This window comes from Melozone crissalis, unplaced genomic scaffold (assembly GCF_028551555.1).
Source record: "Melozone crissalis strain CALT ecotype California unplaced genomic scaffold, PUWL_Pcris_2 ptg000014l_1, whole genome shotgun sequence".
In the NCBI taxonomy this organism is placed as follows: domain Eukaryota; kingdom Metazoa; phylum Chordata; class Aves; order Passeriformes; family Passerellidae; genus Melozone; species Melozone crissalis.
Genome location: NW_026535792.1, coordinates 12,961,243 through 13,075,790, shown reverse-complemented (window position 1 = coordinate 13,075,790; position 114,548 = coordinate 12,961,243). Strand labels below are relative to the sequence as shown.

Below are 114,548 nucleotides of genomic sequence, written 5' to 3'. Positions count from 1 at the left end.
CTTTTGCAACAAATCAATCTTAAAATGAAATTTGTATGGATATCACTCAGTATTTAGTTACTGATAGTTAGAGGCCTTTATTATCCATTCTTGCAGTATTGCACTACATAACAATAAAGAACATGTTTACAGGGTTTTCTGGGCCAAATTCAGCAGTCTGTTATGTGCAAACTCCTGAACTGCATGGAGGTTATGCACATTGATCAGGTGCAGAATTTGGTTCTGTGATATGTTTACAGGTTGCTAGTTTCTACAGCTGCATTTTTATATTTTTTTCTCCAGTGTTAGTCTAGAAACCAAATTTGTTAATACAATATAACCAAAGTCATAACCAACAATGTGCAATTTATTGTAGATCAACTTGTCATATATAAATATTAGTTTGATTTCTTTTGTAAATGTGGGTCTTTTTTGTATTAATATTAACTTTTTTTTGAGCAAGTGCTGGTCAAAATTATTAGCAAAGTTGGTTCTGAAGGAAAACAAATTGGTTTATATACCTGACTTGCTCAAATTTTAACATTTTATTACCAATATGATCTGAGGAAATGACAGTACCTAGCTTTGGCCACCAAATTTCTGTTTAGTCACAGTCTTTATAAATATGCAAGAAGGAAGTGTAGCACATCTCTCTGAAGATATGTAAATTATGTAACAAATGTTAATGGGTCTTAAGGGATATTTAAAATCCCACTTTGTTTTATCCTTTGACTAGGTCATTAGGACTGAGAGTATTACATGTAAATAAAGGTAACTTATACAAATTTCCCAAATCTATATGCAGTTTTGTAAAACGTGAATGATATATCAGTAAATCTGTATAGATTTGAATGTAGCAGGTTTTGTTGCATACTTTAAAGTATAAAATAAGGATCCTGAAAGCAGTAAATAAAAGTTTATTCTAATAAGTTGTGATTGAGTTCTTTGAAGTGCAAATCAGTAATCCTGAAATAGCAAGAATTGAGTCATTTTTGTACTCCTAGGTAGGCCATGGCAGTAGTTCACCACAAGATGCTGCTGCTTTTGCAGAGCAGTGAAGATGCAGCAGTGCTGCTTCCTGGTGTTCTGCTCCTGAGATGTGCAGCCCTGCAAAAACACACATTGTGTTTTTCTAGAAGCTCTGGGTCACTGTCAGCCTTCAGTGCATGGCCAGCCTAGAGATGCTGAGGCCAGTGAGCAGGTGAGGCAGGGCCAGGCTCCTCTCTGCTCTGGGAACCTTCCTGGCAGGTGCACAGCTGGGTGGGGAGTGGGACAGGGGCCCTGAAACCCTGCCCCAGCAGCAGGGAGTGCCCAGCAGCTGCTCCTTTCTGTGGGCTTTAAACTAACTTTGTGGGGGAGTGGTGATGGCAGCTTGTGCTTAAGTAAAGGAGGGCTTGGTGGTGCTGAGTATCATAGAATGGCCTAGGTGGGGAGGGGACCTTGAAGATCATCCAGTTCCAATCCCCTGCCATTGGCATGGACACCTTCCACCAGGCCAGACTGCTCAAAGCTCCATCCAACCTGGTCCTGAGCACTTCCAGGGATGGGGCAACCACAGCTTCACTGGCAACCTCTGCCAGTGCTTCACCCTCCTCACAGTAAAGAAGTTTTTCCTAATATCTAATCAAAACCTACTCTCAATTTGAACTCATTTCCTCTTGTTCTGTCACTACATGCCTTGCCTTATCTATCCTGTAAGTCTTGGTATTGGAAGGCCACACTTAGGTCACCTTGAAGCCTTCTCTTTCCCAGAACAATCTCAATTCTCTCAGCCTTTCTCTGATCACATGGGACAGGGTGATGGGAGTGGGGCAGCCTTGTGGGGGATGGTACAGGCTGAAGGGGACCTGCCTTGTGTGCCTGCACACAAAGCAGCCAGGGAAAAGCCAGGGAGGAGTAAAAGACATGGCTTGAATTGCTGGATGGAGTAAGGGCTGCAGAAGGGACAACAGGCTGGTGGGAACATCCTGGTCAGGCGTTGACCTAGGCTGCTGTTTGTCATGAGGGAGGAGCAGGGTGGGTTTTGTAGCTTCAAGGAATTCTGGAATTGTAAACCCTGACTCTTAGGGGAGACTAAATTCCCTCAGATCTGTGGGCAGGGCAGTGCAGGGGGGAGCAACCTGGGAGGCTTCTGTAGGGGGTCATGGGCAGCCAAACAAGGGTTAAGTCTTGGGCAACCAGGGAGATGCTCTTGGGATCTGCTACATGTCCCTTTGCACTTGTGTTTTCTGCACATCATCCTCTGTATTCCCTGAAGCTCATATACAGAGAGAGGGGAGAACTCCAGAGATGCTCCTATGAACACCCATTTTCTTCAGAAACACAGTTCTGCATGCCAGCTGCAGATTTATGTGCCATTGCAGAGGAGAGGTTAACAGCTGCCAGCAACCAGCTCAGCCCCACTGATTTCATTGCTCTTAATGCCCAGCTGAGGTGCCAGGTGAGGGGTAAGGATGAAGAGTTTCTCAGGGAGGTAAGAGCTAATCTGCTGGGGAAAAAGATGGATAGAGGGTTGATGTTTGGTAAGAGACTGTGGATATGGATAAGAAATATTGATCTATGAAGAAACAGAGATGAAAAAGATCTTCAGAAAAAATGTACATTCTAGGGCAGGGGATAGATCACAACAGGAGGCAGAGGATGACTGCAACAGGAATAATTTTGCTTTTCTCAGCTTTAAAAACACCACATTGAAAATTCAGGGGAGTTTGTGATTGTAGTTTTCTGGGCTGCTTGAAGCTGGAGAGCTGTAAGCACAACAGTTCCCTCCTGTTGGTTGTGGCTTCTGCAGCTCAATGCTGATTCCAGGAATCTTTTATACATCCTGGAGACTCCAGTGGAGGCTCTGCCTGGGATTTGGACTCTTGGCTGGGCTGGGAGTGGCCGCAGGGCCTCCCTGGGCACTGGAGATGGCTGGGCCAGGCCCCCTGGGACAGTGGGTGATGGGGCACAGCAGGGATGTGAGCTGCTGGCACAGCAGGGATGTGAGCTGCTGGCACAGGGTTAGATGTGTTAGGATGGTGTGAAACCTCTGGAAAATTTTTTAGGGGCTGAACTTCCATAGGAAGGTAAACTATTCCTATTGCATGTTTAATAAGGCTGCTGGTGGTGGTTTTTTGTGTGTTAATTATTACAGTTATGTAGTAAAGGGTGTTTCTGAATAAATGGTTATGATGCTTTTGAAGGGAATTTATGTAGCCTAAAAAAGGTAAGTGTATAGATTAACCTCAACAAAGACTTGCAGTGGAAACTTGAAAATTTCTCCTTTACTCTGAAGGTAATGTCTGTGTAACTGCTCTGCAGTCTGGTGGTGGGGAAATGAGACTTTAGGCATGAACAAGACACATTCAACACTCACTTGCATGTTTGGGGCAAGGGGTATTGTTGGTTTTTCCCTTCAAAGTGAAAAACAATAATTTCTATAGAAAGTGCCATTGAGTCTTCACTTATGCAGTTTGAAGAACACATGACTGAAATTATTTTAAATTGCTATTAAAATATCACATCTGTAGCATATCAAACAAGTTGTTTTGTGTTGTTTTGGGGGGTTTTTTGGTTTTTTTGGTGTTTTTTTTTTTGGTTTGTTTTTTTTTTTGTTAGAGAATGACTAAAACCTGGGCAAAATACATGAGTGTAAACTACTAATTTTCCTTCTTTATCCTGTTTCTCTAACCTCACTATTTCATGCATACACTTGCTTTGTAAGTTATCTAGTGCCTTGACATTTGATTTGTTCTGTAGATCCATAGCACAGTTTGGTGCTATTTCACTAATTGATGACATCTTTACAAAAATCTGCACACATATCTTTGACACAGCTGCCTCTGGCATACAGTCGACATGGAACATGTCTTGGATCAGCACACATTTCCTTGTTTTTTTTTTTTTCCTTGTGTACTTTTTTCAGTGCAATTTCAGCATTACTTACCAAATACATGATCCTCATCCATTCCCTAGGGTGAGAATTGCATTGTGGCAATGGTAACTTGCTAAAACATATGAAATACTTAAAACTGAATATGTGTACTATTAAATATTGTCTTCATTTTACTAATTTCTTATGGGGTCAAAAATGATGCTAGCTTTTAGGAGACAAGATTCTTCTGTCTCTTATTTTTCATGCTGTCTGTTCATGTGTGGTTTCTGTTTCTCATCAATTAGTTTGTTGTGATGCTTGATTTCTTCACATAGGATCTTATGATATTATTTTTCTATGAGATTTTGCTTTTTACCAGGCAGTTTATTTTAATATCTCCCCTTTTTCTGAACCATTAAAAGATTCACTCTGTAGTTCTTATGATGTGAATTGAGAGGAGGTCATTTATCTGCAGTCTGAGCACCACCAAGGAGCCATACCTCTGGTGGCCTAGAAGCATGTTTTTGAAATGTCTATTCATTTAAAAGACAACCCACATGTACCATCTTCCATGGTTATAAATGGGAATTAAGCATTTAACAGCTGCCATTTTGCTCTGCAGCATCACAGAATCAGTAGGAGATGCAAGCACAAGCTTTGGTGCTCTTATACTAAATCATTTTTCTTTGAAGTGGAGACTTAATTGCTTTTTCTCTGTGGAACATATATCACTAGCACGCTAATCAGAATACAAACAACTCACAAAGGGGATAATGAGGGAGAACTTCCATGTAATGCTTGGTTTATTGTCCACGTGATTCTGTAGAAAAATGTTTTGTTTTGCTGAGCTGCCCTTAATTTGAGGTTTCTTGCTTAATGAGACTTCAAACAAATTTTGCATTGTAGGTTTCAGGTTCTCATCCCAGAGAGAGGCTTGGGATTTTGGGGAGGGGGAGGCCAAGTGGCTTGGAAAACCTAAACAGGCATGAAGTAAGTGAGCCTGCCTCCTGAGGAAAGACAGATAAGGCAGCTTTCCCAATTGTGACAGAATATAAAACTTCCTGTTGCAATATACCAAAGTCTAAAAACATCCATTACAATTTGTTTTTCCTAACCTATTTTGAGTTTAATTCAATGGCAAATGTTTTTGTAATTGTTAACTTTTCTGATATTTTCTACAAATATTTTCTGAAATTTTTCTGATTGGGGTTTTGTTTTGAGAGCTGGGAAGTATGACCTTTCAGAGGCTGTGAATACACCTCCTTCTATGCACTGCAGCTTGGGAGTATGCAAAATGCTAAAGGTTTAAATCAAATTGCCCCGAGGACTGCTTACTGACCTTTTGAATGCAAAGCTGTCAAAACCTTCAACTAGACATCAGCTAGAGAAGAACATTTAAGGCAGATCAATGCAAATAGAAAACAATGTGGTTTTGACTTTTGGTAATTCCTAGTTAGTGAAAAACAGTTCCTGTTCTGCAAGAGCTGCTGGAAGCAGCACGCTGTGAAGGAGTTGCTGTGAGTAACATGTAATAGTTATTTTTCAGGGAAAACCTTTTATAATCTGCTTAAGAAATTAGAAGTTTTCATTAATTGCCAAATCCTGATATAGTTATCTGAACAGGATGCTTCATTGACTTCAAAGGGATTTTTGTCTACTTAAGGAATGCAGGGTCAGGCCCTTAACTAGTGATAACTTTCTTCAGTGGGTTGTCAGATATGACAAACTATGCCATTTTAATAGAAGTTACCCAGGCCAGACCATGCCATGCCATCCGTTTGTCTGGAAAATCTGCTTTCTGCCTTTGCCCAAGTAAAGGAATTTCTCTATTGAAGATATTAGAAATTACTCTCTAGCTGTAGTTAATGAGAATATATTTTATTTATGATGAACAGCTACAACACATTATTTTCTAGTTAGGATAACTATATAATAAATTCAGTTTCAGAAAGTGTTCAATGGAGTTATGAGCCACTCCATTCTATGTATTGCTACCCAGCAATTAGTTTTCCATCCTTAATAGATTTATGTCTAATTAGTTGTTCATGCATTATTGCTTGCTGTAATGCAGAGTTTTAAATAAATGCCTGCCTTTCTATGTAGACCTACAGAAATGGGTCCAAAACCAGGAGACTGAGAGGTTGTTCATTTCTATTATGGGTCTCAGTCCAGTAGTTAGAGACATCCTGTGCTGAAGACTCACAGAATAATTATTTCACAGGTTAGTAAAAAATAATCCTTTGTGCTTTATCAAATCATTATAAGTGCTTTTCTTAGTATAATTAAAGGTTAGCTATCAAAATGTGAGGTGCTGCTTCATTCAATATAATATAATTGAGCTCCAGTAATATGTAGCTAAAAATTATTATTTTGCAAATTAATTAATTTTGTTATTCTCCGCACTGAGAATTTGGCATCTGACTGTAAGCCTTTCTAAGAACAGATTTTCATTTATATAGATGTCTACAATTTTGTCAAAATAAGAGGTGAAATTGAAATTTTGCATGCTTACATAGACCTGAATTTGATCAATGAACAACATTTCGGTCACATAAATGCTTTTCTGTACTGGAAAAGGTCCAGCTATTTAATTGACTCTGAAGGTGCAAACAGGCTGGATCAGTTGATCTCTCACTGGAGAAAGAAATTAATCTTGATCAGGCTGTATGGAATTGAAGCAGCTCGATCAGTTGTTGTGGGGCTGCAGCTGGGCCGTAGTGGGAGAGGGCTGCAGGATGTGACCGGGGGTGTCCTGCACTGGGGGTGTTAACGGGGCAGGCTCCAACTGAAGCCAGCAGGATTTGGAGGGCTGCTGTCTGTGTGTGCTGAAGGTTTGCTCTGGTTAGGCATCGTGCTTTGGGTGCTGCAGCTTGCTGAGGCTGGGTGGGACAGCCCCAGCTGCTCCAGATGGAGCTTCCCCTTAGTGACTTGCAGTGGCCTGGTCCTCAGTGAGCACATTAGGCCAATTTAACTCCCTAACTTGTCATAACCACCCCACACACATGGCACACATACTTTTTTCCCCTAGTTACTTAGCATGAACATTTTGGTATATATTCCATATGCGTATTATTTAAACAATACAAGTTCCATAATGTGACACCATCTGGCCTTTGTGGTCTTACAGAGGTATCGGAACACAAATAACAGCAAAATGTTATTTAGCATTTAGCAAGCATAATCCTGGACTAATGATTAGCAGCACAGATAGCTGGATAGCAGAACAGTTACACTATGAGCACCTTTATCTGCTTTCAGGTTGCTCTCCTGATACATTATGCAGCCATACCTAAATTGAATCAGGGAATTAATTCCAGCAAAACAAAACAAAACAAGTTGTAATTTGCCCCCAAGTTATTTCTATCAGTATTAGTTCTCTTGATTCCTCACTTGGCCACACAACCTCTTTGCAGCTGGCAGTGCCTATGCTGGGGTGGCAAGTGCTGAATTGCATTAAACTGAGGGCACCTGGGGATGTGCTTCCAGCAGAGCTTCTGATCCCCTCCTGTTCTGCTGTGCCTAGGCAGAGACCAGCTGGAGACCTAAGCCAGGTTAGTAACAATGCAGGGGAAGGAGGAATTGGGGTGGGCTGCTTTGTTTGCCCCCAGTCCCTTGGGCCACGCAGGGCACTGAGATCCAGCTGTGTCTCCTGCCTGTCTCCTGCTGCTCCCGTGCAGCAATGGGCAGACAGTTCTTCCAGAGTCTTTAGACAGGAGAGATCCCCACAGGCCCCCAAGTGACTCCTGCAGCCCAGCTGAGATAAAACCCCAGCAACTGCAGCTGATGGAGGCAGCAATTTGGGCATCAAAAGAAATCACCCCTGCAATGCCCAGCTTTTGGCTCCCCTGGGTTGACCCCCCTCAGCTCGCTCCTTGCACCCTGGTGTTGCCTTTAGCGGGTCAGCCCGAATTCTCGGCAGAGCCGTTTTGGTGCAAGTCACAGCTTCGTGTGGCCCTTCAAAAACATCTCGGTCTGTGTCCCCAAAGCCGCCTTGTGCACAGGGGCATTTGCAGGCCGAGCCTCTGTGTGCATGTGAGGGGGAGGAGGTGGTGGGAACATGCCTTGAAGGCTTCAAATCTGTTTATCTTCACACTCCTGAGAGGCGATCGCTCTCCCGTGACAGGGCCGCGCGCTGGAGGGAGCAGCGCTGGCAGCGCCGAGATAAACCCGTGGGGCACAGCCTGCTTTGGCCAAGTGGCCTCTCCCTGACCAGCAATTCCTTATGTCTCTGGGAGATGAAATGGGACAAGAGCAGCAGGAAGCCTCCCCCAATCCTTCTTTTTAATAGTTCCTTGGGATAAATTGTAGATAAGAGGAGAGACCACGTTGTTAACATGCTGAGAATGCACAGACAAAGGAAAGACAATCTTTCACAGCAAAAATAAATAGGTATCTGTAGCACAGTATATTCAGCAGTATGTCCAGGTGCTAGCTAGCTTCTGACTTGCCTTGTTTTTCATTTATTTTATTTTTAATTTTTGTTTTATCATTGTAAACTTATACAGAAAAGAGGAAGAAATTATTTGCCTGTTTCCTGTTGTAACAGCAAAATGAAGGTAACATATAGGGATGAAAGGAGACCATATTTCATGCCTGTTGCTAAACAAATAGCTGCAGAACAGTGGGTTATCATGATAAGCATGACAGACTAACAAAAAGCTGCCTCTGACAGATTCCTTTGTAGATTGAAACATACAAAAGGGTAACCTAGGAGATACTTTCTTTCTGTTGAGTTATTCTTGGTCTGATACTTATTGTATCGACCCAGTGCCTAAACACTGATTTATGGAAGATAACATCAGAGTACAGTACTGCAGCATTTCTAGGATTTTGTTTGTTTCCATATTGAGGAAAGGCTTGAGAGAGGGGACTGTACTGAGCCAATTAAAAATATATATACATTGCAAATGCATTTTATGGGACAGCCCCCATAAAATGGGAGTTTCCACTTGCTGGCCATTCCTGTGCCTCACAATTTCTACATATGCATAAGCCCTTTATGAAAATATTCTGTGTTTCAGTGTGCAATTTCCAGCTGCTGCTGCTGCCAGTCTGCTGTCACGTTGGTCCCATGCCAGCCAAGTGGTGAGGACTTTCCTCCCAGGAGTGCTGAGCACCCCTGAGCTGAGAGGAAATAAATGGTGCTTAGCTCCTAGTTTGGAAGCCCAAGGTGGCATGGCAGAAGTGTGCAGGCTCCCTGGCCTAGGAAATGTTCATGGTGGTTTGGCTGATCTGAGCCACTGTCCCATGCTATTGCCATACCTTCTCCTCCATGCTGCAACCCTTGGTGTTTCTACACCTAAAAGCCAGGTTAGGGAGATTACCCAGGAAAAAAACAAGCTCTGCTGAAAAACAGAAAGGCTTTTCTGGCAGGTTATGTCTTCAGAGAAATTCACTGAAGCAGAGGAGCATCAGCTGCGGTATGAAGGCCAGAAGAGAGAGCTTGGAGCTGCAATAAATCCAAACTCCACACCATAAAGTCTTTACACTGTATGTGAGAGCAAGAGTGCATCTGGGATCAGGTATGTCCCTTTCTCTGTAGCTGTATGGTTTGTTAAAAGTACCAACAAGATCTGGTGGCTTGCATCTAGGAAATAGCAGGCTGACTGACCAAAAATTACAATTTTTGGTATTTTTCACACCTTCCAGTAGCAGCAAATGGGCATGGGAGAACAAGGGAATGCACTTTGCCAGATCCCTGCGAGGTTGCTCTTCCAAATTGCCTGTGGTTACCTCTGGCAGCAGGGGAGATGATGATGGGATGTCATCCATCTCCTGCTGAAATTCATGGCAGGGTTCCTCTTTATTCTGGTGTGATAAGCCTCCAAGGGTGGGGGTAAACATCTGGAGGCTGCCTCTGGGGCACTGTGAAACAATCTGGCAAAGGTAGACCACTGATTTGGGCCAGTGAAACACTGGAAGGTTGCTGGAAGGGGAAAAATGCTAATATAGCAAATAATTTTACTGCTTTCTCTTTGGAGTTGTTTTATGATGAGATGAGAACTGTGTTAAAATCCCTTTGTCAAGGTGGGCTTTTCCTGTACATGAAGGCTGCCTGGAGAGAAAGTTCATTAGCGTCCCTAAGGCTCAGCCCAAAGTGCCCTTGCCCATCTGCTCATGGAAGGAGTGAATCTCTGCTGAGAAGGCAATGGAGATGGTAACTGTACCCAGGTTTAAAATGAAACAAGAATCTACTAAGTGACCACATGTGCCAAAAGTAAACATTTTTATGGTGGGTTTTGATAGAGTTAGTGTAACATACTTAAAATCTGGGAATACAGTTGTAATTGGGTCAGGGGTTTGGCATGAGAAACAAGAAAGTGTCTAAACATGCTTACAGTGACACCAGATCAAAAACACTCAGAGCAAGAACTGTAAGGACAAAAGGGGCTACCCTGAGAAGAAGAGTTAATGACACCCTGCCAGGAGTGCAGCGTCGTGGCAGCCCCTTAGCTGGACTGTGGGGACTCTGTCTGAAGGCAGAGCTGGCTGCTGCAAATTGCAGTAATTCCCCTGCAATTAATGGGTTTCTGGCAATTACTGCTGCTCCCAGCCTGCCCTGGGCTGCAGCTCCTGTACTGCTACAGCCACATCAGCTGCCTGTGCTGCAGGTACCCTGTGATGCCTGCAGCTCCAGCTCCCTCCACACCAGCAGTGACATCAGCAGCTCCCACCAGCAGAGCTGGAGGATGAGCTGGGACCTGGCACTGGCAGCTGGGAAGGGCTGAGCCTGTGGGGGACCAGGATAATGATTATATGTCCATTTAGAAATGGATTTGGGCTCTGGGACCCCACTCCCACATCTTATGGGCTCCAGCTAATTGAGGATAGTGATTTGACATATTCCAGTGGGGACACTTGTAACTGCTGTAAATAACTCTCCCCACCTCTAGTTTGCCACCCAGAGGTGTTCATTCCTCTCCTTTTCTGTTCCATTACGTTGTGGTGTTAGAGCACAGCCATATGAAGCCAGAACAAGAGAAAAGATCATGTGGGCAAAACCACTTTCCCATTTCTGAGCTTGTTAGATCAGGTGGGATGCAGCAGCGTGTGGGAACCCAGCTCCATCCATGCTGCTGTGACAGCTTTTTCCAGACCACAGAGGTGAAAGAGCTAACATGATGCTATTCATTTTCTCAGATAGGAGTGAAATGTTCAGAGCAAAACTGGCCACAGACTAAACAGTTTCTGGTTTAAGTTGAAGGAGGTGTAAATGTTCTAACATCAGAAAAATTATATTCTGATGTGGAAATATCTGCATTCTCCATCCTGGGTTTGGGGCTGCAGTGATCTCATAAATACAGAGTTCACACTGGGAAGGTCCAGTTAGTGAATTTCCAGCTTCTTTCCTTTTCCTGAGGCTGCTACATTCCATCCCAGGGAAGACTCCTGGCTATCAGTTTGCTTTCTAGACATGTTTGGAACACTTTAGACCAAGCATATAAGCACCACAATCATGAGATTTCATTCATGTTTGGAAAATCCCACTCTTTGGTTCATAATAGTACCAAAATTCTGGATTTTGTAGCCCTAGTTCAGTGTAGCAGTCCTGGATGTATTGCCAGCTGCCCATGGAGCAAAACATGAAGTCAGTTCTGTTCAAGTAAATCTGATTTTAAAAATCTTTCTTTCCAGGAAGCATATAGATCAGTCTGGCCAGGGCTGAGGCTGAAATGCAGCATAAGGTAAATCAGGTTATTTACAGACAGCAACCGTGACAGCATGCTGTGTTTCCAGCTGTTGATAGCACTTCAAAGAGAGTTCTTACTTAAAAAAGAGTTTCAATAACTGGCGAAGTTTGGGTAACCAAAAGTACAGCTTGAGTCAAGCAAAAAAATCCGTGTTGGTGACAGAAGAAAAATTGCTAACTTGCAGCAAAGTAGGCATGGCTTTGTTTATGTTGGCTGCAAGATCTTGTACTCCTGGACTGCCTTTCTGTCTTCCTCAAGATAATGCTTCTGAAATGGTTGGCCAAGTAGATAATCGTGTTCATTGGCTGCATATTTACAAATACAGTGTATTTGACAAAGTTACAACTGGCAGTGCCTTTAAACTGTGGTTCAGTGAGTTTATCAGTTATGTATGAATTTAGATATGTTATCACAAGTCTGCACTATCTCTTACCCAATTAATTACTGGGAAATGTGTTAAAATAATGAATCCTGACAAATTAAAGAGGGAGAGTTTATACTCATCTAGCTATTGAACTGCTTAGTTCTAGTAAGAATTGCATTACTTATTTTGTTAAACAGAAATGTGAAAATGAAAATATTGGTGTTTGTAGCTGCCTAGACACAGGCACAAGAAGCATTCCAGAGGGAAGCACTTGCTTTGTTAAGCCATTTAAGACAAATATTGCATTTCATCTCGTGAGTCAAAATCTCCTGTTGGCACAATGTAGCTTGGGGAGATGGTAAAGCACTTTCCTCATCACAGCAGAACATAGCAATGAGCACAGATGACACAGATAAGGCAAACCAGCCCACAAGTAGGACAGGACTACAACTTGCTCTCTCTCTGTTGGCTTTTCTTTTGTCCCCTGGTCAGCTCAGACCAACGCTTCCTTCAAAAAGGGCTAGTGAACAAGGAGGTGTTCCCCTGGGACAGGTGGGATGGTGTCCAGTGCTGGGCAGTACAGCTCAGCCACCTATTCATGCCTGCAGGAGGCAGTGCCAAGGTCTGCAGGGAAATGACCTTACATCTCCCAGGGACAGCTCCAGCCACTCCACCAACTGACTGAGGCATCTGGCATAGAAATGTTACTGGATATTGCATTCTCTACTGTGGTTCTCATGTAGGTGTGCTGAGCTCCTCTAGTAAATCTCAGATGCAGGTCACACTGATGAACCAGAGTTTAGCGCAAGCTGCAGATGAAAGTTGTGTGTTTACCATGAGAAAGAATGAATGTTTAGTCCTTAATGCTCAAAAAATAATATAAACAAAACTGATTGTGATTCTTTTTCACAGTTTTCTGATTAGATAAATTAAAACACTGAGCAAAATTGAAAACTATTTGGCCAAGTGGATCCTGTTGCTGTATTTGGTCCTATTTGGACACCAAAGCAGTGCATGTACAGTTCTGCTCTGCAAAGTGAAGCTGTCTGGATGCTTTTGGGGTAAGTGTTTAGCATGTAAAGCAAATATTTCCTAATTATCTTCCCTGAAAACTCTGCTTATGTATTTTTGACAAGTGAGGAAGGTGATGTAGATCAACCTATGGCTTACATCACATTTTAGTAGTTCTGACTTTCTCCCAAAGACTTTCAGAGGAGTCACTGACTCAAGCTGTAGCCAGTTCTGGTGATGATGCAGGAGAAGGGGCTGGTTTGGCTGCCAGCTCTCAGCTCTGTGAGCTTTGCAGCGATGGCAGGAACAAAAAGCAGTAAAAACTTGCCTGTCACTGAAGTCAGCAGCTCTCACAATGAATGCAAACATAGGGCAAATCTGCTGAGTAAGAAGATGCCTTCCTACACAGTAACTTTAGAAACTAGAAATCTGAACAGACAAAAAAAGAGACTAGAAATTGCTGGCTGCAAGCATGGAGTAAAATCAGGGATGGAACTGAAAGCTTAAATGATAGTGGCAGCATCTGATGGTATCTCGCCTACACATTATCCAGAGGGTGCTGATAGCATAAATTCTGAAGCCATGTGTTCTGTTTAGGTTGCATTTTTGCAAGTAAGTTTACATCTGCCTCAAACTAAAGGCTGTTTTCTGAGGATATAAGTAAACGGCAGCCCATCCTCAACAGCACAGTGCTGTCCCATGTGGCCTGCTGGAAGTGGTTTTATTGGTGCTGTAGGATGGGCTCAGTGAGAACTCCTAACAAAATTGGCTTTTTATTTCTGATCAGTAATCCTCAAGTAATTTGTCTGCATGTGTGAGAGGCCGGTTTTATCTGGGTGTGAGGATGCTCTGGCACACCTGGACAGTTCAGCACCTGCGCCGGGCAGTGAGGGTCCAGTGCTCAGCACTGGTTCGGTGCTCTGGGCGAGGAGCTCTGGCACAGTTCCCGGGTAACGCCGTGCCAGGTCCAGCGCACGTGTTGCCCATGCTGGCCACGCCGGTGAGCCGCGCGGTGTTCGGGGGAGCCCGGCGTGCCGGGGGAAGGCATGGCCGGCAGCTCCAGCCGCGGCTGGAAGGCTCAGCCCGCCCGGCTCGGGGGTCGGCGGAGCTGCCGTCGGGTCCCGGTGCCGCCCGGAGGGGCCGCATCTGCGGGGCCGTGCTCGGCCCAGATGGCGCCGGAGCCCGCGGCCCCTCGTGCGCGCTGCCGGCCGGCCCCGCCGCATTGTCCGCCGCGACCCCCGCCCTGCGGCCCGCCCCGTCCAGCGCCGTCCCTCCCTCCCTCCTCCGGCCGGCCCTGCCCCTCGCCCCTCTTCTCCCCAAAGGCCAATGGAGACGAGATGCAGAGAGTAGGGCCGGGACGGGCGCGCCGGGGCCGCTCCGTCCGTCCCCAGTCTCCTCCCCTCGCCCGCTGACCGGTGTGTGGAGCGGCCGGCGGGGCATGCCAGCCGCGTCCCGCTGAATGGCGCCGCTCCGCCGCCGGCCGCTGCCGCGGGCGCTGCTGCTGCTGCTGCTGCTGCTGCTGCTGCCGCTGCCAGGTGAGTCCGGCCGGCCCGAGCCCCATTGTCCGGCCCCGCTGCGGCCGCCACACGTGGCTTTATTTATCCGGCATCGGCGGGACCGGCGGGGAGGGAGCGGGAACCGCCGGCGGCTCCGCGCTTTGTTCGCCCCGCGACGGGGCGGGGGGGCGTGAGGGGCGCGGGCGGTGCGCGGCCCCTCCGCGCTCTGGTGAGAGGTTTTCGCTAACGATTCCTTGTAAAATCAGCCTTTTTACGACGCGCCCCGCTCCGGCTGCTTTGGCAGGCTTGTAAAATTAGCGAGCGGGCCGGGCGGAGCGGTCGCACCTGTGTGGCCGCCCCGGCGCTGCGCTGCCCGCGGCCCCCGGGCTCACCGAGTCCCCCGCCCGTGCCGTGGCCGTGCCCGGTTCGCTCGCTGTGGAAGGCGCTGGTTCTCCGGCTCCTGGACTTTTTACAGCCCGGGGGCTTCGCGCCGCGTGGAGTCAGCACCAAGTTTCCCCAGAGTTGTCCGAGTTGGGAGCGCTCGGAGCGTGTGTGATAGCGATGGCTTCACCTCGGGCTGTGGCGATGACTCGCAGCTCACAGTGCGCTGGGTAACCTGTATGTCTCTGCTTACATGTCTGTCCTTACAGACAAAAACATTTTTTCCTTTTTTTTTCCTTTTTTCTTCTCTCTTAGGAGTGTGGTGCTTTAGTGAACTGTTTTTTGTGAAAGAGCCTCAGGACGTTACTGTGTCAAGGAAGGATCCGGTGGTTTTAGACTGCCAAGCCCGTGGTGAAGCTCCTATAACTATTACATGGCTGAAAAATGGAGGCAAAGTGTCTGAAAACGAACGGATCTACACTTTATCCAATGGCTCGTTGTATATCAGTGAGGTAGAAGGAAAAAAGGGAGAACTGTCTGATGAAGGATTTTACCAGTGCTTAGCTCTCAACAAACATGGGGCCATTCTCAGTCAAAAAAGTCACCTCACACTAGCAAGTAAGTCCCAGCTCTTGTTTTTTAACCTGTTCCTGAGTTTGTGGCAGGAATTCTCTGAACAGCACGCAACAGCCTATCATTTTGATTGCGTACCTGAAAAGTTAAAATGCAAAATTATAGAGTAATTCTAGAGAACCTTTATTTCTTTTTAAATGTATAAAGATTATGGAAAAAACTTATGGTGGTCCCTTTTTCAGTCCCTGATGTGGCAGAAGAGGCACAGGAACCTGTGAAACCTCCTGGGCAGCGGTGCCTTGTGTGGGTGGCTTATGTGTGTCACTAGCCTGGAGCAGGTGGTGATGCAGAGTCATGCTGACCCAGTCCTGGGTCTGGTTTCCCAAGTGCTGTTCTAGCAGCCTTACAAGGGTTATCTACAGATCTGATTAAAAAAAAAAATTCCTTGTTCAGTAGCTTGACTGTTGTGTTGTGCCATCTTGGGGCAGGGTGGAATGATTAATGTAGATGTTTATCTCTGGGAGAGGAAAGAGGGGAAAAGTTTTCTGGGCAACTGTAAGGCCTTGCTTGTCTGACTTGTGTTCAGCCAAGCAGATGTGGGTGCTGTCCCACCTGGTTCCTCTGGAACCTCCCCTAAGGGCCGGGTACGTGGTTCCAGTGGGAAGGGAGAGTTGCATTTCTGGAGTGACTCCCTACTGCTGGGTGAATGGTGAAGGAAATAGTTGTGTCTAAGTGCCTTTATGGCTTTAACAGACTGACCCCGGGTGTTTGTTGCCCTCTATTTTCCTATCATCTTTAAACATTGAGCAAGAGATGTATGTGAGGGACAGAATGCTGTGCCTTTTTCCATGGCACAGCAGAGCTTTGCCACTAGACTACTTCTACAACATGATCTCCCTTTGCTTCCCAAAAGTACATGGGAATGCACTTTTCAAAGAAAAGTAAATTTTGGCAAAGTAAAGAAAACCTTCATTTCAAAGAAAGTATAACACAGAGAGTACACAGTTTATGTAGTCTTCTCATGTTCCCTCTATAATGGGACTTAACTGATGAACTTAATCTAATAGGAAAAGACTTCCTATGACCTCTTCGACCCTGTTCTTAGTAGCAAGTTAAATAAAACTAGTGCTGGTACCTCACTGAAAACCTGACATTGATTGTAATTTGCAGCTTTTACTGAATTCAAACTGAAACTAATTAATGAAATTGCTACATTACATTACATTAAAAAATGTGTGAATGTTAACATTTGTTAGTTTCTTTCTGTGTGCTACTGACCTGATTCTGTCCACGGGATGCCCCAGGAAGGTGTGAACAGCCTTGTTCAGTGAGCCAGAGCACTGGGTGGTTCAAACCATCCTGGAAGCAGGTGGCTCCACGTGAGTGCTGAGTTTTCACATGCTGTAAGAATGTGGAACTCTGGAGTCTCAATTTCAAAAACCTGCCTACATATTACTTTTTATCTTGCTCATGTACAGGACTGAGAGACGAAGTAATCTGTGGATACTTTTGATAAAAATGAAGTGTTTGGTGAAAAAGCAAGTATTACAATTTTTAACATTTAACCTCACTAAGTTTCAGTGTGTCAGCATGAATAAAAATTAGACAAGAAAAGCCTCCTAAAGAGGATGTCAGGGTTACTTTAAATTGGAGACATTGCAGAATGAGCTCCATGCTTTCTATCCAAGAACTTCTGGAATGGTACAGAGCACTAGAGTGGAATAGCTTGGTAATGCAATTGTAGTATTTGATTTTATTCAGACAATACTGGACTTCTGTAAATGTTTGTTTCTCACATGTACATTATTTCATCAGAAAGATGGTTTAATTATGCTGATTTTCACCAAGAAAGTCCTGTGAACCAATAGAATATGTGCTGTGGAGTGAGATTCTTGTTTTGCAGCCCTTTTTTTTCCTCCCTCCCCTGCTCTGTAAGACTGTGACAAAAGGTTTCTTTTTGTTGTTTGAATACTTGAAAGGCTTTCTATGGCTGTTGGAGAAAACTGGAAGAGATAGCGGATCCGTAATGATCACAGTAGGTGTTGTTGACTTAGTGATTAAGTGGTTAACTAGTGGCCAAACATGGAGTTATCCTGTGTAGCAGTCTCTTCTTTTTAGTCATGCACCAATCTGACCCGTTTCAGAACGTCATCTTTACTGTAAAGCTGTGAAATTGGGCAATAATTTGTATTGTGATAATTTGGAGCCCATAAAACACGTGCAGAATTAGTTTTCTCTCTTATTTTCACAGTGTTTCTACTTGCTCTCATGAACTGATTGAGCTTTGCAGACATTTTAAGTGAAATAAATGAAAGTCTTGTGGGGGATTTTGTAGCCTTACAATTTTTCTTTTTAGAAGAAGTTGTCGGGTTGCTGCAAAGGCAAATTACCTTGTGGTCAGGGTACAGAAGGAACTATACATATTAAACAGGTGGAGAATAGGCATTAAATGGGCATTCTTTCTTTGGAGGAAAAAAGCAAATGCTCTCTTCAGTTACTGGTAGCAGCAGGGTGTGAGGATGTTCTTTTACTTTGCCTGGTCAGAGGTTTTGCCAATAAGCTTATCTTTTGCTTCAGAATTGTAATGTTTAGTGTTGCATTTGGAAATCAAAAACTTTAATCTGTCCAAGAGTTTAAGATCTGAACACACAAGGAGATCAGGTCTTGGTTTCTAAAGTTAGAAACTGGAAGCTGAAGGTTGCACTCTTGGCAAGAATTCCATTATTCATGTGCAAATTAAGAATTCACAGGGTTAAAAGGTTAGAAACTGGCCAGGATGAGGTTTACCCTTGTGATAAAGAGCAGATGACCCTCATTCATTGGCCAAAGCTTTCATGTAGCTCCTCTGCAAAGTTAGTGATTGCCATGAATTGTTCTTGAGGAATGCAGAAATTCAAATGTGAGCAGGCCTTTCCTTAAGTGTCACTATGGAGCCTTATCTCCCGAGCACATCAGAGTAGGTCTGCAGGGACAGGGTTCCTCCCCAGAGGCCCCAAGGCTTTGCTTTCCTGTTGTTCATCCATGCACAAAAGAATTTGACTAATTTAGGGCTTTTTTTTTTGGTGAGATCCCCCTACTTTTTTAAAAGGAAACTCTGGTGCTGAGGTAGTGCTTAGGTAAGACTAAATATTAGTTTCAGTACATGCTTGTAGTTACTTCCAAAGCTGGCTGATTGATGTGGGGGCAGAGGAGGAGGCCCTGTCTGCTTCTTTGTGAGGGGAAAATGGTACTACTTAAGAGCATGACTTACTCAAAATTCGACTTTTGCCACTGCTGCTGAGACAGATCTCTTTAAACCAAATATAAAGGGAGTGTAGGCTTCAGAGAAAGTCCTTTTGGTACAACTTTGAATCAGTTCAAAAGTAAACAAGCTGAGATTTTTGTTTTCCTGCATTTTAAAATTTTGATTTTTCAATCACAGTAAACTAAGATTCTGTCTCAAAATAAAGCTAGACTTCCAATAAAATATTATTCAGGAGAAATGGAGAAGGTGGATCATGTTCTGAAGCTGGTAACATGGGCATTGTGCAGTGATTGGATAGGTCACTCACTGTTTATGTCCTTTTCCCAAAAAGTAGAAATTAAAGTCTTGAGATGGTTGAATGGTATATAAACAGCATTCCTGGATAACCTTTTCTCCTCTTGTAACTTGGCTGAATTGATTTCAATGTTTGTGAATTAGAAGAAGTGTAAGCCTAATCCTTCTTGTACAGGTTTCTGCATTTCACAAGAGTGAGAGGTGATGCAAGCAGGTTTCTGGGAATGCTCCTGGAGGGAAGGTGTGTGAGCCCACTGCACTGCAGCTTGAGGAGTGCTGGGCCCTTCGCACCGAGCAGCCTGCACTTGGTGGGAAGTTCATAACTTTGCTTACCTGCTGAGGCAGTGATGTGACTTCAGGTCCTGCAATAATTGGCCATATTTATGTTTTTATAGCCTAATAGCATCTTTTGCTCTGCTTTTAAATATTTGCACTGAAGAGTGCATCCAGCTGAGCCTCTTGCTGTGCTGTGGCAATCACGTTTCCTTAGCAGTTCCAGCAGTTTGTTCCCACTTTGGCATTGTGCTGTCCCTTGTGTGGGCACAGCTGCACGTGTAGCTAACTGAACAGGGAACTGCTCTGGGTTAAAATAATAGAATTAAAACAAAAGATGCTGTTTAACCCAGCTGAGTTCCCTGATATGGTTTCTCTTGGAGCCACTCAGTGATTGCAGTGGTGTAACTGAGAGGACTGAAGTGGAGGCGGAAAGGGTTAGTGGGGACAGGGGAAGGTTAATGAAACTTACATTCATCAAACTGTGGCCTTTGTGAAATGTGTAGGCAAAACTTTTGCCCCTCTGCTACTGCATTTTTAAAAATAATCTTCATCTTGCCTTAAAATAACAGGATTAATAGCTGTGGTCTATCAATATAGTTTTAGCTTTCCATGGAATCTGTCATTTCAGGTGTCTTCCAAGTGCATATAGGACTCAAAGTTATGTTTAATTATTTTAAATAGCAATGGAGAGAGGTACAAATTGTGAGAAAGAAAGGTGGTGTTAGGGGGCAGAAGTGGTTTTGGGCTGAGGTGGAAGTGAAATGGCAGATGGCAGCTGTAGGCAATAGAATTGTATTGAAAGAGAGCAAAGTCTTAGTACTGCAGAACTGGTGTGGTTACAGACAGCTCAGGGAACCTGGTGATCTGGGTTTTGGCAAGTGCTGCCCTACTGCTCTTGCTTTGATTAGTTGATTGACTATCCTGAGACTAAAATATGTTTCTAATCTGAGAGTGCACATGGCTGATTATTAGTGGATTTAAATTCCAGCGTTTTTAGGCAGGAGGATGAGGTTCCAATGTCTTAGTCAGCAATGTCAATTGATAACAATTAAGAACAGTAAGATTTTTTGTTCTTTAACTGAGATATCCTGAAGAAATAAGAAAACTGGGAAGTACTATCATGTTAACCCTTTTTATTGGAGTATTCTCCTCTGCAACTCCCCAGGTGTCTTTTGACCTGAGGTCCTGCAGCACCTTGACAGAAGACAATTATCAGCATCCTTTTTAAGACATAACCATTAGTTACTTTTGGTTGTTGGTACCAGGGCATTCCCTCCTTTTTCAGCAATGATTGGCTCCACTTGTAAGAGCTCTTCCACAGGATGAGGAAGGGGCTTTTATATTGTTACGAAGATAAAAAAAAATGTATAAAACTTTGCTTAGTGCACATGAACAGTGTTTGTTTCCACTACCATGTCACTTGAGAGGTGATCTTTTTATGGGTTTCCTCAACACCTCAGTTTCAAATTTGTGTCAAGCCTAATGCCAGACTGAGGCTTTCTATGCCCTTGCTTTTATTCCTAGCTAGTCAGACCAAAGCTGTTAGGGCTTATTTACTAGTTTTCATCAGAGTAACTTTACAATGTATAAAGTTTTTACTAGCTTCTTTTTAAAAAGAATGCTCAGTCTTTTTGGCAGTGCACTCTGTAGCTAATAAAACCTTCACCTAGATGAGAAAGGTTGAAGGAAAACACGGTGCTGTGCTAGATGTTGTTGAGAGCTGTGGCCCAAAGCACTCACTCCTCACCTGGTGTGAGTTTGTGTGTGCTGTGTGCACAAACCTGGGGAGATTCCTTTCCTGCTTGCAAAGCAATGCATGGCAGCAAAAGATGCTGTTCTGTTCCTGCAGTGTGCTGCTCCCCCCCCACTGTTCCCTTTCTTCCCCCTCCCTTTTTCTCTGCATTTCTTGGTGTAGAAATTGTTGAAAGGGCATTCAGTAAGGCCCCCTTTTGTCAGCCAGCTCTGATTATCCTAAAGAAAGGGATCTCACTCTGAGCAGTTGTTTGCCTAGAGACTTGTTGTCACGTCTTCACAATTTAACAGCTGTGGCTATTGATGGTGTGCAGAACAATTTAAGACAATGACAAAAGAGAATCTTGGAGGAAGAATTTAAAAGTTACTAAGCGTTTTCCTACAGAAATATGCCCATTGTTTGACAAACTTGTCCTTAGTATTTGTTTGTTTTTCTTAGCATTTTGTATTTTTTCCACACTTTATCTCCAAAATTGTGAACATAATCTTTATTTAGTTTTGCATTTTTTTTTGTTTTTGTTTCATCAATAGGCCCAGCTGTTAAATTGGGATTGATTACTTCCAGTCTTTATAACTGGTAATCACCACCTAAGTGAAAAAGTAATCAACAATGTCAAGACTCCACATTTTGTTGAGTAAGTGTGGGTTGTATGGTCAACATTACTTACTAAGGTCAACCTTTAGGTAGCTTTTAAGCAGCAGCATTTTAAGCAGTGTCTACATTTTTAAGTTGATTGTCTCAGCAATTGAGTTAGAGGTAGAATAGAAATCACTCTAGATCATTTGTGTTAGGAGTTAGAAATCCATCTGGCAGCCTTCCAAAACCTGCATCTGTAGTGGAAACAATTTTTGGTTGTATGGATTAAATGGTTACTTTTTAAATACATAAACAGCAGAATTAGGGAAGAAATGTCTGTGAAATCACCTGAGTATGGACAGTTTGCTTTTGTCTTAGTGTACGGAATTATTGCAAACTCCTCTGTTTTTTCTGTATGTAAAAACTTTGGAGGGAAATGGCCTTCCTAATTTATTAGGGGAAAATATAAATTATCATTACTAGACAGGGTTTTTTTTCTGCTGCTTTTACTTTGTTTCATAACTCAATAATAATTCTATTGGTTTTGTTGTTTTTTTTGACAAAATCAAATTAGGTCTTATGTGAGTGGAAGTTCTTTTTTTTTTGTTTTTAACAACATAAACACCATCAAAGACAAAATAAACTAAGTTACATCTGGATAATACAGTTAACATCTCAAGGCCCTGTTCAAAGTGCTTGTTTCTCAAGTGCTCATCTCTTGTAGTTCTGGTAAAGGTTTCTGACATATTAGAGCATCTGCAACATAGGGAAATAGTCTTGGTATCATTTTCCCAGAGGCAGACTGGTCTGCTCCTGAAGTTAGATTCTTATTATCAAAACCCAACAATGACAGAATGTGTGATCTTTGTACTTTATGGGGTAAAAATTTCAGAGTTCCTGAGTCTTTCTGTGCCAGTATTGCACTAAACAACTTCTAAAACTCCCAGGGTGGTCAGGGTCTCTTCTGATTTTGACTGATGAGCAAACTGTAAATTATTTGGTAGCTAAGCTTGAGCAAGTTTGGTTCTAGCCTGAGCATTGTAGCAATAGCATTCAGTAAGCAGCTGCTTGTTTACTGGATGTCAGAGCAGTAGAATGCAATATGAGAAATGAAATACTGAAAATGAACTTGTTGTAAAAGACATAGGAATACTGACAGCAAGCTTTATAATCCAAAGCTTTTATCAGGATTTAACCATTTGAGGAGAAGATAGTGGCATGGGCAACAAGACTTATGTGTGAGACTTTTGGAATTGCAGCTTTAGGTGGAGCAAACAGAGTGTTTTAGAAAGAGGAAAAGTCTGTCTTAGCTGCAAGCTGCTCTGAATGGTGGATTGATGACAAAACAGCAAAACTTACCTTGTCCTAGTCCTCTAGCCTCAGAACATGCTAAAATTCTGATTTAGATTTTAATAATAGCAATAATTTACCTTGGCTTAGAGGTGTGTTAGAAATATGTTCTTTAGCTCTGAGGTGCAGTACTTGAATTTTGAAATGATTTGCTGATGAGAGTTTTATAAGAAATAGTTACTGAATGACCAGGCATAAGAGGTACTTTATTACAAGTGGCAATAAGAGGTAAGTTATTACAAGCATTAAACATGTCATCAGGTGTTCTTTTAATACATAGCTGGGGGGAAAGTTAAAGTAAGTCTTTACAGCTTGTGGTGTGCATCTTGTAAATAGTGATGAATGAATGTTGGAAACTGGAGAGAATTCTGTGAACAGAAGCATCTTTATATTTTCGTATTTGACTTTTAGTGTCTTCAGGTAATAATCCTGATCACATTGATTGATTACATTATTTGTCCTCATTCCCGTAAACCAGAATTTCTTGTAAAACCTTCATCATTCCTGGGGTTTTCTTGGCTCTACTTTGAGCCATTTCAGGGTAAAGTCCAAACAAGTTAAAAGAAGTTTATAAAACCAGGTTACATCTCAGCCTTTGCAGCATGTGAAGCAGCAATGCTGTCTTCTCCCTCTAAAATCATAACAGGATGTCCATATCACCATATTTTACAAAGTGGATTTGTTGGCTCTTTTAAGCTGTATCAAGACAGTTTCTCAGTCTTGAAAGTGTCTTGAAATGGAGAGGAAAACATATCAAATAGCAAAGCTTTTCAGATCAGATGTGCTGATCTGTTCTACCACTGAAAATTTTCTCATAATTTGTGTTCTCTCCCATGTTCCCACTCTTTCTTCTTTCTCATGTCACATGCAGGCTGATTTTTCTGCATTTAGTTAGTTTTTATTTTTTCCTTTTCTCTTATGAATAGTCATGTATGTGCTACATCATTGCTTTGGATCTGTAAAATTGCTTCTGCTGACCCTCCTTCCTTATCCCTGTCTGATGCCTGGAAGGAGGTGCCGTTTTCCAGTGGAGCTTATTTTCACAGCTGTGCCAGAGGAGGGAAGTGTCATAAGATACTTTGAGGTCAATTTTGACCCCAAATTTAGATGAGGTAAAAATGATTCTACAGAAGTATAATATCTTGTCTCAGGTCGTCTGCCTGTCACTTAAAATCAGACAATAATTTTGATAAAGAAAAAGCTGTTTTAATAGCCCTTGCAATAATGTACAGTAAAGCCAGGTCAGTGTTACACAGTATTGTTTTTTGCTTTACAACTTGTTACAACTGGAAGTTTTCAAATAACCCGTTATCTTTTCAAGGAAACTTTCAAATTCAAGTCTTTGAACATGCAGAAGAATTTTAAATGCTTACTCCTGCTTGTACAATCTTGAGCATATTAATAAATTGCTTAGATGACTTATCAGCAAATTAACTGGGGTAAATTATTAAATTACCATTTCACCATCCACATCAAGATCTCTAGTAAACCTCTAATAACTGTACCATATGCCTCAGGCAGAGCTGTGCATTATGTATGTTCTTTGTAATGAGAATTCGTTGACTTTATGAAGCCATTGACAGCCATTTATCATTTTGTTCATTAAACTTGTCTGTGACATCCGGTAAATTGATGTTAACTGGAAATACTCTCTGGCAGTTCTGGCACGACTCTGTCATTTTGCCTGAGGAGAAACTTTGTACCTAGCATGTCCCAAATTACAGGGGTGAAACTTCCTTCCCCCTCCTCCTCTCCTAAGCCTAAGTGAGCATATGACCAGCTCTTTTTTCCCCTCTTGCTTTTAATGCTTATTTATGCAAACACCCCTGCAGCCCACAGTTTGTAAGCAGATTTATCATTGATCTTCAATAGAGGTTGAAAGCGGATCCTGCTTTTATTAGTTCAGCCAGTCTGGGCCAGGAAGGCAGCTCAGTTTTATCCCACAGCATACAAGAAATTAACTGGAATTCTTGGTAGCATTGGTGGGAGTTTTGTGACATTCCCAGCACGTGGCAGTTAGTACTTGTTTTTAATGGTCATAATCTTTACTCAGTGGTGCTTACTGCTGACTAAATGCATTGCTGAAAGCCTTTCTAATAGTGCTTTGTGTGGTTTTTTGAAATTCCTTTGTTTGGGATGATGAACAATATTTCTTTTTTTCTTTTTTTTTTTGCTCTTGGGCACCCAGTGTGGAAAAAAATGCACACTTTTAGTACCTGCCAGTGTTTGATTCCTGTGGGATAGCTATCTCTGGTAGTGGTAGAGGTACTTAATAGGATATCTGCTCCCCTTCTGGTGCTCCTGTTGTGCTACCTGAATCCAGCTGTATCAGGGACTGTTCAAACAGAGATGAGTGGGCTAATAAAATGTGCCATAACCAACCAAAACATTTATGAAAGGGTCTAAGATACCATCAAAAAATTGAATATCCAAAAAATCCATTACATAAAATTTTTGCCTTTTGAGCGAAAGAGTAGAGCAGTTGGCTTTTGAAAATATATTGTGTCTCACTACATAATAGTTCACTGGATTAAATGAATTTATTGATTTCTGCTTCTTTACTGACACACATTTATGAGCAGTTTCTTTGGCACCATGGCCACATGTCAAAGGTCATAACTTTCCTTCACTGTGGAAGAATAAAAGCTTTCAGATGGTGAATCCCTGAAATCTAAACAGGGCTTTATCCTCCCTTCCCCCCTCAATATAATTACTGGTTTTGCATAGGTTTATTTAAGATAAATAGACAATAATCACAGTAATATACAAACAACCCCCTGTACATACTGAAGGAACACCTATGTTATCATAAAATAGCTGCAGGAAACTCTATACATGAAAGGCAACATAGCTAATCTGCAAATAGGTATCAATATGGAGCACATGGTAGTAGATTAGACTCCTTTATGGTCAGAGATTTTATTGAAAATGATCACTTTTTAGAACAGAATAAATATTTTCCATGAAGAATTTTATTAGCTATGGTTTAGAAACAGTATTTCTTTCCTTTTAGAGTTGTGTATACTTTGTGCACCAGAGGAGATCCTGGAAGTAGATCCTGCTGAGAGAATGAGCACGTTCAAAATCTGTGCTTTGTGTTGAATGTTTATAATGTTGACATTTTCTTTAATGACCTTCATCAGTAGTGAGTAGCCTGTGGGGTTTTTGGTGTGCACTAGATATGAAAGTCCACTCGTGATGTAAACATGAAGTTATTGAAGAAAAGAAACTACAGTGAAACATAAAGAGAAGTTTATCACTCCACTAGTTTGTTAGAAGTGAGGAGGCAGGAGTGGTGGGTGGGGCTTTGGGTCTACCTGGGGAGAACTTGTCTTTTTTTGGCAGCTACTGACTGGTAGATGAGCTCTGACCATCGCAAGAAATAGCAGTGTGAAGGTAACCTCATCAAGGTGTTGATTTAAAATAATTGAAATATTTGTGCTAGGTTTTAATTGTTAGCATGGTCTGGCTGTGGTCCTCTTAGCAAGGATGTTTCTGAAGGAACAGCAAAGCCTAGAGTTCTCTCAATGGGGAAAACACCCCATGGTTTTGAAAATATCCCATGGTTTTCTAAGAAGGCATAAAATGTAACCCCACTGCCTGCCCTCAGAAAGAATTGTTTGCCAGACTTTATTTTTGCATAGTAGAGATGAAACCTATTGATGCTTATAATCATGTTTCTTAAGAAAAAAAAATCAGTAGTAGACTTTTCTTCTGCTCTAATATTTGTGTGTACAAATGGTGATCTTGTTCTAAGGGGGCTATTGGAACTCTGATCTTAAATTTACCAAATGTTTATATTGTAGAACTGCAGTTGTTAATTTTCTGACATGTTAACTTTTTCAATAGAAATTTGTCATGTCAATATTCATCTCTGTTTTTTAATTTTTCTAATACAGTATATTTCATCAGGACTGTTTATCCTGTTCCCTAGAGCAAACAGAAGATGAAACTCTTTTCTCTGTGTTTTTTTTTTTCACTAGGACAGCATGGAAATGTCTACTTAGGGAACAGAGACATGGAACTTATTGGGGTCTTTGTGTCTGGAAGTAGCTTTTGTTGTTGCTATGACTAGAATTGCTTGTCCTGTCCGTTCTGAGGAAAAATCTCAAACTTTTTTTTTATTTTGGCATACGTTCACACATCTTTACTCAGCTTGACTAGCTCAGGACAGGAGGTGATGTTTGTGCTGAGCCTGTTGCTTGTGAACACCGAGCTGGGCTTTTCCTCTAAGCAGTCCGGGACAGATGTAGACCTGCTTTTTTCCCTGTTCTGCATTAATGAGGAGCTAAGTGTGATCTAACACTGCCTGGAGAAACCAGCTGGCATGGAGAGCTGGAAACAATGCTCTAATTACCTGGAGAGGAAGTTTGGGAGGGGAAGGGGGTGAGGTGGAGGTGTGAGTGCTCTCATGTGTCTGGAGGTCAGGCAGGGGATTGGTGGGAAGAGGGAGTGCTGAGGAGAATCTGGTGGAGTGAGGGGACCTGGGCTTGGCTCCTTTGCAGGTTGCCACGGGTACAAGCTCAGAGTGGAAGAGGGATCTGCAAAGACAGACACAGGAGTGTGTGCCCATCAGAGCAGCTGATCTTTCAGGACATCGAATGTAGCCCCAGGAGGCCTGGACTTCCCTTGGGAGCCTCAGAAGGACAAAGAATAATCTCCCAGTGATGCCTTGTGATGCCTGAGGCATCACTGCTCTGGGGATCTTTAGAGTATTAGAAATGCATTTCTGCTCCAGCCAGAAGCTTCTGCAATATGTGACACACACAAGTCCACTTGTCCCAGCTTTCCATGGGAAGTCTTTGATTGCGTATTTCTTATGGCCTCAATATTTGATACCAGGTTCTGAGGTCTGGTCAGTTGGAGCTGCAGCAAGTTGGGGGAGCTGTCCATGACTGCAACACATGGAGTGCTGTGAAGGATCAGTGTTGTGTCTTGGATGTCTAAATTTAGTGAATATTAAATGTTTGTCCATACCCAACAGTAAAATTCAAATAATAATAGAACAGAATCTCAAGGTGTTATGAACGTGGATGCAGTGACATTTGTGAAGAACCATAGTGCAGAGCCCTGCAGGGAAGGCCAGAAGGAAGCTGGTAACTCTGGTGAGGGCAGTATTTAACACAGTGTAATAAACAAGGAATGAGGCCACACACTGAACAGAGAGGAGAAAACAAAATATTGAATAGATGCTCCGTATGTGAGCACCATTCATTTGGTGCTGTGAATAATGGGGAAGTGTGATTGTGCACGTGTATTGTTTCCTAAAGCACGTATATAAACAGAGCAAATCAGTTACATAAACAGAGTATTTTCTTCAGTTTCCCAACTTCTGAGCATTTGGGAAATTTTCATCATGTGTGTATACACACATGTAAGAGATATATTGAATATGTGAGTGGGAAAGTTGAGGGATTAGCTTAATTTATCTAATGCTGTATGTAAATTAAAAAAAATAAATAAATATGCTTGAAAGTATTAGAGCTGTATATGGACAGGATGTAGTGAAAAAAGGTTTGTAACAGAGTGTCTTGTGACAACTTTTTAAACAAATAAGTTTGTCAGAACTTTCTGATCCAACCAAAACATGGGCTGGTATCTGACAATGTATTCAGCAATAACTTTAACCTGAGAATATTAGTCCTCAGGTAATATTTATGTATATACATATGTATGCTCATCTGTGCACTTTCTGGTGTTTGTCAGTATAAAATTTACTTTTTGTCATCTGACTGAGATGAAATCAGGTATATTGCTTGTGCAGAGAAGAGCTTTTCTGAGATGCCAGGGAGGACTGTGGGCTCCAGTGCTGTGGAGGAGTTGGCCTCTGTGGGTTTTACCTCCTCTTTCATCTGCTCTGTCTCTTCTCTCAAATATTTAGTCCCCCACATAACCTTGACCACCACCCGCTTGCTAGGCTATAGGTCCTATGTTGAGCCATAGGGCAGTTTTTTGGAAATACAACCCTGCAGTCATGACTAGAGTAAAGCTCTAATACTTATTTGTTTTTTGTTTTTTTTTTTTTTTTCTTATTTTGTTGCTTCTCCTGATACATTTATGTAAAGAATCTCAAAGGCAGCAGAGTATTCCAGACCTCTTGCCTTTGATGCGACTTGTATATCTAGATCCTCTTTGGGTGCTGGGACCTTCTTTCTCTGAGGATGTTTTTCACAGGCCTGTTCAGAAGCTGGAGTTATGGGGAAGTTTCAAGCATTTTTTTTATTTATTTTAATTGTTCCTTTCCTCACTCATTAGTTGCTGCTGTGTTCACCATTGTCTTCCGTTTATCTAAATAATGGTTGCCTGGCCTTTCACAAACTTGTGATGGGGAAAGATGGTGACCACCTGAAACAATAATATCTGTGGCAGAATAGCCTGAGAACTTTAAATAACCAAAGGGGACCGTTTCCAAGGCAGCTAAATGACCTTTGGATCCCAGGAGTAGACTATTCATAGAGGCAGAGCCTTTGTCCTGCTTTGACCAGTGGTCAGTGAACTCTGGCAGGCCCCTCGGCTCACCATCTTGGCCCTAGCCTAGCAGCTGGTGATTGATTCATTTAACTGTCCAGATTCACATTCTTCTGTCAAGGACTTGTCAAGGAAGAAAAAGGTTCTATGGAGGGCTATTCATTTTACTAAAAGGAAGGGGATGCATTATATGATTGAGTGGATTACTTTTGGGTCAGAAGAGTTCCTGCATTGCTCTGTTTTAATTCGGCCTTCAATCTAAGAGAGATTTAGTTTATCAGTGTAGTGTGGAGCTCGTGTAGAGGGACAGATAATTTCAATTCCATCAGTGCAATAGGGTTGTTTTGGTTGGTTTGTTTGTTTGTTGTTGTTTCCCCCTGTCCTTTTTGTGATTTGTCCACACCACTGCGTTTCTACCAAAAGAATCCATAGATTTTTGTGATTGGTTGATAGGACAGAGTTAAGAATATTAATTACTAATAATCTCACTCTCAGATTTAATGTATGTGTTATATGAGTATTAATGTTCCTAACTGTCCCTCATATATGGTTTTGAGCAGTCCAGAAAAGTGTCAAGTAAGTAAAAGGTCAGTGTGTTACCTCTGTTTTGGATGAAGAGAAAAATGAGAACAAAATAAATTCAATAGGATCAAATTAATAAATTACTTTCCTCAAGACAACACAGATGATGATAAAGCTGAGGGTAGAACCTTGTATTTTCTATCTGGTACCTGTTTTCACCTGAAATAATAATTTGTTGTAAAAACTCAGCATTTTCTAAATTTTCAGGAGAGCTGTTTCCCTCTGCTGGTTTAGAATGCCTTTTTTTGTAAAACTAGGAAGGTGTTTCCATGCATTATGAGACATGAATTGTGTTTTCAGTTCTACAACTAATGCATCCAAAAAACCAACTTTGAGTTGTGCTAGGGAGGTGTGTTTCAGCTGCAGGGTATGTTGCCAGCTCCTCTTTCCATGTCCCCTCCAGCTGGGCTGTGTTTCCTTAGCATTAGGATTTCCTTGCTGCACCTCTTCATGAAGTACTGAGCAAAGCACATTGTTGCTTGGCTCCTTCCACTGGAAATAACAGGCATTAGAGAGCAGATCCTGCCAGTTAACCTCCTGCCTCCCTTTGAATGAGCACCATGAGCTGCAGCAGATGAAATACGACCTTCAAGTTTCTTTTCCCCACTCTCATAAGCTATGTATTGTTTTGATTTGGCTTATTGAACGTATTATGAGGGATTTCTGATTGGCTCCAGGCCAAGGTATTTTACTTCTGCTGATGGAAGTACAAGTGCATAATTTAGAAGAAAATATAGTGAAATTTGATCTGTTGTTTCCTTTTCTCTCCCTCTTTTTTGGGGGAAAAGGAAGAATTTTGTATTTGTCAAGATAAATGAATGGCTTAGCTACCTTAAGAGCACAGGGGAAGGTGGAAGTCTGAGATAATCTAACCTAATTTCTCTGTTATACACCTCTACATATGTGCCAGAAATCTGGGATGAGTAAAACACCTGTTGAATAGGCAGCCTTTTTTCATGGAGGCCTAGTGCTATTCCTCACCTGCCAGCAGCTGCATTTCCCAGGGAGCAGCCCCTTGCTTGGGACTGCTTGTTCCAGGCTGGAGTAGGATGTCTGAGATGGGGATACCAGCTTCTCTGGGCTCCTGATAACACTTAGTGCTGTCCTGGTGGCTTTGAGTCACAGCCTTGAGTTGGAGACAAACAATGAGCTTTTAAAAATCATAGAAAGTGTATTGGAAGATATATTGGAAAATATAAGTAATCTAATAACTAGTTGTATCACCTACCTAGTAGAATATGGCTGTTTGGTTGTGCTATGAGTGGGCAAACTGGAAATCCAAGAATCCAACAATTGTGTGCCACCCAAGCAGTCAATAGCCATAGCAAGGTGACTTCCTCTAAAGACTTTGAAGGCAAAATAATTTCTTTCTGGAAGCTGCACTTCTGATTTCTTTCATGTGAGAATTGCAAGAGTTGTAAACACTTCCTCCCTCTAGAATTTTTCAGGTAAACATCTAATCTGAAGATTTAACTAGCTTCAATAAATAGGTAGTACTGACAGTGTACTTGCCTTTTTTTGTGTGTGTGTGACCTTTGTTTCTGATTTTCTCCCTGCTGCTCTCAAAGTTTAAGATATTCAGATTTTAACTGTTAGTTACTACTCTCTGCTGAAAGACTGTTCCTGGGTGAGATCTCTGGGCTGTGTAATGCAGTAGTGGGCATTTGGTGACAGGGAAATGAGCTGCAGGCATTTGGCCCTTGAGAGTGGAGGCATTTCTTCTTTCCTTTCCCCGTGGGAATGAGGAAATGTTGACATTTGGAGAGGGGGCTGAAGGGCTTGAATTCCCAACACCCCTGCTCAGCGTTTTGCATTGAAATGGTCTTTCATCCTGGGATGCTGATTCTGAAACACTGCAAGCCAAAAATGGAGAGTGCTCCTATCTCTCAGGAATAGCATTTCTGACAGTCTGGAGACTTAACAGCACCACCAGATCAACTTACACTCATTCATATGGGGATGGTGTCAATTTGCCACTGTATGAAATGGAGCCCCTTCCTCTGCCTTCCCCAGATGTGAGCAAAGGCGCAGGGTGGGTGGTGCAGCACAGGAATGTGTGGGGCCCCACTCCTGGCCTGGGATGTGCTCTCTGGTGCTTCCTCTGATTGATGAGCTAGGCAGAGTGATGTGAAGAGTGGCTTTTGCATTCTGCTTAGGGTCTAGTTTTATTTTAGCCAGGAATAGCATTTATTTATTTATAGAGATACAAAACAAATCAATAGAGGTCTTACCCTTCTGCTGGCGTCTGCAGTGAAATTCATTGGTCGGAATGGGGCAGATTTATGCTTCCAGTGCTGCAGACTTTTGGTGCTAAGTGCTGAAATTATCTTTTCTGTGTTGCACTGAGAGATTATTAAATTTTAGTTTGAGGAACTTTAGAATCATAGCAGTTGATCTTTAAAACTTTCATGTTCTATTCTGATTTGTGTGGGTTTATTTTGGTTTTGTTGGTTTTGTGGAGTTTTTTTGGTTTTTCTTTTTGGATGCCAGATTAGGTTAGTTGTGAAGGGACATGTCTTTTGTTGCAAAATCCTGCTTGTGTTCTGATCCTTGTCTTCATGTTGTAAAGTGCAAAACTGTGCTGCATGTTCCCCATGCAACAGTTGGGCTATTAAGCAGAACTAATTCTTCACAGAATGGCAGCAACTCCAAAGAAAGGCATCTGTGGGATTAAGCATAGATACTAGAAGGCAATCACTGGGCAAACTGCTGAAGGAAATCAGTCCTTGCAAGGGAGAAAGTGGTGTGTTCTTTCTCCTGAATGCATGCAGCCACACAAGTAGAACAGCTTTGAAGCTGGTTAATGTGGCTTACTGTGTGCCTTTTCTCTCCTATTTCCTATGCTTCTTGTCTGCAGAAGAGCAGAAGGGAATTCCTTGATAAGTGCATTAGCATTTATTGTGCCTTCTGGGGCCACACACTGTTGCCTGGATGATAGATAGACTGAGAAGGGAAAACCCCAGCTGGGATGCCTTCAGAAGTGAAAAGATCAAATCTCTCATGCTTGTTTACATGGTTTGGTAAGGAATGTCAGTCACACCATCAATAAACTGTTTAATATATAGGGCCACATTTTTCAAAGCCTCAAGCTTTTAATTCCTTTAAAACAGTGCTAGTGATAACTCCTGAGGTGATTTGTTTGTCTGCTTTTGTTGGGAGGGGTGGTAGTGGTACATTTTTTGCTGCCTATTAAGTGATTCAGGTGTAGTAAGGCAATGTGTGTACTCCTGTGAACACTTGCATGTAGCTGCAAGAGTGGTGGCATTTTTGCAATATTGGCAGCTGCTTCTAACAAGGTAAAATAGCAAGACCTGGGTGTGTTACCCTGCACTTTCTTCCCTCACAGGCTGAGAATTCTGATGCATGCCCTTGCATTGCAATATTGGATTCTCATCTCAGTGTGGCTCTTAGCTCAGCTGATGGGCAGGAGAGCAAACTGTAAAATAAGGGATTCACTGGCTGGTACTGTGTCAGTGAGGAGCCTCCTGTTATTTCCTCTGGCACATTGCTGCTGCGCAGGATCCCATTTATTGGCACAATTATATTAATATGGCATGGATAACAAGCTCTGTGGCTGTTCCAGTGGTTTGAAGAAGTGAGGAGTGAACAATACATTCTAATAGTCACCTTGTCAAATTGTGCCTTTCTGCTCCAACATGTGTGTTTCTGCACTGAAGAGACCTTTTTGATGAGTGATTATCCACTTCTGAGGAGCCAGTTTTCTTCACCTGTTTTGAGATTTTTTTTCCATAACATACAGAGTGGACATGCTAATTATGAACTCTTTCTGTTGCTAAGGTTAACACTTTCCAAAATTTAATGCTGCCTGTTTAGCAAGAGAAAAGAGTATCTTTCTTAAAGTACAATATATCCTGAATAGAAATTATTGTGTTTATCCTTGAAAAAATTGATCAGTATCAGAGAGATTCCTGATGTATTGTGATGCTGTTGAGGTATTTGTTCTCAACTTTTCAAGGTTTTCCTCCTTTCCTGTGAACTATCTTCAACATGCATCCTTGAGACCTCTTATCTTGAGTTTCTGCACTGGAGTTGATCAGAAACTTGCTCACAAAACTTCTGTTCTGTGTGTGGATATCATGAAACCGGGATAGTGGAGAAGACAATATATTTTCCTACTTTCCGAGGATACTGTAAGGATGAAGGAATAAGGATATAGTGGAGCAAAGAAAGGATAAATGAGTACATTTCCCTAAAAACCTGGCCCAGAATAGCCTGACTTCCAGGATTTCAGGAAGAGAAAATACTTCATATGAAACTTCAGACTGGTCCTAGCTTTGAGAAGCTGCTGGTGAAAACTGCCTGTGTGTGGCCATAAGCACTTTTATAGAATCTAGTCCCAGCCCAAATGATGGAGAGCTGAATAATCTTCACTGGACAAATTCAGACTTGGTTATTCCTGTACAGGGATTTTTAAAATGATCATTTGTCAGCCACTGAATTAGGAGCTTTAAAGAAAGGAGCAGGGGGACCTGAAAGTGTTAGAGGAAACAAATGAGATTGCAGCTGACATCTCCAAGGGAACTTTTGTTCGAGGGTGCTCAGGCTGTTGACCTCTTTGCTTCTCCATTTCATTGCCTTTAGATTATAGCATTCTTCAGTACCACAAGAGTAGTGGGTAGTTTGTGAATGGGCAGTTTTAAAATTTTTGATTTTTTAACCAGAGACACTGGACATTGCTGTATAGAGACTTTAATGCACAAAGAAACAGTTTTGCTTTGTATTTTATAAGTATGGGTTTTGTGTATGGGGCTAATGATTTCTTTTCTCCCTTGTCAGAGATTGGAGAGTAATTCCTGGTGATCTGCATCTCAGTTTGGAATTCATTGACTTTAAACACTGCACTTCTTAGATATATCTGTGCAAGTTGGCAAGAATGTGAGAGAGAAATGGAAAAATGAGAACATACCTTTGTTTATTACCTTTTCCATTGCTTTCTTTGTTGCATTTCTCTCTCATTGTTTAGTTTAGTGTGGAAGTAAGTATGTGGTAGGCTTGGAGTGATTGTTTTTACAAGAAAGTGACCATAAGTTTTAGCAGAGCAGTTTCCCAAATTGTCTGGCACCATGTTGGAGGCAAACTGCAATAAGCTGTGCAAAGGGGTTCAGCCTTTAGCTGAGCAGAGAGGGCCTTGGAGAGGATTTGTCCAGAGCTGAAGTAATGAATGGAGAAAAGCAGAAAGGGCAGATGGCCCAAATCCTCACTCATCACCTCATCCTGGGATCTTCTTGGTATTTATCAGTGAAAGCTTTCTTTAATTACCCCTATGTGCAGAGCATTTTCTGGTCCCTCCAAAACTCAGAATGTGATTTTGAAAGGGTTTTTCAGGCTAATGCCTCAGAAAAATTTGCTTCTTAGATACAACAGTTCTGTTCTGTGAACTGAAACGTGAGGAGCACGTGGTGTGAAGGATCAGTTTTGTCTAAAGGGAATGTCAATTTTTGGAATGTCAGTTTCAGAATGTCAGTTTTCATGGCCAAACCTGGCTCATATTCTGTGCTTGTGTCTTTCATGCTGTAGAAATGAGGTTTCTAATCTTGTTAGCTTATTGCAATATTTGGGAAAAAAAAAATTGTTATTGTTTAGGTTTGTGTTTTCAGGAACCCAAGTTGTAGTGCTAAGCTAGCAGCTCATAAAAATGCAATTCTGTAATTTCCCACTCTGCAGTGTTTTCCAGAGCATCAGAATGATTGCTGTAGGATATCATTGTGTTCTGTACAAGCTGTATTCTGATCCAACTTCTCTAAAATGTTAAAATGCCTGCTAGGAGATTCTAAATGGCAAATGGTTAAAGCAATTGTGGGATAGAGAGATTATTAGGTTTCCCATATCAATTATTGATAGTGTCAAATCAATGTGGCAGTTTCAGTCTCATTTAACCTCCCTGTTATTTAATTGTGAGGTAATAGTTTGAGTCTGGACTCCTTTTTCAATGCAATTCTGAACCATCATCCTTAAAATTGCTGCTACATTGTTCATACTAAAGGGAAGGATTTTCTTCCTCAGATTTGATATCGTAATTGATCTGTTTCTTGATTTGGTGTCTCTCTTATTTTTCTTTCTTCCTTCAAATATTTCTCTTCTGTTACATAATATCTGATTTGGGTGTCATTTCCCCCACACTTTTATGTGTAACCTCTAGATTTCACAGGAAAGTTATTTTCTTTTTCATATTGAGAAATTACATGTCACAATTGTGGCAAACCAATGTGTTTCTGTCATGTTGCCTTAGGTCTGTCTGCCCTGCCTTCTTTGTAAGAGTGAGTTTGTAGTAAGCAGCTTCAAAGGACAAAGGAAAGGCAGGAATTAAAGCTAGAATAGGAAGCTGGGAAACAAACCAGCAAGGTAAAATGAATGCCCTTTAGCAGGATGACCACATTTCCAGGCAGTTTGTGTGCATACTGATTTGAAGTCATGTCTAACCGTTTAGTGTTAGTACCTCATTAAAACCCAGGGATTAATAGCAGCAATCTCCTTGTTGCACATTAAAAGGATTTAGTTTAATTTGGGATTAGAGGGTACAAGGTGCCATTCTAGCAAAGCTTTTCCCAATATATCAGTGAGATGAAGTGAGATAGCTTAAAGACTCTGGTTTTCCAACTATTGCAGTTATGCCACGCACACACACACACGTATGGATTTTAAAACTGTGGTGAAATGGTTCGCTAATCCTTTAAAAAGTATGCTACCTTTGGAAGTGAAATTGTCTGGAAAAGCTTGTTTGAAGTGTAAGGAAAGGCAGTTGGAGTTGGAAAGGCACTGAAGGTGTAGTGGGGCCTGGGTCACTTCAAGGACATTAAAGTCTGTGCGTCCTGGTGTTGGAGATTGCATCTGTAATCAAGATTTCCCTGTGCTTTAGAGAAGGATAAGGTACAGTATTCTGCTCTCCTCCCCTGCTGCTACACAGGGCTTGGAACAGGATGGGTCATTATTCTCCTCCCCTTTTCCCTTCTACAGGTGTTTCTCAGCATGCAAGTGAGAGAAAACCATCCTGAGAGCCTTAAGTTATAGCTGAGAAGAGGCCTGTGAACACTGTGGTCCCCTCCCTTTAGATTTTTGGGAGAAGGAGAAAACAGTTGTGTAGTTGTTTTATTACTATCAGTTGCTTGTTGTTAGGCTAGCACGACTCATTAACATACCAATGTGTGATAGCATTTACTGCCACGGATTATTAATGCAGAGAAAGAAAAATACAGTTTGAAAATTCTCGTGTAATAAGTTAAGCACCTGATATAGCATTCTTCAGAAATTTCATTGAGTTCTTAACATGTGGGCAGTGATGTCAGCAGCCTGTATGATTTATCTAATTATTTATTTATTTATTTAATGCCACCTCTGATTATTTTTTTTAAAGCAACTAATTTTGTTCTAATTAAGTTTAAGTATTAGGCTTTCAGCATGATTTGGTTATTAATTAAAACTAAGTGTATTAAACCAAAGTTTTAGCCAATAGTAGCACAAAACCATGCAATTTCAGAATATCTCTCTGCAACGCAAGTTTGTAGAAAAAGTGTGTTTTAGTTAAGCTTATTTTTCCAACTGTTCTGGCAGAAATCAAAAATAACAGCTGACTTTAGTGAAAAAGCCACACTTTGCATTTTATCAGAAGAGTGAAATCTCTGGTAATTTATAAGAATGCCATTACCAGTATGTTGTTTGAATTACAGTGTTTTATAACAGTCAGAATGAACTGACACTTTCCCTTTGTGCCTGAAAGGGCCAAATGTGTTCTGGATGGTATCACTTCCCCTTACAGATGGAGCTCAGTTCCATCTCAGCTCGGTTGTTTGCCTTAAATAATGGCCATTAGAGGAGGGAGATGTGCAGACAATGAGTGAGATAAAGTCTTTGCAGATGCAGTTGCCTCCCTTGTTTGCCTGTTCCATGCCAATACATTTCCATTCAGCAGCCTCACCTGGACTTCCCATGCTGGAGCTAAAACCTCTTCTTGCTTTTTCTGGTCTTGCAAATATACAAAGTATTAGGGAAAACAGGGAGCAATGACTCTCATTAATCAGTAAGACTATCCCTTCTCTCCTGAGATGCCTTTCCCAGACCTAATCAGATCCCAGATCTTTTAATCTTTCCTTACAGGTCAGGTTCTTTTTCTCCTGAAATCTCTTATTTTTATGCCTCACATTTAAAAAGTAGTAATTCTAGGTCAAACAACACTTGATTAAAGTTTCAGACGGTGAGTGTAAGAAATCACTCTGCTTTTGGTAGCACATGCAGGATGCCCTTTCACAGTAATCCCTTTTCACTTACAGTTATGAAAATCTTTACCCATATTGCTGTGTTTGTGTGACATTCACCTCTGAACTGTATGTAATAAGTAGAACTTTGACTACAAAAAACTTAATTTTTGCTAGCATCTCTTGGGAAACTCAGGGAAGATTCAGCCATTGTATCACTTGATGACAGCCCCAGCTCTGTGTACTCCACATGCTTGTTCAGAAATGAGGAGAAGGGCTGTGTGTCTGCAGTCTTGCCAAGTGTCTGCATCTGTCAGTATATACTCAAATTAAGTTTATTCCAAATCTAGATCCAGACCAAAGTGTGCCATTTGAGCAGCAAATCATTGGAAATGTGTGTCTATATAGCCAAGAGGCATGGCAGAATGCCTTTCATAATCTTTTCTAAGCCTTATTCCTAGAGAGTCTCATTCCAGAGAAACTCCAAAACTTCAAGAAAATATGTGCAAATTTGCTTTGGTGTTACATTACAATACACATGTGTATTTGTTGGATTTTTCAACAGTATCAGAGAGAGTACATCACAAGAACTGGATCAAGAAGGCAAGGGTTATCATGTGTTTCCCTGAAATCTATTTCTTTGGGAAAAGCCATAGCTTCTCTTTAACATACAAATTTATTTTTCTCAAATGAAATCTCTTCACCAGAGAGTTAAAAAAAATGGGAAGATTCTTGGTTTCACTTCAAGGGTTAGGGCTACTGTGAAATTCTCAATAGCATTAACAGATGCCTTGTATAAATGGCATTATGCACTTTTGTCCTTTCCACCTGAGCAGTTCATCTCTGTGAGTGGCCATTATCTCTTGAGAAACACTAAAGCCTCACCATCAGGTACAGTTTCTCAATATTTAGTGCATTCTGGTTACTTGAAAACTGTGCTACTGTTTCAGTTCTGGGTTTATCTTCCATTCTTTCAGGTTTTTTATTTCGCAGTTGCAGTCCAGTCTTGGGCTAGAGTCAGCTGTGATGAAACAGTAATCAACATGTTGGTTGTTGGAATTTCTTTTGCCTCTTAGGAAAGCTCATTCAGAAAATGAGTTCATAATGGCATGAAGTGTGCAAGCAGAAAGTGCAGTGTGTAAGGGAGCAGGTCACTGGATTGGTGTTGCAGCAAGCTTCAGGACTTCATTTCAGGAGGGAATGAAGTGGATGTGTGTTATGCTTCTTTTTTGCTGGTTTGCTTGGTCTTTTTCTTTCCATAATTAAAGTTGGTGAATGACTGCTGCTGCATACAAACAAACAAAAGGTGTGAGGCATGAGTTCCTTAAGTTTGACTTCTTCATACCTTAATGGTTAAATCTGTAAACCTGCCTAGGTACATAGGGAGTTTTTACATGATGCAGGATAGTCCATCCTGCATCCATCCAGGATCCTCAATCCATGTGCATCAGGAGCAGTTCTCCAATACTTCATCACCGTGTCACAGAAGGCATCATTTGGGTTTGAACCCATGGATATTTGCCTCAATGGTGAATGAAGGAACTCATACCTGAACTGAAGTCTGATATCTCTCTGCATAGATAGCATTGGTGACATAAATCACACAGTTCTGTCTGGTAAAGAGCTTCATTCTCAGAAGTCACTGTGCAAACACATACGCCTATCACATAAATTTCAGGAATTTATACAAGTAAATACAGTTTTTAGTTCTTGTCTTCTGCTTCTGTTTGATATCTTGCAAGTTAATAAGGGTGAGAGCATCAGCTTCCCAGAGCAGCATTAATCATTTTCTTTTGGCTATAAATCTGGGAACAAAATGATTAAATAGACTGGAGAAGTGGGGGAAAACTCAAATAAAAAGGCACTTACATTTATTGCATTGCAGGGTTGTTTTTGGGAGGAGGGTATGCCTCTTGAGACTTTGTTTCTTATCCATTTTATAGAGCTCTGGCCTTTTAACAGTGCTGTTTTAATGACTTGTTCTTGGGTTCTGAGCTGGAATCAGTGTTTGCCAGGAAAACAAGCCTGTTACAAAGAGGTCAGATTTCACGAGACAGCAATAGACTTGTAAAAACAGATTTTACTGGAACAAATAAAGTCAGAATCAAGAAGAAACCCGAGATGTACGTAAAGAAAGATACAGAGGGAGCAAGTATTGAGCTAAACTGATAAACAATGTATGAACTTAGATAAGAGGTAAGCGAGGATTTTGTTTCTAAAATCTCCATTTAGTAGCATTAATAAGGTTTTTTTAAAGATTTTGTGCAGTTCTTCACAGTTGTGACTTTTGCTGTCTTTAAAGATAAATTTTCAGGGGAAAGACATTGTTCCTGCTCAGGTGGAAAAATGTTCTTTGCATATCAGCTTCAATTAGCAACTTTCACTGGACTTTATCTATACAGTGTAGAACCTGCTCTTGCCTGCTATTGTGATGGCATTTTGTGGTCTGTGAAATACTAATTGTCCTCAGTTTGCTTTGTAATTCTGCAGGGTGTCACTTCTGTCTTTAATCTATAGCTGTAATGTACTGAGTGCATGGAAGTAAATAATTATTTTTATATACATAAATGAAATTGTGTATATACACAAATGAAACACATATTGTGTTTCATTTGTCTCACTGTGTCTCTTGAAGTAACTGTACCAATATAAGAAAATTCTAGGTAATTTATAGTTCCAATGGAGATGAAACTTTTAAAGCTGTGAAAGAGCTTTGCTTCAGTAAGCTTCTATGATTACCTTTCTACTTTGTTGCAATGATCCTTTTTAACGCCACTGGCTGTGGTGCAGCTGTGCTACAGAATGGTTTTGAAACTCACATTGCATTGGTTTGGATTATTCCTATCATTTATTACATTTATTACAGCTTTTATTACATTCCTAGAGAGTCTATTTTGAAATATGAGCAGACTTGGCTAATTTGCTGCATCATAGTTTCAGTAAATAAATGAAGAATGCAAAGCATTTTATTTTCTGTTAAGAAAGAAAATCTGTTGAGAATGGCACTAGGGAAATGTTATTCTGAATCCAGATGAACACACATTTGTGTAGGGAGAAATTAGAACCAAGAAGACGAGAAGAAAGTAACACAAGCTTGGATTCCTTTTCCATTAATAACCAAGTAAAATAGAGAAATTATTTAAACACAAAACTTGAATATTAAGATCTTGAATATTAATATCTATTGCAACCATATTTCTGTATCATTTATACAGGAGTAGAAATTTAATTGGAACCTGATTTTTTAAAAAACAGAAGAAGTACCATTAGGTTTACAGAGATTGTTCCCTCTGCAGTTACAGGGGGTGGAAATGTATGACGTTATTTGTGTTGACTTAGCCAAAAGGAGTTGCTTCTGAAGAATTGTTCTGTTAGTTGTTCTGTAAATAGCAGTAAATAAGCAATTAATTAGCAGGTTTTGTATTACTTTCCCTTGTTTTTGAGCAAGAAAATCCAACAACTGATCAATTTCTTAGCTATTAGCTGCAGAGTATCTATTGATCTTCCACTTCAGTTGGCTCAATATTGTGAACTCCTCAAGTTGTAGATGCTCAAAATAACATTGGTGCTCTGTGCATCAGACATTAGCTTGGTGACTGCTCAGACTGTTGGGATAAAAGCGTTCTCACCTGCTTAAACTTATTTTGTAATTTTTTTTTTAATTTTGATTTTTTTTCTTACCACACATAAACTTGTACAACTTTGCAAATGCTTTGTTCTATTAAAGTGAGTCAGGAAGCAAAAGTTGTTTTGGAAATTTGCTATTGCAGTCAAATTTTTTAAGGCTGTCCCAAACTAGTTGAATTGACTTGAACTTTGTTAGTCCAATAATTGGTATGGTTTCCAGCTGCATGCCAGTCAATTTGTATGCTTAATTCTATTTGAGCGTGTCATATTTATTTTCATTGAAACATTTTTTTTCTGAATTAGGTTAAAGCAAAGTTAGTTTAAGTAAAACTTCAACCAGTGAAAACAGGCTATTGACCTAAGTTGACAAGGCAGTTAGATCCATCTTTCTTTGCATACAGAAATAAAAGGGCTATGTGAAGTATTTCTGGGTATTTTTAGAAGTTGATCTATGAACTAGAGTTTGATTTAACCAGGATTTTTTTCTCACTTTAGTTGCTTAAAATTGATGTTCTCTTGTTTTTAGCCATTTCTGCATTTGAGATCCAGCCACTTTCAACTGAAGTCCAAGAAGGTGGAGTAGCTCGATTTGCCTGTAAAATAACAGCAAACCCTCCTGCCACTGTGACATGGGAAGTGAATAGAACAACCTTACCCTTAGTCATGGACAGGTATGTAGAGTTACACATTTTAGAATGTATTTTATTGTTTGCTATCGTTTTGGTCCTGCTGCAAGAAGAAAATCTGGATACTTCCATTGCCAATACATTAAAAAGGTTCCATGTCAGCTATTGAAATAGCTGGTCATAGATATGTTGCTAATGAATTTTAAATAGGTGTTATGAGTGCAGGCCAGAGTCACCCTCTGTTATCTGCACAGCAATCGCTGGTCTTTGAGTTCTTATTGGTGAATTTTGTATGAAGTCATCCTCAGGAGCAGGCATTGCAGTGGGGAATGGAATGGGTGAGCTTTGGCTCTGGGGGTTGCTAGAACTAGTGGGATTGCTTTCACTGAAGAATTGATGCTGAACTTGTTTTCTTTAGAGGAACAATAAAGAATTATATATACAGGAAATTGAGATAAAACACATGAAAACAGGGAAATTCTGTGTAAGGGGGTCTTGTCATGAACTGATGAACTTGAAGAATGTAGTTTGCTCTCTGCTAGATTCTTTTCATGTCCAGTTTGTGTTCATTGAACTGACTCTTGTGCTTTTTGACTTGTAACTCCATTTGAAGGTATCTAAGATACCCTTCATGTAAAGGAAGAAAAAAAGAGAAACTAAAAACTGAAACCCTAGGTGGGTTTCTGGGAACTGTACACCAGTTATGCCCATATATCAGAAACTGCTGTGAAAAGTCAGCCAGCCTGAACAGTACGGATGTAGTAGCAGGCTAAAGAAGGCTGGGAATGGTTGATTCTGAGAGTAAGAAAGATCTGCTTGTTGAAAGTAAATTCCTCTGCTCTCATTGTGGTGCTGAGGGGAATTTTGCCTGTAGTTCAGAAAGGCAGGAGGTGAGTCATGTATTGGGAATGTTTTTGAGTCTCCAGCCTACTGTTCCCGGGTCAGTGTAGCGATGACTGTTGTAAATCAAGGAGTTAATTCCCCGACCCGTGTTCACTGGCTGAATGTTTATCTACATTTTTTATTTTTGGTTTCTGTGGCAGGATAACTGCTCTGCCTACAGGAGTGCTTCAGATCTATGGTGTTGAGCAGAAGGATGCTGGGAATTACCGATGTGTTGCCACAACTGCAGCCAGTAGACGGAAGAGTACTGAGGCAGTGCTGAGTGTTATTCCAGGTATTTACCACGTGAGATTTCCTTTCAGTGGCACTATCTTCCTTTTCTTACAGTATAGCAAAAACACTTAAAAGCCTTAAAAAGCTATAGTTGAACCACTTGTCCAAATAATTTTGCTTGCTTTTGTCTTGTGCTAAAATATTGTTCAATGTAAGTTTCCCCAATCAACATCTCAAAAAAAACCCTGTTTTATTTCATATTTGAGTTTTTGTTCAACTGTGCTCACTTTTTATCTTTTTTTTTTAATCTCTCCAAAGCCTCAGACTTGAAGCCTTTTCACAAGCCATCTATAATAGCTGGTCCTCAAAACATTACAGCATCTCTTCATCAAACTGTCATACTGGAGTGTGTAGCCACAGGGAATCCAAAGCCAATCATCTCCTGGAGCCGGTTAGGTAGGTCTTAAAATTACAGCATGCCACCTTCAGCCTGTGGAGAGGAAGTAAAACTGGAAAGAAAGGATTTGTGCAATTAGGTTTCTGTTCTGAGGCTTTGTGCAGTAGGTAACCATTAGCAGGTTAAGGTAGGATGAGTGAAGCACTTTCAGTTCTGTGCTTCAGTGCTGCTGTCAAAAAGCCCCGAGGTTTTCTGAAGCTTTGGACTCCCTGCTTCTGCTGTCAGTCTGCACTGCCCAGGGACAGGCACAGGGACAGGCAGGGTGGTGACTGGAGTAGAAGTGGTGGTGGGGGCAGGTTGGGATGGCTGCGTCCATGAAACAGACCTGTTAAGAGTTCCTTTCACTCTTCTTAGAAGCCCTGTGAGAATGTGGTTTGCACATGGTGCTAATGGGCCATTTGGACTATGAATAGATAAACTCAGGACATTCAGCTTGGAAGGGGAGAAGAGGGAATGCAGCAAGAATCATAACATTGAGCAGTGCATCACATTTTTTTCATGAAAACTGCTTTCTGTTTTCATTCCAACATGTACCTAAGTGTGGAAGTCAGGACTGTATGTGTAGAAGCAAACCATGAAAATTTTCCCTTCATTTTTATTTCTCAAAGTGTAAGAAATAAATGTATCTTTCCTGGTTGATTCAATGGCTTTTACAGACAAACAAGTAGGAAAAAAGTTCACATTATAGTCATAGAGCATTTGGTGTGAAAATAGGAGAAAGTACATGGTGCTCAAATGTGTTAGTTTTACCTGCAGCGTAATTCAGGCCATGGTTGATCACTGTTTGTAAAGATGATGTGGTAGTTGGTAGGGATGAACTGAATCATAGTGATAGGTAGATGGGAGGCTGACTTCAACTGAGGTGGTGAATTCCAGACATAAACCACATAAGAAGTGGTGAGGCCCAGCATCTGAATGGTCAGGTAGCTAGTGAAGAGCAAAGTAAATGCAAAATGGAAACCTCTGAAAGTTCAGTTGTGATTTCCTTTGCATTTTTTGACTTTTATATACTCTAATCTAAACCATCGCTGCATAGACAACCCAATTTAGTTCAGTTATTTAGATGAACAGCCTTGTAACCCCCTTGTTCTGCTCTCTCCCACAGACCACAAGTCCATTGATGTGTTCCACACGCGGGTCCTGGGCAACGGGAACCTGCTGATCTCGGACGTGCGGGTGCAGCACTCCGGCGTCTACGTCTGCCGCGCCACCATCCCCGGCACGCGCAACTTCACCGTGGCCATGGCCACCCTCACCGTGCTGGGTGAGCCCCTTCCCTTGCAGTGTGAACACCCTGGGGCTGTCCTCCTGAGCCCTGCTGGGTGCTGGGCTGATGGTTTATCTCAAACATCGTGTGCCAGGGGCTGCAGGGAGGCTGCAGAGATTGAGCGGATCACAGAACTGTGGCTGCGTTCTTCTGGCTGTTGACTTAGATGGGAAGTGTCAGATACTCCAGACTTGAGTTGTGAACTGGCACTTGGAGATAGCCAGGTGCAATGTTTGCTCTGGGAAGACAGGCTTTCAACACAGAAAACAACCCTGTAACCAAGCAGAAATATGAAACATGTGTTTATGAGAGAACAGTATGTCATATTCTGGAGTTTGATTTGTTTGTATCCATAAATGCATGAACAAAAATATTATCTGTGCAGATAGGGTATCTTTAAACAAATGTGCTTTGTTCACAAGGAATGTGCTTTCTGCTTGTGGATATATGTGTTTGAGTGGCTTGAGGAGAGAGGTTTTTATTTGGGAAACTAATTATTATTATTATTATTGTTGACTGTCTTGGAATTTGTAGAGGCTTGATTTTTTAAACTATTTTTTCCTCTTGTAACTTATCTGTAGCTCCACCTTCATTTGTGGAATGGCCAGAAAGCTTAACAAGGCCTAGAGCTGGTACTGCTCGTTTTGCTTGTCAAGCAGAAGGAAATCCTGCCCCCAAAATTTCATGGTTGAAAAATGGAAGGAGAATACACTCCAATGGTAGAATAAAAATGTACAACAGGTAAGATTGCAATTGCTGTAGGTGAGCAGTGCTAGTGATGTGCTACCAAAAGAGGACATTGCAGTAGACAATCAAAATAGAACTCAAGTCAACCTGCAATGGGGCATTAAATGTACTGATGGATGCACATTAATCAACACCAAAAATCACTAAGGCTTATTATACCAGGCATCATCATCATCATCATCATCATTATTATTATTATTATTATCATTATTATTACTACTACTACTACTGTTGCTACTGTTGCTACTGTTGCTACTGTTGCTACTATTATTACTATTATTACGATTATACCAGGCATGACAAGCTTAAGTCTGCTTTTTGCAGTGAAGTTTTGTTTTCACTGTGCCTGGCTTTGCAGGCACAAACAGAAACATGGCAGGATTTGCAGAATGCTTCAAGGTGCTAAATTTCACTGCTGAGCATCCATTTGTAATAGAGGAATTTGTGGCATGTAAGTCAATTATACTAAACTTAGGAAACAGAGGCAAACATAACTACATAACTGTTTCACTTAGGTGTAGCTAAGTTTATCCAAGATGTGAGCTTCTTTTCCACCTCTTTTTCTTCCTTTTGGATGCAGTAAATTGGTGATTAACCAGATCATTCCTGAAGATGATGCCATTTACCAGTGCATGGCTGAGAACAGCCAGGGCTCCATTCTGTCCAGGGCCAGGCTGACAGTGGTGATGTCAGAGGACAGGCCCAGTGCTCCTTACAACGTCCACGCTGAAACCATGTCCAGCTCAGCAATCCTGCTGGCCTGGGAGAGGCCACTCTACAACTCAGACAAAGTGATTGCATACTCTGTGCATTACATGAAAGCTGAAGGTAAGCAGTTTGATTTCAATGCCATCTCATGATTTGAATGTGACAAGAGCCTGAATGTCCTTGCAAAGACTGTCAGATGTGAATGGCTCATATTCAGGGCTGCATCAGAGCATTCCAGCATATCAATGCATACTGCAGTCAACAAGGGGAAAAGTGCTTTTCCCACATCATCTCATTTTGGGTCTGTGTTCTTCCAACTTACCTGTGTCTGATGGCTCCAGTGAGCAGATCCTGAAGTTAGGACAGGGCCTTGGAAGCTGGGCCCTCTGTAGGGCTCTCTGGATTTCCCTCTGTCCTCAGCAGGAATTTCTGCCTTTCCTCTCAGTGTGTGCATGGCAGAGTCCTGGAGGTTTACAGAGCTGAACTTCTGACCACAGACTGCTCTTTTGTCTAGATCCCCAAAATCTTGTGACTTTACTGGCTTTCATATATTTTGGAGTAGAATAGTTGATACTTTGTCTTCACTACCTTCTCTTAAAAGGAATATTGGCCAAATGGTAAAACCTACTCTTCTTTCATCCCTTGGTCTCCTGCAATGAGAAAAGTCTGTTCAAATGCTGGATGGCCATGAGTGGCTTATCCCAGTCTCTGAAATGATATACAAGTTCCTGTATAGAATGGAATGGGTAGTTGGAATAAAAATGAGTAACTAGACAATTTAAAATCCCTTAGTATTATGTAATTGCTTTGAGTTAAGGTAATTTAAGGTGGTAGGAAACAGCCATTTTTCAAGAGCAGAAGGTGATGGCTTAATGACTTGAAAAATTGTTAGTGCATGGCTTCCAGCGAGGTGCATTGCAACCCTGTCTTCTTGGAGTGATTTCTGTTTCCACTGCTATTCAGTAAGTGGTTTATTCAAGGACAGGACTGCAGATGCTCAGCCCTGTGTGGAATACCAGCCTGCCATCTGCTAAGCGGAGGACAGGAAGGACAGCTTAATTACTCTAATGCTGATGCAGGAATAGCCACATTTGCTTTTGCAAGTGGGATATTTCAGGACACAGGAGAATTTTGTCTGGAGGAAGGAAGGAAGGAAAGAGTTTTAAAAGATAATGAGAACAAGAGGGGTGGGAAATTACCCCCTACTTCCAGTCACTGAGGTATTGTGCTCACAATCCCCTCTTAGAGCTAATATGAATAAAGTCACACTGGATAATTTATCTGGGTAATTGTGGAGAGCAGAGACCAGATAACTTCAAAGAAACTGGGAAAGTGTTCTTAGGGAAGTTTGTGCAGGAAATAATCTTGCAGAGTAGTGAAAGGAGGTATCTTCTGGAATAAGTTTTTTGCAAAATGATTTTGCAGTCCCTGCCTTATTTGCTTGCTTATCTAAATGTTATATTTTGCGAAATGAGATTATAGCTTGCCTTGGTGTAAAAAACAAAACAAACTTCAAACAAAAGAAAGCAGTCAAACAGAAACCTCTGAATTATTTGAACATACTTTCCCAAATACCCATTTTTTTTTCATCTTTCCTGACTGACTTGTGGTATTTATTTTATTTAATATAATGTTGTTGTGCATCCTTTCACATTAGTGAAAAAATCCACACAAGGAGAGTGGAGAAGGCTGTGTAAAGAGGAGTAATTACAGTGGTGGGATTCAAAATGTAGGTGATCTGCATGTAATTTTGTAACATGATTTCACAGTATCAGAAATTTGCATCAGAACTTAATAGTTGCTTTTGTCTTATTTTATAGAAAAATGTTGAACTTGATGGGCTAGTGGACTGCAATTCTGTAAAAATAATAACTTTCTAAGTGATAGAGTGGTAGCCTATAAACCTTTCTGAGGATCTTGCTCTCATATCAGAGGCATTATTGAAAGTCTAGAAAATGCCTTTGTGAAAAATTATCACATCAGCCATCTCTCTAATGTAAATTTAGAAACAACTGCATTCAAAGAAATGAAAATTAAATATTAAGGAAAATATTTTTATGAGATTCACACTGTACCAGGTTGGTTCTAACATAGACTGTTGACATTGTCAACATCTTATTTACTCTCTAAGAATTCTAGATAATTATGTATTAATGTAAATATTATGTATTAATGTATTGCTTTTGTTATTCCTTTCAGCTTGTCTTTCCCCATTACCTCACACCCTGTTTCTGACCATAATGAAGGTTAAAAATTATCTCAGATACATCTGACCTGACTAGGTTTTATCATTGCTTGAAGCTTCTTATGAACATAAATGTATAAACAAAAAAGTTATTGATGTATTGCTCTCTTCCTTTAGTTAGGAACCTCCTTTGCAAGTGTGAGGAAAGAACATAGCATTGCCAAAGGAAAGCAATGTTTGCCAAGTCTCCTGAGTTGGCATAAACTGATGTTTATGATTCCATAAACTTTATGGAAAGCAAAACTGGATAATGCATGAATTGTATGCAATTTTAAAGAGGTTTTTTGTAGACATCACAGTGTGGTAGGTGCTTTGAATACAAAAGATGCCATCACTTATTGTTACATTTCACAACTCACATATTCTGATGTTTCACTGTAGAAACAACTTCAGGTTCTCTTCCCTATATAAAAAAAGTTAGTGTTTTAATCAAGCTAGTTGAAAAAACTTAACAGGTGTGGGTTTTGTGTGTTTGTTTTTTGTTTCTTTTAGCAGAATATTTTACATTGAAATTGGGGTCATAGTAGCAAGAAGAATATGAGTCTGATGAGCGTGCATGTTGGAGTGTGTTAATTCCTTGTTAGTGATTTAGAAAAGGCACAAAGGGGATGCTGATTGTGGTGGAAGGCAAGCCTTGTTCTCTATTATGGCTGTTTCATTAGGGCCTCTGCATGAGGCCCAGCAATCCATTCAATGAGAGAACAAGTCCTTTTAATTTGAGCTCAAGGATCTTGTTTAGCAGGTCAGAAATCGTGCCTTGCAATTCCTAATTAACAAGTCATTAACTAGTCTGTTGTGAGATGCTCGTAATCTTGTCTAATTAAAATGCTATCAAGTTAATTCATAAATGTGGGAAAACTTAATGGTGGAATTTGCCTTTGGTTTTGTTTATAAATTCAGTTGTGAAGAGGAGGAGCTGGCTCTTACAGAGTTTTGATTAAGTTGACATGCACTTGGTGTGAATTGTTCCTTAACACAGCAGCTTTCACCACACTTGCTCCACTTTATAGCCTTCCTCTAAAGGAATAAAGCCCAACAAAGACAAGGACTGCTGCATGCATTGCTATGCATATTTTAGTGTGAATTGCTGACAATTATTTTCTTTTCTTTTTTATTTTTTTATTTTTTTTAGCAACTTGCTAAGGAGCCAAACATTTTTGAAGATTATTCTGGTCTGTTCTTATTGGCCTTTCTCCAAATTAAAATAAAAAACGTGTCAATCAAATGTAATAGTACTTGCAGGGCTAAAATGAGATCCTTTTGCTGAATAAATTCTTTTTGTTTGTTTCTTTTGGGGGGCAGGAGGGTGTTTGTTTTGTTTTTGATGGAGTGGAGCCCTCACATTCCTTACAGTCTGCTATAGAAAGGCTCTGTAAATAGGTTTTGAAAAAAAAACGCCTGACTCTAAACAAATAGATTTAGAAGCTGGGTATGAATGATAAGGCTATTAGAGCTTGTCTGTTGTGTTACTGTACAGTGAGCACAGTTTGTTGTGACTAATGCTAAATAGGGTTTAGAGTTGCATTCAGCATCCCTTAGTGAGGAAAATCCTGAAACACCACAACCTATACTGCAGCAAGACACAGTTACTCCTGTGCATAAAAGAGCTTTTGCTGAACAGGGTTTTAAAAATAGAGGCAGGCTGGGGAAGAACATGAAATTAACTTCATGAGATCTTAAAGCCAAGATACTGTGATGTTCGAGGATTTTCAGCAATTTTTGTTTGTCTAACCCCTGTTTTATACCAGGCTTAAATAATGAAGAGTACCAAGTGGTGATTGGAAATGATACAACCCATTACATCATTGATGACTTGGAGCCAGCCAGCAACTACACCTTCTATATTGTGGCTTACATGCCTTTGGGAGCCAGTCAGATGTCAGATCATGTCACTCAGCACACCCTTGAAGATGGTAAGAAGTTATTTTGGTGAATGTTCTTATCTGCACTGAGTCAAACTGTGCAGTCCAGTGGTAGCAGTTCTTGAGGGTCTTGAATTTCTCTTGGTACCAGTGAGACTTCTGGATACCACAGTGCAAGGCAGCAGCTCACAAAAGGAATGAGAATAAAATAACATTCTGGCAGAGCAGTACTGTGTGTTACACAGTCTCTTTCTGTGCTGAAAGACATTTCATTAAATCATGTCAATAACTATTCTAGATCTTTGAGAACTCCTTTCATGATGAGAACTTGACAGTAGCCTAGGATTTAGGCTACTGTCAAATTTTTTAAAGATTTTTTTTTTAAATTAACCTGTTGTTTTGGTTTTTTTGTGTCTTTGTGCCTTTTGTAGTAGAATCAGAATTTTGTAAAAGACCCCGCTGACTATTTCTGCGCAATGATTTAATTAATCTGAACATCATGGCAACAACACACTGCTTAGTGTAGATCATTAGATCTGATTTATAAGTTCTGACAGGGTTAAGCTTTGGCAGCATGGAACACTGCCATTTCTAGCTGTCTGCAAGTCTCTTTATCAGGACCCTCATTACATCGTAAGGGGAAGAAAACATGCACCAAGTGTTTAGCTACAGGTTGTTGTCTGGGCCCTGGGTTGGAGCTGCTGCATCAAACCCTGGCAGGCAGTGTGTCACACCAGTCAGGTGCTGATTGCCTTTGATTACTGATGACAGCAATAAGAGAAGAAATGGCCTTACAGAAAAAAGTTTGATGGCCTTACAGAAAAAAGTTAGCTTAAGCTGTTCTGCATGCAGCAGGTGAGAAGTGTCCAATTATCATTAAGAATCTACAGAACTTGCTGGATTATTTAGGTTTACATTCCTGGCATCTCATTGTAGTCTAAGGTATCAGACAAGAATTTTCTGTCTTTTCCCTGAGCTCAAAAGCTTTGTCTTTGCCTTTTTAGTTCCCTTGAGAGCTCCTGAGATCAGTTTGACGAGCAGGAGCCCTACAGACATTCTCATCTCTTGGCTGCCAATCCCTGCCAAGTACAGGAGGGGGCAGGTGGTGCTGTACCGTGTGTCCTTCAGGCTGAGCACCGAGAGCAAGGTGCAGGTGCTGGAGCTGCCGGGCACCGCTGACGAGCACCTGCTGGAGGGGCTGAGGCCCGACAGCCTCTACCTGGTGCGCATCACTGCGGCCACCAGGGTAGGCTGGGGAGAGGCGTCCCTGTGGACCTCGCACCGCACCCCCAAAGCCACCAGCGTCAGAGGTAAGGCTCGGCAGGCTGGGCACTCAGCAGCACGGGCTTTGGGCTTGTTGGGTTTCTAAATTTTCTTAATTCGAATTGTATAGAGCAGAAGAAAATGAGGCTAGAAGCTAAAGCATCTGAGCAGCTCACAAACATGAACTAGCGTTTCCTGTGCCATTTTGTTCAGTGTAAAATATATTTCTGCAAACTGGAATGCCGCACATTAGCGTTGTAATGTTCTAATAAAGGATCTCAGTTGTTTCATGTGTGTTTGTACTGCATGCATCTTTTGAATATGCAAATTGACTTGATACATGAAGTCTAATTTGTTATAATTGAGCTTTGAATTTTATTATCATTTAGTAATGTCATGCAGAAGAACATTCATCTTCGCAAAATAGCTTGAAAACTATGCAGATTTGAATTTTTAACTTTATTCCTTAGCTGTAGTTCACATCCTTCTGCTTTGGATTTAATTGAGTTTTGACTGCTATAGTGAATTATTAACACTTGATGAAGTGTGATGGTATTGTTAATCATATTTGCTTTGGCTCGCTTTAAAGCAGGAAGGAACTTTGTAATTATCTTTGGAATGTTTTCGTTTTTGCTTAAAAAGAACTACCTCATAAATTTATTTACTTATTTATTAAGATGCAGAATTAAAAGCTTTTTCTATTCTGTTGTATTCTAAATTAAGTTGTTAGATTTAGGTTATAGGGAGTCAGGTATCATAAGAAAGAAATAATTACATGACTACACAGATGAGATAGAATCAAAGTCTGAAGTGAGGTTTGGACTGATAGACATCCAGATTTTTGCATGAAAAGTGCTTTTTCTAGAACACAAGACTATTTTCTGCCTGCATTTCTGTAACCCCAGCCCCGAAGTCTCCCGAGCTGCGTTTGGAGCCCATGAACTGCACGACCATTGCTGTGCAGTGGCAGCAGGATGCTGAGGACCCCGCTGCTGTCCAGGGCTACAAACTCTACTACAAGGAAGAGGGGCAGCAGGAGAATGGACCCATTCTGCTGGATGCCAGTGACCTGGAATATATTGTCAGTGGCTTGGGTGAGTGTACAAAATTCTTCCCAACTCTTTTGGAAGACAGTGACACCTTAGAGGGCTTAACTCACTAGACCTGCAAGGCAGCAGAGTTAGGTTGGCCACCTGTTTTCCCAGCAATAAGCTTTGCAGTCTTGAGTTAGGCTGCTGAGGGAATAATCCTCTCACAAAATATGTGTTGCACCTAGATAACCAGATCTTGTAAATCATGTATAAGCTGGAAGGACACCCAACTACTTATCACAAGATACAGAACTTAGTTAGTAAATACTGCTAGTAAATGACATGTCTTTTTAATATTCACTTTAATATGCAGGTTTTTAATATTTTTGGTGTTTATGCCTGATCTAGGAACAGTGAAAGATTAATACAAAACACCAAAGTTTTTTCTCTGCTATTTTTAGCCTCTTTCTGTCTTACTTGCAGCCTTTGTCGTAGGTATACTGCATGACAAGCACTGCTTGTTCAACATAGAAGCAAGTAGCTCTTGTGCTTGTTATAATCCTGTTAATATTTTTAAGGAGTACTGCTAAATATTTGTAGGACTGAGCACAGAGCTTGCTGAGTACCACTGGAGTCCTTCCACTGGTCACCTGACTCCCTTTCCTCCTGTAGCTCTTGCAATGTGTGTTAGTACAGATGTGTTGGGATCATCCCAAGGTAGAAGGTACTTTGTTTACATGCAGAACTGAGAGTTTCTTTCATCAAAAGATGCATTCTATCACATAATCAGCAAAAGTAAAATAGGACTTGACACTTGCTGTTTGAACTGTGTTGAGATAGTTTACTTGGTGGTATTGTGGAGAATTAATCTTGACTAAGTTATCAAAGTTAACCTGCAGTTTTAACTAGGTCAAATGCCTTCCTGACCATGCTCAAATATTCTCATCTGCTGCATACAGTTGAGATACAATTTTAGGGGAGATTTGAGAGGAGTATTCTGGTCTGTTAACTGGACAACTGACCATCTGTGACCATTTCCAGCCAGAGCATCTGGCAGTGGCCGACTGTTTAACAGAGCTGCGAGACAAAAGAGCACCTCTGAGAGCACAGAAAGGATGTGGTGTCTGTGTGTCCTGGGACAGAAGTGCATAAATCTTTTTCTTATTATGCAATATAAAGCTGTAATTTCAAATATGTGCAAACTTATTAACAATGTGATCTACATGATATGGATTTTCTCAGCCCACTAATAATCTTTAGATGAAAATACTATTTTACAGAATTACATTAAAATGTATATTATCTGTGTTGTTTTTGTTAGATTTTCTTTCTATTAAGCATGTAGACAGATGAGAAAATGAAAGAAAAGTGAGTTTGGAAATTATAACTTTTCCACAGTCACAGCTGACTGAGTTGCAAGAAGGAAGAATTCATGTGCTTGAGTTAACCATTCAGTCATGATGCATGTGATCTGTTGAGTGTTTATTCTTTATCATAATTCTCAGTATCTAAATATGGTGACCAAAACATGATACATTCCATATACTCTGATTGCTGTAATTTATATTTTTCATATCTACATAATTTGTGCTGGTGCAGGCTGGTTTCACTAAAGAGTAGTTTTTGGGTTTTTTTTTTAATGGGATGTATTGAGTTACTTGAAGTGTATATCAAATATGAATTTTCCTAAGTTTGTTTGCTGTTTTTTGTTGTTATTGTTGTTGTTTGTTTTGGGGGTTTTGTGTTTTTTTTTGGGGGGGTTTTTTTGGTTTTTTTGCTTTATAGCATTTACAGTAAAAGGCATTCATCATTACAGCTACAAAATACTCAGCTCTGGAAAATTGATTAGGTCATGATTTTCCACGGCTAAGATGATTACTTACACTGCAGCTTGGAAAGCTCACAGAGACTTCTTGTAGTGATAGTGCCTGTCTGATTGCCCTTCTTGAAATACTTGTGCATGCCAAATTATTTCTTAGAAAGCAATACACAGCCAGTCTTCTGCTCCTGGCAGCTGCACACCTGGTGATTATAGCAGGTAGAACTATATGCAGTACATAAATTCACAAAGACTGTAGCCACATCCGCTCATTAAGAAGGTGATTTGTTCGTCTTTTTATTTCTTGTGAATAATCTAAGTGATTTGGACCAGTACATTTCTTTATTTATTCATTTAAAAATTAAAACTATTAGTTATTAGGATGTACCCCTACCTGGTACAATTTGAGGTGTGACAAGGCAAGCCACCACACTGGGGTTTGTGACTATGGTAAACTGATTTTTCATGAACTGGACAGAGGCTTTGAGCACTGATGTTCTGTCACCCATTTGCCTCTCCTGAGGACACTAAACTCCTGATTTATTGACAGAGTCTTTAAAATAAATGTCTTCATTATGAGCTACAGGAATTAGAATACTGCAAGTGTGAAGCTCGAAGGGGAAAGGTGTGTGTTAAGACTTTTGGTGTAACATATGTTGGATAATATGGTCAAAAGGAAGGGTTATTCCTAATTTGAAAGAATATGCTCACAGTCCTAGGTGCTTCCCAGTAAAGAAGGAGCAGTTTCTCATGCATTATCTGTTGCCACTGAATTTATATGGCTTCCAAACACTCCCTCTTCATGTCTTTGTCATGACTACAGCTGCCCTACATTCCCTGTTCTTCTGCATAGTTAATAAACTGCAGATAGACTTGTAGTGCCATTTAGAGCATGTCAGTACATCTGCCCATGGAACTTTCTGCAGATGTTGGTACAAATGCCAGTTGTGCAAGATATGTGTATTAAAGAGGACATTCCACTTACCCTGTGGCAATTGTAGAGTGCATCACAAAATGAGAGTTCATGATTGTCTCTAACCAGAGAACATTAGCATTGTTATTACAAGCACTGTTGATTGCTTGGTTGTGGGTAGCTTTGATATAACTACTATAAATGATTGCAAATGTCTACAGGAGAACTCTTGATGGAAGTATAATTATGATAGATAAAGCAGAATCAGCACATTAGTGTGAAATAGATGACAATGTTTAAACATGGAATGTGGCAATATGAATATTATGCTGCATATTTTTAGTCTCTTGTTGGTTGGCTGAGACATGACCTCTCTTTCTCCAGTGTAAGTCCACCCAGTTACTTCTGTGTATTTTTAAACTGGATTATTTACATGATAGTCACCATGTAAATAGAATTAAATGATCTGATCATTTATTCTCAAAATAAATATCCACAGTTTCACATAGACATTTGTTTGTGTTAAAGGTCTTTGCATTTATTTTTCAATAGCAGGCCATTTCCTAGTCCAGTGTAAAATTCCATTATTACTTGAATGTGCCACAGGAGCAGACCCTTGGCTGCATACCATGCATTTTTGCCTCTATTTTTAATTCCTCCATTTCTTCCTCCTGGTCTAGAGATTTTTCCCTCACAGAAAGTCTTTCATTGTGAGGCTTGATAAGTCTGCTGGTACCAGGTAATGGTTCAAGATGTGTGTTCAGAAGTTGAAGTGAGTTTTGCTGGTGGAAGAGTTTGTTGGGGAACATTCTGGTTTTACATTACCCACTGGCATTTTTTTGTGCCCCAATCTAGTACTTTTGGAAAAAAAATTAGGTTCTGTCAGACTCATGTGTGTGATGTACTCCAAAAAGTTTGGTCTTAATCAGAAAAGTTTGCCTGTCTGAAAGCTCTTCTGTGTTCTGCCTCTTCCCAGTTACAGAGAGGAGAAATAAAGCAAAGTGCATTTCCCAGTGTTCCTTGACCTGGACAATATTTCCAAGTGAAGAATTTGTCAAAGTCTGAATGACACAAAGGCACATTTTGTGACCCTGCATGGCACTCCCCTTTGGAAAGGGAGCTTCTGCTGAAGACTTAGCCAGCTACCTACTACACTTAGGATTCCCCCAGAGACTCGGCCTTCAGTTGTTTAATTTCCCTGGGATCTATTTATATTGTGTTACAGCCATGACTGCAGCTAAGCTTTAGTCCAGGGCAGCAAAGATGACAAGGTCATTCAACAGTCCATAGAAATTGAATAAGGATGTGTAAGAAGAGTCAGTGCAAAGAATTCCTCCAATTAAGCTGCCTGCTGCACATCACCCAAGCTTCTCTTGTAATGATCCTGTTAAAGTGCTTTAAAGTTTCATAAAGCAGCTGATAGGGTGGCGAGATAGCACACAGCACTTTCATTTGCACCATATTGCAAATGAATATGCTGGAAAAATGTAAGTTTTAAAAACTTAATGGCATCTCTGACAGTGTTGATGCTATCTTTCTTAAGAACTGCAAATGCTGAAGTACTGAGAAGGAGCACTAAGTGCATTTCATGTGTTAATGCAGTCATTTCTGAAAGGTGGGGCTGTAATTTCAGTTTTATCTCATGTTTTGCTGGTGTCAAAATGTAGTCTCACATGCTTGTATTTAACAGCTCTGGAAAATTTGTGTATATGGGAGTTGATACTGCTTTTTGTTTATAAATTACTGTGGAAATTTAGTTTGGAATTCCCATAGAAATTCAAGGAGCCAGGCATTCCTACAGTTTCATGAAGTGATGTGAAAGAAACACAGCTTTTTCTTGAGAAATACTTTTTTTTTCATTGTTAACTGTTCTCAAATGGCATTAAAGAAAATATAATTTAGTATAACAGCTGTACTTTTTTCTGCTTGAGGTATTTTACATCAGATCAGACATCCACAGTTAGTGAAATGGTGACTTGAACAAAAAGACAGCTCTGTTAAAAAAAGAATCGGAAATTTCTTTAGTTCTTAAAAAATATCAACTAAAAGCCCAGTTTTCCTGCTTGGAAAGCCAGATGATTGCACTGCCTGCTGTATATACTGTGGTCATGATATTTACATTGTTACATAGTGGAAAGTGTGTAATAGCTCAGTAGGTGAGCAGGACAAATATTATCATTTATTTCCACTGTTTACAGCTGGGTCAGTCTAATGTTTACTCCTGCTGATTACATCCTTAAACTAAACCTCTTATCTGTCAATTCTCCTGATTGTGTGTAACAGCCTTGCTACTACTACTTATCAGCTAAAACATAAGGGATTTGCTGAGAGGGGAGGAGGAATTGGTCAAATTGCACAGGAATAAAACCAAAAGCCCTGGAAGTAAACTGGGCATGTTTAAAATCAGCTAACTGTGACCCCTTTCTCTTCCCCAGCCATGGCAGATAATGTATATTTGTAGTTAACAAAGCCAAGCTCTTGCCTAGTCCTGCTATGAGAGTGCTTCTGTGGCACCTCAATAAACAAGAGACACACATTCCTGGCTCCAGTCATGAAAGACAGACCTGTCACCACTCTAAATGAGTCTGTCTTCCAAATGCAGACATGGCATATCTGCATATCATTTTTTCCTGTTCTTTTTTCCTTTCAAATTTTGAAAGTTAGATTATAGATTAGAGGAGAGAATGGAAGGAGCTTTATTACCCTGTAACTTTTTTACCTGTAAGATATCAAAGCAAATGCTTCTTTGATAAGCTTTTACCTCTTTTATACAAGAACCATATTGCATTTTACAGGCTATAAATGCACACAGAGATCAAGCTGGGTTTTGTGTTTTGTTGTGATTTACAAACTGCTGCATCATGTTTTGTTTCCAGTGTATGGCAGTGCTAGTAATTTCTCCAGGGCTGTTTGTAGCGGAGAGCTCCCTTTAGGCTCACATTTACCATCCATGCTTGTGGAATACCAGGCTGAGTGGCAGAGGCAGGGAAGGCATCAAATCTCTGTCCTGTGTGGCATTTCTGCTCATGTATTGTTGGTCTGTGTGCAGCTGGGCTGTACTGGGGGAGTAGCAGGAGGCTGCACAGGGCAGACACACTGACACGGGGTGAGCAGACACTGGTTCCAGACTCACCCACTGGCTTCATGCCTTCCTTATGGAGGGAAAATACTGCACTGCTCTGCTTAGGTGAAAAATTGATTCATCAGGGTTGTAAATCGAATTCTTACTGGGCAAAACTGAAGCTGATGTTGGAGTCTGTGGCCCTTTGTTGGAGCTTGTCAGCCTGGCTTCCATTGCATCAACTGTGTCTTGGGCAAAGCTTTATTTAAGCACTGAGTGGGAATCCCAGATAAATATCAGCTTGTTCTGAGCAGCTTTGCTGGGGAGTGGCCAGGTAACTGTCAGCTGCTAATGCTGCATACCTTCTGTGCAGTTCAAGTGACACATCTGTAAAAAAATGTAATGCCTTCCTTCCTGGGCAGTTCTGCCATTATTTGTTTTGCGTTGTGCAGTATTGCAGATTTGTATCATTATTGCATATTTTCACTTTAATTTCTGTTCTTAAAAAGATTGCTTTGTCCTCTATGTTTTCTGTCAGAATTTAAATTTGAAATTTAAAAAGAGTTTAAAAAGAAATTGGATTTATGTGTTTTTCTAAACCACATCACAGTTACTTCTGCCCATACTTTTGTTTTTTTGAAAGTAAATATTATTTTCATACAGTTCATTTCTAGTGGAAAGCTTTAATTAATTTTTAATATCTTTGCCAATTTTAAATTACATCATCAACATCTAGGTTACCAATTTAGTCAGTAATCAACTGCACTGAAATACTGACATTTGTAACATCTGCATTAGCAGCATAACTTGTTTTGGTGTTGATTAAAATGCTATTTATGACAGACCCTTATGAAGAGGAATCCCTGGGCTTTCTTTTACTCAACAACAGACTCATGGAATGTTGAGTAAAAACTCTAAAACTTGTGGAAATGTATTAATTTGTCAGAATGATAAGCACTTAATCTTGGGTCAGAAAGATGCATTCTTTCTCTCTTATTTAAAAGCTTTCATGAACAGGTAGTTTGTGTTTTGGAAGGATTTTTATGTCTAACATATTTTTATGAAACCTTCGGGAACATGCTGTGGTCCAGTTTGAACTCAGTTATCTGGGAAAACAGCCATGATACCCTCATCTGAACATGCCTTGGCAACTTCCCAAGTTAGTGGCTCTTTGAAGGGGAAGCACATGGCAAGGGAGTAGATCCTCAGTGCAGAATAAACTTGAGTGTACTGTACTTAAAAATCAAAATGAGGAGCGCTAAGACAAGTTAAGCCCTGCTCTAGAGAGATCCTGTGAGCTGTCAGGAGTGGGAAGTGTCACTGCCTGGGACAATGCCTTGTAGCAATGTTAAAGGTAATAATGTAAAGATAAGGGCTTTGCTGAGGCAACAGGAGCAATCATGTTCCATGGGCCCACTCCAGCAGCATGGAGGGCTTTTGCCAATTTTTGAGACTTTTGCCTCTTTATCAACCCATAACTGAATTGGACACATTTTTCCCAGGGGATCAGATTAATTGTGTAACAACTCAAAGAACTGGAATCAAGGGTGCTTCAAAGTAGGAGGAGAAGATTTTTTACACTCTGGCAAAATAACTTGCCAGCCTGCAGTGAAACAAAATGTGTTGTCCTCAGGGTATTTAAAGGTAAACTTTTCCACGGTGGGAAAGTGATTAGAATCTTGCAGGAAATGCTCTCTGCTGCTCTGTGATCCTGGGGTAGGAATTCCAGCGTTTAGAGCTAAACCTGTGTGGGAATTCAGCTGGGAGATTGTGTCATGTTGATTGAGTAACAGTTAGGATGCATGCAAATAGTGTTGCATTGTTCATTTGCTGGAGCTGAAGGTTAAACTTTGCTTAATGAAAGGACATATTGATCACTCCTTACAATAAGAAAGTAGTAAATAACTTTAAATTAAGAACCACCAAAATGTTTTTAGGTATTACAATGAAGATGTAATAAGTACATTTTGATAGCTGTAAAGTAAAAGTGACCACTAAATTAAGACTTAATTTCTTGAAACTGGAAATTAAGTTAAATGTATAACCCCCGTTTAAAGCTAAAAATTTGCAAGCAGATAATGATGGCAGGAATGGCCAGATAAGTGATAAAGTTTCTTAAACAAAACAACAAAATAAACTAAACAAAAGAACCCCAGAAATCTGAACTGCTATGTACATTCCTGCTGTACAATCATTTTTAGATTTAAACAGAACTTTAAATATGGTGGGTGGTTTTTTTTCCCTCCTTTTTTTTCCTGGAATGAGAGGATTTGTCTCTGGGAGACAGCATTATTTAATTTGCTATTTATTTGACTTCATTAGTAAAATACTTAAGTCCTGGATTGCAAAGAAACTGCTCCTTGGAGAAAGCTTAGAGAAAACTCCTGTTATAGGAAATTAAATCAACATTGTCCATTAATCATACTGCATGTCAACCCCCAGACCTCTCTTGATTGTTCTTGGTGAATGTGAGGAACCATTAGATGTGTGAGGTCCTTAAAGGTCTGAGTAAGTCAAAGGGGAAGAGTTTAAAAAAATGCCACCATTAGCACATGAAAGAGACTTCAGAGTGGACAGAAGAAAACATTTGCTGTACAGGGCTAGTTACATTTCTTAATTTTTTTTCCTTTGTTATTTATTATTTTCTTCCGTTGTTAAACAACAATCCAGATGTTGTGATCCAAATGTTAATTCATCCTGAAGCTTTTTTTCATTAACTTTTTTTTGGGGTCATGTTACTAGTTGTAGTTGTATGGGAAAGGTAAGAATAGGGGATCTTTGTAATTTCTGTGTTAGTGATAAGTAAACACACTTCTAAAGCTGAGCTAAAATGTCTTCTGGTAGCTTCCCTGTCTTGAGTAACACCTTGGTTATATATTTGCCATGAAGGCATTATTGCTAACAGAAGCATTTTTTCAGTTTTGGGAAAAGATGCAATTGTGAAAAAGCGCATGTTTGTTTTTTTCAGGCTTCCTGCAGTCACACTTCTGTGGCAAATGAAGAGGGGGATGCAGGAAGCAGGGAAAAAAAGAATCTTGTGTTGGAAGAAGCCCCCTCTTGCTGTAAAACATCTCTTCCAAACCTGGGACTTTAAGATTTTTTTTTTATTTCTTTGTTTTTGAGGTTTTTTTTTTGGGGGGGGGTTGGTTGGTGGGGTTTTTTTGTTTGTTTTTTAGGGTTTTTTGGTTTTGGATTTTTTGGTTTTTGTTTCTAATCTAGGAAAAAATGTTTAGTATAAGTAAGATTTGCATAAAGAGTGTATTTCAACATTGCTACTCACTTTCATGGTGTTTTTTTACCTTTATCATAGTCGAATGTTGTACCCCTGTTCAAACTGGTTATCATTCAGAACAAAACCACTTGTTGCTGCATGTGCTTGTAGAAACCAGGACAGGGAAGTAATTCTGATCCTCTTTGGTAGATCTGTGAAAGATTTGGGTTTCCTGTCTCTGATGGCATCCAGTTGTGCATGCTGGGGGTTTTTGTACAACTGACACTTTTGTGTACTCAGACAAAGGAGGAGTTCACAGAATCCTGTATGCAAATACACCCTAAAAATGTGGATTTTTAAAAAGGTAGTTGAACTGGAGATGGTTTGGGGTGGTAGGTAGGATGGTGTATGTGGGAGCAGAGAAACATAGATGGGTAGATGTTACACTACTGTGCCTTAAGTCCATTTACCAACTTTCTCCCTTGTATGTTCAAGGTGCAGGGAGGGCTGTGCTCACAGCCTGCTGCCCAGCTCAGTGTGTTTATGTCTATATTTGCATTTGTATATAGATGCTGTTGGGAGAAAAATAGGATATCTTTGATCTTCTTTGTCTTAGTCTAGCCCAGGATTTCTCCATCACAAGCATACCTCTCACTGTGTTAGAACCTTGTATTCATTGTTATTTCCATGATAATTTCTAATGGCCTAATTTGGCCTTTTTTTCTCTCTTCATGTCTTGGCTGCCTTCTTACCGCTTCTCACCTGCCTTTATTTAATCTCTCACAGTTTCCCATCAGCCCTTGTTGCCCTGGTGACAATCACTTGCCTTAGAAATCTCCATCTGTAGCACTCCCTACCAGTTGTTTGTGCTGGAGAACTTTTCTCAGAGGCGGCTGGGATGTTTATAGTCTGTGTGCTATCCAGGCAGAGTGGGCAGCATACATGGGCTGTGTTTGATACCACTGTCAGATAGGCAGAGATCTTCATCCCTCTCCTTCACAACTGACAGCCAGATCTTGCTTCCAAGCCAATCAAACACCTGCAGGAGAGCACCAAGCACAGTCCAGTTGCAGGACAGCAAAGTGAGGTGCTCAGAGTGCAGACTGAGTGCAGGCATGAGAGCAGGGCTCTCCGCCTGACCTGCAGTGCCTGCACCTCCTTCTTCCCTTGAGCCTCCCTGCTGGAAGATCTGTCTGTCAAGGATCAACTTCCCCCTTGCTGGAGGAGCCTGCAGTGGGACCTGAGAGCCTGTGCTGTCTCCTGTGCCCCTGTGCAGGGCAGCTCTGCCTGCAGCATCCACCTTAGGCAGTTATTCTTATTTCCACTTTGCTAATAACACATTTATCTGTCTGTGCTGAGAACACATGCTGTGCCCTTCCAGCAGTTTGGCAGCATTCCCATGAGTTTCTCAGCTGGATGAGTGTTCACTGTCCCATGGTACACACTGGGTACCTGGAACACAAGGGAGAGAAGGGCCCTTTTCATGGACTCTCAGGTACTGATGGTTTAAGCTGAGTGTGACAATGATACCCCTGCAGTCTGAACTGAGCTGTGAGTGTCCAGCTTTCCAGCTTTGCATTCAGTCTATTAGATAACAGCTCCCCCTTGAGGGAAACGTCTTTTGTTAATAAACTCATAGCTCTGGGATCAGTGGAGTTTTTTGGGTAGGTTTGAGGGTCACAGTTTCACCTGGCTGGATAAAACAAAGCAGACTCGTGGTGGCTGTGCTGAGTCCTGAGCAGCTGCCAGGGCTCCCTCTGCTGCCTTGGGACGTTGTTCAGCTCTCAGAATTGATCCAAGTGCAGCTCAGAGCACAATAAAGTAGCAAAAGGGGGCACTTTTGGAAGAAATCACCCCACATTTCTTGTGTACTCTGAATTGGTGCTGCTGCTCTCTGTGCTTGCACACTGGTGACTCTTGTGTTGGGGCACAGGATGGGTGGGAAGTGGCAGAGGAAGGAGCAGGGAGTGCTGGAGGCTGAGGGGAGCAGGCTGGCTTCTTTCAGCAGCAGCACAGCTAATGCTGCTTTAAAATGCTCACCAAGCTGCAGGCTCAACAGAGCATTTGTAAAGCTGAGTTGATGATGGGAAAGCCTTTCAGTTGCGCAGAGGGAGATAGTTAGCTAAGAGTTAAGTAGCTGTGTGTTTATTTTACTTAAGCAATCAATCAGTCAGACTGCTTTCCACTTCCTAAGTGTTGTATAAACTTCATATGCAGAGGGATTACATCGAGATAATTTTCTTCTCCTTTTTTCAATCAAGATATTGATATAGGTTGAATTTAAATCTTGAATGCATTAGAAAAGTTAACAAAAATAACTTTCATTATTAATTGTATCCTACTCATTTCCTCTGTACCTTTCAGTTTGTTAATACAATGTTTGACAGGTATTAAATGCTTGTTCTTCACAAAGCTATTAAATAATACAGTAGGTAAGGCAGAAGATTTACATTGTAACTTGTCTGTGGTCAAACATCTGGACAACAGTAGCATTGCTTCCGACAAAAACCAATTTTGTGTATTAAAAAGAAAACTTAATCATTTTGAAGGAAAAATTTAAACCAGAACAAATTCCCATGTATATAATTATGGAAAAATACAGATATAAGAAACTTTCTAGAAGAAAAGGACACAATCATTAAAATTCTGCTGCGGTTTCTGCAGAGTATACTTTCTTTCCTATGTTATTATTGTTGTTCTTTGAAGTACAATAGTTTTTACCTGTAGTAAATACTATCTATATTAAAAACATGTAATGTTGTAACCCATTTCCATGTGGGGAAAGATCCACTTTTGTCTTTATGAAATACCACAAAGTGTAAAATAAATAGTAGAAACTGCGTTGTCAGCCAGAAGAGCAAAAGATTGTCAAAAGTTTGAGGAAGCCTGAAATCTTTCAGGCTATTCTTCTTGTTTAGATTCTTCTTGTTTGGACATTAAACATCTTAGTAGAAGGGTACTCAGGCCACAGTTCACTGACTAAAGGATTTGAGCACCTGAGAGTATTAGGTCCAAATTCAGATTGCACATGTTGACCTCTTTTACACCACCTGCAAGATTTGTCTTTGGTGCTTTCAAGAGTTGGTGTTTCAGAAACTTGGTGTTAATTAAATAGTCTTCAAATAAACCATTAACATCTATTTAACTAAAGGCAACAACATCATTAACTTGCACAGCTGCTGCCACAAATATAGACTGAGTAATCCTCCTGATAAATTATCTTAGAAAGCAGAGTCTTGGCCTGGAAAGAGATGAACACAAGATGTCATTGAAATACTGTTTTGGGAGGAATCAATGTGGAGATGAAAAGTTTTTATAATTTTTACAGAGAAGCAGGTTGTCCTGGCCTTCTAGATGGGTATTTTCAGCATGCTGAAAGCACTCAAAAATGAGTGTAAGTATGTGTTATATCAGGCTTCATTGCCTGGTGACAAGCTGTCACTTACTGTGTTCTATTAATAAACGTTTCAGTGCAAATTCATGGCGCAAAACTCATTATGAAGAACTTCTGCCAGTGTGCCATTGGATATAACAGTGGTAAATATTAGAGCCAAGGATGTAATAGGGTCCTGGATATTTCTGTTGTCATTACAACTGGAAATTTTCTTTAGGGCATGTTTTAGAAGTTTGGGATGTGCCGTATGGAAATGTAAAGGGTAAAAATAACACTGCTGTGCCAGACCATTAGGGAGGTGGTTCAGCATAATCTAAATGTAATTAAAATGAATACCCTTCCTAAATGTCAAAGATATGCAACCAGTCAGAGACACTGAAGGGAATGAGGCCTCTAAGAAGATAGAGAGGGAAAAGTAACAGACATGTTCATGTATGGGAGAGATCTGCAATGCATTTCACAGCTGAGGAAGCAGAGCTCTGTGTCCTCAGGCCATCACACTTCAGGTGGAACTGCATGCTGAGCTAAGGCATTTGAGATGAACTCTTTACAAGTACTGTTAGCTGTCTTCCCTGCTTCCTGGTTTACTAATGTGTAATTGGAAAATATTTAGCATTATATGATGGGTTTTCAATGAATAATTTATATTAAAAGTACTGTAATAGAGAAAGCTCAATGCCACCCCTTTTGTAGTTGTGGGGTTTTTTAAATGCCTCTAGATTTAACTTCAGCAAATTAAGTATGAGGGTTGTAATATTAGCAGTAAATGTATCAGTCTAGCTGGCAGCTCATGACAAATGGGCCAGTTTAACAATTTCACTATAAAATTTGTCAGCTGTCTGGGTTAGTTTGCTCCCCTTCTCCTGTATCCAACCAATGAGTGCCAAATTTTGATCTTCCTTAGGAGGCTGCTATATTTATGTGTGCAGACAGTCTGTATGGTTATAGTTCATGCCCACAGAACTGTGCCTGCCCCCAGGCCCATGGGCACATGCAGGTGGGTGTCTGTCTGTCCTGCAGTGCCCCTTGGCTGCCTGGTGTCCCTGCAGTGGGAGGGAGCCCTGTGTGAGCAGAGCAGTGACACCTGCAATAACAGAGCATCCTGCTGAAGGCTGGGCCCTGATTGTAGATGCAGCTGGATAGAGCCCATGCAGCCAAAATTTGCCTTAAGAAAAATACAGTGGTGGTTTCCCCTCGCACGTATCTTGTTTGTTTTGCTGTCAGGATGGACTTGTTTGGCACCTAACAAGTGTTTTAGTGCAGTTCCTTGTTACCCTCTGAAGGAGGAAAGAGCCAGACTGATTTTAGTTGCCCTGCCTGAAACTTTTGCATCTTGCAGTCATGCTTGCAACAGCACAGACCTCAAAGCCTGAGATCTGAGTCACCAGACCACAGATGTTTTTGCAATGAAACCGTGCACCTCCTACAAAGTCACTGTGGTGCAAGTAATGATAGATAGTGTTTTCATTTTGCTGCACAAAAGGGTCAAAATGGCACGGGGAGTCCATGACAGACCAGCAGAAAATGTTGGTTCTGAAAGGAAATTTATATCATAGCTCCAGGGGGAAGTTTGGGCGCTGTGAACAGATTGCCTTTGTCATTGTGTGCAAATGTGTTGTTTGTAAGGTGATGCTGGATGTCAGGCAGTCAGTGCATATGTATGATAGATCTTGGTACCTAAACAAATGTTAAACCAATTTTGGTAAAGTGCTTATTGAATTGTGTTTAGGTGTATATTCTGGAAGCATTCCTCTTAGCATGAAGGCCAGGCAAATTGTCTAAACATTCTTTTTGTCCGCAACCCAGAAATGTCAGTCTCTACTGGGGAGATCATCTTTTCAGCCTCTTGCATCTTACAGAAAAGACCTTTTATAGCATGCTCCTGTTTTGTAGCAGCATTTCTGTGTGGGTTGTTCCTTTCCCTTTTTCCTGAGCCACTGTAGTAATGTTTGATTCAATGTTCTGTCACTTGTGCAGGGCTCACTGCTGTGTGTAAGGGAACCTGTTGTGTGGGGTGGCACATCCTGTTTGGATCACTGCATGAATTCTCAGTGGACATGTGTGTGTTAGTAACTGGGTAATTACAGCTCTGCTGGCTCCTTCGGACACTCTCCCTCCCCCCTCTCTTCCTTTCTTCTTGCAGAGATGGCCTCTCTACATAATTCCATTAAAGTGATTGTGCTCCGAGGGGTGGACTCAGGGGCAGTGCTCTCATCTTTCAAAGCAGGACCAATGAGCTATGTGCTTTCCACTGGGCAGCAACAAAAGAAAAGGTCTCTTAGAAGAAAAGAAGAGCACAAAAGATCAAAATTAGGTGTTTGTCCAGGCCTCTGGTATTGCTTTCAAGTTAGCTTTTGAGGGCTCACTTTGAAAACGGTGAGCCAGGCTAGTTAACATAAGGGTGTCTGCTGGTTTAGAGAGCATTGTTAGAATAATATTGGAAGAGAGCTTTTTGCAATTGAACAGTTCTCTGAAATGCAGGAGGAACACAGGGACTGATAGCAGACCTTGCAGGCATGGTGGGAACGTCCTACATCTGTGAGGAAATCGAGAAAACTTAAAATCCTTGAGATTTGCTTCACTTATTTTAAAAAGATTAAACGACTTTAGATAGTTCTTATTTCTGTGGGCCCCAGAGGCTGAAATTCTGTGTGCTGGGAGCTCATCCTGCCCTGCCAGCCCTCCCCCAGCAGTTTGTGATGAAGCTGCTGTTGCTGCTGGTGGGCAGGAGGAGAGGTGATGTTTTTACTGCAAGGGGGTGTGAGGTGTTGTTTGTCCTGGGGCCCTCGGAGGGGATAGCACAACGCTACAAAAGGGATACAGACCCTTTTCAGATTTAGACAAATAAGCCAGAGCCATCCAAAGCCCTGGAAAGCCAGACTGTTTAGCTGGATCAATTCACATGTGTCATATGTTCCAGTTTCTACCAAAATAAACTTTTACAATTTTGTACAAAGAACAAATTGCTTCGTTTCTGCTTCAGTTATGTGGTTTGCAGAGGAAAACAAGAGTATCACAGACAGTCCTTGTTCTATGTGAATGTTTAAAGTTACCTTTAAATTGAAAAAGAAGTCATGACATAAAATTTTGGCAATTTGTAACTATTAAATTACCTATTTGATACTTACAAATTACCAATATTTTTTATGTCATTTACCTATGGTACCTATTACTATTACAAATTATCAAATTTGTAACTATCAAACTACTTAATGTGATATTAAAAGGTTGTTATTTAAAATTTGATCAATTCAGTTGTGCAACCAATTGCAATTCCAACTCATTTAAAATAAAAGAAATTAAATATTATTTGAAGCCAGTAATAATGCTTAGAAATTGCATATGCAGAGCTTCAACAAGTTTTTAAAAAGTGTGATAGAAAATGGTTGCTTAACTGTGTTTAATTGTTTAATGATATGTATAACTAAGGTAAAAGGACATTTTTTAGAAAAGTGCAATAAAATTCAGTACTGGAAATCTGAGGGGGAATACCTGCTTTGGAGAAGAACAGACTGAGTCTGTATCACCTTCCTGCCTCCCAGCTCTGTGTCTGTGTTTGGCTTGATGCACTTCTCTCTGTCCTTTTCCTCTGCTACATTTGAAATGTATTTGCTTATTTTCCTAATAAGTTTCTGCTGTATTTACATTACTTTGCTTCAAAAGTACATTTTTAAGGATAGTATTTCTCAGTGCTCTTCCTTTCCCACCCTTCCCCCTTAATAATTCCCCTGGACCTCTGTTGCTTGGAGCAGACTTTGGCGAGCCCCAGATTCGGTGTCAGAGGCCGTGACCCCGTGTCAGAGCAGCCCATGCTGCTGGCCTCTTCTTTGAATAATTATCTGGAGTTTATTGTGTTGAAGGGATGGGCTTGGGGGCTGCACAGTCACCCTGGCAAGCCAGACCAATGAGCTCTCCAGCCAGACCACTACCCAACAATGGACATGTAGGTTACACAAAAAAAACCCAGCAGCACAAAAGATTAAATTAAAAATGGACATTTGGACACGGAAGTTTTGTCCTTAGAACAACTATTTTTTCAGTCTACGGTGGGTGTCTACTTTTACCTGAAAGGAAAAAAGTATTGTTTTAAATTTTGTATGCAAGCTAGAATGAAGTTGAAATATTTTCTTATCTCCTTCCTTAACTGTTAGAATTGCCATACTGGCTGTAGCTTAAGAAGTTGTTTCTAGGTTTTTAGTCACTGAACTCTGCTGAAAGCATCAAGACACCAAACCTTTTTTTTCCCTCTAGAAATTTAGTGCTGTACCTATTATTTTATAAACAGGAGCCCCAGTAATTTAATTTCTATCAATATTTTCCTTTTCAATTGTTGAGAACAGGGATGTCTAAAACAGGCATGAAAGTGTGTTTCAACAGTGAATGATAGTAAAATGTCCATTTTCTTTCATCTTACCTATCTTTTCCTCCCTGCAAAGAGGACTTAAAATGTCTGAAATCCAGATTGTGGGGTGCTGTCTCTTCTTATCAGGACTGAATGAAAGGCTGCTGGAGGTGGACTCACTGTTCTGGAGGGGTGGAAAAAAAAAAAGAAGTTCTTTCATGGTCTGACCTCGGATTCTTTCTTAATTTTATCTAGCCCTGACCTGTTGGCTCTGCTCTGGCTCCTTTCAAGGCCTTCAGAGCTTCACAAACATGCAGCAGCTGAAAGAAACAATGACAGGGCTTTTAGGGGCTGCAATATTACACTCTCTTGTAACCTTGGCTAAGCAGCCTGTAAACAGATGCTTTCTCTGAAGCATTTGCCAAAAAGCCAAAATTTTGGCTGTGTTGATATCAGCAAACACTTTTTAACACTTTTTGTTTGGGACTCCTGATTTTGTATTCAATCTAAGCTTCAGCTGAATGAGCAGTTACCCAGAGTGTGCCTGTGTGTACAATATATAAAAACCTGCTGTTACAGGTTTTATACTCATCTTTAATGCTGTAAATTTACCCAGGACAGGAGAATTGTATGAAAACAAATTGTCAAAATCTGAATGGGATAAACTGATTTGAAGATAATGTTAATATGTAATCAGGACATTTGTATTTCTCTGTATTCTTTTGAGAAGGGAGGATGGAACTATACATTGATTAGGATTTTTCGTTGATTGTGTTGTTAGTCTCATGCTGCTTTAGTCTTAGAGAGTTTTAAGAATGTATTACAATATTGAAAATGGAATTTTTGTTCTTGTGAATGCGGAAGTGACTTTATTTTTCTTAGTAACTTTTTCTAAAACTTTGATCTGCGCAATCTTGGTAATTGAAGAATGAGGAAGCTGCATTATAAAGTGCTTCACCAGCTGCAAAGTGATTAGAAGCGCGTTTCTGTTTTTAGTGCTTTAAGTGCAAATACAGGCATTTAATCTTTGGTGCCTCCCGTTTTTCCAGCTGTGTCCGTCGGAGGTGCATGAGGACCCCACCTGGCTGCTGTGAGCTATAACTCTGCCAGATGGAGTGAGCCTTCCCCTCCCTGCGCCACCTTTATCACTTGGGAATGGCTTCAAAGCAGAGAACCTCGAGGTGCTTCTGCCTGCCACTGTGTCTGTATTTACTAGAGCATTTATAGTGTCCCAGGCTTTCAAAACTAGGCTCTGAATGTTGAATCTGTACTAAAATCTTAAGTGTTGGAAAAGAAAATGGGAGTATCTGAATATTAATATTTCTGACTGGCAGCTGTTTTGTAGTTGCAAGTTTTCCCCTTCCTGAAAGAGAATTAGAAGATTTACATAGAAGCAAGGCTGATGGCAGGAGGAAAAAATACTGAATAATTTCAAGCTGGTGCAATAAAATGTAGATATTCCAATGAAGTGTAGAGCAACAGAACTGCTAATAAGTCTCAATTCTTGGTGATATTTTTGCAGTTTCTCTGTTTCTCACATCCAGACAGATAAACAGCTGTAGTTCTCCCTCCATGCTGAGAAATGAAATGAGTTGTCACCAAACCAGGTTGGAACATCTGAGTGCACTGTAGAATTTTTATTGAAGAATCTGTGTCTGCTGTGATCTTCCTGTCTACTTTCTGACAAGCTTAATGTAATCTCTAAGATTATATATCAGGGATGGAATAAGACAGTAAAATACACCAATAAGTCATTGTCATCTGAATTCTTACTGAAATTCAGCTACTCTATTGTTTTAAATTTTTCCAAGTTACAATCTATGTTTTAAATTATAGTTCAGCTTAACTTTTTTGCTCATGCTTGCAGTGTTTGACTTTGTTCTGGTTTGACTCTGAGGTGTAGAACCCATTCACAGACTCACAAAATGAGGGCAAGGCTCCCCCATGTGTCCCTGTGCTGAAAGACCTGCCAGGCTGGATCTGCAGCACTCACTGCAAATGTTTATGGGGCAATGAATGACAGGATTGGGGGCTTAAAGGTGATATTCCAGAGGAATATCACCAGGGAGCAGTGACCCACCTACAACAACTGCTATAGGAAGATGAGGCTGAGCCAACATAAATTGCAAACCAGTGATTTTTGGGACAGTATCTATTTTGATATTTGAAGTTAATGAAAATAAGGCATAAACAGTAGACATAAGATACTTTTTCCTACTCTTATTTTATAGGAATAATGTTGCCAGAAGCAAAATTTGTGCCTCTGATGGAAGTGTTAGTTGTGTGTTCTTTATGCTAATAGGTTTTGGTTACACAAAAAAGGTGTGTGCAGCAGATCCCTTGTGTGAAGCTACTCCAACTTATCACATCCATTCTGTGATGTCCTTTAAGTCAATCTCTGTGTGTTCCAGAGGCACTCCTGTAATAAAATATAAGAATTAGCTTTAGTGTGTTACTATCAGCATCACTGCCAACCCCCTGAGTTGTACAGTGTAGATTTTTTGTCCTTTCTACCAGCTGATTTAAGTAATAACAATAAAAATACCTATTAAAGACCTCTAGGTGCTGTGACAATTTTCACACAGTCTAATATCAACAGCACAAAACTCCCCAAATGATATTTAACAGAAACAAATTAACTTTAAAAAGTTCTGCCAGTTGGTAAATAGGCTACAAAATTGTTCCTGTTCACCTTAGGACTGGGAACAAGCCTTCAACCTCTACACAAATGCTGGCAATTGTAAGAGAATTAATTGAAACAATTCAGTGTTACCAGTTATTTAGAGAAGTTTTGAAAATGCAGAGATGAAATCTGGATTTTTTTTTTTTTTTTTTTTACTCAAGCTGACTTTATGTTGAGCAGGCTGAGTAAATCCCTGCACCTGCTGTGTTCCCCAAGAGCTGTGATTTTCTGTGGAGGGATGTGTTCCTCTGGGTCTGCTATGAGCAGGACTGTTCCCTCCAAGCCTCCTGTGCATGGATGGTACCCACTGGATTTCAGACTGTCAGTCCCCAGGTGGCCATGCTATCCCCAGTCTTTTATCAGTGATTTATGTGTAAACTACTCAAGATACCTGTGCTGGTTAAAGATAAAGCTCCTCAAGTTTGTTTTCTCTCTACGGATGTGTCTGGCTTGGAGTGTTTGATCCAGCTGGTGAACTGTGAGATCAAAGTGTTTGTGCCAGGTGTGTGTTGGGATTGCCACTGAGCAGTAAATCATATCATCAGCCTGAAAATGAAATGTAAAATTGTAAAAAATGTTCTAGACAATGGCTACTTCAGACAAAAAATATTTCCCACACCTCATAAAACAAATAAGTGCTGGAACTGAGACAGGGCTTTGGCAGAGCTTTGGTTGCTGTGTTTGTCACATGATGAAGAGAACTACCAACGTGGATCTGCATCTTGGTGGTGTTTTGGTCTGGTCTTTCCTTACCTTATGTGTGTACTCTGTGAAGAAAGTTTCACATCAGTTTCTATTGCTGCTCAGTACACTGCCTTTGATTCTTTTCTGTTCTCCTTTTTAGGTGACTGTAGCACTTAGGCTTTCCTAGGCCAGTACATAAGGTATTCCTCCCTCCTCAGTTGCTATTTCAGTTCTAGAAACCAGCAGAAGGGTTTAACCCTAGATGCCCTAATGCTTAAAAATTCTGACATTTACTTTTGGCTTGAACTGGTCCTGCTACCAATTAAGCCATGATATCATGAAGTGGAAATAATCCTGGTTTTCAGATGATATAGACTAGTTGGGAGACTTTTATTTTAAAAAGGTTTTCCTATATAAAGATAATTCTGCTTGAAACTTCTTGTGTTATACAGGAGGAAGAAGAATAGCACTCAACATTGTGCTTCTTCTACATGTAAAGTGTTAAGGATACTTAAAGTCAGATTTTAAAAACATGCTTTTCCTCAAAGACATTTAAATTTTTTTGTGGGAGTTAGATTTTTTTGCCTTTCTTCCACATCTTATTATTCTTCCTTTTCTCTTCAATCAAGTGTTAATGAAGAATTCAGCTTAAAAAAATGCGGCGAGGATAGACAGACCTCACAGGCTCCTCATTCAGCTCAGCAGGGCACTAGAGCTCGGCCATCCCTCATTTCACAGTGAAGATGATCAGTTCTGGGTGAGCACTTTCAAAGGGCAGGGAGTTTTTGAAGGTGCTCGGCAGGATGATGGATGGATGGCCGCGCCTGTCACGCTGTGTCCTGCGGAAATGCGGCGGGGGCAGCGGCCGGAGGGGCACCGGGGGCTCCGGGGCGCTCAGCCCTGCCCCGGCCCCGGCTCTGCCCCGGCCCCGGGCTCTGCTCCGGCTCTGCCCCAGCCCTGGCTCTGCCCTGTCTCGGGGCTGTGCCCCATCTCCAGCTCTGCCCAGCCCCGGGCTCTGCCCCGGCTCTGCCCCGGCCCCGGGCTCTGCTCCCGTTCTGCCCCGGCTCTGCCCAGCCCCGGGCTCTGCTCCGGCTCTGCCCCAGCCCCGGCTCTGCCCTGTCTCGGGGCTGTGCCCCATCTCCAGCTCTGCCCCAGCCCCCGGCTCTGCCCCAGCCCCGGCTGGCACAGGGCATTTGTCAATAGCAGCCTCCGGAGCGTAGTCCCAGCGAGGCATTAAAGGTGTCCTGATGAGCTCTGATTTAAATTTAATTTGTTTTTGAATCCTTGGTTGCACACTAATGTGTGTGTTCCTACCACAAGCTGAGAGCATGGGAAGGTGTTTCTGCTTTTCTGAGATGCAGGCTGTAATATTCCTCAACAAGGCACCCTAGATTTTGGTGTATTCAAATCACTTGGAACTTTGAAAGATTTTTGTCATTTATCCTTTTGGTTGGGCCAAGTGTTCTTAAATTCACCTTACATTTTTACAATTTTTTTAAAAAGATTACATTTCTTTACATATAGCTCTTACTATTTTTCTGAATTTTCAATGTTAGAATTCCATATTTTCTTTTATCACATGCTTAAGATTATTCTGTGTGTTAGTATCCATCTCATTTTTTTCTGATTTGTAATTTGTTGCCGAGGAACAGCTGATGTCATCTGTTGTAAAAGTGCTATTGTAAAGTGAAAAAAACCTTCAAAGCAAATCAGAAGTTTGCTCTAGTTTAAAAAAACATGGTTTTTAATTTTCTTTTATTTCTTCTACATTTTGTTATTTACATTGTCTGCTTGTGATGTGAAAGTCTTCAAAAAATGGGAATGGCCTCCTCTTGCCTATTCTACCATTAAGGTCAAACACATCAAAGAAATACTTCAAATATAATAATCCAAATACAGGAGCCTTTCTGCTTTTGCACCTATATTTGGATTTTGGTAAAATAACTTTTCAAAAAAAACCCATAAAATACATAGAGATGTTAACTCTATTTAGTGATATCTCATTTACAGCTGGTATGGATAACAACAGCACAAAAAGTGTCTATTTCAAAATAAATACTGAAAGATTTTATAAAGGGCATTATTAGGAATTTACTCTGCCACCTTTCCAGAAGCATCCAATCATTTTGCTCAGATGGTGTTGCTGGTGCAGTGACTGCAGAGGGAGCCAACGATCTGATGGAAACAACAGTCCTGTTCCTGGTCAAGGAATGTCAGGACTTTGTGTTCCTGTTTATTTCATGAGAGGCCACATCAAATCTCAGCTAAAAGGAGAAAGGGGAGAGCTTATTTTGACAAGGAACTATATTATGGTATCTTAGGGCAAAGAAAAAAGACATGAGCAAGATCAGTGCAGTTATATAACATCTGAACCTTCCACAAATCCTAATTAAAGGCAATAGGTTCATGTCATCAGAAGGGGAGAATATCCCAGTGCCTGCATTAGTCCTGGGGTGAAGTTTAGCTCATATGAGTTGGTAGCAAACGCTGCCACCCTGCAAATCACTGCTGTGTGCAAGGGTTGGTTGCAAATGCAGTTGCAAGGGAGCAGCTGCAGGAAGCAGAGCAGCCACCTTGGAGCCTGCATTCCTCCTCCTGTGGGTGCCCCATGCCATCACCCCTTAGAGAGCTCCAGGGCCCTTCCCAGCTCATTCCTCTGCAGCAATTTTTCACTTGGATCACGGCCAGTATATCATCAACAGATCAGAGAAGCAGCAAACTGAAATGTGGCCACCCAAAAGTGTGGGCAAAGAAAGGGAATGGGGAGATCCTTCCAGCTTGGAATGGTGGCCCTCTGGGACTGCCAGAACCAGCTTGCAAGAAAACGTATGGAGGCAGAATTTCCTAGTCAAAGCATTATTAACAATCCCTGTTGTTTCACAGTTTATCTCCTTCGCAGCCTGGAACCAAAACATTTCCCATTTCTTTGCTGGGTGCTGTCCTGCCATTGCTTTGACTGCCCTGCTTCCTTGCAGCTTGTGTATCCAGAAACAAATGTTGGTCTCTGTGGACCTCCTGCTGTTTGTTTTAACAAATCTTTATTAAAGGTCTGAAAACAGTATGCTAAATAGTACTATTAAATCTAGCTCTGTAGCTGTGAAGGTGTGGCTTTGTTACAGATAGAAATGTGGTGTTTGTCCTACTCCCATTGATTCTGCTACAAACCTTTGCTTTAGGCTGTTGCAAGTGACATTGGGAGATAACTGGCTGTTTCTGAGCAAAGAATTGAGGGAATTTGAAGGGCTGGAGAAAAAGATAGCCTTACAGGCATCCAGCCTGTCCATCAGTCCGCTGCTCGTAGCAAACAAGCTTTGAAACAAACTTTCAGGAGCATTGGCATCGGTTTGTCTCACTATCTGTACAAGTCCAAATATCCTCTTTTTTTTTTCTGTTTTTTTTTTGTTTTTTTTTTTTTTTCCCTGAAGTTTAACTATTCCTTTGCTCTTTCTGCAGATCCTAGAAGAAAGTATCATGTAAGGCTGCTGGCATACAACAGTATGGAAGAAGGTTATCAGGCTGACCAAACAGTCAGCACTCCAGGATGTGTCTGTAAGTGTTGTAGATGCATGAACAATTTATTGAGGGTTGAGGTGTTTCAGGGTCCCAGAAGCTCTTTGTTTTTAACCTTTAAACAATCAATTAATTCTGTGTAAAACAGAGAACAAGAAAGATCATATCAGTGACAAATACTGCAGCTGAGACAGAGTCCTGTGTTCATGAAGCACAGTTGAAGAAAGAAGACAGCCCAAGCACATTTCCTTCCCTTGCTGAACTATCTGCATCATCTAACATGATGTATCTGTTTCTTATGAGAGATTTATCTCTTTCTCTTGTCTCTGCTGATAGTTTTGACTTCATTTTTGAGTAAACTAGTGGGATTGCAGAAATGATACTGGACATATATTGGGTGAGGAGGGATCTCTAACAGCTTTAACCAGATTCCTGGGTTTGAATACCATGGTTAGGAAGATTTGTATCTAAACTGTGGGCTCAGACCTCTTCCTGTGACCAGCATCTGTACCCAGTGCAGTTGTTCACTCCTGCTCCTGTTTTGTTTTCCAGCTGTCCGTGACCGCATGGTGCCGCCGCCGCCGCCCCCTCACCACCTGTATGCCAAAGCCAACACCTCCTCCTCCATCTTCCTGCACTGGGGCAAGCCTGCCTTCACCTCTGCCCAGCTCATCAACTACACCGTGCGCTGCAACCCCGTGGGGCTGCAGAACGCCTCCCTGGTCCTCTACCTGCAGACGTGAGTGCAGCCTGGACTCCTGCACTGCCAGCCCTACATCCTTCCCACTCACTTCCCACTCTTCCTGCTCTCTTTTCATTTTCTTTCACTAGCAACAATTTTTATTTCCCTCAGAGGACTCTGTGTTTTGCCCATTGGCTTCTAGTTAAGTTTCTTGGATTAAGATATACTCATAGAACAGCTTCATTCTCTGCTGGCCATCCTTATGTTGGCTCATTGGGCTAGCTCTTTGTTTAATGTCTTTTTAGCTGTCTGGGTTGAATTTAATTCTAGGCTCTTTTTCATCTATACCATACCTATTTTATAGGTAACTTGTCAGGACAAAGATGGGTATTAGTCCAGTGTCTGATTTTAAGAGAAAATGAGAATTTTTGAGGGGTTGAGGATTTCATTGTGGGAATGCCATGTTCCTGAGTGTGTGGCACCCTGCCAGGGGAAAACTGAGTAGGAATCCTTGCTCTGCAGAGGAGCAATGTGTGAGGCACAGAATGGCTGAACAGGGAAGGGAGCCTGCCTTGGGCTGCTGTTCAGCCTCTGCCCAGCTGGTGTGGGAGCAGAACACTGCTCTGTGCTGGGGGATGTGGGGCTGCTGAGGGAATCCATGTGTGTAGCTCTCTCAAAACTTCAGTTTACTCAAGCCTCTAAATAAGAAAAATGCTGTCTTAAAGGATAAATAGTTTCCATCCTCATATTCATGGTTTTCTCTTCCAAGAACACATCTGCTGCTGTATAACTCCCGGCTTAATGATAAGACACAGTATAATCACCATGTAAAGTTCTTAGTGTGCCATGTGGAGCATAGCAATGAGTGCTGCTTTTTGTGATTGGATGAGGCTATTGCAAGTACTGGTTACTGCCCCTGCAGTACAGAAGATGAAAATACTAAATGAGATTTAATAAAGCAATATCTGTAGAGTAAGACCATTTAAAATTGAGATTTAATCTTGATGGGGTATTATCATCCAGAATTAACCCTGGCATATATGAAGGATTTCCCTCTACCCCAGAATCAAAGTAAAATGAAATGTCTACAACTGACTTTATGATCAAATTGTAAACTGCAATATTATAATTAATAGAATCAATTCTGCAATTAATATATTACTAAATATTGCTACCAGGTGAATAAGGAGCATTCACACTCATCCCCTAAACATGAGGTGTGGAGGCCATAAGTGGAAGGGATGTTGCCTGTGTAGCCTCTGTGTGTGAACTGGGAAGCAGATCCACGTCCCTTGTCAGCTGTGATGCTGGTTGCAGTTTGTAACTCCAGCCTGAAGCACAGTGTCCTATGGACGAGGGTAGAAAGAGCTGAGTTTGGGATACCTGCTGGTCATCCAGCCAATAATACTCTTTGTGCATCAGCTGTTCAAACAACATTTATAAAAAGTTGAGCTCCCATCAATTGACAGCAGATACAGCATTCTCCTGAGAGCTCCAGGGTTGCTGCAATTGCCCTTCCAGGTAGGATGTGCCACGTGTCTGGACTTGGACTGGTTTCTCCTGTGTGGAACTGACAGTGGGAATCTATTCATGTGACTGAGACATCTGATTTGGGGATCTTCAAGTCAACTGCTGCTGTTTAATACATTTCATTCCTTCATCTGTCCAGGTCAGAGACTCACATGTTAGTTCAAGGTCTTGAGCCAAAAACCATGTATGAGTTTGCAGTTCGACTGCATGTGGACCAGCTCTCCAGTCCTTGGAGTCCTGTAGTCTATCACACTACCCTCCCTGAAGGTAAGGAGCCAGGAGAGGGCCCCTGTGGTCCTAAAATAACATTTTGTAAAACAAATGGCCTGCAAAAGTGCTTATTAATTTTAGGCTGTGTGTAGGAGAGGGAAATCCTTTCCTCTGAGACACAGATAGTGCTCTTCTTGGTGAGACATAGAAAAATGCTAGCAGGGCAATCCCTGCTTTGGAACTGTAAAATTATTTTTCAAAATCCATCCTAAACCAGCATTGATTTTTGTATAAAGTGTGATGCTTTCACTACTAGCAGCAACTAACTAGAACAACTTGAATAAAAACTTTAAAAATGTATATATTAAAGAGGTGTGGCTGATTCATTTATGAAATCTACTGCCTTAGCTGCTGGTTTGATTTACTGTCAGCCTGGTAGGGGAAAATCCACACATGCAGTTCCATGTTCTCACCAAAGCAGTGTTTGGGAGGTACTTGCTCACAGGATAATGAAGTGGGAGGTTGTCAGTAATTGTTTAGTTCTGGAGATGAGGGAAAAATACAAAGCTTGCTTTTACAGAATCTAAGCTATTGTGTGGCTCAGAGGTAACAGGAGAGTGTCTGTGAGGAGCTGTGTGTGGTGGTTTCAGTGTGGTGTCTGGGATGTAGCAGTAGCCATTAGGACTGCACATCAGTTCCTTTCTGAGCAATTTAATTGCATGTAAATTGGGTTAGCCTAATAGCATTGTGTTACTGTTCTCACAGCACCATCTGGCCCTCCAGTAGGAGTGAAGGTGACTTTGATAGAGGATAATACTGCTTTGGTTTCCTGGAAGCCACCTGATGGTCCTGAAACAGTTGTCACACGGTACACTATTCTCTATGCATCCAGGAAGGCCTGGATTGCTGGGGAATGGCAAATGTTGCACAGAGAAGGTAAAATAAAATCATCAACCTATGAACTGCATGAACATTGAAGCTATTTGTAAGATGCTTTGTTACTTTCAGCAACCTTGGACTCCACTACTGCTATGAATTATGAAATAAATTCATATAAACATTCACATAAAAGTTCCAAATAGTTTAGAATTATTGCCATGGAAAGATGCATTAAAAAACAAGTTCATATTCAGAAGGTGAGGGGAGAAGGGTCTCTCTGTGTTGCTTTGGAGCTCAGTGTGTGCATGTAAACCAAAATGTCTTGTAAATCCAATTACATCCATCTTAGTTTCGTTGTAACCAGGATTGTGATGGTTTCATTTTGTAAATGCACTCTTTCAAATCTGAAGTCTCTGAGATGTTTAACTGTGGCTGTGTGGGTTTATAGTTTCTGTCAATCACTGCCAATCCAGTTAGCTCAGTTTGCTTGATGAACTTTCTCCTACTCCCAGTAAATCACTCTGCAAATTCAATTTAACTCTCTGGCTCTATTCTACTGCTGAGCCCCAGCTAATCTCACAGTACCTTGGGTATGCTGACGTGAACTGCAGTCACATCTCTGTGATTAAATGTAGACATAGTATAAATTTTTGTAGGCACTTTTCTGAATAATACTGGGATTTGAAGAGCTGAATCAAGAACAGATTTCTACTGTAGCCAGAAAAAAAGTAAAAGGCTTTTATTGTTCTCTTGATAGTCAAAATAGACAGAGGTAGTTCAGAATAGATAATGTTCTAATAATGTCTTAAAGCAGAGAGGAAAGCTCAGTGTTACAGAGTAAAGTCATGTGCTTGGGTAGCCTATTTAAGAGGATTTCCCTGAAAGAGTTACTGTTTTGTTGTTCTGTTGTGTTACCTGGCTGGAAACTTAGCTGTCAGGAGAGAGTGAGGCTGTAAATTTTCTGTGGAGATAATTCTAAAACCTTAATGAGTATGCTCTCACAGAGGATAATTCATTCCACCATCATGGAGAGTGAGCTGTTCTAGTTCAGAGCTGTTGTTCTTTGTACTGCTCCTGAAGAGAGGGCAAAGGACCAACAGCCCCTCTGAAAGGTGGCAGTGCCACTTTGCTGCAGCACAGTGGAGTTTGTCAGGCTGGCCTCAAAGAGAATGGGCAGCTCTGAAGAGTAACAGGAAAAGGACTATTAAACTAAATTTGTGAGAAATAACTAGTCTGAAATATCAATCAGGTCTAACTACAGGGGAAGATTGAGCCCATGGGTTTTCACTATTAAAATTGTTCAGTGAAACAGTAATTTAAATAAAGTTGCCCAGCTAAATTGTTGGAAGAAACAGTGATATTGTTATATTAAAGGACAAATTTACTGTTATTTTTTACTCAATAAAAACCCCAGCAGATTTAAATTCACAGAGGGTTTATATTTGAAGACTAAATCTTGTCATTCTGTTGATGATACACTGTATTTGCTGCATGCAGCAAAGTGGCTGAATTGCTTTCAGATGCATTGTTCAGCCCAGTCATGCCTGTGAAACTGAACAGCATCTCTGATAGTATTTCACCAGAGATTTCGATGGCAGCATGGCAATAACAGTAAACATTTTCATGTGTTCCCATACTGAGAGTGTTGGAGGGAATGAGCAAATGGAGAGCTATAAATCTCAGTGTATTTCTGTGTCCATCAATGTTGGAGCCACAAATTTTGCATTTTGACAGATATATTGGGGTTTGAGGCATGGTGTGGAATTCAGGCATCTTGTCACACTAGGACAATCTGTTATGGTCTTAGTTAAAGTACAGATGAAAAAGTCTGTGAAAGGAAATTAGTATGTAGAGATAAAATTTGGCACATAACCTGATCAGTCCTGTGACAGTCCTTCCATAGGTAATTTGGGATAGAAGCAGGGTTTGGGTTTTTTAATGCATTTATTCTGATTAGATCAGTTAACCCTATGCAACAAAAATCTTTTGTCTGATGCTAAACTTGTTCTGCAGAAGATTTGTGAAATCTTGACTCCATTCCATTCTCACTCCTCCAGAGAAATCCCCTCAAATAAAAAAAAAATATTAAAAAAACCCACCAAACCAACCCTGCCACTTATGAAATTCCTAGCATGGGCTTTAGTTTATGCAGGAAATTTTGTCCCAATCCACCCCCTAATTTGACTGAGCTCGTGTTAGGCCTGGCAAAACAGAAAATATAACTGCATTTTGGTGCTGATTGATGATGTGAGTTATGTTCCAGCCACCTCCCCCTTCTTCCCTAGCTCTCTTCAAGTGGATCAGAAGTTACAGCCCTTGCACACTTGGTGTGCAGTAAATCAGTACCAAGTGCTCCCTTGCTTTAGCAATGCAGCAGATTGGAAAGGAGCTGGTGGCAAGGAGCCTGTGATATTGAAATGTGACCTCTCACCCTTGCTGGTGCTAAATATTACAGCTCCTTTGGTTACAGATACCTCACATTTTACTTCAAATGCTTTCAGCTAATGGTTTTTTTTATGGAAGAACTGAAACAGCTTTTGAAGTAGCTTCCTTTTTGCCAAATGTATAATCTTTTCTGTCAACAAAACAACCTTGCATTTTATAGGCTCCCATGATACTATAAATTTTGACTTCTCAAACTGATTTAAAAAGTTAAAATTTTGACTTCAGTCTGAGAAAGTAAATGGAATATGTGAAAGCAAAGAGATAGATTTAGTGCTGTAACTGCCACTGCAGGGAAATAAAAGCAGCATATTTCTGTGGTAGCAAGAAACACAGGCATTTTAGAAATGAATTGGAATTCTAAGCAGTAGTTGCAGTCCCTGGGCAGGCAAAGCTCTCATTGACTTTGATAGGAGTTTTGCCTGTCTAAGGACAATGCTAGTGAATCCTATTTATGTTTCTTAATCTTTTTTCCTGCCTTCAGGGACTTTAAGAAATGAATCTCTAGCATACGAAAAAGACATTTTCTGTAATATTCTTAGTAGCACAGCTTAGATGCACAGTAATCAAGGAAGCCTACACAGGTCTAAATAGGGTTTAATTTTATTTTAAAATCATGGTATAAGGTGCTCTTGCAGAGCTTCCTGTTCATTTAACTAGACCTAAAATTTGATAAACTGAACCTGGATTCTTTTGTTATGTCAATTTTCATTCACATTCATGGTACAGTAGGTGGAGGAGAGGCACATGTGCTCTGTATGAGAGAGGTTTAATGTTCTGGTTTCTCTCCCTGGGTCTGGTTAATGCTGGGTGCATCTCCTTGCAGATGGGATCACAATATAAAGGCTGTGCTAGATTTAGGGTTGGTGTGCTGTGTGCCACAGCCAGTACTTGAATCTTGGTTTTGAACTATACTGGCACTTCACAGTATCCTGTGTTCAAATAGAATGGAGAGAAAGGAAACCAGGGAGGAGAAGGCAAATCCAGTGTTCATTCTGTATCTTGTGTATGCAGGGTAGAACATATCAAAGTGATCACAATCCTCAAGCAAGATTTAGAGGTGCTATTGGGAAAAAAGTGTAGGTCCCAATGTCTAAATCTGAGTCTTTCCCTAAAATTTTGTCAAACTGGAACTGTTTATTGTATCTTTTCCCAGGAGCAATGACCATGGCTTTACTGGAAAACCTTGTAGAAGGAAACATTTACTTGGTTAAAATAGCAGCCTCCAATGAAGTGGGAGAGGGACCCTTCTCTAATGCAGTGGAATTTGCTGTCCTGCCAAAGGAGACACCAGAGTCTAACCAGAGACCCAAACGTTTGGATTCTGGAGATTCCACAGGTCAGGAGCAATGTTTTGATTGCTTTGTCACAAGTACTGGGGAGAAAAGATCCCTGTTTGTTTAGCTGGGACCTCTTTCTGGGTAAACTGTTCTATGTGAGGCAGTCCTAACAGTGTAGCATTTTCTTCTTCTAAATGAAGCAATTTTGGAATTTTTCTCTCAGTTCAACTCAGAACTGGTCTAATTCTCTTGCTCAGAAATGGAAAGTTTGCCTTTCAAGTGAGAATACATAACTGGTTTGAATATTACATCAGTAACTTTGCAGCCAGTCTTCTAAGGCATTTCCTTTAAGTCTTTTACCTGTACCGGTAGCTCTGGGTCTGTCCTCTTCCTCTCCTCCCAGGATTGCCCTGACCAGACACTCCTCTGGTCTACAAGTTTTATTTTCAAAAGTATAAAAATGTATGACAGAGAGGGCCTGGAAATCTCATTAGAAGGAAGCATTTGTCTCTGTGGTTGTAACTGTAACCATATTAATTTCCTGACAGGGAGCAGGGGTTAACTCTTCTTATTTACTGAGCCTGTGCTCCTTTTTGATACAGCTTATTCTGACTATTACCATCTGGACCAGAAATCAATGACTGGCATTGTTGTTGGGGTTTGCATAGCCTTGACCTGCATCCTTATCTGCATCCTGATCTTAATTTATCGCAGTAAAGCCAGGTATGTTCAAAGATTGAGCTCTTTTTCATTGCACTCACTCTTGGACATGCCTTCTCCTCCAAGAGTTCTCTGAAGTACTCTGTCTTTTCACCTGTTTCTACCAGTGTTGGAAGCAAAGCACTTTGTTGGCTCTTCCTACTCTGCCTGAGCCCCTTCTCCAAAGAAAAGGAGGAAGAGCCCACAGAGTGCTGGTGCTTTGACAGCTCAGTATGAGGCATGTTTGCAGCTGAACCCCCAGTTTGGGTCGGAGGAGCATGTGCTGTTTGTTCATCATCTGCTCCTCCTGCTGAGCCCTCCAGCCTGCCCATACCTGGCTGGCAAGGCTTTAACCCCCCTGGTGCTGCTGGACAAGAGGAACTCTTGTTCAACATAAAGGAGTTCCATGATGCAGATTTTAAAGCAGATCCATGATGCAGTTTCTTTGCAGTGGTGCAAGTCACCATATATGTCTGTCATTAGCTGCTAAAGGGTATAAACTGGCCAATGACTCTGCCCAAAAATTTGGGATCAGGGCAAATATAAGTCACTTGAAATAATAAATTAAAAAACTCACTGAAAGTGTTTTCCAGTAACAAGGGCTTTTCAGCTTACATGCAGGAAAAAATATGGATTGGGAGGCACCTCTGTGTAATATGGTAGAAAGGTCTTAATGTCATTAGTGGTTACTTCCTCCAAGTAATATTACTAATCATGACAATTCCTGTCTGCACACAAGCTTGTAGCCTACTGTGTATGATTAACTGGAAGCAGATGTTATTTTTATCACAAGCAATAACATTTAAATTCCATGTGAGTTAGGAGTATCGTATAACAAAACGTAAATGCCAAGAATATACCAGGATTACTTGATTAATAAGAGCTTTGAAGTTTATCCTTGATTTTTTTTGGTGTTGTATTCCTGTGGGTCAATTTTATTCCTCCTTAACATTGTGTAGGAAAGCATCTGCTCCTAAGGCTGTGCAGCAGAGCACTGACCAGCTGTCACATACCAGCATCTCATTACCCAGCCCTAATGAGCTGGAGAAGAATATTGAAGGAATTGCAGAGAATGAAGAATCCTTATTGCCAATGATAGTGGGAAACAGCTTCATTGATGCTAAGGTACTGTGAGTTTTGCTAATTCCCAGGTCAGAAATCTTTCTTTAGAATTCATTGTTATAATATCAGAGTCCTTATCAAAAGTAAAATATATATCCTATGAACCTCCAGGAGGCTGTTTTATTAAAGGGACAAGCACAAAGTTGGCAATCCAGGCTCAAATTTTCAAGACTTATCTGCAAGTTCAGCTGAAGATCTGGTTGAGTACACTTGTCTTCAGCTGTACTCTGCAGGTTGCAGAGTTTGGCCCTGGCACAGCATCAAAGGATAAAGACTCCACAGACTGCTCTGTGGCCTCTGCTGGTCCCAGGAGAAAAGTGAGAGTTCCTGTCCGCACCTGGCTCAGTCAGTGCCTGTGCACAGGAGTCAACTATGGCACTAAGCAGGTGTTCAGAAAAGTATTACTTTTCCCTATATTTACTGGTAAGACAATGTTGCAGTTTATAAACTCTTGCTCAGTCACATTATCAATTAGCCTGGATGGCAGAATGTACCCATGGATGTGCAGAACCTTCAGTCCAGGAGTGCAGTGTGACACCACCAGGGTGGCCTTCCTTCCACATGCACATGTACTGTGCTCTGTTCTGTTCACACTGCAAACTGGGGTGCAGCTGCTCCCTGAGGAGGTGTGTGAGAGCTGAGACATGGAAATGGAGCCAGCAGAGGCACAGACACTGCCTAGGAATGGCCTCATTCTAAGAACTAGAGCCAGAGCAGGATCTGGAATCTTTTGCTGTGTGCCTACAGTCCTGCAGCTTTGGGTCTGGACAGAAAGCTTGCCTGATTTAGTGGATCTCTTCTTGACTTGTCTTGAGCAGAGGTGTACCAGACCACAAAAATGTGACTCACTACTGAGGCTTCATTTGTCTTCATTTTCAGTATGGAACCAGTTGGTAGGAATAGAAAAATATTTTCAAGGCTTAGAAATTTATTTTATAAAATAAATGTCTGCATTTTCCTCTGTTGTAGGGAGGATCTGATCTGATTATTAACAGCTATGGGCCTGTCCCAAAGACTAATGGCAAGAAAAGGTGGTTGTTCTTCCAAGATGCTAAGAAGGCAAAGACTGAAGAGGTAATTGCTCTAATGGGCAGAGATGCACAATCTTTACTGTAATACCCTCGTTGCAAAGGAAGATACATAGTTTTCTGGTTATGGAAAAACATATTTAGTGGTCTTAGTATTAAATGGACAGTTTCAGTTGGGTAAGGTTGATGATGTTTTATCTCACCATAGTACAGTCTTACAGAAATTCCATTTTCTGACAGACATTGTTGTCAGGACACTGTGACTCTTTACAGTAGGCAGACACTGTAACTCTACAGTGTCTCTACAGTGTTAACTGATGGCTTACTTGCCTCTGCCTTTGCATCTGTGAGCAGAAAGATTTCTGTGTACTTTGCATTGCATGAACTACTTCTGCAGAGACTCTGTATAAATATAAACACAAATTAAATATGTATTTACAAAACAAAAATAATATTAAAATAGAAAGAATCCTTTCCTACTCTGGCAGCTAATTTTTTTTTTTGGCTGAAGAGAAACAAAGAAGGGAAAGTACTGAGAAAACTGAGAACCTGAATAGAACTGTCTGGCTTCTGATATTGTTGGTCTGGACATATTTGTTATTTGGCTGAGAAAAAAGAGCAGTTTAAAACTGAAGTGTTAAACCAAATCTGGAACCTTACTATGCAAGTTCATACCTATGGAGCATATAACCATTCTTCATTGCATTTTAACTTGTATTGGCCTCCTGTGTGTTTAAGAATTAGGAAGTCTTGATATCCATGTTGTAAAATCATATTGAAAAATATTTCTACAAACAGCTGTTTATTTCTGATGCCTCTCTATGAAAAATATTTGTTATTGCCTAAGGAGTAATGCTTAAAGAATATGCATGGGCGGATGGGAGGGAGCTCTACCAAGTGTGTTTTTAAAATACTCTTCACATCTCTCCAGTGAAATAATTTTTTATTAGCCATGCTTATCTAGAAGGATTATTTCAACTACTGTGGAAGAGAAAAGTATGAGCAAGACTTGAGACTGATTATTTTTAAACTGCTCTAGGAAAGCCCTGAGAGAAGCATTCTGGTGGAATAGGAGCCAGGAAATGCAGTAAAAAACTCCCAGTTATGGCTGAGTTTTTCTGAGGCTGTGTTCTCTGTGCTCTTGTGCAGCCGCAGCGGAGGTTCGTGTGTCTGTACCAGCCGGGCCCCGCCGTGCTGCTGGGCCGGGCCGGCTCCCCCGGCTCCCCGGGCCCTCAGCCGAGCTTCCCGGGGCCCTTCGGCGCGGCGGCCGACACGGAGCACTCGGCCAACAGCGAGGGCAGCCACGAGACCGGCGACTCCGGCAGGTTTTCTCACGAATCCAACGATGAGATTCACCTGTCCCCCGTGGGCGGTGGCATCCTCCCGGGCAGCAGCCCTCTGGCCAGCCGGGACTCGGCCGCGGGCAGCCCTCAGGGCGGCAGAACCCCCCGGCCTGGGCACGGCCTCCCCGCCGGGCCCGACTGAGCCCCGCGGCCGCAGCTGGGTCTGTTCGAAGGACAATGAACAGCGAGCCAAAGGTGCGCTGTGGAAAGCCTGGCTGACCTAGCAGGTGATCCATGGCTCTGTTGAATGTTGGGTTTGGGGTTTTTTTCTATGTTTTGGTTTGTTTTTTTAAAGCTCACTCATTTTGAATGTTCGGCGGTCAAAAAATGTGAAAGGAGTGAAGATTTCTGCCGAAGGTTAAAAATGTGTCACTGGAGCAAAGGGAAGGCTGTTGGCCCTTTTGCTGACTATCTACCTCAGTTTGCTGAGAGGTGAACTCTGTATGACGAGTGCTTTACCTCATTTGTGTTCTAGTTGGTCTCAGCTATGGAACTGATGATACTTCCTAGTAGTGTTGTTTTATTTTGGGGGTTTTTGTTTTTATTTCCCTGCCCCAAGTGGTGTGGAGAGAGAGAGAGAGAGAGAGAGAGAGTGTGTGTGTGTGTACTCAGTTATCAGGGAGTTGTATAGGTTGGTGGACAAGATTGTTTAGCTGAAGCTCTGTCTTTAAAAAGAAGGAAACCTCAGAGTATAAAATGTTATGATTTCATGTGGTTGACACAGAGTATGTTAAAAACTGGGAGAACTGGGACTTCCACATATACAGCCACATGAAATCTTTTGTACCTCTTGATTTCTTAGACCCTCAGTAAGCCTAGGACAGTGCCTTTCCTCAGAACCCTGTGCCAGCAGCTGCTGACAGCATATATGCTGTATCCCTGGGGCTCTGGGACATGCTGGATTCCCCAGGGTGACAGATATTGCCCCTGTATTCACAGTTAAGGCTAAAAATCATAGCAAAATGAAGAAGTACTCAGGATTTTCAAACAGCTTGGCTTTGCCTGAGAGTTATGGAATAGGTAACAACACTGAGTATTCCAGTATCACAGTACTTCTTAGCAGTAGTGCCTTGCATTATATATTATGAAATTACTGATTTGCCTTATTCCTTTTTAGCATTCATAAAGTTCCTTTGGAGTACAGAAAGATGCCTTAAATGCTTCTTAGATATTTTAAATAAGCTGTAACATGAGTTTATAGTTCATTTTTACCCATCTTTGAGTGTTGATAAGCAGTGCTAGCATTGTAGTACGTCTCAGAACTGTTAGGATGCAAACCTGCTCCTTGCCTTCACCTAGTGTGCTATTAGCCAGGAATTTTAGCTCAGGGAGTGACTTTATCTATATGCCAATCTAAAACTCTGATTAGGCTACCATGAGAAATAAAAAAGCCAGAGCTTTAGTTGAAGAGTCTGTTGAAAGAGGTGAGTACTGCTACTGCCTCGAACCCATGCAATTCCTGTTTTATACTACCTCCTTTAAAAATGATTCTAGTGTTTTTTTGGATTTTGTTGTTGTTGTTTTTTCCTGTACTCAGGGAACAGTTTGTTACTTTTAAGCTGCCTCACGGAAACGTGGAGCAAACTGACAGGGTATCATTTTGTGTTTTAATGGGAGAGAGCAAGAGACAGGGAGGAGGCTGGAGTCATCCAATGTTATAAACTTACCTGTATCTACATCCAGTCCTCTTCTCACTCGTCCTCTTTCCCTATTCTACTTTAAAAAAAAAGTAAGAAAGGAAAAGAAAAAAAAAAATTAGGCATATGTTTTTACTTTAAAAAATTGTTTAAAATATAATGTTGTGAGAAATCAACCATAGGGACTCCTGGCTCTATTTAAGTCTGTCAGAACTCCCACTGACGGTACTGGGGCTGAGATGTCACCTCCAGGTGTGCCAGGCTGGCTCCTGTGTTGCTCCTCAGTATCAGTAGGTGGTCAGAAGTTGTGGGTAAGCCCTACTCTCATGGTTGGATTGTGCTGAGGGATTGGGCTCTGGTTCCTGGAGTTCTTTCCCCTGGAGCTGTTGCCAGTCCTGCAGCACACAGTACACACTCACCAATGAAGAATGATCTTGTACCAAAGACTTTTCTGTGGAGGAGAAGGAAGCCACATATTATCCAAAAGGAATTGAATAGTTAAAAAGCTATAGGTTTGAAGAGCTGAATACATTTTATTGTATAAGTAGTTACTAACAAAACCCAATAGGACTTCTTGATTGTAGTAGCCGATTGCATAGGTGAGTTGTATTCAAAAATTTTAACTACCTTGTTACAAGAGCCTTTAAAGAAAATTAAAATGCCAGCAGATATCTCCAAAGAATTCCAAGTGTAATTTTTTTCTCCAGCTTGTAGTTGATGAACAGTACAGTATTAAGAAAAATATTTTTAAACAGTTTTTTTACTACTTGCTGAAGAAAAAGAAAACTTTTCACCAAAGATTTATTTTCGGTCTTGTCAGGAAGAACGTGTAGTGTACAGCAGAGTACTGTTTTTAGTTAGGTAGAGTGTGAATTAATCAAAACTAGAGTAAGAATGTGTAACTGTAGCATGAAGTTTCACACTTCATCTTTCAGAGTAGCCTCTTGTGTTAGTTGCCTTCAGAAAGAGCTGATATGCAGATGGTAACTGCTTCTCCAAAGACTTGTTTGCTGTAAGTACTGGCAGTGGGGTATAATTTAATGATCCTAGTTACAGGTAAATACTATAAATCCAAACTCTTCCTTCCAAAGACTCATTCTGTAGTTTAGCCTATGGATAATCTGAGAGAAACAGGCTTCAAATAAAATCTGCCAATCTGATACAGATGCTTGAAGTTCAATAGCCAAAGAGTTGAAAATACTCAGTGTATTAGAGAGCAGCACGTCCAGAGCTGGATTCATCACTTAATGCTTTATCAAGGTACTTCTTATCAGCAAATAAAGAAAACCAAAGATATTTAAGGTTACCTCAGCATATAGGAAAGCTTAGTTAGACATTAATTATTCTGTCTTTTTCTTTATTTTTATGTTAACCAAATATAAAACATTTCTCCAGAACCCAGTCTACATTCATGTGCTTCCCTTTGGCACAGTCATGATTTCTACAGAACAAAAATCCTCTCCTCAAAATTCATGGCCTAGTACTAATGTATCACAAGATTTTGTGAGAGAAAATTTGTCTTATGATTGAAAACACCAATAAGGTAAAGTAAGGAATATCCAGAAAAACTGTAGAAATTCATAATGTCTCTATTGAATTTAATAGCAGAATTATAATTGTAACTGCAGAATTAAAAAGTTTGAATGCTTCATAGCCTTGAAGGCAATGCATGTAATTATAAATATGATCTTACAGATGATAATTTTTTTCAAAGTCTATACTCATGGCTGTCTAAGGGAATGAGTTTTTTCCTTTGTTCATTCCATTTGCCTAGAAAGAGCTGGCAGAACACAGCAGGCAGACTGGTTTCAGGTTTTCCAGGCTTTTCTTCTAGGTTATGTCTGTAGAAACTGGGTCCTGGAGAAAAAAAATTATAATTTCTTAATTATGAATTTTGCTAAATATGTTCTGGAAGATGAACATAAATGTGGAATTTAGTGTTACACTATGTGAATTGATTTTGTTTTAAAGTGTTGTAAGAACTAAGGGGCCATGGCAGGTGCAATGAGTCTATGTGCAACCCTTGTGTTTAAAAAAAAAGGCAAAAATGTTACTGTTGATGTGACTTGAAAAGCATCAAAACTTACAGAGAGAACCTCAAAACTGACTTACCATGTTGACAGTGTTTGTCAGAGAGGATCTGCCCTTCAGTGCCTGGAGTCAAAACTAAATGCTCAGTCTGCCCACAGCTACTCTTGTGTAACTGATGATATTTTTAACAGAAAATAGGATCAAAAGATTGCTTTGCCTGATTTTCATTATTCTTATAGTTCATTCCTTCTCTGGGTTTAATCCCAAAATTCTATATGAGCTTCGTCTTGTTTGTCTTATTCAAATCAGGGTCCTCATCCTGTTTCTTTTTAAGCCAACGGGAGAATGAATTTGTATTTCAGTTTGCATAGTCTGGATAAACAAAATAAGCTTCTGTTTGTTTTTTAAATTTTCACAGTACTATTATTTTAAAAGGACAGAAGTGTTAGAACTCTCCATGAATCTGGTATTAGCCTGTAGTAAACACTGAATATTTCCAGTCAGTTTACCTCTTTTTCATTGCAAATCAAGTCAACTTGAATGACTTCTCATTGGCTGCAGCCTGGGTGTACACAAGCAGAGTTACTGCTGGCCCTCAGTAAAATGTTACTCTGAGCAAACTCTGAGCTTTTGTTCATTTTATGAATTTTTGCTCATTTAGTGAAGTTCATACAGGGAAAATTCCATCTCCTAACAAGGGGAACATTGGTAGGTTTTGCAGGGCAGTCCATGTTTAGCCCAAAATCCCATTCATGGCAACCAGAGAGAGCTGCCCAGGTGTAATGCTGGTGGTATTTCACAGAAATCAATTAACTGACATTATTCCCATAAAATTGAAAGCAGAATTACACTTAGTAATTGGCTAAAGTGGTAGTTCTTAGCTTGGGCAATTGTCTCACCTTGCCAGTTGCTGCAGCTCTGCTAATGGCAGGCAGCCTTAGAGCAGAGGGATTCCTGTCTGCAGGAAATACTGAGCACCTTCCTACAATAACTCTGTGTAGCATTTTGGAACATGTGTTTCAGAAACCACAGTTCTTGTACCAGTCCAGATCGCTTTCTGTTAAGAGAGAAAAGAACACAAATTCAGCTTGGCTCAAATGTAAGTTCATTTCTTTGAAATTCCTCTAGAGTTATGCTGAGCCCACTCCAGACTGACTCGAAAGGGGTATAAAAACATGCTTAATGCTTTGCTGTGTTGGGCCCTCTGGTTCCATAGGGCTCCTTCAATAAAAGAAGTTTTCAGCTTTTGATGGTTGCATATACTCACATTGCATCTGCCTGGTGTGTTTTCAGTGAAGACTAACTGTATATGAAAAACTGGTTTATACAAATGTTGCTTTTTGATTTTTTTTTTTTTAAGTTGTGAATGACTTGCCAGTGTAGGAGCCAGGTGTGTATCTGACATTGTGGTGGTCTGGATCCTTTCACTCTGTGTGCCATTTTCTTCCAAGGGCAGCAATGGCTGACTGGCTAATGGAGGATGGAGCTGAATTGTATTAATTTTATATTTGTCTCAGGGGATCAGCTCCATGAATTCCATTGCGTGAGGGAAGCTAATGTTTGCCCTGATTTGAATGTAACTTTTTAATGTCTTTTAAAAACTATTTTGTTTAATAATGTGGATTTGTTTTTCTTTTTCTAGCATTCTAGTAAATGTTACCTAGTGTGTTGGTTCATTTTTCCCCTCCAGGGTTGTTTATATACTACCCCAAGGTCATGCCAAAAAATAATAGAAGTTTAAATGCCAAATGTTTATGAAACTGCTGTCTAAATACTGATTGATTGCACAGTTGAAATAAAAGTTTTCCTTAGTAAAGGTGTTACTTGATATTTTATTTTCAGTGTCTCTGAGGAGTGGCTCAAAACAAGGAAGATAAAAACTGCAGCACCTCATTTCAGGCTGAGCAGATAGGGTATTGTTGGTATAAAGTTCAGACATTAAACTGAACTTATAATTGAATTTCATAGAACTTGCCCAACCATGTATTCATGTATCACTTATGTACCTGGAATTGTTTCCCACCTAAATCTCTGTCCCACTGCTGAACACCCATGGAAAAATCTCTGTTCTGCTTTATTTTGATGGGGTGTGAAACAGGTGGTTCTCAGTGCAATTGTTCTCCAGCTGCTGCCAAAGCTGCACTGCTGGGTTTCCCCAGCACATTTACACCTGTGGAACCCCATGTCCAGTGTATGACAAGACTGAAAATGCAGCTGCTGTTGGTCAGGAGGCAAAGTGCTGCTCTGACAAAGGACTGCATGCCAGATGGAAGTCAGTCAAGTTGAGTTAGTGAGGAAGTTGTGTTCTGGAGGGATTCAGTGCTTTCTGTTCTGCCAGCCTGGTCACTGATTGGCACCTGAGAGCAACGAGAACTTGGGCAGTTCAGAGCTGGGTTTAGAGTAGTGGTGCCCATGCAAACCACTGGAAATGAAACCACAGAAATTACTGCTGTCATTTACAGGGTCTCTAGGGAGACTAAAATCAAAACATCAGTAGAAGTGGAATCTTGCTGTACTTGGTAGGTTCGACTTCAGTTTTTGTCTATGTTGTTCCCTAAAAGATGTGAATTCTTTGCTGGCACTGGATACTTAATGGAGGAGGGAAGATATCCACAGGTATTTTGAAGCTTTGAAATCACAGTATTGGGAACTGAAGATTTGAAATAAATGTCTGCTAACTTTTTTCCATGTCCAGGAAATACATTTTGAATACATTTACTTGTTATTCTGACCCATAAGAGCATGGGCCCTGTCACTGCTGGGTGCCCCCAAGAGAGAGCACACTGAACACCCCTGGCAGTCAGAGCTTCTCTGCTTTGTCAGTGTCTCCTGCTGCTCACTTGGGATGCCTGAATTCTGCAGCAGAACCATGAAGTCTCTTTCCTTTTGAATTCTCAGAAGACAAAGGAAATCCCAAAAGCCTCATCATGCTTCTTTATAAATCACAGCTGTTCCCACCTGCAGAGTCTGCTTATAGACCACTTCTTCCTAGCTTATATGACATTTATCCCTGGGAGTTTTAGAGCACCAGCTGTGGAGATTATTTTTAAAACCAAGTATAATCCAAAAGTCTTTACTCCTTATGTTCAAATATAGTAGTACTGAAATATAGTTATTGAGAGATAATTGAGAAAATCAGACCAATGCTGAAAATATGATCAAGTATTTTAAGAGAGTATTTGTAAAAAATGAATAAATCCTAAATAGAGTAAATAAATTACATTTTTAAAGATAACAATTTCAAATAACTAGGGAACAGTCAGTCTTGGACTGTGCAGTGATACCAATGCTCTACCAGTGCAATCCACCTGAGATGTTGCTCTTTCTCTAGGTAAGAACAGGAACCAACTGCAGTTTCCACTTATGTTCCAGGTTCATTTTACAGTCCAGAATCCTTGTTCTCATTAGCAATAACTAAACAGTAGATCTCCATCTTCCAAGGAGTTACTGTTGCAAAGAAAAGCTTAGAAGCAGCCCCGGTTTGGGGTGTGATGCTGTGCTGCCTGCCTGCAGTCTGCCACCAACCTGAATGTCTGAGCTACAGACAGGTGAGTGCTGTGGGCCACCTGCACTGAATGGCCACATTCCTTCAGGTGACAGCATTGCCACTGCTTCGTTTAGTTTATCAGGGACAGCAAGCTACAGTCTGAGCTTGTCTGGTTTTTGGATAAAGGGATCAATTGCTTGGGGTATGAAGGCCTGGGCTAAGAATCTCCTTTGCACCTGAAGCCAGACTTCACATCTTGTTATATATGAAAAATACCTCTGCTTTCCTTTCATTTATTCAAGTTACTTCTCTGAATTTATACAAGTAAATCCAGTTGGGTTTTTTGTTTGGGGATGCATAAACATTTGTTACCTGTAGGATTAAACTGTGCCTTATCTTATTTCTGATACATGTTGGCACTGTGCATCCCTTCTTCCTTCCTCTGCAGTCATGGCTCAGCATTGCTTGCTGGGCAGTAAAGCATATCCTCTGTCAGTAAGAGAGAAGCTGCAGGTGCTGATGTTGCTGCTGTCCATGTTAGGGTCCTACACTTTCTATAACTGATGTATTGAGGCTTCACCTTTTCCTCCCCACACAGCAAACAAGATGGGATTTGAGCCCCTCTCTCTTCACATACTTGCATGTTAGACCCCCAGGTAAACACATGCATATTTGACAAGGAGAGATCAAGTTGTTTCTGGCTGAAAGAGGAGTGTAAGCTTTATTTAAATCCCATAATTTAAATCCCATTCTTACAGGAAAGCACCTTTAAGACCTACAGAAAATAGAAATAATTCAGGATCTAGCTGTGCTCAGTGACAGAGATGTTGTTCCTGGATATCCCTGGTCCATAGGATCCCCCTGGCTGCCAACAGAGGCCTGGGCTCTGACCTCTGAGAGACTCCTGCCCACCCTGGTGGCTCTGGGGCCCCTGCAAGAAGCAGCTGAGATGGTTTTCTGGCACTGCTGCCAAGTGGCCCAAGTTCCTCAGGGTTTCTCTGGAGAGATGATTCCAGCATCACTGGAAGCTGACCAAAATTCCAGGTGGGTTCAGGGGGTGCTGGATACTGTAATTATCCATGGTTTTGAAGGGTGAAAGTAAATTTTTATGGGCAATGGAAGATAATGTTTCCTATTATACTCTGTGGGACATTTTAAATCACTGCCTAAAACACTGGATCCTACTTTAGCTGGAAATAAAATGGGGACTCCCCAGAGCTCCTGTTAATAGAATGGTTTTGAATTTCCTTTTATCTGCATAGCAATACACGGGGAAAAAAAGATTTTCATGAGTAAAGCTGCAGATTTCTGGCTGGGCTGCCAGGCTATTGCACCACATGAAAGCAGGAAAAGTGCTGCATACACTGCAGCTCACTACAGCCTCTTAACAATTTGCAGTTTGGTGTGCTGGTCTAGGAGATTAACCCCCCTGGTTTGCTGAAAACTATCACCAGGAGGTGGGTGACAGACAGTCTGTGCTGCCTCCTCACTTTTTGCAGTTTACAGACACAATAGCATAAAACAATCCCACTGAACTACTTGCTCATAGCCTTCCTTGTGATAGGTTATACAACTGAAGTTGGAAATAAGATAGTTTACAGCACAGACTGTAAAATAATAACAATAAAAAATTCCATTAAAATTATTCATGTTAGCAACCATCCTGCTTTGGAATAGGTCCTGAATATTTAAAAGTCAGTAACAGCTTGCTTGGGCTCTACCAAATAAAACAATCTGGCTTTGCTTTACACAAAACCCACAGTCAAGGCAGAATGAATCCCTTGAGACTGAGATTTCCCGGCTTCAAAGGATAAGTAAACCCCAGGCTTGAGTTTCTAAGTATTTCAATTAAAATTCTTCTGATAAATCAAAAGCAAGACAACCCCTAGTTCATAATAGGAAGAATTCTGGCTTTTAAAACACTTTACAGAAAAATGGCTATATTAAAGAGGAAAGCACTCTCATTTTTTATAAGCTCCCTCTCCATCTCTGTGGTGCAGGCAGGATAGGGTAAAATCAGTGGGGGAGGTCAGTGTGTCAGAAGCCACACTGACCTCCCTGGAGTTGAAGCCAGCTGACAATCCCTGGAGTTCACCTGAGCTGGGAAAGGCCCAGAGGCCACCTCCATGCTGGGCTGTTGGGCACAGGCCAGGGGTGGGACCCTGGCACCCAGCAGTGCTGGCTGTGCCACAGCCTGGGCTTCAGAGGTCTCAGCCCAAGTGGGGATGGCTGGAAACAGCCTCTTAATAGGAGCACTCTGCAACTCAAGCATTCAATGAGGTTCTAAGAGTTTATGATGGTGTTTGTTTTCTGTAGCTCAACTGGGCCAAAACGTGGAGCCCAGCCCTGCAGTTGCAGATAAGAAAATGACAGGATCCCCAGAGGAACAGCTGTACAGCATCCTAAAACCTCTGCCTCTACATTTCTGATTTGGAATTGTCCCCACTACACATAATACATGCCAAGTAATTTAATCCAGTTTGGTGTTTGCAGACAGATAGTGCATATCTTTTAAATAATTCTACATTCTTTTCTTGAAATCCTGGATTTCATGTGAATTTTAGCCTGGGGATTAGGGAGGCTCCTCTCAGATGCAATGGGTGAGTGCAGCATCTATGTAACTAGGTCACGGTGTACTTAGGCATATTTAGTTATCTGTTCTTGTGTTCTTCCCTACTTTAGTGGCACAATAAACAAAAGAGGGAATGAAGATGGATTTGTTATCTCCTCTCCTAGGATGGCAGAATAGATTTCATTGTGGAGTTTTTTTGCTACATTTGCCAACAATGTTTGTGGTTTTTCTTTTTTTTTTTCATTTTCCATTTGGTAAGCAGTGAAGTGCAGGAATTAAATGCTTCCCTTCTTTTCATCAGACCACAATGAACAGGAATATGCAAAGGATTCAAGATGATGATCCAGAAAGAGTGAGAAATTGCATTTCTTTCCTTTCCCCACAGAGTGTCCCCATTTCACTGTTCGTTGCTCAACAGGCGACCACCTCTGAGTAGGCAGAAGTCCATTTTGCAGAGAAGCCTACAAAGGTTACTCAAGCATGTATTTGTCCCTTTCCAAAAGGTATTGTATTGCAGTTAACATGGCAAACTGAAAGTTCCCTTTTACTTATCAGAGAGGTTTTATCTGTCTTGGTGACTTGAAGATCAAATGAGGTTTTTTAACACATATACACACACACTTGTCAAAACTTTTGTTCTTTGGTGTATATATAGCTGTAAATACAATAATTAAACTTAAGTTCCTACATACATCATCTTTATATTTTAATTCTTTAGATACTAATTAATTTTGATATATTGGATATAAAACTTTATAGTTTCAAAGTAATGGAAAATTGTAGGTTTTAACTTTATAAGTCCTGTGTTGTTGGCAAGAGTATCTGAGTGCATGAAAGCTGCTTTTTCTGAGATACTTCAGCATATACATGTTTCAGATGTAAGCTGAAAAAATAAATATGCACCCCAAAAAAATCAATTAGTCTCACTAGGTTTCATAACTAAGAGCTTGCTTTGAACTTTAAAAATTTGGTTTGAGTATAGATATGACACTGGAGTGGCCTTTGTACAGCTGAGACATTTTTTGATCAGTTCACTAATAACTTGTCTTGCAAAGCTTAGAAAAATGTGTTTCATCAACCATACATTTGCAATGTGACTAGACAAAGGCATGATCATTCTCAGACTTGTGTCATATGGAAGAAAACTAATGTAATGGGCTACAGATAAAAACTTACATTCTTTCAAAGATCAATTCATAAGCCAATATATTTTGCGCTTTTTTCCTACAAACAGTTTTGTATTCATTTCAGACTGAAGTTAAAACATGGATGAACAATTAATTAGATTCTGTTTTGTATTTTGTACTTTATATTATGTGGCTAAGTGGCTAGTGCAGAAGTTTAGACAGTCTTAATTTTTGCTGATTAAAAGCAGAAACAAAACAGACGTGTGCTGGTGAGGCCTGGTTTGCATCACCAGAACAGATGCAGCATTCACCAGCAGGCAGAGCAGTTTGCACTGAAATGGCTTCAGTGACTCATGCTCCAAGTGTTTCAGTTCCAGCCCAGGTCGGCAGAGATGCTCTGCTTCTCACAGAGCCACAAGGGACCTGCTTAACACATTTTCCCAGAGTAGTATCAGCTGCATAGCCAGCCAGGCTAGAAAAGCATAAAAAGCACATCTCAGTGTAACTTATAAACATGCACGTGTTCAGTTCTACTACCAACAAAGGGAGGTGTGGAGGAGGAGAACAAATTAGTCTGGAGCAGGGGTGTAACTCCAGCAAAAGAGCAAACCCAGATTTTTGGTATTGTCTCAGGCCTGACAGAAACTCCCTCCGGCCTTGATAAACAGTCCTGTTTATCACACTGGTGCTGTGAAACATGTAAAGGTTGTAGAATTAGCACTTATATTTGTTTAACATGAAAAGAGGCCTTTTAGAAAAATGAATTATTGTATTTTTTCCCTCATAGCAAGTGGGAGGATAGAATCTACTGATGCTGGAATACTGTTACAAGCTAAGACTATTGAAATCCAAATTTCCTTAAACATATCCCTTTTTTTCCAGAAGAAAATTATTTCAGAATGACAGCATCTTTACAGTTCAAAAGGACTTTGGAGGTCTTGCCTTTGAGTCCAGCATCTTGCATAAAGCAAGTCTAATGCTAAACTTGGACCAAGTAATTCTGGGGTTTGCCCCACTGGAAGCTCATTTCAAATTATGGGTCTAATTTTTCTGTCACACTCTTCTGTGAAGAGCTTTGTCTCTCTTTTCTTGGTAACTTCCACTTAGGTGTTGGAAGGTTGCTAACTAGCTACACCTAAGTCTTCTTAATTAATGCCAGCTTTTGAAAGGAAGAAATGTTGGGGTAATTTTAAGGACAACCAATGACCAGTGAGGCTTATCAGGTGGTGAATTGTGTGTCATAATGAGAACTGTAGATTTTTGGGAAATATTTGGGATGCTGGTGTAGCAGGCACCCGAGCCAGTGAATTAGTTCCTTTCAGACACCACATCAGCTATTTCCAATGACAGTTTAGAAGTGAGTCCAACAGGATTCCCACAGATTGCTCACAAAAGACCTGAGCCAGTTAAAAGCTGAATTTGGATGAACAGCAAAACAGACATAATTTTTTGCAAGTAGAGCACTGGGTTAAATCTGAATTCCCAGCTCCCATTTCTGATGCAGACAATGTCCCCGTAGGAATCTTCACAGACTCGGTGACATCAATCTGCGCATCCATAATTACAGTCTACATGCCATTACACGGCAGCCGTGCACAAAGCTCCTGCAGCCCGGGGAGAATCAGCTGGGCCTGCAGCAAGCTCTGTCACACAAAATGCAAATCTCTTCACAGATAAGGCACATCTTCCTCCAAATATAGACAAGCTCACACCCACCTTGCTAATATTCTCTTCAGTAAGATTACACAGAACCAAGCAGCACAACCCATGAGAATACTGGTGGTGTGCTGTACTTTGAGGTACGCGCATCTGGGATCGCTGCAAAGTAAGAGACTGTGGACAAATAAAAGTGATGTCTAGGGAAGGACAGAAATCAACATAAACTGAATTACTTTCTCCGCTTTACTTTTGCATTTTGCATAACTAAGTAATAGCCATACCAAAAGTATCGACTACCCATCTAACAAGAAGGTACATAAAGAAGTAGCACTGACAAGTATTTAGAAGCCAGGCGTGTGAGCAAACCCAATACCAGTACAGCTGGGCATTTTTTATCCTTATAGGGAGAATAAATCTTTGTTCAAATGGTACTTTTAATGCAGTTGATTAACAATTTTGATCTAGATCAAGAACTGCACGCTGAACACCTCTAAAACTCAGCCACTTGAGAAGATGAGAAACTGAGGCAGAATGTGTTTGCACAAGATTACACCGACACCGGCAGCGATTTATCTGTCCCGTGTGTTTTTAAGGGTTCGGCAGGGTTTACCGGCGCCGTGAGGGCACACGGGCTGGGCCCAGTGGTTTGTGGGGTACCCCCAGGCCAGAGACCCGGCCGGCGGGTGACACCCGGTGTGGGGAACTCCTCCGGGGGTAAGGTCCCCCCGCCTGCCCGGGAGCCGCCGGAGCGCGGTGCTCCAGCGCTTCAACACCCCCCCCCCCAGCGTGGGCAGGAGAACGGGAGCCGCAGCCCGGGGGCGGGAAGCAGGCGTGAGGCACGTGCCGCACCGGAGCCGCGCCGTGGAACCCCGCACGGCCCCGGACGCGGTCCCGGCCTGCGACTCCCCCTGCACGGCGGCCGAGGCGGCCCTTGCCCGCTCCTGCCGCGGCCCCCGCGCTCACGGGCATTGCCGGCCCCTGCTCGTCCCGCGGCTGTCCCGCGGCCGGACCGAGTCCCGGCGGTGGCCGAGCGGGGGGTGGAGGCGCCGGCGGAGCCGCCCCAGCGCGGCGCCTTTGTTCCGAGCGGCGGCGCGGCCGGGGCCGGGAGTCCCGCCGCGCTCATGGCGGGAGCAGGGGGAGCCCCGCGGAGCGCCCCGCGGGCGCTGCCGCCCCTGCGCGCCCGGGAGCCGGCGGGCAGCGGGGGCTCGGCGCGCTGAGCGGCGCCGTGTCCGGCGGGGGCGCTGCGCGGGGCCCGGCAGCCCCGGCGGCGGGGGCCGGGCGAGGCGGGCGCCTGCAGCCTGCGGGGGCCCTGGCCGGCGCGGCTCGGCGCTCCGCGGACCCCCGGGCGGCCTCCGGGCAGCGGCGCTCCGCTCGCCGGACCCCGCCTGGCCTGGCTCCCGCCGCGGGCTGTAGCGGAGCCCTCCCGCGCCCAAACTTTGCAAAGTCTCGTAGCTCCGCTGCTGGGGCGGCGGCGGCGAGGGCAGCGGCGGGCGGGGGCGGCGGCGGAGGAGGCGGGGGCGGAGGGGGCGGGGTGCGGGCCGGCGGCGGCGGCGGCAGCAGCATCAAAGAGCCCCGATTCTTGCCGCCCTGGGAGCCATGCGCTGCTGTCTGTAATGTCAGCGGAACAGGAGAAGGACCCCATCGCGCTGAAGAGATCCCGAGGTACGGCGAGGGCTGGGCCGGGCCCGGGGGCGGCCGCCGCTGGGGCCTGGCTCCCGTGCGGAGCGCTGACGGAGCCGCGGGATGCGCGCACCGCCCGCGCCGCCGCTGCCCGCCGGGCTCCCCGCGCCGCGCAGCGCGGGCCGGGCCGCCCCCGCCGCGGTCCCTCCCTGCGGCTGCCGCGGGGCCGGCGGTGCGGGGGCCGCTCGAAGTTTGGTCGGTGGGGCCCGACCGGGCCCCGCGGGCTCCCGCAGCCTGCGGGCCCCGAAAAGCAGCCCCGGGGCTCGCCGTGCGCGCAGGTGTGCCCCGCGGGGGAGGGCGGCGTGCGGTCCTGTCTCTGTGTGTCTGGGGATGTGCAGCGCATTAGTATGCAGCGAGCATACTGCTGGTGCAAGGGAATACGGCGGCAGTGCCACATGTCCGAGTTCGTGCTGATGCAGAGCCCATAAATTACACTTGAGTGTTCGCTCTTCTGCCCACAGTCCTGGCTCCTGTGCTTGAGTCTAGTGGGGGTTTTGTCTTTCCCCTTTCCGGAAATGAAAAAAGGAAAAAAATCGAAATATTATTCTTTACTTATAGCACTGGTGTATGGCTCTGGTGAGGTTTGAGGGATGCGTTTCTTTCAAAGGAGTGGGGAGAAGGGCAGAAATGCAGGGTCTCCTCCGACTTCGGCAGTGCAGCTGACTTTAATGGCAGTAGCACATCAGCCTGCGTAGTGATTGTTGTATCCTTATAGTCCTTAGACACAGAAATGCCTCTCTGAATGAAATAATCAAAGACAGCAGGATGGGTGACTGAATTGGGTGAAAATCACGGCAAAATTATAAAATTTGCAATTTAGTGCTTCTTGTTTTCTTGTCTCCTCTTTTGCTCCTGGAATTCTATTGTTCTTGCTGTTTTAAGCTTTTTTTCTGGTTGGATAAGTGGGAAAAGGTGTGGATTCCACGGTGCATATTGTCATTGATTTACAGTTTGCTTTTCTAAAACTGCTATAGTAACAGCTGGATTGCAAGCTTGAAAATGAGAGAATGAAGACACACAGCAGTGTTACAAAGGAGACTGGGATTCATTAGACTCCTCCACTCTCAAGCCCTGATTCTGCAAATATTTAAGCATATATGGTTTCACATGCTGGAGTTACCCACCGAGTTCCACCTGATTACAGTTTATTATCAAAACTGTTTACAGTCTCAGGGCCACAGAACAGGCTCACCAAATTTGGTTGAAATTAGACTAGTTTTAGTTTTCTACCTCTAATGAAAAGTTTATTCAGCCATTTATGTTTCTTGGGAAAATGTTCTTACTGAGATAAAATAGTAAAAACCTAGACTGAGATTTGTCAGTGAATATGAAACTATTCCATATGGTATTTGCAGTGTGTTAAGTATGGCATAAATTACATGCAAAGTAAAAATCCCTTCATGTGTAAACCAAACTACAACTTGCAGTTCTCCTAACTAACACTGAAAATGCCTATCTTAGATATGTATGAAGAAAAAGAATATGAGGCTTATCTCTTCTCCTTTGCCCAAGTGTGAATGGTTGAAATTAATTTTATCTGTAGTTTAATAGGGGAATAGTTATCAGATATGTATTTGTATCTTTAGATCCATGAGATAGGCGATGTCCCAGTCAAAAGGACTGTATTTTTGCCCAAAAAATTAGTCTTGGACAATGAATAATTTTTCATTAGTTCAGCATTCCAAAATGCTTGGTATTCCTTTAATGAAAGTCTGTGTGGTAGGTACCAAAAGTGACTTTGTGGAAAGTTTATTTTGGCTTCATGAAAATGAGCCTTATTCACTCTTTTTTTTGGAGGTATGCTAGGACTAACATTCTGTTTCCTTCATGTATAAATTAAATCATTATAGAACCCACAGGGAAAATATAAATTCTTAGGGCTGAATTAAATCATTGGCCTCACACAGTGAGAAGTGACAATACAAAAGCTTTGTGCCTTTCTAGACCCAAGACTCCCTTCTGTAAACCAAGGCATGTGAATGGCTTTGCTGATGAGAGTAATTCAGGTAGAAATTGATGGAACTTGTCACTGGAATTCTCATGTTCATATGCTGATGCCTTTGAAGAATGATGTCCCAGAGAGGGAATTTATATGTAGTTTTGTAAAGTCTTAACTTCAGCTACTGTAAACCAGCACTTGTGTATGACCCTAAGTATTCTACTTGATTACAAATTTACTGATGTCTGTGCTGCTATTGTTGAATTTATTAAAAGAAATCTGGATATTTGGAATATTTTGCTATCAGTAGTTAATGTCCATTATTTTTTAAGAGTACAGGGACATGAAAAGGAGTGTAATTTATGCAGTTGTGAGGATTAGTGTTCAGAGTGCAATCTTACACTAAATTTAGTATAAACTTATAGGAATGCTGGAGAAGAAGCTGATAGAAAGTATAGGAACAGTTTTGAGAAAATAGATTATAAAGATGATTAATAGAGTTGAAATTTAGGGAAAATTTGCCATCATCCTTTATGTAAAGCCTTATGCTGTAGTCATTTAGTATCTACAGGTAATGTAGTGGCAATGCTTCATAGCACGCTTAGTATGTGCAGGATTTTATCTTCTAAATCAAGGCAAAAAGGTCTCTTTTTAAAGAGTAATCCCTAGTTTCTCTGATTGTACCTTAGACCACAATATGTATGCTATGTGCAAACTTGAATTTATTTTGAGACCTTGATTGTGACATCATGCCCTTGTCTTTAAAATTCAGACTTAAAATTTGATAGGTGTTGATCTGGGATGTCCATGCATCTTCCTTATGTGTAATGAAAAATAAAATCAAATTTTAACAGTGACAGCTAGATCCAAAAGGAACTTATTAAAGCTGAGGCAGAATTGGATTCTTACTTGAAGTAGGACTGGTGAATTCCCTGAAACCTCAAAAAAAAAAAAAAAGAAAAAAAAAGGAGGCCTGGAGGAAGTGCTGGGAGTGAAAATTTGTCAGGTCTCCTTGATCAGGAGTATTTCAAATAACTTGGATATTTTGGTCTGTGTACAATAGGACTGCTGCTTCCCTGTGAGAAGAGATGTTGTGTTATGTTGCTGAATATTCCTAAAGCTGGTTTACCTGTCTGCTGGGAACACTTGTCTAACAGAGCAGTGTAATGTCATACATTGTGCTGCTTTGCATAATACTCTTGATAATTCACAGCTATCTCCAGGTTGTCTTTGGTAATGAGGACCTGTGTGTTCAGCTGGATGCTTGCATCTTGATAAAGTTTGACTCATATTCTGAATATCAATTTTAAACAAATGACAGTAAAATTTTTAGGTTGGATTGCCTGCTTACTGTTCTGTGCTGTTACTATATATTAATATAAAAGAGCAAATAAGCTATTATCCTAATGGGCCTGGGAAAAAAAAGAATTAATATAGTTTCTTAATATAATGATGTTAGTACTTTAACATGTGTTGCTCTGGTATCACCTGAAAATACTTCTCATACTTCAGCTCAGGGGTTTCTTTGCGTTCCCATATTATGGCAATTTCACTTGAGCCTGTGAAGACAGACTGGGATAATAATGAGATTGCCAAATTTATTTCTCACTTATGGTCTAACTAGGGTTTTAAAATGGAAGCCACGATTTATACAAATTTGAGAGCTTGTCCCACTGTTGTGAAAGGTGGAGAATCCCAGGGGAAGTACAGATATCTCTTTGTATTGCTCAGGGTGAAATCTGATTGAGCAACCAGTGAAATGAACATTCCTTTCTCTTTTTTTTGTGCCAGGATAGACTTGCTCAGTTATTTTATAAGGTTTCTGCAGAGGTGGGCTGTTCACTGATTATTGGCAGGTGTCTTTTTGTTTGGTCAAGTCTTGCATTTAGTGAAATTTAGATTTGATGAACTGGAGATTAGTCTAAACAACATGGCAAGTTTTCAGTGGTTTTTGTTCATGGACCTACTACTGTTTGCTTTTCTTTTCCTTCATGGTGGATTGTAACAATCTGTTATATATTTGCTGCACTGATGCAGTGTCTATGTGAGTTAAGAGGTGAGTCTTAGACATGGCTTTTTGCAGTTCTTTTGAGAGTTTTATGGTTTATGCAAACAAGAAATACTTCTAACTAGTGATGTGGAGATATTAAGAATCAAGGGACAGATAAAAATAAAATAAATGGAAATGTCTATTTCAATAAGAATGAGCATGAATGGGACATGAAAGTGGTAGCAGACAGGAGTAGGAGGGGTTTTACCTCACCTCCAGATGTGTGCTCCTTTAGCACTTGCAGCACAAGGCGCCAGAGTCAATGCAAATTCAGTATTTGTACCAGATATCTGAGGCTATGGCAGTTAAAGAGAAACTTACAATACAGTCTGCAATAAAATTAATGTAGTACTGCACTGATTGATATCTTGTAGGTGGTGACAGTGGATTGGATGGGTTAGGAGGACCGGGAGTTCAGCTTGGGAGCCCTGATAAGAAAAAGCGCAAAGCGAATACACAGGTAAATTCCCTTTGCTTCTTTTGAATTCTTAATAAACAGTGCACTCAAATGTTGTTTGTATGAGGAGTCTCATTGTTCAGAATATCAATTTGTTGTCACAAATAGCAGCTACATAGCAAGTATTTCAGTTTTATTTTGAAGTTGAAATCTTCCTGAATACTAGTACTTTTGCTGAAGTTATTTTAATCCCGGTAAGTTGCCAAAAACATATAAAGAGAGGAGCACAGTGAGACTGCAATAACTTGGATTTTTCCCATAGGGATCTGATTCTGAGGCAGACTTTTTTTAATGACTTTGTAGCCATTGGTAGAAATCATGGTACAGCATGAGTAGTTGCCATGAGACTACTTCTTACCTTACTTTTATTTCTGTATGTGTAGGTTTGTGGGCTAATGAATCAGTAGTTTGTTAATGCTTTGACCAAGCTCTTGGCATACTCCCCAGGTGATTTCCAAGCAAAAGCCAAGTCAGGCAGAGCTCCTTTCCAGTGAATCCTTGCAATGTGACATTTCTATGCAGTTGTTCTTTCCAGAAAAGAAAGCCTCAATACAAAATATCTTAAGCAATTGGGTATCTATAGTGCTGAATTTTCCTTTGTGTATTCATTCAGCTTTGAGTGAGAGTATCTGTTAATTTGGTACTGCCCAGTGGGAATACCTTTATTTATGTAGGTAAAACAATCCCTTTCTGTTAGGCCTATGCAGAGTCCATTGAGATGTGGATCTTTTCTTCATTTTTCTTTTGTTTTAAAGTAGTCATGCTGAAACTTGCTCTGAGAAATATTCCGTTACTTTACAAGGCTTCACGCCTCTTTTTTAGTGGAGTTTCCTTATGTTCTGTAATGGTAATAACTCTAGAGGACATGCAGATTAGCTTGTGTTCCTTCTGACCAGGTTAAAATTTGCAATGCAGCATTTTTTTAAAATAAATTTTCAGTCTTAGTTCATTAGTACTTAGGAGGAAGTGCTTTCTGTGAGCACAGTTAGTGTGAGGGTGAACCCAGCAGGTGTTCCCTACAGGCTAGTCTAGAATGAATTTCAATTGTATGACTGCACTGCTGACATTTAAACAGACTCTGGGCTCCATTAAACACTTGATTATGCTCTGTAACCAGAGCATAATCCTTGTGTTTCATACCTACTGACTACGTTTTGCAGACTGTCCACAGTCACTGAATGCTGTTTGGTACAGAAATGTACAGCACAGAATATTCCACAGACTATAGAAGATACCAGCCTGCTGACTCCTGTATTCTAAATGCCTTTTTTAGGGTTATAGTACCATTAGGTTTGTATATCTTAATGGAAGTGGGCTGTCCTATGAGATGTATATTCAGTAACATGAACCCAAAAATGAAGTTAGGGAAATGCTTCAGATCTGCCCTTCAACATTTGAAAATACTTTGTGTATGTTTGTGACAGTTGGATTTCTGTATTGTTCCTTGTCTTTTGTAAAAGATTATGAAATAGAAGTCACATATCAATATCAGTCACATAGTATTTTCAACTGCAAACTTTTTAAAACTCTGAAACTACTATAAATCACCACATTATCTGGAGCTCAAGCTCCTCTCCTGCCTCTGAAATTTCAGACAGCCTGGCAGGGTACAGTGGGTGAATTTTACACAACAGCTGAACAGTTCTTTCAGCAGTTGTATTGCTAATCCAGAGCCTTTGTGGTTGGTTTGTCTTGCAGGGAAATACTAAAACTAATTCAAGTGTTGTATTTAAAATATTTGTAGGGGTCGTCATTTCCTCCTCCATCTGAATATGCTCCACCACCGAACCCAAGCTCTGACCACCTTGTAGCTGCAAATCCATTTGATGACAACTATAATACTGTGTCTTATAAACCACTTCCTTCAGGAAATCCATATTTTAGTAATCCTGGTTATCCTGGCTTTGGAGGCTATAACACTTTCAGAATGCCACCTCACATGCTGCCTAGAGTGTCCTCACCATATGGTGGTTCTTACTCCCTCAGAAACCAGCCACATCCTCTTCCTCAAAACCCTGTTGGCATGGGTTTTAGTCGACCCCACTCTTTCAGTTTTGGTCCTCATGATAACCCAGGCTTTGGGAATCAACCACCTTATGGCAGTGGTCAGATGAATCAAAATGTCAATATGTCTGCTCAGCATTTCAGACCAAATCCTGGGGAGAACTTTGGCCATTCTGGTCAGATACCTCACCCTGACGTGCCAACTAACTTTGGTCCTGGAAACAATCCAAATTTTCCAAATTCTCAGCTAGAGTCAAACCATTCTTTTGTTCCTCCACCAAACACGTACAACCAGACAAAATCATCAGCACAAAAGCAAGACTTTACTCAAGGTGCAAGCAAAGCATCGAGCCAGAACACTGCTGCTCATCAGCATCATCACAGGACAGAGGATGTTGTGAGTCAAGGTAACAGTGACCTGAAAAGCGTTACTCGAAACAATGCGGTAAATCAGGATAACAGCCATTCTAACAGTGCTGAGAACACCAACGCTGGCCACTCAAATGGGACCCAGAGCAAGTCCCGCCAGCCTCGAGGTACTGCTGAAGGGTGCAACTCTGAAAAGAGCAGCAAGACCCCCCTCCATCCCAGTCGTCACGGACACTCGTCCTCTGAGCCCGTGTACCCGTGTGGGATTTGCACACATGAAGTCAACGATGACCAGGATGCCATCCTGTGTGAAGCCTCTTGTCAGAAATGGTTCCACCGGGTCTGTACAGGCATGACAGAGTCGGCCTATGGGCTCCTCACGGCGGAGGCATCGGCGGTGTGGGGCTGTGACACTTGCATGGCTGACAAGGATGTGCAGTTAATGCGCACCAGAGACGCTGCAGGGCCACCTGCACTGAACACAGAGGGCTGACGGCCTCCATGGCTGCTAGTGGAGCAAACGCTATGAAAATTCGGTTACAAATTGGGTACTTCACTTTCTGCAGACAATCAGTTGTGTTTGATTGCTGTCATCTTTTTTCCCCCTAATCTGTATTCATTCATAAACTTCCATCTCAGCTTTTGTACTCTTAGTTTTATGTGTGCTAATGTTTTACAGGATGGAATATTTTTTTTTCTGATTAAACTGTAACTGACAATTGATCGGAAGTAGGATGAGCATTGACAACATTATTGAAGGAAAATGTGCCTGTATGAATAGCCCTAATTTGCTAGTGTATATTAATGTGTTAACTAACACTAGCATTTAGTGCTTGGTTTTAATGGTACTATATTTGCAAGTACTCATTACTTTGTTTTTTTCTTTTGGCGTGAATGTCTGTTATTGATGTTCTTGCTAGCCTTTCTTTGAATATAGTAGAGATGACATGGAGGAATGTGCAGTACTAATAGTTGTTATTTTAGGGTAAATACAGAGAATTTTGTATGTGCTTTTTCCTATTTTTAAGTAAAGCATTAATGTGCTATTCAAAAATCATGAATTCATGCTTAGTAACACAATGAAACCCGCTAACTATTACACAAATTCTGTTTCCTTGAAAAGGCAATAATCTCTTGACTTCTCAGCAATTATGTGCTGAAGGCTCTTGCTAGGCCTTGCATTATTTGGAAATTGTTGTGAAATAAGATTAAATTGGAAGAACACATTGAGTTTATGAAGTCCACTGCTTTAAATCTAGAGAATGCCAGAAGTACGGTTGCACATGTAACCTTAATTCATCTATCTTGAGGACATACCTTGGGATGCAGTCTTTGCCCTGTCACGGTTGTGCAGTCATGCACCTCTCTCTCATTCTTTCTCACTGATGGTCCCTGTCTCCTGCCTCAGTGCTGCCTGAGGATTGGGGATGAAGTAGTGCACAGAAAATCCTGCCCAGCTCCTAGGGCTGTCAGCTCCAGCCTGCTCAGTCACCCTGAGCTTACACAGCCCACTTGGCATGAAGGAGGGGGCAAGGCAATGGAGTGTGCTCTCTGAATTGCTTGATAATTTGGCTAGCAAAGTCTTAAATCTAAATTCCCACCACTGCCTCAGCCAGTCTTGCAGTGAGGGGGTAGGAAATCTAAGGTGAAGAAAGAAAATGCAGCTGTCATATCAGGTGAGTTCAGCTCACATCAGAACTAAGTAATCAGAAGTTTAGCTCCTTTGCTAAACCTGATATCCTACTGACAAGTATGAATGGCACTAGAGCTTCATGTGTGATGCTAAGAAATTCTATTTTAATAAGGGTAATTTGGTCTTATTCTTGATCTCAAAAATAACTCCCCTTCTCTTTTGAATGTTGGGAAGCATCTAGCCTTGAACAGTTCAGCCTTAGCCGTGTGATGAAGTTGCACGTGCAACTGAAAAGTTTATTTTGAGAGAAATGTTGTTTGGAATTAATAAAAGGAGGCACTGTGATAACAGATTCTGCTTGGAATATGTACCACTGTGCTGGAAACAGTCTTTAAACAGTAGTTAAATCATGTGTCAAGCTTACAGGTACTAGTCATATTCCTTAATGTGATAAATTTTTCAGGTCTGTGATGATGAGTGATATAGGAGTTTGTAGAGAATTCAGTCATCTAATAAAGAGGTAGTTTTCATGGTAAGCAATGCTAATGAGTGAAAGTAAGGCCTGTTTGATAGTTCACCATTGTGTTTGATTTTAAATGGGCTCTACTGTGTACATTCCTGGAAGATCCTGTGCAGATCTACGCAGCCTGTTTTATTTTAAAAGTGAAAAGTTTTGCTGTACAAGTGCAGTGGTTTTTTGTTTGTTTGTATTTTTGTTGGGGTGGTTTTGTTTGTTTGGCTGTTTTGTTTGTTTGTTTTGGTTGGGTTGTGGGTTTTTTTGTTTTGGTTTTTGGTCTTTTTTTTTTTTTTGTGTTCCTCTCATCAGGAAAAAGAAAATAATATCTAAAGTGTAAGTGACATATTTCATATCTTGAGATTTTCCAGTATGGAGATGTAAAGTATAAGATAGATCCAGAGCTGCTGTTTTCATCAGTAGTTGCTTTAATTTAGTACATTAACTAGAATTAATCTTGTTTTGTTAGAGGTGTGATTTTAAAACCAACAAGAAAAAACCAAACAAGCAACAACCTCTGTTAAAGAGATTTATTCTTCAGTAGTTCTCCTAATGACTGACAGACTGTTTGAATTTGCTTTTGCTACCTGAAGTAGCAATTAAACCAAACCTTGTTTAGATAGATTTGTTCCTCTAGGAATCAGTTTAATCTCTGCAACAATTAGCACTGTGAACATAATGGAGCTGGTTCACACCTACAGTAATGTAAGTGAAATCAGAATTTTGCTCAGTGAAAATTCAACCAAAGCTCCAGTGATGATATTATTACCTTTCCCACTCCCACACCCCATGCCTCTTGTGAGAAAATTTTGGCTCATTTCTTCTCAGAAGTCTAATTCATGTTTTGACATTTGGAGCAGACATTGCATTTAAAATAGCCATGTATTTCTTAATCTTTTCCTCAACCCAACATGAAGTTAGGCAACTATTTTCTAGATTAGCTGTCAGGACATTAGTATTTAAACATAGTGTTCTTAAATACTTAAAATCATCTGGAATATCATTTTATACAGCCTTAAATTGTGTATTTATGAAACTTATTCTAACAATTTATTTTAGATTTTTTTCTAAACTGGTATTATATTGGGTTTGTAATCCAGTAAATTTTCCTCATTTATTAACTTGTAAGTTCAAGGCATTAGCAAATGTCAATGATATGAAATAAAAACAAATGAACAACCAACTCCACACTTGTTAGAACAGTGATCTTAGAGATAGGACTGACAAGGATCTCCAGAAGTCATCCAGCCAATATGCTTGCCCTACTGATATGTTCCAGGCATACTTGAACTCTTTATCTAGAGAGCAGTTATATTTTGGTTTTCTCTGCATGTGTTGACTAAGTAGTAGTTCAAGTATGCACAGGAGGAACAGCAATCATGTTTAATTAGTGAGGTACTAGGAAAATGTCAGCTGATTAGCAGTAGAAGTTAGTTCTAGAATGATGGGAGGGAGGGAGGGAGGGTTGGCTAGAATAGGTGAGGTTTTTGTAATACATGAAACAATTTGTATTGAACTCTCATGTGCTTCTTTCATTACTGGTGATTTAGATTGTACTGGTGCTGCACACCAAAAATATTGCAAAGATTTTGTAAATCTTGCAAACCTTAACATTTTTGTGGGAAATGCATGTGTCCTTTTACATGGTTTCTGGTCATGATCAGAAATGCAGCCTTATATTGCTCCCAAATTTTTTTTTCCCCTCAGGCTGAAATAGACAGGTATAAATTGGATTGTGCTGTCCTTAATACTTTTTTGCTAGTGACCAATTTTAAATGAGAAAACACGTAAGTGACAGTGCTGGATACAGACTAGAGGGCAGGTAGCAAAAATCCTGTTTCTTCCTGTTTTACTCATTCCTTCTACAACTTGAAACTAGCAGGTTTGTGCTTGTCTCTTCTGAAAGAAGATGGGACTGATGCTTACTTCCAAAGTTTGTTTAGAGGCCTAGTTTTTATTTGAGATCTTCACATGAAAGAAGCTAGAGAGAAGTAATGAAGTTTGCTCTACTTAAAAGAAAACTATAATTTTGGGGGCTGCTCAAAGAAGATTATACTTTGTGACCTCTGAAGTTTTTAATCTAAGAACCAGTTTTGTAATCACATTTTTCAGGCTTAATTTCAAGCATGTGACAATTAATGAAGTAGGTGAAACTGCATGCACACAGTCAAGAATGTTTTAAAGTGTTTGCAGTTTGGGGCCTGTGATATTTGCAAGTGAAATGCTTGTATGGTTTGAGATTTTTACAAAATCAGTGGTGTTAAAATGTAGCACCTTTTTAACATTTGTCTTTATTCCAACTTAATACAGCAACACATCTGCATTAAATAGATCCCTCTCATTTTATAAATAAGCATTGCCTGTCAGTAAAAGTATTGGTGTAACATTTTTAAGAAAAGGAAGTCATGCTTCTTATCATGTTGTATGTGACTTAAATGACTGTTTCATATTAAAACTAATCTTTCCTTATGTACTGCTTAAATATACCTGTTTTGGGATATCAGTTCAGTACTTTTTATACAATCTTGAATGTGTTCCACATTGGTGACATGTATTTTTGCAACAACTTTTTTGTTTTGATTTTAAATTAGAGCATGTCTGATGTAATACATGCATTAGTGCTGTGGTGTGTGACAAAGTTAATGTATGTAATTCAAATTGGAAAAGTTTCCAGACTTTGTCCAACATTAACCCTGTGGCCAGGGATTAAATTACTATGTAATACAAATTATTTCATACCATGATGTGTTTTAAGCTACTCTATGAAGTATGTGAAACATTATTGTTTATGGATTGGTAGCTGGTGAGGTGTCTTGCATAGAATGAGGTATGATAGATGGTAGCAGTTAATAATTAAAACTGAGTACCTTTCAGAACACACAGCACTGATATGCATTATCATCTTGTTGCCATTACTTAATATGAATTTCTTAATATTATCCACTGATAAATGGGTGAACATTTGGTAATCAGCTCTTGTCTGTGAAAATTCTATTCTAGCACTCTTTACTTGTTTTACAAAACATATAATTTTTTGTTTGTTTAGAAGGCATATAATTTTTTTTGTCAATTGGATGTAATTAGATATATGCAGGAGGATGTAGAACTGGATGTATTTTAAAGTTATTCTGCACTTGCTAAGTTTTGGCAGAAGCTTTCTATATTAGAATAGACTCTTCCCTAAAATTGGAAACTAAGTGTACTTAGCAGAACTCTTTATGGCAATATAACTATCCTACACTACATCTTGAGTTATGCACATTCACTTCTTTATGTGGAAGTGATAACTTCTGCTTTATATAGAAGAAAAGAAAGGTCGCTTTGGTGGCCTAGTGCTGTGTGTCATCAGTTCTGGGGTAATTAGTTCTGAGTGGTGTTCAGCCTCTCAGAGGTGCTGCCTCTAGCAGAAAGTTTTCAGTGTCACCCTTTGTCTCCTGGTTTAGAAATGGCTTATCCCAGCACCACGGGGAATAACTCTTTCTTCATTGTTTACCATACATAATT

The 114,548-nt window shown here is 41.0% G+C and overlaps 2 protein-coding genes across 2 annotated transcripts; both read left to right on the top strand.

Moving 5' to 3' along the window:
* The first annotated feature begins 14,360 nt into the window (after positions 1–14,360).
* PRTG (protogenin) lies at positions 14,361–88,027 on the top strand. The gene is made up of 20 exons (XM_054273016.1): positions 14,361–14,436; positions 15,094–15,396; positions 42,258–42,402; positions 43,401–43,534; positions 43,792–43,929; positions 45,036–45,194; positions 45,779–45,938; positions 46,525–46,772; positions 50,646–50,810; positions 51,764–52,069; positions 52,928–53,116; positions 76,614–76,709; positions 77,223–77,409; positions 79,022–79,149; positions 79,858–80,028; positions 83,570–83,752; positions 84,296–84,416; positions 85,352–85,517; positions 86,484–86,588; positions 87,692–88,027. The coding sequence occupies exons 1-20, from the start codon at positions 14,361–14,363 to the stop codon at positions 88,025–88,027; spliced, it is 3,516 nt and encodes a 1,171-aa protein (XP_054128991.1).
* Positions 88,028–101,979: 13,952 nt separating this feature from the next.
* On the top strand, positions 101,980–111,215 carry PYGO1 (pygopus family PHD finger 1). The gene is made up of 3 exons (XM_054272700.1): positions 101,980–102,060; positions 106,442–106,527; positions 108,269–111,215. Exons 1-3 carry the CDS (start codon positions 102,012–102,014, stop codon positions 109,388–109,390), a joined length of 1,257 nt encoding a protein of 418 aa, XP_054128675.1. The 5' UTR covers positions 101,980–102,011; the 3' UTR covers positions 109,391–111,215.
* Positions 111,216–114,548: the final 3,333 nt, after the last annotated feature.

Coding starts and splice junctions, on each gene's coding strand:
- PRTG (XM_054273016.1), top strand. CDS start 14,361: ATGGCGCCGCTCCGCCGCCGGCCGCTGCCGCGGGCGCTGCTGCTGCTG. Junction 77,410..79,021: donor CTGGTCCTCTACCTGCAGAC/GTGAGTGCAGCC, acceptor TCATCTGTCCAG/GTCAGAGACTCACATGTTAG. Junction 83,753..84,295: donor GGATTCTGGAGATTCCACAG/GTCAGGAGCAAT, acceptor TTTTTGATACAG/CTTATTCTGACTATTACCAT.
- PYGO1 (XM_054272700.1), top strand. CDS start 102,012: ATGTCAGCGGAACAGGAGAAGGACCCCATCGCGCTGAAGAGATCCCGA. Junction 102,061..106,441: donor CGCGCTGAAGAGATCCCGAG/GTACGGCGAGGG, acceptor GATATCTTGTAG/GTGGTGACAGTGGATTGGAT. Junction 106,528..108,268: donor AGCGCAAAGCGAATACACAG/GTAAATTCCCTT, acceptor AAATATTTGTAG/GGGTCGTCATTTCCTCCTCC.